Genomic DNA, 122,651 nt, shown 5'->3' with positions numbered 1-122,651 from the left:
CAGAGTAGTAGCGGTTCGATTGAGCAATCGAAGCTCTCTACTGTCAGTGTCATGACATCTGCTAGTCTTTAACTAACTTGCAAGCAACTGTTAGGTTGGCTTTGGGTAACGCCGTGTATGGCTTTGTGTAACGCCGTATACGGATTTGCCTCGTAATTTTAATCAACCATTATCTAGCTAGCTGGAGTCAAGTATATCCAACGCATTAGTTTTAGTTATATCCATTTTTATGTTCTTGTTTCATTTTCATCCTACGTCAAGTGGCGAACAAATGGTGAAACGTTCAGGTTCTCTTTAATTAACTGTGTCTCGAGTTTAAATATTAAAAAAAGTCATCATTCGCTTCAAGTATATATGTGTGTGTGTCTATATATATCTATATCTATATATATATATATATAATAAAAAATACACTTAGAGAGGAGAGGAGTGCAATATCTGTTTTTATGATTTTTTTGGCACATGAAAAGGTTATTCTTTTGTGATAAAAAAAGTTACGGTTTCAAGTCGTGAAAGTTTTTTTACATTTGATTTTGGGCTTCAAAGCACTAGATGGTTTGGTATTGCTGTGCTTTGAAAAAAAGCTGCTTCTGCTATGCTGTGAGAATAAGCAGCTGTGAAATAAAGCAGCAGAGTGTTTGGTAAACTTTTTTGTAAAAGTGCTTTTGAAAAAAAAAAACAGTATTATAGTGTTGGGTAAACTTTTATGTAAAACAAATGTGAAAAAAAGCCAGTTTTTCAAAGCTAGGTTTTGCAGCTTCTTGTTTTTGGCTTTTTTTTCACTCAAAACTGTGAAAAAAAGCTGAAGCTGAATGTTTACCAAACACAAAAACAGCTCCCAGCTTTTTTTTATACCAGCTTTTTTCAGAATCACCTCAGTACCAAACCAGGCCATATGCTTCTTGCAGGAAACAGTTTAAGTGTTTTTCAAGAATTCACTTGAATTTCTATTAAGGATTGGTTTAAAAAATATTTTTACTAAAAACGCTTTTAAGTTATTTTAAAATCACTTTTAAACGAGCTTTGGTAGACAGTGCTTTTCGTTTTGACCTGGTTCCTTTCGAATTCAAAGTCTTATTCTTCTCCAAATCTAAGTTGGATTTGGTATTAAAAAAGATGGAATACTTAGCACATAGGAGCTGGAAAGTCGGACATTAATTATTGATTAGTTTATTACAACATAAAGAAAAACACAACTAATTAAGCTAATTAACTAGTTAATGATCAGCACGTAGCAGCCATCTTTTCTGAAACTTTAGCTAATGACTTGAGATTACAGCCTATAATCGTATTAGCAAACAAACAAGTATCCTCCTTGCTACTTCCGGCGGGAATATCCACCACGTACGACTGAATCACAACCGTCTTATTCTTCTTTCCATTTTCTTCTTCCACTTTATGCACCGTAGTGGTAGAACTGTAATTTGCAAGCCTGTGATCCCCACCGATAACGCTATAATGCATGACGTGCATGTTGTCATCGAGCTCGTCCAGCCTCTCCGTGCTGGTTTTAGCCGGCAACCCAGACGTAATCACGACTTCCCGAATGCTCCCTACGCCTCCGTTCCCCGCCCGCATGCTGCAACTCTTAACGAACAGCTTGTAAGCCTGCGGATTGTCGAACTGGCGGATGAAGGACCATACTAGGGTTAGCGGTGCGTCGACGGTTTGGACAAGTACCGAGCCGCATTGGTTCGGCAAAAGATCGTGGATATGGTAGGTGTCGATCATACCATGACTTTCGCTTAGAGGGCTTGTATTTTGGGACGTTGGGTAGTACGACATTTCTTGGTTATTTATCTTGTTTTTATCAAGTGCTGGGAGTTTGGGGACTGTTGTTTAGGGTTACCCTTTATATACAGGGGTGGTGGAATTTTTCGCTAGGGTTGTACTTTAAAATACCAAAAAAGGAATGGATTAAAAATATACCAAAAAAGGTATGCATCTTGATTAGGCCTTGGGAATGGTTGCCGTTGGAGGGCAGTGATTTGGTCATGTGCTCTTTCAGATGATGGTCTCTTGCTTGTATTGTTGGAGTGTCCTTATGTGAATGGTTTACTCCAAAATATATTCTTTTAACGTTTTTGTGTACATGTGGATGTGGACCATATCTTGACATGCCAGCAAAAATGACATTTGTGTCCACGTGGACCATATCAGCACGTTACAGCTATCTGCATATTTCCCCCATACTATTGATGTTATCGATGCTTGAACGTACCCATGTGCTGGATAATGAAAAGCAAATGAGGCTGATCAGTTCGCGAACATAACACGTGGTGACGTGGGCTGACCTAAAATTTTAGAGCAAAGAGCTCCCTGGATTTTGTTTATAGGCATCGTTCTAGCGGTTGAGAGTTGTCGCATATTGATAAGTGACAAAATTTGCTATGTACTGTCTTTAGCTGTTGAGAGTTGTCGTATATTTGCGAGTGACAAAGTTTGCTATGTATTTATATGGTCTTAAACTATTCCTCATACTGTCAATTGGTTTTATGGTGAAACCCTAATTTCATCATGTTATCAGAACGGGTTGTCCCACATGTGAAAGCCTAAGGGCCACACGTGCTCACGTGTCACCCAGTTGTTGTCCACGTGTTAGCTTGAAAATCGACCACACGTGCGGGGACATGTTGAGAGTTGTCGCACATCGATGAGGGACAAGGTTTGCTATGTGCTTATATGGTATTGGGTTATTCTCCATATTGCCAATTAGTTTTATGGTGGAACCCTAATTTCGTCACGAGCTTCACGAAATGTGTAACAATTTTCATTATGAGAAATACAAAGGAGATTCTCTTAAAGTGGATAGACTATTTCCCACCTCACAGTTTAACGTTAATCCTCGTGTCGTCATTATAAAGCACTAGCATATGAGCACATATAAAATGTGTGAGATTTTTTTTTCTTTTTTCTTTTTTTTTTGTTGTTTTTTTTGTGGAAATATAAGAGAGGAAGAGAGTGATAGAGAATGTGGGAGCAAGAAGTTTTTTTTTTATTTTTTTTTTTATTTAGAGATATGTTAGGATTACATGCAGGTGAGACTTTAAAAAAAAAAAAAAAAAAAAGCAAAATTTGGTTGTGTGAAATTACATTTTGCCTCATATTTCTTATTAATGTTCTGTTTTAATTAGAAGGTTAAACTGGTAATTTCATATGATTTTAGTTGACAATGAGTTTTATTAATTAATAGAGATTATGCAAAAACATAAAGTGACAAAGAATCCATAAAGAATCTCGCTTTTGAAAATCTCCTTCGCATTCCTCTTTCATTATTATTTATTCTTAATTTGTTTTCTAATAATTTTCATTTGGGGGAAAATCAAATGCTCTTGATGACAAATTTTTTTTGCAATCCAGTTTGACCCGATCTGGGCCTGAACGAACAAGCAGGCATGTTAACAAACAATAGCCCAACTTCTGAGCCCAAATCAAACAGTCTTGGACCAGATAGGAAAACAGCCTACTCAAACAAAATGCAGGTTCAAGCAAAAAGACGCAATAATAGGGCGCGGCGCAATGGAAGTTAATCGACTTTCTCAAAAGTGAGATTCTTCGTAAACTCTCTGCTACCTCATAATTTAATATCAATTTCTATGCCTAACATTATAAAACATTGTGCCAAAAACACGAGGTAGTAGAAAATCCATGGAGAGCCCCACTTTTTAGACAACAAGCATACCCACATGTTGTCCCGTTTTGTGTCTAGGACTGAAGAAAGAAACGAAAAAATTGTGCCCAACTTTTATCCATTCCAATCCCCAAAACTGTAACGATAACAAGGGATAAATTTCCTTCATTTCTAATCCCCTTCTAAATCCTTTTGAATGAAAATCTTTCACCTCTACCTTCAATTACTCGAACTTTATGAGTTATCCAATCCATTCCAATTCTAAACAACAAACGAGTTCGAGTTTAAGGGGAAAAAAGCAGAATTGAAACCCTATTCAATACATAACTGCAAGTCTAAAACTTTTACCCTGCGTCTATCGCACACGCACGAACACAGTTAGCTAGTTTGTTTCCACTGAGGAGGCCCGTAAAGGCTTACGAATCCTTCACATGCCTCAACATTTCTAGTGAGTAATGAACATCTTCAACTTCAAGCAACAAACAAACTCTAAGCAGATAGTGTCAACTATGTACATTCATACCAAATCGGAAACATCAAATCATTAAAAAGCACGGAGGCCGATTATCATCGACAGGCAGATGGAAAAATAAGGAATTGGTATAATCGGACAGCAAAGTTAAATCTAACCTGCAATCCGCCGCGAATACCAATGGCAATGTCTATCAATTGCATCTTGCACAACAAAACCACATAATTATATCACGAACACTAAAGCACAACAGGCGATTATCCGAGAATAGCAATAACCGCAATCAAGAATGCAATGCAGCCAAGGATGGATGGCTCTGCAATGTATCAAGCAAACATAAAGCTTCTTGTTTATTAAATCTTCTATACAAGTTCAAGTGATGATTCAGTAACAGAATTGCAGCAACCACAAAATTCACAATTTCGAAAACTATCAAAGCCAAAATCGAAAATCAGAAATCGAAAACTACCCTGTTACGGCGCTCTGGGATCGGTCCCGTGCTGCCAAACATACACAAGCTCATCCCAACCAGTACTGGCCAGCAGCCCCTCCACCAACACGCTCATATCCACACCCACCGCGAACTCCGTGTGGTGGTCGTACCGTGCCACCAGTGCATCCTCCACCATGTAATCCCACAAGCAAACCGACATGTCGTACGAGCATGACATGATCAAGCTTTGCCTGTGCGGCGAGAATTTCACCTTCCTCACCGCGTAGCCGTGGCCGTTGAGCACCGAGATCGGAACCGTCATGCTCCTCACGTCCCAGACTTTAATCGACTTGTCGACGGAGGCGGTGGCGATGCAGCAGTCGTCGTACTTGTTCCAATCGCACGCCAGGATCTCGAGCTCGTGCGCGGGGATGATCATGGTGGACCCGGGCTCGCGCACGTCCCAAACGCGCAGAGTGCAGTCGCCCGAGGCGGAGGCGAATACATCGGCATGGCGGGGGTTCCAGACAGCGGAGTAGACGCAGTAGGCGTGTTCCTTGAAAGTTCGAACAGATGCGGGGCGGTCAACGGTCCATAGCTTGACGGTGTCGTCCCATGAGGAGGTGAGAAAGGAGTCGCGGCGGGTGGGGTTGTAATCAGCGGAGCTGACCTCGCGGGTGTGCTCGTGGAGGGAGCGGAGGGGGTTGGAGGCCGGGGGCAGAGCGGTGTCGTAGATCTTAACGGAGCCATCGGCGATGGCGGCGACTAGTAGGGAGTCGTGGGACTCGGACCATGCGACGTCGTATACGCCGTCGGCGGTGTCGTAGGAGACGAGCTCGGTGATTGGTTGGCGGGGTGCGCCGGGGCCCACAGGGGCGGGGGAGATGTCGATGACGTGGAGGCGGCCGTTGCCGAGGATGCCGAAGTTTTGGGAGGTGGCGACGGCGAGTCGGGACTCGTAGAAGGGGCTGAACTTGACGGAGTAACCGTTGAACGGAGCTTTGAAAACTGGCATTGTTTAGTCCAATCCAGTGAGATGCTCTCTCCGCCGTTGGCTTTGGATTTTGGGGGGTTTCAGAGGCTGACGAGCTTCGGATTATTTGGCGGTCAATTTTATTTTTAATCATCTTTTTTATCTCGTCATCTTCTTGGAAGATGGAAAGTTGGTCAAAAATAAAAAATTGAGAAGTTTAACGAAAAGTTTATAGTACTATTTATTTTAATAAAAAATTATATTTTTACATTAAAAAATTAATTTTGATACTGTTTACTTTACTTTTTAATTTTGTCGTTATTGTTAAAATTTAAATTACTTTTATTAGGTTTTTTTTTTAAATTACGCAAATACTCTGGCCCACTTCTATCGTGGTCTCTTGGCCCACTTAGCCCACTGGGCCCAATTTGTGTCTTCCAATCTCATGAACCAAAAGCATGAGGACTTGCCACCATTAAATTAGCTCCTCGTTTCTTATATATTTATTGGAGATGATCAGGGCATGTAAATTGGCCCAGGCCCTAAATCTTTCAAGCCTAAGCCCACGAAGTTAATTTTGGTCGGCCTAATGATGGAAGCTCGCCATGGATGTGCTTAAGCCTTACCCTAACCTATCATATTGATCTTGAGTGTATGAACGGTTGTTAACTGTATATGCATACGAATGTTGTAACACATGTTTTGTACATGCATTAACTAGAATTTTATGAGTAACTATTTAAAGAGAAAGTTTAACTAAGTTTCGGAAATTAGCTTAAATAGTGAGAGCGAGCAAATAAATGGGTACAATTAAGTTTTGAGATAAAAAAAAAGAATTCATTAAGAGTGGTACGATAATTTATATAAGGTAAACATGTCCATCGTGGTCCTTAGAGCGAATCAAGAAGCCACACAAGTCAAACGAAACATCAAAACTCCACAATTACAAACTCATAAAAAGAACAATACAATTTCCCAATCACAGAGGATCCAAAATTCAACCAATAAGAAAATAACACCCAATTACTAAACCTTAAAAGTTGGAGAATTACCGTAAAACATCACGATGAATTTATCGCACCAACCTTTCATGATCATGCAATTGCCGATAAAAAAAGTTAAAAAAAATTATTTGAACTCATGTAACCTCTTTCTACACCCAACTTACTATCATATCCCCGCCCGGGCCCCCACCACATCTCGAGTTTGACTTCACCGTAGCACGATATTGTTCACTTTTGGCCCCGACCACGCCCTCACGGTTTTTTTTCTGGGAACTCACACGAACAGAACTTCCCAGTGGGTCACCCATCCTGAGAATGCTCTTACCCCTTTCTCGCTTAACTTCGGGGTTCCGTAGACTTCAGAGTTCCTACGGAACTCAAAGCCAATGAGCTCCCAAAAGGCCTCATGCTAGGTAGAGATGAGAATATACATATAAGGCTTACATGATTCACTCCCCTAGACGATATGGGATGTAACAATCCACCTCCCTGTAGCACGATATTATTCACTTTAGGCCCCAACTACACCCTCACGGTTTTGTTTCTGGGAACTCACACGAATAGAACTTCCCAGTGGGTCACCCATCCTGAGAATGCTCTTACCCCCTTTCTCGCTTAGCTTCGGGGTTTCGTAGACTTCGGAGTTCCTATGGAACCCAAAGTCAATGAGCTCCCAAAAGGCATCGTGCTAGGTAGATATGAGAATATACATATAAAACTTACATGATCCACTCCCCTGAGCGATATGGGATGTAACAATCCACCCCCTTAAGGGCCCGACGTCCTTATCGGCACACATCCGGCTAGGGATTGGCTCTGATACCAAATTCTCACATCCCGGCCCGAGCCCCCACCACATCCCGGGCTCGACTCCATCGTAACACGATATTATCCACTTTGGGTCTCGACCACGCCCTCACGGTTTTGTTTCTAGGAACTCACACAAGTAAAACTTCCCAGTGGGTCACCTATCTTGGGACTGCTTTGGCCCTTTCTCGATTAACTTCGGAGTTCCTACGGAACCCGAAGCCAGTGAGCTCCCAAAAGACCTCGTGCTAGGTAGAAATGAGAATATACATATAAGGCTTATATGATCCACTCCCCTGGGCGATGTGGGATGTAACACTTACTCTCTACACCCATATTATTTTTTATTAAAGAATTAATATCTCAACCTAAATTTATTACCTAAACTAGCCTCTTAAACCTAATTCAAAATGTAAAGTTATCTTTATACCCATTTATAAAATAAAATCTCTAATTTAATAGTTTGTTTTCAAAGAGACTAGAAAATAAAAAACATTACGCGTCCTTTGCCGCCTCCCTCTCTTCCTTCTCTAGCATTTCCTAGGGCTGTTTTTTCTACTACAAAACCAATATATTTGCTCTCTCCCTCAACCAAACCAGTTACTTGGTTTGCTATCAACACTGCCACAATAAATAACCCCCATCACTTTCTCTTATCAAACCAACTTTCCTCCATGCAAATTTTTATTCTTTCGAAAAAGAACAACCCTACTTTTAATGTAAGTTGTCATTGTTTGTCTGATCAATTGTTTTCTCAAAAAATTGAAGACTCCTAGTTTTGGAACTAATTATATGGGATTAAGCAATTCATCTTTTCCTTACTTTCTGATCAATTTGTTTCTATAGTTTGTTGGATTATAACCAACGAGTAAATATCGTTTAAATGGCTGAAGAAGTTAATGTAAATTCTGATGAGAAGCTGCAACACCTTATAGATGCAAGTATAAGAAGAGCCATAAGACCAACCAAACCAGCATGACAACTAATTGACAAACAAGCACGATAAAAATTTGACAAACAAGCATGGCAACAAATTGAGTCATACTTTAGTTGGAGAAATCAAAACCTCAAAATCACCATCCATTGATAAAAAAACTTGTTTTTCTTTATAAGGGCTATTAGGATTTTAGCCTGAATGAACGTAGGATAAACAATGAGTAATGTAGGGTTTATTGATAAAATTTAGTTTTATTTTTAATTCATCTTGTATTTGATGGTAATTATACAATAGGGTAAAAATGACAATTAACGTTTAAAATTTAAATTAGTTGTAGAAAGAGATTACATAAATTTAAATAAAATTTCTTAAAAAACCTTGTTATGAGCCACCTCCAATAACCATTGAGTTTCTTTCTCATAGTTATTTACCAAGTACACAAACCGCTACAAAAGCCCTGTCCAACAAAATAGAAGGTTGCTTGACCTTGACACAAAGAATGAATTCTCCAACAGCTTGATTTTTGTCAGTGGGGCATCAAACAGGTTCCCGTAATTTTAGAATGGGGTTGAATTTTCGGGTGGCCGGATTTGGATTCTTCCCGAACGACTGAATAATAGTGTTTGGATTTGTTTGGCCTCCATTATAATATAGGTAATACTAGAGAAATTAAATGTCTAGATTAAATTTTGTAAATAAAATGATATAAAAGTTGATGATTGAATTATTACTTAAGTGTTGATTAACGTTCTTATTTCTTATTTGTGACGCATCATTTAGTTTAAAATTTTAGTTTACACATTTAGTCTTCCTAGCATTACATTTGTAATATATCCGCATATATAACCTTACTGCAATTTATAAATATTGGAAAAAATGGTAAACGAAGATTTATGAAGACTTTTGAAAAAGGCTATAAGAAAGATACGTAGTACTTGAAGTTAGCGGAAGACAGAGCACATTAACGTTTTAGGATTCATACAATCGCTCATACCTAATGAGATAAATCTTGATTATTGTTGTTGTTGTTCCAAAATTTTGAGGGAACAAGATTATTTATTAATTTCATTTTGCAAATTTCCGGTAGACTTTGTGGGCTGCATATTTGAAATTTACCTAATCCACTATTTGAACACCTTCACGTGCAAAAGAAATGGAGCTTATTATATTCGCTTCTCCCTTAATACAGTGGATATGCAATTTTTGGGTTCTCAACCCTAATTTACAAATATTCAAGAAACATAGACGCTAAAGTGTACGTTTTAAATTGATCATGTAATATTGTGTAAAACATTGAAACATGTAACGTCATGTTATTACTTTGAAATAGAAGATGGTGTCCCAAAATAAAACTTTAAGTTAAGACTACGTACAATAAACGTTCTCATGTCAACTCTCTCAAAGCAAAAAGGTTGGCTTGAGGTCGCCTTTAGTTTCCAAATACAAAAATTAAAACCTCCTGCATATGGCCCCTCCTATCCAAACCACACCACAGGCTCACATGTTGCCCACTTTAATGGGCGGGACATGTTGTGGATGGGACATAATTAACTGGCACTAATCAAGCATTTTCGACAGTTTAACTATAGCTTACATTATTTTCTCATGTCAAATCTATAGGTCGGTTCCAAGGAGACGTTATAATTCCAATTGGTCAATCCATGATAATATTGTACATATCAAATCAATCTTGGAAATTCTGATAGTGTCATGATCTTATCTTTGGACTTTTCGATTTACTTCGGTGGCATCTCTAAAGTCGGATTAACTAAGACAAGAGAGAGAGCATCTCTCTCATCACATCTACCTAATTTAGAATCAAAACTTAAACTCAATTTGTAGTGATTTCTAATCATAAACTTAATTGTTAGCGTTTGCTCTAAAAAGTTAATATAAAAGTATCGATCATACTTTCCACATCAACATATCTGAGATTATATTAGAAACCATTTTTATCAACCAGAAGTTTGTGATCAATTTGGTACAATAATACGAACAACACGAACGATTGTTAATTGTTGATTGATGTGAGATTCAGTGATAGTAGATCTACAATGTCAAGATGATGCAAGCAAAATCTTTTTACAAAATAGGCAAATACATTCACACTTGAGCCAAACCACTTTGCAAGCCTAAAACCACAAAGAGATACAGCTAAAAAGAAGTGATGTATCACACCTCACTTTCCAATGAAAACCACAAACCTCATGATGTTGCTTGGGATATTGAAACTTTGAAAGATCATAAATCCCCTCTCTCAAAAGAAGATTTTCCCTATGCCCCATTTCCCACCCCCTCCATTCCCAATTCACTCCCAACAAAGCCGATCGGTTTCACTCCCTCTTCATCAACCCCACACATACATACAAGTAGCCTCCACACACTAAATTAGAAAATAGCAAAGTAGGTATTCAATCTTGTTGTCACACGTGTCAGTCCTGGACTGAAACACTTGAGCTAGGGCACCCCTTTGCTGGCAATCCCAATACGAACATGTGCCATCCATAAGGACCCTCAACCCTTTAAACCCAACCCCAAATTATTGTACTTGGTGAACGAGAAGGAAAGAGAGGGATGGGGGGCCTAAATGATGGATACCAAAAGGGCAAAGTACAGAGTGAGGTGCAATTATTCCTGCCATGGATTTCATCCTAAGCAAGTCATAGGCAGAAAATTCCCTCATCATCTAGCTTCCTCATCCCACAGATCAAAAGGTTTAAAGAAAATGAGAAAAGAAACAAAAAAAATGAAATTATTTGGATACGCAAATTTGACACATTTATAATACAGATATGTAGACTTTGCTTAATTATATTAGAAAATGTGACAGTAAATATATTAATTTTGTGTGTCTAAATAAATCATCCGAAAGAAAAAGCTAGTACTATATAATAATACCTCATTTGATACAATCTTTTAGGGTGACAGATATTCCCACTCTCATATAGCTAGAGCTATCTACCCAGGCAAAAATAGAAAAGGGTTTTTAATTAAAGAGACTTCTGTATTCTCTCTTTCTTATTCTCTTTCCTTCACTACTTCTTTCTCCTCCTCCCTCTCTCTCTCTCTCTCTCTCTCTCTATGAGAGAGACTTTTGGAGGGAGAGACAAAAGATCATAGCTAGCTAGAAAGCAGAAGCAGCAGCTAGCCATGAAAAACACCATCAGGTGCTGCATCTCTTGCATTCTACCATGTGGAGCTTTGGACGTGATTCGAGTTGTACACTCTAACGGCAGAGTCGAGGAAATCAGCGGCACAATCCGAGCCAGCGAGATCATGAAGGCGTACCCTAAGCACGTCCTCAAGAAGCCCTCCTCGTCGGCGTCCGATCACGACGGGGTCGTCCCGAAGATCGTGATCGTTCCTCCAGACGCGGAACTCCAACGCGGCAAGATTTACTTCCTCATGCCTATGCCCGCTTCTTCGAACACGTCTGAAAAGGCGGGGAGGACAAGATCGTCGTCGGCAAAGAAGAAGCGGATTAAAGACGCCGAAAACAACAACATCACAAACAACAGCGTCGCCATGACCAACCTGCTGATAAATGATCGGTACTTGAGTGAAATACTGTTGGAAAAGCATTCGTCGCAGAGGGATCGGCGGCGAGGACGTGTTGGGGTTTGGAGGCCGCACTTAGAGAGCATTTGTGAGTCACCAAGTGATGTGTAATATTGGCGGATTTTCATTTTTTCGATCTTCTTCTTCTTCTCAGTTTTATCATTTGTCTTAAAGGTTCATATATTTTAGTAGGGTTTGTGCCCATTCTTTCTTTTTGCTGCCTCTTTTAATTTCCTTTATTTTCTGCCTTTTTCTTTGTTTTGTGTTTCTTGTTTTGTATATATATGAAAAAATAGGGAAAGAAGAAATAATATACAAACAAGTTCTATGAGAGGGTCGATCTCTGTTATTGTGGTGGGTTCTCACCCGACTAGATAATATATATTTGAAGGCCATCGGCTCATGGCAATTAATTACTCCGTTGACATCTGTGTGTGTTTCTTGTTCAATTATTTCATGCAGTGGATATGATTTAATCTTGTAATTTTGGAGAGGGGTGAAGATCAAGAAACTAAATTGTTATGGGTTTTGATTAATTATTTTGCTTCTTTTGTTTGGAAGGAGGAGTTTATCTGGGGAAAGAGACTACTATTTTGAGAGAAACCAGTCCTGCTACTATGCCATTGGAAAATATGATTTGCTTTATTTCTTAATTTTCGTCGAGAAAAATGAAAGAATAATTCTACACTTTCTAATTACACAAATAATTTTTCATGCGTATTTCATATATATGGATATTATTTATCGAAATTTAGTATGATAATAATTTCTCATACGCTTTTGACGGGGAAGACATCATCCACACTCATTTTGGGTTTTTTTTTCCCCAAAAAATATATAAAATTATCATATACATTGTTTGATATGACGATGAGATGATCAAAGACACATTGAGGTGGATGGAAATGATAGTCCCCACATACTTTTTTTTCCACCACATATAGGATAATGCAAATGTAACTTTGCACACTAGCTAACAAGTGGGTATATGGCATTTCTTTAAGCATGTTGTTCTCTTTGAGAATGATTAATTAGATATAGAGATGCTGCCAATAGCATCCTGTAAAGGTAATCACAGTAGGGTTTGACCCTTTTTTCTTCACATTGGCCGGTGGCAGTGACAGATGGTTTAGCCTTTGATGAGCAACCCCATGTTCCGATCGATCCCGATATATGAATTCTTCCTGTCCCTGGCAGTCCCACCATCAGGGGCCAACCAAAAAAAGGCGTCACAGAGTTCAAATATGTGATTGAAATCCTTTTGGTACATGTCAGATTCATATATATATATGTGTGTGTGTGTATTTATATATAGCAATGGTTATGGAATACACTAAAGTCATTACCTTTAGTGTTTCCATCCAACTATCTCTTTAGTCATAATATAAAGAGATATCCAGTAATGGATTTGATTTTAGATTCATAATCTAAATTAGTTTTACGCTTCCATTCGATACTTTGAATTTCCTCATTCTTAAGGAATCCATCCTTTAGTATTTCCCAAACACTTAAGGACTTACTTGACATTTGTCATAATTCTGATGACTTGCACTAATATCTTTTGCACTTTTTCTTAGTAAAACTCTTATTAGTGTTTTTCATACAATATGAAATACATAAAATCACTTTTTGCGAATTCATAAAGGATTCCATTCACGCGTTTATTTCTCTTTGAGAGTCTTAGGAGAGCAACTTCCGAGTCTCTCTATCTATTAATAGAGATTGAGATAATCCAATTAACTTTTGAAATCCATCATAATAGATTCCATTCCCCAGTATATAGAATATGTCTCCCAATATATATATCCTAACATTATAGAATAATTTTATTGAAGCAATCTATTTTCATTTCCAAAATTAATATATCTCATGTATATACAAATTTAGGGATATGACTAACTACCACTAATCTTTTGTAAAACTAGTAAACAAAAGATTCATTTACATCTTTATGAGAAATCAAACAATTTGACCTTTTCTCATGAGATGCTAATAGCTCCCACTATTTTGCTTAGATTCATGGTGGATGGATCTCTATAACTTATACACATTGTGATTCCAAGTTTTAGACATAAATCATTAGGACTATCCTTATAATGGTTTTGAACAACTTACATTATCTCCATACTTTGAATCATTATGTAGTTGTGGCAAGCAATCTCCGAATGAATTGAAACCAAGACTACGTCAAAGAAGGTTTCTTCCAAGTCGATCTATCTCTTAGCTACCAATTAACTTTGTAGGTTTCTTTATTCGAGTTAAATGGTAACATACCATTTATTTGAGTCGATGTCATACATAGGCTCAATATAGTCTCGAGGATCTTCTCTTGAATTCATTTGAATTAAGGAGGTGTAACTCTATGACTTGGTCATAAAGTTCAAACCATTCTTCTTGAACGATTTGTTGGTCCTTTAGATCTACTTGGAGCTCGTAATGTAGGAACTTGGTTGTTAAGCTTGTTGAGTATCATCTTGTACCTCAAAGAACATGTTCCTTGAGTTCTATCTCTTGTTCATTTGCTCTATCTAAGGCAAATCTTATTTAAGATTATAATGAACAACCCAACAAACAACCTTTGTTAATTGGTTTATAGAAGTGATATCCAAAGGTTTATTTAAGGATATCCCACAAGTGTACTTCTAACATACATTACTTTAGCACATATGCAAGTCTATTGACATATGTTTAACAACCCCAAATCTTAACTTGATTAAGACTTGACTTTCTTTCCAACTACATCTCATGAAGTTTGAAATAATTTAGAAAAAACTCTAATTAACAATTATATTGCCTTGGAAGAAATCAAAAGGCTCCGACTTGGCAATCTTGCCTCCTTCAAGAGGAGTTCCATGCTTGTACGCAGTAGTCCTCACAACTTCGTCTTCATCAGGCCTCGCCTGTGAAGTCGCATACTTTATATCGTCCCAACTCTTTGCCATTGTCTCTCTGTCCTCTCTCTCTCTCTCTCTCTCTCTCTCTCTCTCTCTCTCGGGTTTAGACTGAACCGCATGAGACATGAGTCGGTTCTTATGATCTGCTTCCATTTATATAAGCTGAATTTTGTATCATTACGTGGCAGATTGGTTTAAGATGAGAGCTCGCTCTAGCTATGTTTCGGTTAAAGATTATTATGACACGAGATATTGTGTTCTGTACAAAATGAATAACGTCTTCTCTACATGCATGACATTGATGGAAGTTGTCCTTGTTTGCTCTTTTCATTTCACACAGTGGTTTGACGCTTAACATGTTTACTTTTGAAATATGAAAATATGAGTTATTTTGATTCTTTTTAAGTGTTGTAATTTGAGTGGACACTTGTTTTGTTACTTTTTTTATTTTTAGGAAATATGGTTAATAATCCGAGTGGACAAAAGTAAAGAGAGGATTTGAACTCTAAATGCAGTAAAAGTATTTTAAGTTGAAGAGTCAAAGACCAAATCTTTGTCATTAATTATTATCTAATCAGTAACAACATAATTACATAGACTTAGCTATGTGTTGTGCTCTTTCATTTGTAAGCTTCTGGTGTAATTTCAGGTCACTTAAGACGGAAGATTTTTCTTACGTACATGTAAACACAAAGCGTCGACATTTTTAAACCGTTGGATCAAATCTAACTGTCACCCGTCACCAATTTTAAACATCCGACGATCAATTGTGCGATGAGGGAGACATTAAACTTGATGATCTTGGTCATGATTTGTTTTCACCCTTTTCAATAAATATCAAAAAACGTAAAAGAGTCGTTCACAATGCTCAAAAGGAACATCATTCCATATCATAAAAGATACAAACCCACAAAATATCCTCATAAAACTCAGAATGCTCCTTATCTTTCTTCTTGAAAGCAAAGCTTAATTCAAATCGACAAGCACGCTAACCCCCGTCTAATCGATTCTCGGGAATCATTTGCTCATTATCAGCATCGACTTCTGTCTCAACTTGAGGCTTTGAAGGAGCTTTGGAACCAGGAGGCTGTTCCGTCTATGCCAATCCATGCATTTTCACCATTCACATGCTATGGAAAGAAATAGTAATTAAGATTAAAATAAAATGCATCAGGATTCAGAACAGATAGATAACTGATAGTAATAGCAAACAGAACAGAGCTATACGGTAAAGATTCAAACCTTTACTTGCAGCGCTGTCGTAGTTCTAACCACATTGACACCGCAATTCTGAGCCAATATTCATGGTATAGCCTCAGAAGCTATACCATCAGCTTCATACGGCCACTGTTTTACAATCAAAACACAACTGTAAAGCCACAGCTAAACATAAATCTCCAATAAGTCAAAAGTGAAGCAACAGACGGTTCTTAGTCTAAGTGTTAATCTTTCCATTTTCATGAGGAGTTCTCCAGATTCTTGAACAAGTTTTACACAACAAATACAAAACTTTTAGATGAGGAAAAGTGCGTTTACCTAGATGAAGAATCATAAGACCTGGAAACCAATAAACAAGAATAAATAGCTAAATGCAAAGCCCTTATTTATACAAGTACTTACAGCAATTAAATCCCCAAACTGCCTAGTGAACTCTGTACTGATACAACTCTTGAACAGCCCCAACATTGTTGCACCTGCCATGTAAAGCATACACAATTAGCATGCCAAAACTGCTAGCTTAGCATTTCAAGTTCGGTACACCTACAATTGCCAAATGAAAATTAAGTTCTGCCTGTTCCCCAGTTTTCCTAAGAAAAATCTGAGGCCGCACCATGGAACCCATGAACCTGATTGAGCACAAGGAATAGTGCCCTGAGTTCCATTCTTGTGCATGCCATCAAATTCTCACAAAAGTTAGATTAAATGAGAGCTTGAGAAGCAATACAAAAATAATAGGTACATAATTTGATGAATTGTTGAAAGAAACCAAAGCAACCTACGATGCTTCACATCAATGTCCATTGCTATGCTGTCAAGATTAGCAATACCATCCTCCAGAGCTTTGTTGTAGGCTACAACCAGAAAACAGAAAGTTTAAAAACATTGAAGCAAAATCATTCGGAAAAGAATAAAGCGTAAACCAAAATCAAATCCGAAACTGTACATGAAAGAAAAATCACAAGGAAAAATGTAATCTTAATTTCTTTCAACTCACCTCGGCAAATAACAGTAGGATGATAGCGCTTGTCAATAAATGCTTCTGCAATATTGAGCATCTCACCAGCTACACCAAATTTCATTCCAAATGTAAGACACATAGCAAACTTCATGTACACACATAATAATGTCGTAACCTGTCCAGTAAATAGAAAAATACATAACCTTCCTCAAGCCTACTAAATTCCATGATATATATTATGTGCAAGTTAATCCCATCATTTCTGTATAATCTACTTATAAGCCAACATTTTTTGTGTTGATTAGTCCTCAATTTAGGCTCTAAATTTTAACAATTAGCCCTTTAAAGGCTAAGGAAAACAAGAACTGTAAGGGGTTTTCTCTAAAACTTCAAGAAGTTAGAGGGTTTTTAATAGGGAAAAGGCTAGCAACCTTTACATTTGAACCTTTTCATTCTTCACATGACATGTGTCATTTTTTACACAAAAAGCAAGATTAAATAGATAATAGTAGTTTCTGATGTCGTTAATTGTTTTAGGGATACCATTACCACCTAGGCTTAGACCTAAGCCAGGCCCCTAAAAGTGGCTGGATTAACAACCGGTTCACAACAGGGAAAATAAGAGTTTAACTAAGAACTTTGATCTAATTAAAGTAGGAAAACTGAGAGTCGAACCTATAACTCTGTTGCACCACCACCAGAAGCAAGTTTTGGATTTTTGAGCATGTTTCTTCCCACTGACAATTCACGATTTTAAAGTTGTAGAGGTAAGGTGTGCTCTAGCAGAGCTCACGCCATTCCCTTTACCGCTTGCAGAGCAAGGAATTAGGTATAGCGTTGATATAGACATTCCTATTCAAAATGATATTTTATCTGTACATCTACTCCAGCTTTTGCATGAATGGATTATTGTTGAATTTGAAGAAAACGTGGGAGTAATAATAAGAGACAAGATGCTTCTTCCATGCGGAGGCTCTCAATATTGGCCCATCATCATCCACCCCTAACAATCTAGGTCGGACAATCAAGTTATATGGACCGGGGTAGAACTTGATCGTCCGGATCTGGACTGTTGGGGGTGGACGTGGGCCAATATTGGGAGCCTCCGCGGTGAAGAAGCATCATCTGCTTGTCTCCTACGTTTTATCCAAATTCACTAATAATCCAGTAGATATACAAATAAAATATCATTTTGAATAGGAATGTCTATATCTACACTACACCAAATTCTTTGCTCTGACGGTAAAAGAAATGGCGAAAGGTCTGATAGAGCAACCCTACGTCTACAACTTGAAAATGATCCTTCTTGTATCGGGATTGCAGGTTGGACACCACAGTTGGGATTTGTTCCTAACAAAACACAATTTCATATAAATTATATAGATTTAGGAGAGTGTATTCAATTGAGATTTTGAGGGATTTTAATTCTTTTAATGAATCTAGGGGTATTCAATCAGGATTTGGTGTATTCAATTAGAAATTGATTTTAAAGAATTTGATAAAGTTGAGGAATTAAAGGGAATTGAAGAGATTTCGTAATATATTTTAAGTATCCACAAAATCTCAACTCTTCCCATAAGATTTCGAGGGAATTGAATCAAAATTTTATGTGGAATCTCTGCAAATCAATTAAACTCTATAAAAATCTATTAAAGTCTCTCGAATTCTCAATTAAATACACCACCTTAAAGTAATGCTAAATGACCTGCATTTCTTATAATTCTAATCTAGATGACAAGGAACGAATCACTAAGGGAACCCTGGTTTCACTTCAGGAACAATAGAGCAATAATTAAAGGCAACCACAGTGCTCGAATTTCCGGACACAAACAAGCAATCGTCGATCATTACACAGAAAAACTACAATGCAAAAGTTTGGTCCTTTCAATTCACACCCTTGCTTACGATAAATCAGATTGCCTATTGACCAAAACGTCGCGCATATGTGGCATCTAGGTCAGCAAACATGTGGAGCCTACCTTTGCAACGTCATCACCAATTTAACAGATTTGACTAACACATGTATGATAATATTGTAACTAAACATAATTTTATGTATGAGATTGAAATATTTTAAAGATGTTGTATGAGGTTGCAATTGCAACCAAACTTGAGGATGCAAACTGTAATTTATCAATTTTAAAAAATTGAGGAATTAGAGAGAACTGAATCAAAATTTTACATAAAATTTATACAAAACAATTAAACTCGATCAAATCTATAAATTTATTAAAATTTCTAAAATTTCCAATGAATACACCTCCATGAAAATATTTTTCCATTTGCTGGCTTGAGGGTGGATGAACTCATAATTTTCAGTGAGGAAGGAATAGAGAGAAATTGAATATTACATTAATACATTTTTTTTTTCTCTAGTTTTTTGGTGCTTTTGACGAAGGATAAGGATTCCATCCGGATCTAAATGGTGGGGATCTTAGGTTTCTAACCGTTCATTGTATATCGTACGGTTAGTTTTCATCAGATACTATTTGTGTTTAATTTTAAATAAAAAATTCAAATAATTTCTGACCGCATGATGTACGATGAATGGTTAGGATGTAAGGATCTCCACCATTTGGAACCGAATGGGATCCAAATCCTTTCACGAACCACTAAAATATTATTGGATGCACTCTCTCTCTCGTTCGTAGTCTCACGGTTTATATTCTTTGAAACCTTAGCCACAATTTGCTTCTTCCCTTGAAAAAAAAGCCAGATCTCATCGTCATCATAGAGAGACCGCCTTCACAGATCGAAACTTGGGTTTACAGACAACCAAATGTCAAAGAGAAAAGCGGCAGCGGCAGGGCCAATAAAAGAGAGTTCGCAGACAACCAAAGTAAAAGAAACAGACGTTTCCCTTTCGGCATGGAAAATGAAACAGGAATCCATTGTGGCAAATTATGTTATTGTCTGGCCGTTGTACGGTCCTGCTCCGGATCAGGAGTGCTTGTTCGCTCCTGTTTTGGAAATGTTGGAGTTTGTCAGGTCCCCAAGTGGAGAGATTCGGATCGTCCCTTTTCTTGGTAGCTTGCAGGCATACTGCACCAATTACAAGTACATTCGTTATTCATTGTTTTTATTCATTTGAAAGATTGATCGCACCAATTTTTAGTGTGTGTGTGTGTGTGTGTCTATATAACTTTCATTTGAAGTGTTGAACCTTGTTGCTTGCTGCTTGCACATGGTTTTTTGAGCTTAATGCATGCTACATACCCATGTGATTTTTTATATGTATAACATCGATCAACTTCCTGATTTTTGGTTCTCGCCATGATCCAGTTCAATTTGGAGACCCTTTGAATCGTGTTAGGACGGCCATCTTTGCTTGTGCAGTGGTGAGATGCTATTTTCATTTATTTTCTCCTTTTATTTTCGCTGCAAGTTTTTACTACCTTCTGCTTGCTTTTGTCATTATGGAGAAAATCGACTCGTCTTTGTCTTTGTCTTGTGGGTATAATCTATATACATATGATATATATTTTGTTTCTTGAGTTTGAATGCATGTTATTATACTCACTCTCTGCACTTTTTCCTGTGTAGCCAATGGAAAGAATATATCAATCCAATCCTTCCAAGTTCGAATACTTGTACAGTTTGGTAAACTTTGATGTCAAAACAAATACTCTTTTCAAGAGTACCTCCGTTTCTCTTGTTTGGCTCACAAGGTACACGATAGAATCATAAACTCATATTATTTTCTTTTGGCTTTGGAATCACCTTTGCACTTTGTCAAAATGCGATACATCACATTTTTCATACTACTCTTGATTTATTTTCAGATACATGGATTTTTTGGTAGAGCTGTTTCGGAACTTACGGGAGCATCCTCCAGATTGGGTTACGATTCGGGCTGTTTATAATGCCTATGCCAAGAGCCTGATAAAATGGCATGATGAAAAAATTGTACTGACTTTGATTCCCCTTCATTTATTTGCTGACCTAGGATTATTCGTACTAATCTTTCCCTTTGAATATCCTATTTCTATGCTTCACTAGTGACAATTATATTCTGCAAGTTGCCGGCTTTGCCTAGTTGCTTTTTAATTACTTGGCCTGGCAACACTTTAATGTATTTCCATGTTCTCCATATACACGAACTAGTTTTCTTTCTTTTTAGTATATAGTACAGAACTCATATGAAAGCATCAAGCTATTACATTTATTAAACACGAAAGCATATCTGCGTTTTCCCATGTTCGAGAAACGCCTTTCTTACTTCTTAGTATAGTCTTACTGCTTCAATAGAGGAAATTTCGGAAAACTCCCAGCAACTTATCATTAGCTGTACTCTATGATTTATTGTTTTACTATTCTCTTTAAGTGAAATTTTATTGGTTAGAAAATTTAACTTAATTGTTCACTGGAATGATAGCTTGGAAGCAAATATGCTCCCGAAAAAGACTTGTTGTTGAAGGTGATCGGAGGCAATGGTGATGTCATGGGAGACATGGAGAAATTTTGCACTTCCTTTACTCCTCTACTTAAACAGAATCACGAGTTTTTGGTAAGTTATTTTTTCCAGTTGCATAATTTACTAGGCTCCTTACTCTTAATAATCCTTTCTCAGCTGGTAGGAGCCAATAAATCCTCCCTTCTGTGTCGAGGTTCTCTGAAGAAAAGGGAAGTTTAAAATAGAAAAAGGAGGCAATGAATCGTTAAATCATTTGTTACTGTAAAATGTTAAAATATTTGCTCATGAACTTTACACTTTTGAGACAGGCTGGAATGGATGATTTGAAGTTATATGGTGCTAGCCTTGTAGCAAAGGTACCAAGTACAAACCCAAAAAAAAGAAAGATGGGGAAGACTATGTTTGCTCCTGCTTTGGAAGAATTGGAGAGTGTCAAGTCTGAATCAAAAGAGATTCTGACGAAGCATTTCTTGGAATCGTGCAATAAGATTTTGCCCGTTATAGGTTCATTCATTTCTCTCATTTATTTCATCCCGTGAATAGTGGCTTTAATTTGTTTGATTCCAAACTTTGAACCATTTTTAAGTTTTCAAGAAGGCACTCACCTGACACTTGCGTTTCTAACGATTGTTAAGCATACAGCTACATGACCATTTGTTATTTATTTGTACAATATGAGCTTTATGATTTGGTTCTGGGCTTGATGCAGCTGAATTTGGAAATGCTGTGTATCCTGTTACGCATGACATCCGTAATTGTGTAGTGGTAAGATTTATTTTCATGTATTTTCCCCTTTCCCTTTCATTTTCTGCTTTGAGTCTCATACTTTCTACTTTTGTAATTTTGCCTTAATTAGAACGCTTTGCATTGTCCAGCTTGGACATGGCAATGCTAATCTAAACTCTTTGCATCCGTATGCTCAGAACATCTTATGGTTATTATGCATGTGAAGTCTGGTCGTATGTTTTGTTTATTAAGTTTGAATGCATGCTAGTGTTCTCACTCTATCCAATCTTGGCTTTGCATAGAGATTGCAGTCTAGATATTCATCAGATCCTTCCAAGTTCAACTACTTGTACAGTTTTGTGCAATTTGAGACCTTTCCTTCCAAGTTCAAGTACAGTTTGGATCATTTTGAGACCTCTTCTCTTAATTTGCTGACAAGGTACTCGATATAATCATAACCTCGTATGTTTTTTTGTTTTGTTTTTGTTTTATGCCTTTGCACTTGGTTGAAATGTGATATATGCCTAGTGGCATATATTTTTTTAACTACTGGGGCCGGCCACATTTTTAATGTTTTTTCATGTTCTCCATCCATTGAAAGCACCACTTCTTCTATGCAAGTTTCTCTCATCTGATCAAGCTTGAAGCTATTACACTTACTAAATCTGAAAGCATTTGTGTTTTTCCCATGTTAACAGAAAAGTCCTCCTTAATATATCGTTACTGTATTGAATGATAGAGGAAAATTGTCAAAACTTGCAGCAAAAGTCTGCTTAACTTATCCACTGGTTTTATCATTGGTTGTTCTTTATGATTTAATTATTATACTAGATTGTTTTAGTGTTCTCACATTTTTCCTCGCTGAAAGAAATGACAAATAAGAACTCTTTATGGTGATCAAATCTAACTCTTAATCACTATAATCACAGGTCATACCGGCGCTTTCTACGGACAGACAGAAGTTCATGGAGAAGATCGAAGGCAATGGCGATGTGATGGGTGATATAAAGAAATTTTGCTCTATCTTTACTCCTCTAATTAAAGAGATTGACAAGTTTTTGGTAAGAAATTTTCTTATGTTAAAGAATTTAGTGAGGTTGTCATTGATTAGCTTAAAACATTCTTGTGAGTTTTGTTAAAAGTTGTAATGCTGGAGTTTGAGGTTTCTCCCCGACTGTCGTTCTTGACCTACTCCATTGTAATGCGAAGTAACACGCGGATGTTCATTGTTTTGACACAGGCTAGTTGGGGCTCGGATAAATCTAAGCTGCTTATTGATGGGGAGGAGGCTTCTTGATTCAGTTGCATTGCCTGCCATTTGCCTCCCTCAACTTGTTTGCTATTTTTATTTATGTATTAAGAGTTGCTGTTCGGAATCCAAATTTTCAGTCCTTTGAACTCAAATTATATATGTAGCTACATATATAATGGTCTTTGATCACGTTAGAGGGGAATTTGAAGATCAGTGACTGTTATCACAAAATGTTTAATGGTTACTTATCTTCAATTTGTGTTTGTTTTGTTAAAATTTTCAACTTTCGAAAAAAGCGCTAAATTATGCATGTGAAAAATGGTAGTTTGATTGTTATAACTAAGAGAGGAGGAGCATCTAGTCTAATGGAATTCATCATAAAATGTTATGGATGGAATGAGCTTTATATATTTTTTTTATTTGGATATTGGTAACTTATTGCGATCGTAGTCGCACCGAGGAGAAAGAGAGATAGAGAAAAGGTAGAGTCATCGTCGAAGCCCGCCCATCAATTTTGAGATTTTCTGCCGACCCAATCGCAGCCACAAGCGGTGCCAAATTCGAGAAAAAATTGTCCCTTACGTACAATATAATATAGCCATATTTTAATTTCTTGACTTTTCTCAAAATTTTGTCTCATATTTTAATTTCTTTGATAACCTTCTCCATTCCAAAAACAAGTACGGACTCGTTTGGAAATAAGTGTTTTTAGACTGAAAACGGGTTTTAGTGTTTGCAAAATGTACATATCTAACGTTTTTTTCAAAAGCATTAAAAATGTTTTTAAAAATTAAAATCAATTTCATCAAAAATATTTTTAGTTATTTGAAAATAGAATAAGCATTCTTTTCGAGCTTACAATTAGCCCTGACCAAATTCGTATGAAGTTGTCATGAAGTAAAGAGAGATGGTGTTATTGTCTAGTGGGGCGGTAAAAATAATAATCCGTTAAGGCGGAGAGTAATGCGATGGGAAACGGACCGAGCCGAGCCGGTAAATCCATCGAAGCCGCTAAAGCCTTAATGATATCGACAACAAAGCCTCACGCGCCCGTCCCGGCGACCTCCCTCCTACACTCGCGGCTCATGCGGCCGGCGCTTTCCTCCCACCGACGCGACCCCTTTACTCCCTAACAACACGCACCCTCTCTTTCTCTATTCCCACCCACACCCCATTTTTTCAACGCACCGTTCCCGATGGGCGACCTAACGGACCTCCAAACGACGCCGTCCAATGCCACCACCACCCCTCCCTCCTCCAACCCTCGCCCCATGCCCGTCCGCGAAGACTGCTGGAGCGAGGACGCCACCTCCACTCTCGTCGACGCCTGGGGCCGCCGCTACCTCGAGCTCAACCGCGGGAACCTCCGCCAGAAGGACTGGCAGGAGGTCGCTGACGCCGTCAACGCCCTCCACGGCCACACCAAGAAGACCCACCGGACGGACGTTCAGTGCAAGAACCGAATCGATACAATTAAGAAGAAGTACAAGGTGGAGAAGGCTAGGGTTTCGTCCTCCAACGGAACCCTAACCTCGTCGTGGCCTTTCTTCGAGAGGCTCGACTCCCTCATCGGATCTAATGTCAAGAAGCCGTCTCCCTCGCCTCTCTCGCCTTCGCCGCCGGTCGCCGTTCCGTTGCCTTTGGGGTACCGGAAGACGCCGTCCTCGGCTCCGGTGGTGACGGCTGTGGCGCTTCCGCAGAAGCGGTCGGCGTCGACTGCGGCGCTCGACGAGGGTTTCTTTAGGATGAATTACTCGGCTGTGGCTGCGGCTGCAGCCGCGGGGGCTGAGGACGAAGACGACGAGGATGAGGATGAGGACGATGAGGATAACGATGAGGTCGATGAGGAGGTTGAGGTGGAGAGGGAGAGGGAGAGCGGAGGCGAGATTGGAGGCGGGGGAGGAGAAGGGTTGAAGAGATTGGCGAGAGCGATTGAGAGGTTCGGAGAGGTGTATCAGAGAGTCGAGGCCGAGAAGTTGAGGCAGATGGTGGAGTTGGAGAAGCAGAGGATCCAATTCGCCAATGAATTGGAGGTAGAGAGGATGAGGATGATCATGGACACGCAGGTCCAGCTCGAACGAATTAAGCACGGCAAGCGATCGGGCTCTAATGGTTAGACAAATCTCTCATCTTTCTTTTGTTTGTATTATCTTTTGAGTTAAATTGATTGAATTGCTGTGCTTTGTTTGATGGTTTAATGCATGAATAGCTGTAGTGACAAAGGTTCTTCCTTGAGTTTGAAGCATCTGTTAATTTTAAAGATCCAAACTTTACCCTGATTGGGAAATTTAAATTAGGTGTTTTACTTGGAACTTTGAATTGGCTTTGGCAGTGTAGTAAAAGCGGTGATTGGCGATTGATTGTTTTGTTGCATATTTTACCGCAAACTATATGCTTGTTCTGCCCCTGTATTGGTTATAACATGGATGTTGCTGCTGTTGTTTGATTTTGAGAATTTTACACTTCGCCTATATGGCCAGGTATTCTTAATGCGATTACGAGGGATACTTTTTGTTAAATGGCTTTGATAGGCTTCATGTATGGGAGGCGAGGACGATGTTTCAAAGATGTTGAGAACTCTGAATTGTTTGGTGGAATTTTAAAACTTTGTTCCGAGCTTTACTGAACTTGAACTAAGTTGTTTTGATATCAGTTTTGATTTTGTTTAAAATGAAAATCGATGGTAGCAAACATATTATCAAATGGAGGCCAAGATGGATTGGCTAGGGATGGGGAGTTGGTTGAGCTTGCTCATAGTTGTCCGGTCGAGTGTGTTGGTCTTTAATATCTCTGTTGCATACTTTTCTGAGTCAGTAAAATCCTGTTCTTGCATCTCTTGCCCTTTGGTATGATTCTCTCTTTGAAGTGTTCTGGTGTTCATCACCAACATGCTTGATAAATGATATTGCATGCTTCTCTTACATCCTCATAAAGTTACAATATAATATCTCATGATGCCGACAAACACTTCTTTTCACCCTGATACGTTATCAACATTCGTTCATGAATGTGAAAGTTTGTAAAGCTGACCATGAGAGTTTTATGTAGTGTTCTTTCAATTTGTTTCATCCCTCGCACCCCCTCCGTCTATGTGTGAGTGTACTTTTGCCATCTTATTTCTGTGGTCGTAACCTCAGGGGGATGTTTTCTATGACATCTGAGTGACTTCCATGTGAAACTTGACATCTAATTAAATTGACACTGAAAGATGGATCTCCCCTGAGTCCTAGTATCATGCGGGAATCTTTCTGTTTGTTATGTGGCCACCACTGCACGATTTTTAGAGTGGGTCTATGAGATTCATATGGAAATTACATAATCTCTCGGTTAGCTCCTCTGCTTTGTGTCCAATAGAGGCAATAGTTCACGTGAGATGTATACTCTTGAATTCTTATACAATCATGGGAAATCTCACTTCATAGGATCTTAAAGTTTGTCATCACCTAAGTAATTTGAAGGTATCTACTTGGCATATCCATTTATTTGGATGATTTTGCCTTTGTTTTCGATTTGTTGCCGGAAAATCATAGAACTTATAAGACATAGGCTTTAAAAGTAAATTTCATGCCGCTTTGGGTTTTGTTATTGACCTGGGTTTCGCTCAGCTTGTGTTGAATTCCAGTCTGCATTTGCGTCTCTTGATTTCTAATAGCGTCTTTCGGTTTCTCCTTTTTACAGATATCTTTAGCTAGCTAGCCCAGTGCCGGAGAAGCTTTAACGTTAAACTTACATGGGGGAAGCGTTATGTAGCATCTCCTTGATTATCCTAGAAAGTACATATTGTTGCAGCTGATGATACTGGACCTGAGAGAAACTGCTGTCACCAACAGTCCCGAGTTTTCTTTTCGGCTCTTTTTATCTTTTCTTTTTTCTTTTTTTTTCCTTTCGAAATTACTATTATTGTCAACTATTATTTTCGGAACAATATAATTGTCTTGTTAGCTTTTTATTAGTTTGAACTCCACAATTCTAGTTGTCTTGCAATATATAAAATTAGCAGTTAACTTCTTTTTTAATGTGTTTTCTTTTGCTTCTTTGGCTCACTATCCCTTGTTTGTCTACTCTGTTTTGCCATCTTATTTCCAAACTTTCACTTCCGCACAGCAATTTGGTCCTCCAGAATGAGGAGTTGCGTCACTGTCGATCAGGAACCATTTGAGATAAAAAAATCAATAACAAATTTGAATATTAAATGACTACCTAAGGATGAGTAGGAGCTCTAACTCAAAATTCTTTGTTTCTGATTCACAGACCTTCGTGTATATGATCAGAACCGTGTATGTTATAAATTACTTTATAAAGATCTTATTTGTAAAAAATCAATTAAAACTAAGGTCATTTAGTCATCGAATTATATGAGAATAGGTGAATGGAATAGAAGCATTATGAACTGTCTATTTATTTGCTACAGTTGGTCGCCTTAATGACCTTAGTTTCAATTCATTTTTTGCAGAGATTATGTGATTTATATTGTGAACGGTTCCGATTATAAACATAAAATTCTGTAAATCAGACATAAATTTTTTTAAGTATGAGCTCCTATTCATTTTAAGTAGCCAAACATTACTCAATAAATATTTACCGTCATATTTTTTTCCTTCCGCAATTTTGGGTTTACGTCAGAAAATCATTCCAGGCGCGTACGTAGATCTAGCACTGTCATGAAAAGGACAAGCTTAAAAGTCTCTACAAAATTCCAGATGCACATTAAAGTTTTGCATCCAATTAGCAAAAGATAAATATGCCATTAACTATTCGTTCCCATTATTCCATGGCTCTCAAAACCTACCTCTTCTCAGCCTTTCTTTTAACATCGGCCATGCCATTTGCTCCACCCAAACATTTTCCCGCCAACTTGAAGCCCAACCATGCTGAAGAGACACCAGAACTGGATGGCCCGATTCCGACACGTTTATTAGGATGCAGAAAAGTAGGAAGGGCGATACGTGATATTCAAAGATACATGTGGAGTTCAGTGAGGATTTTACAAACTCTTGAACCAAAACTACACACTAAGCATACAAGAATTTGCATACGTAACCAATGAGGAATTTCGAAACATTTGTAATGGTTACAAAGAAAAAATCCTCCAAAGTGATCGTGTCCAAGGGTGCAGGTTTTAGATATGAAAGTGTGACTGATCTGCCATGTACCTTCTGTGGATTGGAGAGAAAAAGGCACGGTGACACTTATCAAGGACCAAGGAAAATCAACAAAATGCGACTTAGAAGAGAAGAAGGCGCTATTGATGACTTATGTTGTTTCAGTGGTACATGAATCGTTGGGCAGAGGGAGCAAGAGCTTGTGGATTGTGACACCTAGCAGGTGAAAATTATGCCTGTGAAGGAGGTCTAATTGGACAGTGATTTCAAAACAGTCTCCATAAACGGGTACGTATGTGCCTAAAACAACGAAAATGCTTTGTTGCAACTGTAGGCCATTGCGAGCCAGCCAATTTATGTAGGCATCGATGAAAGAGGATCTGCATTTTTATTCGAGTAGTGTGTTTTGTTAGAAAATAGAATTTCACATTGGTCATATATATGACAAAGTAATGTATAATTAATATATGATAGTTTCCATCCTTAATATCAACGATACTTTTTGCAATAAAACTCAACACCTAACAATAGGTGGTTAAGTTGAACCAATATTGGTAATGTTGGTGGTGGACCTGCATCAAAGTTTATCAGGTGTTACCGCAGTTGGATACAAGACTAATAGTGATGGACTAAGTATTTGTCTAATTCTTGCCCCTACAATATGGGGAGAAAGTGGATGCTAGGGAATTCATGCCAAAGGAAGGATTCTGTGGCATTGCTATATAGAGGCTTCTTATCTAAGGCCACATGGGTTAGCTCCAGTGGCCGGGGTGGGTAAAGTGATGGGTAAGGGTATGCTCCTTTAACGTAACATAAAAAAGAAGAAAAGAAAATGATAATGTTATCACATAGTTTGTGTCGAGCAAGTAAACTACCTTGTTGTTCATCAAATATTGGAAATCAAGACAAACCTTGAATAATAACAACTTACCACCTATATCTGTATGTTTTCTGCTACATTCGGCAATTGATCTGATCTGTACCAAATATCAATATACAGAAGAATTTGGTTTGCATATGTTTAAGGTTCTATACTGAACATGTTAATTAATTGATTTGTCATGCTCTGAATGTTCTATATTCATTGGGAGCGATGTGATTATTTTATAAGGCAATCGAATTATAAAATTATCACAAGCCATTTCTGAATGTTCTAAAATAATCTAGTCTGATAAATCAATTCGGCTCTATAACTGACTTATAAAATAATCACAAGACAATTCTGAATGTTCTACATTTTGCAGAATATTTCAACTACAAATCACAAGCCATGATTTATAATTGGACACTTGGAGGAATTCTCGGGCAGATTATAAACTGAAAAATTAGGACTAGATAATTAACCCGAGGCTAATTAACAAAGAAATCACTAATCATTAGAAATTAATGACTAATGTGATATTTGCCACCTGAAGATCAGCAAAATACTCTTGTACCTGTTTATTTTATGGGAGCTGTAACGACGTACTTGATATGAAAATGTCCGGGATAACTAGAATTTAGAAATTAAAGTGTCGATTGCTACAACTTAAAATACAAACCATTGAGCTAGCTTTACGTACGCAGTGAACATTATTTAACGTAAACTAGCTAGCTAGAACTATATTTTTCAGAGAGGGAGAATTAATACATTATATATTGTGAAGAGATGAGTCTTCTATAAATATTGCACCATTTCGATATCCATCGTCCATATATATGCATCCAATTGAGATCTTGTAGTGATCCTGCAGAGAAAACTAATGAAACAATCGTTAAATTTCAAAACGAATTAGTTAGTAGTTAAACATGATCAATGACATCAAATTTAATTACAGAAATTTCACATCTTAATCAAAGATAAATTGTTGTTACTACTTCTGTAACTTTTGCTTCCAACAAGTATGTATAACGTATTATACATATGCATGTACAAATTTCTTGAAACCATTGTCATTGTGAAGCTAACATGCATCCATCAAGTAAAGAGACGGAGAAAGAGGTAAAATATCAGGATATATAATGAACAGAATTAAAATGTACAAGAGTACCTATGAAGAACGATTAAACTCTATGAGAATATATTATACCCATCAAATCATGTAGTCGTATGAACCGTCCCATATCTGATCATATATTAAGACTCTTAATCATAATATCCCAAAATAAACAAGGAAGGAGCGTTATTGTCAGCGGATTTCATCGTATTTTTGGTGAAAATTTTTCATGTCACGGTATCAGAGTCTTTTCTCTCAATAACTCTCTCCTCATGTGATTTAGGAGAATTAACTTTTTTTTGTCATGGTGAGTATCCCCCTTTCTATCTCTTTTCTCGCATGACTAAGACCGTGACAAGAAATGTATTATTTATCCCTAATTTTTTTGGTCTATTGCGTTTACTTTCTCATTGACATAAAACTGTGTTAATATGTTCAGCAAGGAATGAAATAAGATATATATATACATGTAGAGCCTCCATACCAAAATATAGGTTGCTCTAGTTCTATGAATTACAACCTCCTGATATGGTACTCTCTCAACATCGATCAATTGGATCTAAGAAAAATGTTCATGCATGGCTAGCTACTTACCTATTAGTGCACATCAATGTTTAACTTCTCAAAGGTAGAAACTTATAAATTCAACCAAGATAAGAGACCTAAATACATCTCAATGCCTTTGAATTCATAAGACTATTATCACTTGAATTTAAATATCTGGATAACAAACTAGAGTTTGACGTTGGCTGAGTTTCCTGTTTAACACAACAAGTCGTTAGTCTGGTTAGTGAACACTTTTTGCCACTTAAACAACGTTTAATTTTAGCTACTAGCAAGCTAATTTAACCTTGCCAATCGATGTCATTTAGCTGTTCATGTGAACTTCAACTGGCCGTACAACCAAAGCTTGGAAAATTGGAGTTCATCATTTTTGTCGACTCCAAATTCCATTTTTCAATTCTCATTGTCTCAAGATCAGTCAATTATTTAGGAAGATAAGAAACAAAACTAGATAATAGCTTGGAACATTCTTAAGTTATAATGCATAGGCAACAAAGTTGATTAATTACTTGAGTTTATAGTGGCATAGAATCCTATTTCTGTGGAATTAAGATAATACAAAATACGTGAAGATCTCATGTATAGACATACAAATCGATGCACAGCACACCAAGATCTTTAGTTAACAAACTAAACAAATCGTATGTCAACAAATATATACACATAAATATACATATATATGTGTATAAATATATCTGTGTGTGTGTGTGTGTGTGTGTGTATCTATGGTTTTGGATCCACCACAAGAAATAATATATTGTTGCATGCATCCATACATACATACCATACATATATATATATATATATAACGATTTGATTGGAGAAAATCATATATACTATTTTATATAATGAATATATACATATATACATATATCACTGTCAGCAATACTAGAACGTTAGTTCTTACGTCCAAAGTTTACGACTCATGCAAGGACGTATGTTTGTATGGTATTATCACATATATGTGGTGCACCATGGGGAGCACTAAATCGCACAGAATCATAAAAGACCCCAAAACAAATGAAAAGAGAGAGTATATATACACACACACACTAGCAAGACACATATTTAATATTTAGGACAAAACAGAAACAGAGTTATGTCTGATTGATTGAGAGAAAGAGAGAGAAAGTAATTAATATATAGAGAGGGATCATAGATGTGATCAAGTAAAATTACCCACCTCTACCAATTTAATTAAGTTCTTCATCGATATCACTCAGTGCACTATTATGTATAGGCTATAGCTTGCAATAACTAAATCTAGATCTTGCAAATTAGGGTTTTTTGGGATTAGGGTTTTATGATGAAATTGAGATCTAAGTCTCAAATTTTAGTCAGAATTTTGAATCTTATAAATTTCAAATTAATTAACCTACCTCCTCCATTTTCCTTTCAGTTTAAACTCCCTTTTCGGGAATTGATGAAAACCCTTTTAACATGAAGCTGATCATGAATTACTATAACTAGGTAAATATCTACAGGTTACAGCAGCACGGGGTAGCTACCATATGTATACATAGTACTTGATGATTGGGTAACAAATTAAAAGAAAAAGAAAAATTACCGTTTAATAATCTCCATCAGAATGCCAAAGGAACTGATTTAAGACGTGATCTGCTTCAGAGTACCCTCGTTAATTGCCTTAAGCTGACCGTTCCTCTTCTTCTTCTTCTTGTACGGAATCCCTCTTGCTTTAGCCTGACACTCCTTCACTTCACGTAAGTAAACCCGAATAGCTCCATTCCCAAAAGGGTTTGTCTCCGGGGACCCTCCATGCTCCTCGTAGGCAGCACGGAGGCGTCCGATCAGCGCATCCAGACTACCCCATGCCTGCCTGAGAGGGCAGGTGCACGGGGCAGGCGGGTCAGGCTGCCCAAAGAAGACGCAACCGTGTAAGTGAACCTTAGTCTTTCCGAACTGATCCAAGTAGCGGAGGAAATCGAGGACGTGGTTGCAATTGCAATGAGAGAGTGACACTGGGGGTGATTGGTTCTTCAAGTACTGTCCGAAAGTGTTCCAGTCGCGGCGTTTCTGGGACTCGTATCGGCTGAGGGGTTGAGGTGCTTGCTGTTGTTGAGAAGTGGGTCGTGATGAGGAGGAGGAGGAGCCCTCGATGGGAGTGGAGTCTTTTCTTCGATGACTGTGATCATGATGGGGTGCAGACATGATATTATCGTGGTGGTGGCTGTGGAGGAATTCCTGTGTATTTTTTGCAAGAAATGGAGAAATGACAAGGGGAAAAAGAAGGAAGCAAATAGAGAGAGAGAGAGAGAGAGAGAGGTGTGTGGAAGAAAGAATGAATAGGTTATAGTGCAATGAAAGAAAGATGAAAATCACATCTTGATGAAGTCTATAGAGAGGACTTGTCATGGGCCCTATGAAGGTGCTTTGTGTTCCTCTTTTTCTATCCCCTTCTCCATGACTCTCTCTCAGAGTTTGATTTTGACACTATTAGCACTAACTACATTTTATTTATGCTAATGTAACCTGTAGTGACATAGGGTACTACTCATCCAAAAGAATTAAGTCACACAACCATTTTTACTTCTCATACACCTCTTTTAATTTCGACTATCCGATCGAATAAATTGAAGAAAATCAATGACAAAAATTTAACAAGAATCTATTGAAGGTAAAAATAGGTGTGTAAATAATATCATCCTATAGTAATGCTAACGCAAACACAAAATATTTAATTGTTATATGACTTCACATTGTAATCACTAATCACATAGCATATGTATGGACTCCGGTTAATTACATAGAATAATCATTCATGTTAGTACTGTAGATATAATGTTGTCTTTTTTCATTTTATATAATCTAGCACAGTAATGATAAAAAAAAATCAGGCAAGTAGAACAACACATAAGAACTAAGTCATTTAAATGCTACAACAATCTACCCTTCCCTCACTTTGGGCAATAGAATGTCCCTCCAGTCCATTAGACACCCATACTTACCAAAAGATGAAAATTAGTTACCGTCATATCACATATAGTTAATACTAATTAGAATTGAGTAATATTCGACACAAACACTAGATAACATGATTTAGACACGACATGACATAATATGACTAGATTTACCATCTTTAATGAGCAGTAAATGCACTAAACAAACACAAGTAAAAGTTTATAGAATTATTAAAGAGCTAGAGATAGAGATAGTTTAGTATTGTGAAAAATTATTACCAACGTGGTCCATGATTTATATATTCACCCCCACTAATAAAGTTATCCTATTGTGACCAATAATGTACGTACGTATCCTTATTTTATTTTGGACACTGTTTTTTTTACCTTGAAGAATATACCAATGGAGTGTGGGCTTAGTATACTTAAATCTAGGGTTTGAAACTCTAGATTTTGGAGACATCTTTGAGAGATGGGTAAGGTAATGGATATGAGTAAATTAGAGGTCAATGATTCAAAACCCTCCTTTATATAAATAAATTAAGAAAAAAAGGTATACCTTAAATCTAAGTTAATTCTTTCAGGAAAATTATGGGAAAGAGAAAAGAAGAATTCTTTTACAATGATTATATGCATATCAAGAGTAAAGAATACGAGACACTAAAAAGAGGGGATGAAGCAAAGACATCTTTGAGAGATGGGTCCAACCCTAAGTTTATGTTCCGAATAAATAGTGCTGCTTGGAGTATGGACACCGGCTTTATAGATACAACTTGTTTGGCATTCTAGGTTTTATACACAGAAGCTGCTATTGACATTTTAAAAACGTTATTTTACATTCCTTATTATAGATCACAGGCCCTAGCTAGGGGACGAGCCAATTAAGTTAGGGTTGGAGTGAGAGCTAGAGTTAAGCTGTTTCATATAATTTCTCTTCTATTTTTAGATCGGCTGACTGGTTTGGTGAAGGGAGTGAGTTAGGATCAGAGTGAGCTAGGGTTTAAGTTGTTTATTAGACGACTCAAGAATACATATGATCATCGGCTACCTCGATCTGTGTCTGTCTCTACTCATCTCATTTCAATTAGCTTGAGTATTAATCTAAGCTCTAGGTAAAAACTATCTAATTGAATATTAATTTAATCGATCAGCTACCTTCGATCTGCGGTTACCTTTGATCGATCAGCTACCTATGACATAACAGCATATTTACCATATCAATTGTATCACGAGCACGTAAAGCTCATGGTAAAAACTATTCAATTACTACCGTCTAGTTTAACTCGTGGTAAATAGCATTAAACAATCAAATTTTGATCCGTTGTTAAAAGTGACTAAGTTACAACAGGCATATAAACCCGTGATGGAATATCAAAACCACCAATCGAGGATGAACTCCAGACCTAAAAATAATTTGCGACACTTATCAATCGATTGACGTAAAAAAATTATTTTCTGGTGACTACGAAGAACAAATTTGGGAGCCTGTGGATATATTCTATTCGATCAAACAATATTTGGGAGCCTGTGTGACTTATTGATCAAAACCTTTATGCTGCTTTCAGCTTTTTTCTGCCAAAGATGATGGTGTAGTACTAAAGGCAAACAAAATTTTCTCGGCAACCAAAATTTTACGTGTACATGCAAATACTATTTATCCTGTGGATTTATATCTTTAGGGATTTTGGTGTGCCCTTTGCTGGTCCCCTTGACACTTGACAGGTTACATACTCGATCTTCCTATATTTTTCTAACAAAAATATCCGGTGACTACTTCAGCAGTGCGCTTTACAGAGATCCACTGAGACAATCATTCTATATAATATATATCCTATGATACTAAATAAGAAGTCGCTAATTGGTGCAGTTGGTAAAGTTTTTCTTTTAAATTTGAGGAAGAAACTGGACGATCTATCATTTTTTTAGTTCATTATTTATGGACGTTCATAAGATCTTTTTCTTTTTTTAGTTTATTATTCATGGACGTTCATAAGATCCTTTCATTTAGTAGCACTTTAAGGGATGGCATAGTCTTAATAAAGTTAAGGACGAGATTTAAATGAGAAAAGACTTACGATGAATACGTAGGCACCCAAAGATGAGGAAAGGTTGTGTCCAATATAACTTTATTTTCAGATGATCTGCTGTAAAAACATCAAATTTGATTCTTTCATGCAAATCTTCATTTTTTTTTAATGAATAATTGTTCGCACTTTTGTCTTGTCTGGCCAAAGTAATTTATCTGAAAATGAAGATTTTATTGCATCTCTCTCTTGTAGATTGAACCAAACAAAACAAGTTTTGTCATATATATTCTGACCAGTGACCAAACATATAAAGGTTGAATAGTCAAGTTTCTAGGCTTTTAGCAACGGAGAAATGCTATGGGGACTCTCTCTCAAAGGGAGATTTTTATGAATTTTTTATCATTTTACAGTTTAAAGTTAATTTTCATCATAGTTTAATGTCAATTTATGTGTCAATATAATAAAATACCATACGACAAACATTAGGTGGTAGAAAGTCCATAAGGAATTTCACTTTTGAAAGAATCACTTTAGCAACATTATATATGGAAAGTGAAGGATGTTAAGGTACCTTACCAATGGATTGGCAATAAGAAGTCGCAATATCTCTTAAATCTCTCATGTGTAACTTTCAACATCCTCACATGCACCTTCTTTGGTGATAAGCATGGTAGATACCTAAATAATATATATATCAAGTGACGTGGTACCGTGTGATGGTTTCACACACGTGAGTGAAGTTACTGTATTACTACAAAGAACTTTGTTAATTAAGGTTTTTATTCACAAACCAACTAACAATCAATGGCGAGATATCCAACTTTTTATAAGATTATTGAAATTTTTTTCAGTCGGCCGATCCACATCCTCACACGGATTATCAATTCAAAAGTAACACATGAAAAATAAAAACACATAATTATTATAACCTGATGCAGAGGCTCATTTTATAAATATGTATATATGTGTGTGTTCCAACTTCCAAACAAGCTATAACTATATTTTAAAGGTTTTTTAGTTAAATGGTTTTTGAGATTAGCTTAATTCTTTATTTTGGTCTCTGACATTGAAAATCGATAGATGTGGTCTTTGAGTTTGTCCACCGTAAATCATTTTGATAATTCCATGAAACATATGTCAATATCCTCATTAAGTGGAGGTGGTTGGTGTGACAAAAATACCCTTAAAAGGTGGTTACATGGTCATTCACGTGACAATTTAACAAGGATATTGACAGATTTTTCATGGGTTGACCAAAATAATTTACGATGGACTAATTCAGAAACCACTTCTATCGATTTCATTCCCAATAACCAAAATAAAGAGTCATGCAAAATACCATTTTGACTTAAAAACCATTACAGTGACTATTTAAGTTCTTCGGAAATAATTGAATGAAAGACATTACACACAAACTATCTAGCTATGATATCTGAGATATGAGAAGATCTTTGTGTGGGACAGCGTAGTATAACTTTTATCGTATATTATTCCGTCACTCAACGTGGACAATGGGACCAAGTGTTTGCTTATCAATGAATTATATTACCACTATTGTAAATTTCAATATAGTCACCACAAAATAATTAAATTTCGTTTAGCAACCATTTTATTTTTAATATTCGGTCTTTTAACTAAATATGAGATAAATTTACATAGAGAAAATAATAAGAGGAAAGATAATGGAGTAAAAAGCAATTGTAATGAAATATTATACATAATAAAAATTATAAACTATTCAAAAACATTGTTGGTGAACAGTATTTTTGACGGAATTGACCTTCAATTACTGGCCATGCCCAACTTCTTTTTTGTGTTGCATAGTGGATTTACAATTTCACCCTTGGTGTACGCGTGTTGGTGATGGTGGACGCGTGATGGTGATGGTGGACGCGTGTTCTCTCTCTCAGATCTATCAAGCTCTATCTCAATTAAAAACTAAAAGCAACTTGAAATGATTTTTACTTTAAGTTTTTGTTTCATGCATCTTCCGGGTTTGTCTATCCTCCATTCTCTTCTTTTAGTTCTTTCTCTCTCATTTCTTCAAAATGTTTTTACTTTAGCTAGCTAAAAAATGAAAACTAAAAACTAAAAATGAGATTGGTACAAAACGAACCCTAAGTTAACTTATGCTTGGTACAATACTTCTCCCTCTAATATGAAGGATTGGTTACACTAATTAAGGCCACGCTATTAACCATTATAGTAAGTCCCTCTCGACTGAGAGTGTGAATTTTACATCGAATAACTAAAGCCTGCTTGCCTAATAGTTTAAACAATTTTGCACCTCTCCACCCACTATTATTTAGTTTTGAGTTGAATGCATTTTAATACACTTTCGACTTTTGAGTCTTGATCGACTTCATACAAAGTAAACTTGATGAGCTTAATACGAAGTTTGGATGAAGAACTTCAAAGTACCAAAGAACTTCAAAGTACCGAGGAACTTTAGATTCAATTGTTAAAAATGCAGTAAATACTCAAGCATTACAAAGTTACTACTCAACACTACTAATGCACTAAACAAATAACTTTTAAATGATAGATTCTGTAAAAATATATAATGCATCTTGTTTTCAAACTTCTCTATCTAATTTGTGCAGTCCCTTATCTGAAGATTTTGAACACGCCACAAGTGTATGTTTGGTTGAAGAACTTCCAAATTCCAAGGGATTTAGACAAAGTGATGAAGAAATGAATCGCAATTAGTTAGATAGGAAAGAATAGAAATGCATCTACATGAGCATTCAAAGGTTATAAAAGGGATGTGTACATGATACTTTTTAGATAGTTATTTGCAAATCTCACTCACATGTCCTGTAATGATAAGCATATTAGTATTGGAAGGGAATGTCAAAATGAGAACAACCCTTTACCTTACCTTACATTTGGTAGAATCAAACCTTTCTATGTTTTTTCTCTATTTTTTTAGAATTAGTTGTACAATCAAACTTGTGTGATGCATAGTGAATCGCAGCGCAGGAGGGTCACCTTAAATGGAAAGAAGGAAAGTGGGTTATGCTCGTATTGCATTTGCACTGAATCTCAGTTGCTTTATAAGACAAGCAAAATCAACTTAGGGGTAGGTAGATGCTTGCTTGCTTATATTACCAATTTTTTTTTTTTTTTTTCAAATGCTTACATTACTAGTTAAAAGTCACTGTAATGTTCATCATCTAATTTATTATTGTTAAATGAGTTTAAATTTTAAAATTTATATAGTTGGCATACAGAAATTTTAAATTTTAAACTCATCTAATAATAATAAATAATGTAACGAGCAAAAATGTACCCGTAAAAATGAGTGGCTTTTGGTTGCGACCAAACAAATTATTACCATTTTTTCGCTTTTAATTTCCTTACAGCATGGACACGTGGTTGGCCCCATTTGCTTGTCCAATTTCTCTATGATTGTACTTCCTGGTCAAAACCCTAAAAATTTGAGTTTGACTTTAACCTGTCAGTTTATTTACCCGATTGTTTGCCACCCGATCCAAAATATTTTGGGCCAACCCTAAGATTGAGAGCAGGCTCGGTATTGGAGGCCCATTAATAACCTTGTTTTCTTAGTCACACTTGTTGGTCTCTCAATCCCAAGGAGGCACAGGATACACACGAGGAGGCTCTCTGCAAGGATCTCACATAGGGCTGGGCTCGAAAAATAAAAAAATTGAAAAAAATCGAACCAAATATTTAAGTGTAGTGTTATCCACACATCTTGTTAATTTTTATTTTTTTTTATTTTCTTCAATTCATTCGATCTGATAATCGACAATTGAGAGGGATTTTTAGGAGATAAAAAGGAGTGTGGATATAGCACCGTCCTAAAAATCCCGAACCAATCGAAAATCAAAATGAAACTAAATAACCCAGACTGAGTAAAAAATTATTGGTTCAGTTTTTGGTTTTGGTGGTTCATAAACCGAATTGAACTGAATGAGATTTAACAATTTTCAAGCCAATTCCAAGTCAAACATTTGGGTAATTCAACCAAAGATTAGGTAAACCCAACTTCAGGCTCAAATATGTTGAAAACATTATTCCATATATTATTTTCTTCATTCCCTCCAATTTCTACGTTAACAAAATAAATAAAATAAAAACTGAAAAAAAAAAGAAAAAAAAAGGGAAACGAACTAGACTGAACCAAAAAAATGGAACCGAATAATTCAGTTTCCCTTAGTAAATTTTAAAAACTAAACCGAATAGTAATTTTGATTTGGTTTTCAATTTTGGCTAAAAACCGAATCGAATGGAACCAAACTCAACCCTAATCTCAAGTTGGGTCCATTTTGGTGGCTCAAATTTAAATTTTTTATGTCTTAAGTAGATAAGTAATGTGACACAACGATCGTACGCAGGAATTTTCCATTAGAAATGACTCTGTTGGAGTCGGTTTTAGAGCTTAAATCGATCATGTCGGTAATGATTTTGTCAAACCGGAAACTTACCACATTAACACGGTTTGGCTTGGTTTCAGTTAAGTTTCACAGTAAAAGAGGCAATGTGGTTTTGTGTCCCCGATACATATGGAGCCACCAAACTTCCTAAATTGATCATAAAACAAAGGAAGGAGAGTACTTGCCGGCCCAATTCTGAAATGGATAGCCACACATAGCACTGTGTGTGCCCACACATATCTGTTTCAAAGTTAATTTTATTTGCATCCTATAAATTTGTCGCACCAAATAAATTTCAAAATATAGTCACTCCCACCTCTTCTTTGAATGCCTTTTTACCGAAGGCCTATGGCAGCATGTGTTGATGAGGTTTGGGGTTCATTGGCTTCATCCTCCATGGCCTTCTTTTATGGACTCTGTGGCAGCCCATTGGTGGGGGAAATTCCTTCCCATGGTGGTTAGAAAGCTCTCTTTTTCAGTAATTGTCTATTGCATATGATGTAAATGAAATAACCGCATGTTCAATAATTGTAGAAAAACTCTTGCTGCTCTTCTTCAGTCGATCACTAATATGATCCGATGTTAGCTGTGTACTTTGCATGTTAAGCCCTCCACCATTAACATGATGGTCCTCCATAACTAGAATGTTGCTGCTCCTTATGCTTTCTTGTCGTCTTCCTGCGTGGGTTAGGCCTTGTTTTGGGTTTCTTGTCCCTTTCGTTTGTGGGTGCTTTGGGAGTTTCTTTCTGCCTGCTTTTTGTTCCATGTTCTCTTTGGGCTTTGCCATGTTAATATCACTCTTTATTTAAAAGTATATATATTCTAGCTTTTCTCAACATCTAAGAGAAAAATATCACTTAGTACTGCGGTGTAGTGATATTCATTCTTACTTGTAAGTGAGAGGCAATGTCGGATTCAAGATTTGAACCTTGGGGGTCCCAATGTTAAGGTCCAAGTTTTTTTTATAGAAACATAGCGAAGTGCGCAAACAAATTTTAGTTTATTCACGGAAGCATTTCAACGAATACTTAGTAGGTTTGTCGTCGTTAGTCTAACCGTGTTGCGCATATGTCAACAAATATCGACATTTGACAAATCAATTTGATGAGTGCTATAAAAAGCATTTGTCGAGTGTTGTCAATGCAACCTGCTGCGTGCTTCCCGTATATGCTTAGCATACATTCAGAGGGTCCTTAAAGGACCTTCACATGCTTGTTTCTCGGGCTCCGAGCGGTCCTGATTTCAAAAGTTCAAATTTTATGTTTGACAAATTCAATACTAATTTATTCCATATCTTTTCATGTACAAGTATCGATTGTTAAAAAAATTAAACAACTTTGAAACTTTGAGTTTAGAACTTTAGAGTAAAAAACTTGTTCATTGACGATGACCATGATTCATGCATGTGAGCAGGGCATCTTTAGACTGGTCATAAACGTGTGTACATACACGTGTGACGGATAGAGGACCCAGAACCCTTAATTGCAAATATTTATACCACCAACTCTGCAATCTGCAGTCCATACAAAGCTGAATGCTGACAAGATGAACTTATTGAAACAAAGATGGGATCGGCACCAGGCTGTCCCAGTACAAACCTTTGCTACCTACCTCAATATATTACAAACACTACTGGATCCGTTCTTGAATTATACCTTGAGTTGCATTTTTTTAAACGATTAGGAAAGATCAATACTATAACTCGAAGTTAAATTGAAAGACGGGAGTAACTATTAGAAGAGTTCACGAGCTAAAAATTAGAAGGATATTGTTATCGACATGTGAACAAGAACAATTTGCACTCGTCGAAAGACAACATTTTCTTGTTAGCTTAAAACCACTCCGTGTTTAGAATACACTGAAAAATCTCTATGATTCATGGTGGGGTTGGCAAGTTCTAGGTCCATATGAAGTATGGACCATCAAATTTAAAATTTCACTCCCATGGGTATGCAGCAGACCTCATACAGTCCTGCATGTAGTCCCATATGGTCATCATATACAAACAAAACAGTCCACTTCCTTCCTCTGTTTTTCCTTTTTGTAAAAGGAGTCACCTGCAAATCACCATAAATTGTTTTTGGGCATCCGGAGGAAATTATATCAATTGTCTCTCAATTAAAAATTCATGATCATTGATCTCTTAACTCATCAAAACATACAGTTATAGTTTTTTTCGATAACTCTGTTAGAACTTACGTCAAAATGAGTCATCTATCACGCACGTAAGGTTGAATCGAGGGACAAATATAGAAAACCAAATAAGAAATTTGTAGCAATGGTCCCTCAACTTTAACCCAATTAGAGAAATGGTTCATCAACTTTAACCTAATTGGAGCAATAATCCTACAACTTTAACACAATTGTAGCAATGGTTTTTCCAATATGGCTCATTTTGACGGAGTTAACAAAAATAATCATAAGTGCATGTATTAATGAGTTAACATAACATAGTTACGGATTTTTAGTCAAGAAATCATTGCTCCGATTAAATTAGAATTAAAGAATCATTATTACAAATTTCTCTTTAATATAATTGAATTATCAACCTTATTTTATCATTTGTAATAAGAAAATAATTCTCTCTTAGCAACGGCTCTAATCATGCAGTATATCCGGCTTTTACTTTTTCTTTTTTATTCCTAATTAATTATTATGCAAATACTTGCCTAAAGTACTACATCATAGCAAGCATGTTTTGGAATCAATGATCTACTCGGTCTGCCACGCTGCTCATCCTATAAGCATTGCACTAAAACGGCAACCGATGTTGGTGGTGGTTATTCACGGCGGTAGCGTGGAAGCCCCGCCACGAAGCTGCTACTATCTTTGGTGACAGTGCCGTAGTAGTAATCTGTATTTATTTCACTTCAAATATAATTTAACTCTCGTGATCTCATTTATATTTTAGGTTAGGTATGACCTGCGATGTACAAGGACTCGGGATCATAACTTCATATTAAAATACTCATAAAAATATAAATATAAAATGGTTTTTGAATAATAAAATCTGCAATTTGTTACATTATTTTTTTGGGGGGGTGGAGTGCAAGCTAACTAAGATTCTGGGTTGCTGATTGAAGGTCGATCCCACACCAAATTTGAGGTGATGAGATAATATAGATTACACCAAATTCTCTCTCTCTACAAAAATCTTCAATTCGTTACATTATTTTGGGGGTGGAGTGGAAGCTAACTAAGATTCTGGGGTTGCTGACTGAAGGTCAATACCACACCAAATTTGAGAGGAGACGAGTCAACCCCACTGACTGACAGAAGATGGGGACCTAAATGTTTGTTCATTTATTATTTGGATGAGAATCTTAGGTCATCTCATCACTTGTTAAAGGGAACATGAAAAAAAGGAAAATATAAACTTTGATCAGCAATTATTAAAGGCACAAATAATTTCTAGGGTACCAAGGACAAAGAGTTAGGTCGATTATAAGCATAAAAACAAGGAGAAACAAAAAATCTAGTTGGTGTAGCGATTTGGAGAGAGAATCGGATTCTTTTTGTGAGGATTTCGGGAATCTTCCAATCACCTATGTTCATCATATATCGTGTGGTCAGTTTTTGTCAAACTGTTTATATTCAATTTTTAAATAAAACAATTTACAATGATTTCTGATGTACGATGTACGATAAACGGATGTGATTGAAAGATCCTCATAAAGAGGATCCTGCGAGAATCCTTCTGGGCTAATTGAATGTGCTCAAGTTGATTAAGTTAGTGTGTTTTTCTCTTTGTATAGAAATTCTAAATCCTACTAATTGTAATAGATTAGATTAGAATATCACTGAATGTAAAAAAATATACCCTATGTTTTTTTAGCCACTGTAAAGTTGCAAAGAGAGTGTTTAGTGACAGATTGGCAGTTGTCACATGCATAACTGCCTTGGGGTGATTGGGCGACTGTTGTTGCTAACAAACTCGAAAATTAGTGAGAAGGTTCTAGAGGACATCAATGCAAGAAATACATTACTGAATTTAACCACCAAATTTGTTGGGAATTTTAACGAAAAACTCTTGGTACTGTTTACTTTAACGAAAAACCATATTTTCACACTAAAAAGTTAATTATGATACTATTCACTTTACTCTTTATTTTGTTCTTATCGTTAAAACTCAAAGTTTTCAAACCACTTTCATTAGTTTTCTTTTTGTAATAATCTTTTGTAACGAGTGATCTATAACTCATGAACTCATGTTAATGTTTATTTTCTCAAAATGGATTAGCTAATGGTTTCGTCGCAACAATCCACTCTTTTAGAGGTCGGAAAGAGTAACAGAGACATTTCAACCATCTTTTAACCACCATCGTGTGATTTACCAATGTCAAAAATCGAATTAAAAAAATGATGAAGCCTAGAATTTGACCACCCTGTGGTTCATATTAATGACTCAATAGTGTGAATATGGCAAGTGCAGCAGTCCATTTCATCATTAATTTTGTGGACAGTACAACTTATAATTGAGATAATTAGCATTTAATCCTAATTTGCCGCCCATTCAATCCACATTTGGAAATATCACGTTCATATCCCCAGCCACCCTCCCATCACACAATTTTTTTGTAGCCAGAATTGAAAATGATACAAAACCAGAAAAACCCAATCGAAATTCCACTTTTACCCTTATTCTTTTGAATCGCATCCGAGTTCTCAAAGGTCAAGTCACCGCCTAATTATATAAAGATATAAGGTCAGTTTAGGTAGTTCGACCCTCTGCGAACACAATGATTTGTCCGTTGTACCCAAAGAATGGCTTGCAGGGTTGGCAATGTCGCCTCTCCCTTTCTCATTTCCGAACGACACAAAAACACTCGCACACTCACAAATCACAGTCTCTCTCTCTCTCTCTCTCTCTCTCTCTCTCTCTCTCGGCAGTTAAGCTGCTCCAATCTCTCCACCTACTCTCTCTCTCCATTACATTCCTTCATTCATTGCAAATTGTTCTTTGTAAAGCTTGAAGCTTGTTTTGTCGCTATGAAACCATTTGGTCGGATTTTCTGAGGAGAAAGAGAAAATCAGCTCAGAAAGAAGTAAAAGATGCCGCTGGTGAGGTTTCAGGTGCGGAACGAGTACAGCTTGGGGCAGCCTCAGCTGTACAAGGAGGTGAACAGAGAAGATCCCAAAGCTGTGCTCGACGGCGTCGCCGTCTCTGGCCTCGTCGGGATCTTGCGCCAATTGGGGGATCTTGCCGAGTAAGTGTGCCTTCCAATTTTACTCAGGCAGTTCATTTCTTGCTACCCTTTTGCATTTTCTTCCGTTTTCTGCCTGTTTCTCCATCTGGGTTCAGCTCATTCACTCTAAAGTTTACATCTTTTGGGGTTGAAGTGAATGCAATTTGGTAACTTTTGTAATTTGGCAAATTGGGTTTTGCTTAATGGTTATTATTTTTTGAAATTAGCTGACAAATCATTGGTAATTGCATTTTCTTTTAGATTAAACGTTGTGGGATTATAAGTTGGATGTTTGTTGTTTTTCCTTGCTGTTTAAGTATTATGCCTCACTGCGCTATATGGGGATTGGGGTGCATGAGTTATCACTTTCCTAAGGCACTTGACGGTTTCTGGAAAAGCTCTGGATCCTGAATCTTTGTAGTTTTCTGGGGTTATGGTGTTTAAATCATTGCAAAATATGGTAGCTTTGTGTTGCAGCTACTTTCAACATAATGTCATTTTGGGGTGCTACTAGATTTCGTGGTAGCTCCTGTTGGTAAAATGTAACAATTTATCATGGTCAAAGAAACTTAGTTGCCAGTTGCCAATGAATTTTACTTTGTGGCCTGTTTGGGGACATTTGGATGTTCATATTTTTAGAGTAGTGGACCCGTATTTCAGTTCCTGTGAAGCAAAAATTTGGACCTTTGATATAGGTGATCAAGTTTGAAATGTATAACGCAATAGGTTGAAGATAGTGATTATTGTTTTATAACAACTGTTGTTAACAGTACTAAAGTAACTTAAAATATGTAGGTTTGCAGCAGAGGTCTTTCATGGCTTGCAAGAGCAAGTGATGACAACATCTTCTAGAAGCCATAAACTGATGGTTCGTGTGCAACACATTGAAGCTGCACTTCCTTCCCTCGAGAAGGCTGTACTTGCTCAAACAAGTCACATACATTTTGCTTACACCGGTGGTACGGCTTTTGTTTCTACCTCTATGTCTGTATATCATATGCCAGCTATTAACAACTCGTATCAACAGATGTCGTTCTCTCTTGTGCAAACTGCTCTTCTCATAAATTTCTATACTGGTGATTTTATGATGTAAAAAGGAAATTGTCTATGGTTAGTTTTAGCTACCATTTACATTCATTACAAATTTTATTGTAAGTTTGTTTTGACAACCATTAAAGGACCAGATATCGAAACCTAAAATCATCCTTAAGGGAAAGTCTAGGAAGATAGAATTATGTCGATTCATATTTAGTGCAAGTATTCTTTTATGGTTTTGTAAACAAGAGAACTGCAATTTTCTCAGAAGTGGGTTATTTTTTCCATATACAATCTTGCATTTAAATTATCTTGGAAACCTTGGAGAACACTACTGACCATAGCGGCAAATTTACACGTGGGACAGCATTACATAGACTGTTAATTTTGAGGGGATTACTTCTGTACAAACCTTTCGTGATTGACCTTGTTTCATCTATTCTTTATTGTGGATATAGTTTTGTTATATACTCTATAATGCTTATTCCATGGATGTGACGTCATTAACCTGATAATTGAATCATTAATAGAAAGCGGTTGCTTTGCAGGTATAGAGTGGCATCCTCGTATTCGAAATGAGAAAAATCATTTGATCTACAATGACTTGCCACGTTTTATCATGGATTCATATGAAGAATGTAGGGATCCTCCACGTTTGGATTTACTGGACAAGTATGATTGAAATCTTTTCTTTACCTATCTTTATCTCAATTGGCTTACATTTCATGGATAATTTTTTTTATTTAGCTTAATTAGCATACAAGTAGTGTAAGTAACTGTCACATGATGGAATCCTTTCCTTTACCGTTCAGATTTGATACTGGTGGCCCAGGATCTTGTTTGAAGAGATATTCAGATCCAACCTTTTTCAAAAAAGCATCAGCTAACCTTGATGAAGAAAATGTTAAAGTCCGAAGATCTAGGAAAGCTCAAAGAAGCAAGGTATGCACCTACGTTTTGAGGAAACACGATAAGCAACTGTTAACCATTATCAGAAGTGGCTATTTGATAGTGAATCAAAGAAAGCCCAAATAAGCATAAGTTGCAACCTAGTTATTGCCAACCCATGTTAGGTTTGGTTTTGGGTTTGAAAAGCCTCGACCTGGTCAGTTCTGAATGGAGAGCAACCTAAACCATCCCAAATCTTTGCCCACTCTTAGACATTAGTGCGCCATTCCAAGCGGAGAATTTGTATTTCATATTTCAACGTACTTTGCTTATGCTTTCATATGCAATATTGTGGATGAGTAGGGCTCCAAAGTTTTCTTAAGAGAGATAGATGCAGGCATATTTTATCATTGTTAACAATTTCTTCTTGAGAGAGCTTGTTTTTCTGCTGTCTGTATGCAATGCTTTATTGGATTATTCTCTCTTAAGTACCTCGATGGTTCTGCCAGTTGGGATTTGTCTAATTAAAATGTTGAAATGGACAGAAGAAAAGAGGATCACAACGTAATGGAGATGTATTGCGTGGTGCATCAGCATCTAATCGCAGTAGCAGGTATCCTATATGTTTACAAAGACACACACACACACACACATACTTAGAGGAATTCTCTAATTAATTCATAATGTTTAAGTGACTTATGGCTCTCATCTTTGACTGAATGGAATTAAAATACTAGATGTCTGACTATGCAGAATGCAACATATTTCTCCCATTGTAAATGGGCGAAGCTCATCTTCTCAAACTGGCTCCACAGCAGACATGGCATTAAAATCTGACCTGGGAGACAATTCCATTTCTTTTGATTCAAGAACTGAGTCGGGATATATTGAGTATGCTGCCCATCCAAGTTCCTCCATGCAAGCCGAAGAACATGAATCCAAGGAATCACCTGCTTCTAAGTTGGTGCAACATGATGATACTATTTATTCTGTTTCGCCTGCTGATCAAACTGGATTGGTCGGTGATAACTCTCCTGGAAGTTCATTACAGGATCAAGTTACCTCTGGTTCATCTTGTGTTAACTGGGATGTGAAAACAGAGATAGTGGATCCAAAATGTCAACAAAATGGTATAGATGAAACTACAGAGATACATCCAACAAAAGATGACTTGGATGCACATGAAGCTGGAGCTGGTAACTTTAGAATTGTTGAGCGAATGGATGCCCTCTTTGTTGATGAAAACATTGTGGAATCAATTTCGATCAGGAACCAGACTGATGAAATTGAAAGTGAACCAGACAATTTCATGGATGCTCTTAACACCATTGAATCAGAATCTGAAACCGATTTAGATTGTCTAACAAAACGAGAAGTTGAACATTTCGCCTCTGTTGTCAGCAACGAAGAACCATACGGGGTGCATGACATTAGCCTTGATTGTTCAGGCCTTCAAACTCCAACTTTTGAATTTCATACTTCAACATCTTACATTTCCTTCGAAGCAGAAGTGCCGACAGATCTGCCAAACTCAGCCTTGTCAGAGAGTCCTACACATAAGCAGATGCCTCAGATAGACATCGAACCTTCTAATCCAAACCACACTGTAGGCACCAATAGTGCTGACTTTTTTTATGGTTTAAGGTTAGAATCTGTTAGTGGTGATTCAACATCCTCTGGCTCCGGAACTACTAATTTGGAGGATAAGACCATAAGCAGTTTATATATTCCTCAAGAATCTCCTGCTGACATTTCCAGGAGCAATTCAACATCTTCCAGGAGCAATTCAACATCTCCTTCCTCTGGAACTACTAACGAGCAGGACAAGACCATAAGCAGTTTATGTGAGGCTCAAGAATCTCCTGCTGACGATTCCAGGAATAATTCAACACCCTCTGGCTCTGGAACTACGAATGTGAAGGATGAGATCACAAGCCCCTTATGTGAGTCTCAAGAATTCCCTGCTGATGATTCCAGGAATAATTCAACACCCTCTGGCTCTGGAACTGCAAATGTGAAGGATGAGATCACAAGCCCTTTATGCGAGTCTCAAGAATCCCCTGCTGACATTTCCAGGAATAATTCAACACCCTCTGGCTCTGGAACTACGAATGTGAGGGATGAGATCACAAGCCGTATATGTGAGTCTCAAGAAACCCCTGCTGACAATTCCAGGAATAATTCAACACCCTCTGGCTCTGGAACTACGAATGTGAAGGATGAGACCATAAGCCGTTTATGTGAGTCTAAAGAATCCCCTGCTGACATTTCCAGGAATAATTCAACACCCTTTGGCTCTGGAACTACAAATGTGAAGGATGAGATCATAAGCCGTTTATGTGAGTCTCAAGAATCCCCTGCTGATATTTCCAGGAATAATTCAACACCCTCTGGCTCTGGAACTACGAATGTGAAGGATGAGATCACAAGCCGTTTATGTGAGTCTCAAGAATCCCCTGCTGACATTTCCAGGAATAATTCAACACCCTCTGGCTCTGGAACTACGAATGTGAAGGATGAGATCACAAGCCATTTATACGAGTCTCAAGAATCCCCTGCTGACATTTCCAGGAATAATTCAACACCCTCTGGCTCTGGAACTACAAATGTGAAGGATGAGATCACAAGCTGTTCATACGAGTCTCAAGAATCCCCTGCTGACATTTCCAGGAATAATTCCATAAATTTCTGGACTAATGGTGGCCTATTAGGACTTGAGCCATCAAAACCTCCTGATTTCACCATGCCAAGTCCTATAAGTCAAGATTCTGCTAACAGAAGTCACACTGAGACAGTTGGTCTCTCAAATCATGCTTACAAGCTTATAGTTGATGAGCACGAATGCGAACATAGTCCATTGGTTGAGAATGCTGGTGGTAATGATAAGGATTTGAGTTCTAAATGTTCCATATCATGCTCGGAGAATCAAGATGATGGCATCACTTTCAAGAAAATACCTAACGGATTTTCACCCACTGAGTTGTATCCAAAGCTTCGTAATCTTGGTGATACGATGGAACCTGGGACTGTGTTGCCAGTTGCTCCATATGGAAAATCCACTTCCAATGAAGCGAATCAGGAGAATGAGGAAAGCTCTTCTCGGGTTTTTGGGCTTGGCCGTAGGTTACTTGTGAATGGTTTTGGTAGAAAAGCTGCACAGGCTCACGATGACGGATCTGAGCCTGCTAGTTATTTAAATGCTGGTGTACTGGACCAGAAAAATGAGCAGCACAGAGTAGAGTACCAAGCATTTCCGGAGACATCCTTCAGAGATCAGTTTGAGCATGGAACTGGTATTGGTTCATCTCCTTCGTCACCACCACTTGAACATATGAAAATATCTTTCCATCCCGTAGATGGCATTGAAACTTCCATACTCAAACTGAAATTATCTGATGGCAATCAAAGCCATGAAAGCATAAGAGACATGTTTCAGTCATTTCAGTTGATCCCAGAACCTGCTATTCCTTTGCATGAATTTGGTTCTGATTCCGATGATGACACATTCTGTAGATCATCTCCATATATATCAGATGATTGTCATAGCCAACTCTCGGAGTCGAATTCTGAACAATGGGAATCTAGTGAAACTCTAGAAAGAAACAAACATGGACTGTATGATGGTTTATGTGGATTCTCATCAGAGGAACGTATATCCACCTCCCCAGAACTGGGCGGAATATCCCATAATGCCACTTATGGTGACGGTGGAAGTAAAAGTGTGCACACCGAGAATGGTCTGGAACATTCTCTCTCTGATCCTGTACTTGATCTTCCAAGTTTCGATGCTTTGGGACCTGTACTTCAGCAAGAAACAAAAGATGATTCAGATCCAAAGGATCTCCCTGGTTTGAGATGTTCAGTGGATTATACACCAGGACCACCACCTCTTCCTCCAGTGGAATGGCGTGCTTCAAAACCTCCCTCGAATGTTACAGAAGAAAAACAAGATGCATTTGAAGGTTTTCGACATGCATTAAATGCAGAACTTTTGGGGTCTATCACCCTCCAGCAACCTAAGCCACCAGTAGAGCAACAACAAATGAATGAGGATTTCATTAACCCGAAACGCAAGGTATCATTTTGTTTGATTAAATCCTATTATTTTAAGGCATGAAAGGTATTCAAATAGAAATAGTGGGGAGTGAAAACTGCTAAAGGACAGATTATCAAATTCTTCTAACTGCAACAGGACCAGCACTTGAATGGGCAGAAAGAAGCTGATCAGGCTCTAAATGGCAAAGGGATAGACGAAAAAGAAGATTTCCTACAACAAATCAGAACAAAGGTGAGTCACCATTTTTTCTTGTCATTTGGCTGCTTTCCAAGTACAAGTCACTTTGTGTTTGTACTGGAGCATTTCATACTCATATGTAAAACGTGCCAAATCGAGGTTTTTCTCATCTCTTCTACCGCTGCGGATCCATATAAGCTCTATTACTTGGAGCAGGCCTGGTTGTACTAAATCTTGATAGATTGGTTTTATCTTTTAGTAAGGCTTTGCTAACTTTGTGACCTTGCGAACCACATTAGAGTAGACTAACAAAGAAAGTATTGCTAACTTTGTGCTCGTTTCTTCTTACGTCCTTCCAGTCATTCAACCTGAGACGCACAGTACCAGCTAAGGCAGCCGACACACCAGTACCCACCACCAATGTCAAAGTCACTGCAATTTTAGAGAAAGCAAACGCCATTCGCCAGGTTCCCCATTTCCCGCTCTCTTTACTTTCCGTTGCCCTTTGTCCGTTCTCATTATTTGCATCACAGCAACCAAATTGACAATTTATCAAAACTTATCAGGCTGTTGGGAGCGATGAAGGTGACGACGACGATACCTGGAGTGACACTTGATTCAACCGTGGCTATGCCATCCCGGGAAAAGCAACCCGCTTGTTGGTTGGAGTTCACAAACTTGGCCTAGGGCCGAGGCTGTGTTATATATATGTGAATAACTTCAGTTTCTTTTGTAATTAAGTGTAGGTGCTAATCTTGTATCCATCCAGTGCAGTAATTTTGATTGATCCCTTTACATATTTGAGGCAACCATTTATGTAAAGGGTGGTCCTATCCACACACACCTTTTTACCTTTCACACACTTCATATTAATTTTTGTCCTTTGATCATCTTCATTTCATTCGATCCGACGACTGAAAATTGAGAGAAGTGTGTAGAAGGTAAAAAAAGATGCGTGGATAGCACCACCCTATATAAAATGCCTGAATATATAAATTGTTGCTGTCTGATTATATTTCGGGAAATTGCTTTCTTAATCAGGTTTAAGTAAACCATTTTTTCTTGTGAGTGCCAAATTTAGAACACAACTTTAAAACGACATTGGCCATAATTGTGTTTGCGTCATAATTTTTGACCTGTTTAGCACGATTAATAAACTGTTTATGTAATCGTGTAACCTGCTAATCCGTATTTGATCCATAGAAACTGTATAATATGATAAAACCTATATAAATTGAAAACGAAATGACATGATGTAAAATTTATACCTATGCTTGTTAAACTGGTAAATCGTGTCCTTACCATGTATTATGTTTAATAATGGTATTGTACGTGTTTGGGTTTGGGAAAAAATACCTCATTAATAACTGTCATGTTTAGGTTGACGCAACTGTTTTTCTCTTAACGATCCACCTTGAACACAAATTAACATGACATCGCAAAAGACTTGTCACTCAACTGATTATCACATTATATGAACAAAGAATGTCTAATATATTCGGCCAAGAACCCAAAGCCCTAATTTGTTAGACGTATTATTTTACAATTGATTATTTCTACAGTTAAAAGCAGTTTTTTTAAAAAGTATAGGAATACCAAACTAACGCTACGTGTGCAGCTAAACTACTACCAACCAGACTAATAAAAATGAAACAGAAACAGAAACTGAAACGTGAAAAGTACCGAGTATTTTATACAAAATAAGAAAGAGTACATGCATGCAGATGGGGTGGTAGTCTGAGATCAACTTTCTGTAAATTTTCTGTCGGATTCAGAATTTTAAAAACACATATAACTGCGTTTCCAATTCATCAGACTTTTAAAAGACGACTTCTTCTTTCTTTTGTCCCCCATTCTTTCCCTTTTTCTTTTTACCTTCTTTCTTTTCTTCTAAAACGTATCTGTATGATATCTCTACAGTTTCTTTAATATATATATATATATATATATATATATGTATGTATATTTTATGTAAGATATATATACATATATATGTTATATAAAATATCTCTAGAACACGATTTATTAATTAATCCGGTGTTGGGCTGGCACTGCAGCCAACCGGCACACTGAATTCAATATTTAGTATATTATAAGTGAAACACGAAAAGAAGACTTTCTTTTTCATTTGATTAAAGCCACTTGGCCACGGATTAAAAAACCCTAACAGCAAAGCAACGAGCATTGCTTAATACTAATCTTTCCAACTCACGCTAGATTGGCTTTATTTAAAAAAGATATAACAAGAAGTGATATGCGATTAGATATTAGAGGACATATCACATCTCTTCTCTTAAAAAGTGAGAGATGTGATATTACAAATTAACAACCGTAAGCGTGATTTGATGGGAAGTGTAGAACAAAAACTCTAGTAGAATTGCTTGATTAAGACATCTCTTAAATTGGGAGAACTACTTTTAAATTGCGTTGGACACAAAACACACTTGATATTTTATATTTTTGTGAGAAGTATTCTACGTATAACGTGGTCAGTCAATTCTATCTAAGTTTTTCTCGGATTGCCAGGGGGAGGCAAGTTATATACATTCATCTGCCACCTAGGATTAACCTTCCAACCTTGTTTAGTTCCAAAGTAAATGCCCGTCAAATGAAAATTACCTTGAACTAATTAAGGGAATAATTTGAACATTTCAACTTCAAAATTGGCTATGAGAAAGGAAATGCCAATATTATTCTTGTGATGTTTTTTTTATTCTCTTTACAGGCACACTAGAAAGGCATTTTTACCCCTAAAAAGAGGTACCCCAAACCATAAAAAAGATGCCCCCAATTAAATCACTTTGTTCTTTACATATCCTTTAATCTTTTGACTAAAAGGGACTTTTGAATTGTGCTACTTTGTCTGTCTGCGTTATGCAGGTTATGAAAAGTGTTGGAAATGAGGTTCCTTGTTTGCATAATTTAAATTGAATAAAGATTCCTTTATTAAAGAAAAAGGGCATGCTAAGGGACTCTCGATCTGACACTTTTCAGTTTAACGTCAATTCTCGTGTCAAAATCCTAAAATATTGTGTAAAAAATATGAGGCGACAAAAAGTAAATGGAAAGTTCCATTTTTTGAGAAAGTCTTGTTAACATTTCTTAGAAAGAAATCCCAGTATTTTCACATTGCTTTTTATTATTATTATTGCAAACTGAAAGGTGCCCCAGGACCACAAACCCTACAATGTAAAGTGTGATCAAAGGATCAGGATCCTCTCCTAATCTAAGGATGAGGATCCTCATGACCAAGGGATGTGGGCTATTGGATCAAAATCTAACGGTTATAATTATTATAACTTTAAAGGGACCCCCCTGTTTGTAGCCATTAGATTTTCATCCAACGGTCCACATCCCTTGGTCATGAGGATCCTCATCCTTAGATTAGGAGAGGATCCTAGTCCGTGATCAAAAGGAAGCAACAAAGTTAATCATCAAATCTATTGGAACCTGAAAAGATGGCTTTGAAACAAAGTGTTTAGCAATAACATTATATTAGTAGCACAAGTGATATCCCACTTGAATGACCCAATAACATGCCTTAAACATCGCCTAATTGCTATAAAACATAGTTCAAGTAATATATATGTAAGACATGCATCCCCTCCTAGGAGGCATATATGCTGGCTCACTGCTGGCAGAATCTGATAGGACAACAAAAATCATTTAACGCATGTATAGATGCGTATAGTTTTTCTTTTTTCACCTTTCTTTTTTAGATTGAATAATCTTGCCTTGCTCAACTAAATAGAAATTTCAGTAACTTCGTTTAATTAGAGCAGCTCTCACACTAAATAAGATAAGCGCTAGATCAAATGAGACTAAATTACAAAGAATCTGATGCTTTTGTAAAAGATACATATACATACGAATAGCGTGATTGAATAACCATACAAAAGTGTTTTCTCGTTTATTGGATCTTTACTATCGATTCTTTATCCATTAAATAATCCCATTATAGATCTTTAAAGTGATTACTGATATCTGGATGAAACATACTGTAATTGGCACCTTTGAAATCATGCTAGCACCATGTCGAAACCCCCTTGTTCTCCATCCATGCTTTCTAAAAAAGCTCTAGCTTTAAGACCACCTAACTAAAATCTTTCATTTTTCTCTTTACTTAGAAAGTATATATAAAGTTTTCCAGATACAAAGCTTCTGCTTCACCAGTACTGCTTAAAGTCGCTAATTAGATATCGCATTGGTTTTGTTTAATCAACCAAAAGCAAAAACCCTAATGCATCGAGATTTCTCAAAGCAAAAACAACAAGCACTTTTACTTTATTACTTTTTATTTTTCCACAACTTTTGATTTTAGGGTATAATATGCACACAACGACAACTTTCATTAGCAAAACATGCTTTAATCGGTCTCTTTATGCTTCCCATCCATCAACCACTAACACTTTGTACGCGACCTACCTGGACTGGGATCGACTTTTAGACTTCATGATGATGGCGTGGAGTAATGATGTGGACAAAAAGCTCACCGTCAACTTTTGCAAACCACCTGCCCTAGCTCTTGGCGGCTGTCATATGGATTTTACACATACAATCCTGCTTTTAATTTAAGCACTTTTATCCTCTCACTTCCTCTATAAATATATAAGCACTCGCAGTAGCACAACACCTTTCCTTAAACCATACAAAGTGTATGTTTCTCAAAACATAAACCATCTCTCTCTCTCTCTCTCTCTCTCTCAAACAAATCCCATGGCTCAGGTCCAAAACGGCCAAGATGTTCATGGAATTAAGCTTTTCGGGAAAATGATTACACTGCAGAACAGATCATCACAAGTAAAAGAAGAACCCATAAAAGATGATCAAATGGTGGAGAAGCGGCCAGATAGGATCATACCATGCCCAAGATGCAAAAGCATGGAGACTAAATTTTGTTACTTCAATAACTACAATGTTAACCAGCCTAGACACTTCTGCAAGGGCTGCCAGAGGTACTGGACGGCCGGCGGGGCCCTACGGAACGTGCCTGTGGGGGCTGGGCGACGGAAAACGAAGCCGCCTTGTCAGGGGATGGCCGGGTTCCCGGAGGGTTGTGTATATGAGGGTTCAGATGTGGTGCACCAGTTTGAGTTGGATGGGGTGGTGGAAGAGTGGCATGTGGCCGCAGAACAAGGCGGGTTTCACCAAGTTTTCCCGGTGCTGAAGAGGCGGAGGAGCGGCTCAGGTGGTCAACCATGCAGCTGAATCATCATATTGTCCTAATTTATTCTTCCACAATATTCCATATATATTAGTAACTTCAAGAAATTGAAAATTGTGTATTGTGAATTAGCCTAATGGTAATTATTGGTGTGTATTTATATACACACACACACACACACACAAATTGGTATTGCAATCTTTCATCCCTATATAATTAATATGTGGATGGAATTAATATCGGTCGGAAAAGAAAAAAATTCACGGAAATTAATGTGGAATCGAACTCAATCATGCAAATGAGCACATAAATAAATATTTTATGCGGCCTGAAACAGTTGACCATGTAACAAGTGGATGGATAGATTGGCTGAGTGAGCACAAAACTTAAATTAAAGACGAGAAATTTTTTAATGTGTCAGACATGATTTGGTACACTAAAAAAAGGACATACGAGAGAATGTGAGAAACTATGAATGGAGACTCAGAGATAGGAAGGCTGGTTTCTTCTTCCCCTTCTTCTACTGAATTCTTCTTTTAAATAGACCAGATCGTCATTGATTAAAAAAAACAAGTGAATTTCAATCTTTGAAATTCAAAGAGAATTTTAGTTTTCATAAGCTTTGGCAATATATATTACTGTTCACAAGTCGGGTGTTTTGATGTCTTGTTGGAAAACACCCTACTTGTCACCATTTTTGTGCAGCAAAATCCTAAATTCTCAAATTTTAATTACTTGCCAATATAATAGTCCTAGCAAGTCATCCGGTCATTCATTTTCAACCGCACGATCGAATCCAACGGCCATGGACGAAAATTCAATCAGTTTATGACTATGAACCATCTGATTCATAGGGCACTACTCGTAAAAATATGAGACTTAATAAAATTTAATCTGATATGATGTCATACTAGTCTCACTTAGTGTAAGAATTGATCTAATAAAAAAAATCCTACCAAGATTTCTCTCTAATAAAAAATATGGAACATGAAGGGAAAAGCGGTTGGAATTAGAATTTCGAGAATAAATGATCTGTTTCAAAGTGATTGGGTGCGGTGGAAATACTAGTAATAGGGGAAAAGCATTATTTGTGTTTAAAAGGTTTTTCCAAATAAGAGATAGTGACGGGATATGAATAGCTAGTGTTTCAGGCACAATACATTAACCCCGCTCAAATCCCGCAGCATTTCTACCAGATTTATCCGTCAATGAAGAACTTCTTTGTATTTAGGTCCATTTTGGTTGATGAAAAATCAAAAATTAAATTTTGTATTCCCCTTTTTCTTTGGTAGAATTAGGTCAAATTAAATAAACAAAGGTTTATCGTTCGGTAAAGAATAAATAAATAAAAAAACTGTGGTCCAAGGACATTCAAATGATTGCAAGTCTTTTTCCGTTACACGTTGTACATCGTACAGCCATTTTGTTTAAAATTAGAGAAATGCTAAGTAAGCTCCTAAAAATAGAACTCTTCGTGAACATCACCTCATGTTTTTAGCAAAATATTTTACAATATTGCTACGAAATTTGACGAGAAGCTGTGAGAGTCCATTGAATCTCAATTTAAGAGAGCCTCCTTAGCATTTTCTCTTAAGATTAAAATGAGGCTGCTTATTCAAGGTGGGAGCATGTAGAAATATAAGAATTGAAAGAGCGTTTTTTAGGTCAGTTTATTAAGAGCATTTATCCATGCATCCAAAGTTTTGAGTTCAAAAACTTCTTATTCTTTTGTTCACAAAAAAAGAAAACCTTCACACTCTTCAGTGGATGTGTTAACTTGCAATAACTTAATAATAAAAACACACAGGTTTTGAATTTGTACATATAAATTCTAAGGCAACAGATTTTTCTTTTCCATTTTGCTACAATTAAATTTAGCATTCACAGTTCAAAGGTTACGGTACAAACTGCAAATAATGCCTCTTTCCAAAATTTCTCGCACTTTACGGGTCCTCTCCGACCCCCTCTCGAAAAATAAAATAAAATAAAATCGGTTAAAAAAACCAAAATTTACACCATGCAACGTAGAAATTTGCTCCGCAAATAAGTGCACTGCATATATATTTTGTTATACCTGGGCCAAAACTCATCTGCAATCTGCACCAACTGCTTCACTGATGGACTTGTAACCATCCCTTTCTAAGCACTCGGACAATTCAGCCTAAGAAGAATTAAGTATTATATGCACGTCTTTGACGTTAGGCGAAAAAAAAGGTTTATGCAGAACGAACGCATCAGAAAATACCTTTATCTGGGGGATGAGAGCAGGTCCCCCGTAAGCAAATGCTGTATAAAGCTGAACAAGACTCGCACCAGCTCGTACTTTCTTGTAAGCATCCTCACCACTAATTTAATGGCATGAACAAGATCAAGTTTGACAAAATAATAATCAAGATTTGAAAATATGAGCATCTCTAATTCTGAATAAATAGATGTCAACGAAGACAAGATCAAAGGACGATTCTGATCTTACCAGCTAACGCCTCCACACCCAATTAAGGGAATCTTTCCCTGAATGATATTACATTAACACGGTCAAGCTCTGATATATAACGTATAAATGAAACCAAAAGGGAAGAACATTGACTGTAAACAAATAGTTCACATAGATCCGAAAGAGGACTACATGTTTCAAGCCGTAAATAAAACAAAATCAGTTTGGCACCAGTTGAATTACAGTGCATCTCACATAGTCATCAGACCCGAAAACAATGACAAGCTACTCTGCATGAAACTAGGATATGATCCATTTTAAGTCATTTACTTTCATAATTCTATACTTTGTAATGTAAGAGACAGAAGAATTATCAATAGTCCAACTTTTCTTGTAGTCAAGCCACAGCAGGATGAAAGATCAGTACAGAAATGACATATCTGGCCAAAGTTCTTCATGCATCTTCAAACATTTAAGTAATCAAACATAATAAAGAAGTGCAATCTGTAAATATTGTGGATAACAGGTTATATGAGTTACGAAGAGACAACATACCCTCGTCAAAATGTACATCTCCTTTAAGACATTGGTAGACATATCGAAAAGTGGCTTCCCACTCAAGCCACCAGCTTCAGAAGCCACCAGGTGTTTACAAACAGATTCTGGTCTAGAAACAGTTGTATTTGATATAATCTAGAAGAAAAAGTAAATAAACATCATAACGAGTAGAAGAAATTGCAGTCAATTTAAGTATAGACCAATATACTGAAAGATAAATATGTTATGTATAATCATAACCTCATCAACATATCAACATGCAGAACACCACACCCAGCGGGAACTGACTAAGGTTAACTTTCTCCATTTTCTTTAGGAACAAAAAGGACTAGAGGTTCTTCTTATTAAGAAATATGAAATGCTAATCTAGTATAATAGGTAAGTCTGTGATTGGAAGAAAACATACCAATCCGTCCAAGCGAAGGGCAAGGGCAACCTATATCCATAAACAAAGAACCATGAGAAAACCATGTTAAAGGGGTGAATAAGAAAATCAATTACTAGCACGGATACATACTGCAGCAATATCTTCAAGGTCTTCTTTAGACAAATCAGGAGCAATTTTCACAAGCAATGGAGGAGGACCCTCCTCACCCCATTGCATTTCGTCACGAGCACCTTGAACCTGGATAGGAAGAAAGTGTTACAGGAGGTAACATTTGTAGACATTGTGATTAATAAAAATAGAAAATTCATGCTTTGAGCTCCATACCTGCTTCACAAGGTCCTTTAACTGCTTTCTTCCCTGAAGCATACGCAACCCAGGGGTGTTTGGTGATGAAACATTAATCACCTGCAGGCAGATAAGCATAAGTTTGGTCAAATTGATGCAACAGGAATTGAACTCGACACATATACACAGAAACTAAAACCTCATTGCTTTTAGTTTGGAAATTATTACCAACAACTTAACTTCCGAGGATTAATATAAAGAATCATGGACGATTATGTATGATGATATGGAATTGGATGTTCAGCAATCACAGATTCCAACCAACTACGAATTCAGCTTTCACTGCTGAAGTTGAACAACTTTTACTTTTTTATAACATTTAATCTGAATCATTTCCAGATACAAGTTCGATTGTTGATATCCTATTCAAGTAAATAAAATTGGACTTCCTGAATATTGCTGCCCACCTGACCAATTCTGTTGTATAATTTGTGAGAACTGAAAGGCTAGCCTAAAGATGGTATGAAAGTATGCAACTTTTAAATGAATGAATCAACTAAAAGACCACAAGAAGGAGGCCTATTCAAAATTCATCTCTCCTTGCTTTTCCGCATGGATAACCAACACAATAACAACATATCTTATTAGATGTTGGCCACTAAACTAATACAGGCATCACAATGAAGGTGATGCATTTGTGAGTACCAAGGAAAAAAGTGAATTCTTGTTATACAAGTTGGCTTGGTAGAGAAAAACCTACCAAGTAATCAGCATACTGCGACAATGTATGAACCCCTTGTCTATAATCAGCAGAAGCATCTTCACTTGTCTTATTCTTCCCAAGATTCACACCTAGTAGGCCGGGGCCAGCTTTACCTCCAGGTTTGACTTCTTCACCTGAAGAAGATGAACTTGTAGTCTCATCCAACTTCCTCTTACCGTGTTGAGCACCCAATCGCTTTGCAACAACAACAATTCCTTCACTATTAAAGCCACATCGATTGATGATAGCTCTGAACACATAATCAGGCAGATTGATAACACATAAGTTAGAAAAATAAATGGAACCAAGCCAACTTATCAGAAAGAAAACTTTCAGGAGCCAAAGTACCTACACCACCTTTAAAAGTGACTCAACACAACATACTCGAGGAAATTCATGCCTTAATCAGAACAACATAATAAGAATATAAAATATACTCTTACCCTTCCTCACGCAATCTGAAGATACGAGGCTTTGGATTGCCCTCTTGTGGAACAGGGGTTACAGAGCCAATCTCTACAAATCCAAACCCTAAACTAAGTAAACCATCAACTGCCTCGGCATTTTTATCAAAGCCAGCAGCAAGACCTATAGGGTTGGAGAACTTCCTTCCCCAAACTTCTAGCCCTAAATTTGATGGATCTGGTCTCTTCTCTCTAGGAACCCAACCACGTGCTGCAGCCGAGACAGCCAATCTGTGAGCAGCCTCAGCATCCAGAAGAGCGAAGAATGGATTCACAATTTTTGTAGCTGAGAATAGCCAGCCACTTCAAAAAGTTGATATCCAAAAATTAGCAATAAATGTAACTAATTTTTAAGTTCAATATTTCACAAAAACTTAAGCCATTCAACAAACTGATAAATGAATTGGCTTACGTGGTTTCTACTTAATACACAGATATAAGTACAAACTAGAAAAAAACATACTGCCATGACAAGAATGATGCAGAACATAACGAGATGGCAATTCATATTTTATTACCTAATGAGTACCATCGAATTACCAATGAGTTAAGAAATTCCAATTTCAGTCTTTAGTGCATCCACCAAGACCCAGACATCATGATGGGGTCGAATACCATCTTGGCAAAAGAAAATACGAAGATAACTGAATTGAGAATTAAGTGCTCATGCTTTTAACTGATCCTTTAGGTGCCTCGTTAAACCCGTAAAGAAACAGATACAAGTATCTTGTGAAAGGCTTCACCCTTACACTTTGACCAATAAGTAATGTGCATCACAGGAAACAGAAGGTTTATTCTTTAATGCCTCAAGACGCCTATAAACTTAGCACGAGAAATCTACAGAAATTCGCCCTCCTCCAAAACAAAATTCACACAGGTTGAAACAATGCAGCACTAGAATATGCAAAATCCAAGCATCCAAGATTGCCTTGAAAGAGTTCTACCTCTGTTACGATTATAATCTTCTCATTGATAGAATGCTTGGTTAAGATAACAGTCATTGGAAATAAACATAAACACCGCAACTGGTAAACCCAAAGAAAGTTCAAATGCAAACAGAGCAAAACTTCGACTCGAAAAATGAAATTCGGTACCAGAAAGTTGCTTCATCCACAGTGCTCACATAAGCTCCGCCACCGATAACTAAGCCTAAGGTGGCTGCCGTCAACAACCTCCCCTACAGTTCAAAACAGGTACACACCCCACTTCAGAAAATCAAACAAAATTTTCTTAAAACATGCAAGATGTTGAACAAAAATCGACCAAAATTAAATTGTAAGCAAGGAAAAGTGAAAAACACCAATTTGGCGCGATGGGTTTGAAAATTTACTGGAAAAAAAATCAACACTTTAAGTTTCATAGTTCTTCCTCTGTGATTATTTGCAACGAGAGAGAGAGAGAGAGAGAGAGAGAGAGAGAGAGAGAGAGAGAGCGTACTTTCTTCGAAAAATGAGGAATCTTTGGAGCAGTTTGAGCAGCAGAAGAACAATGTCTGGCACATGCAACAGGAGCTGCGCATGCCCTTTTGAACAAAAAGTCTCTCAGCAATTTTCTGGAAGCCCTTGCCGCCATGGCCTTCAATGATGAAATTAAAAACTCAAAGAAATAAAAAAAAAATTGAAACTTTTACAATAGTTTAAATTTCGACGAACAAGAAAACTAAAGGAAAATTGAATAGCAGAAAAGGAACGTACTTGTTAGCAGTGAGCGGTGGAAGGCAAAGAGAACCACACTGACGGCGGGTTGCGGCGGCTAATTGAAGGAGCGGGCCAAAATCGGTTGAAAAACGACACGAGTGGGTTTGGCTTCTTCTCTCGTATGCGGGTGATATAATTTGGGAAGCGGGCACCCGGTTTCTTAGATTAATCGGGTTATTTTTCGTTTATGGGTCATTTAGTGGACTGTCCACTTCAAGAAGTATACACTTTATATATTAGACTACAGTCACGTCGTTGCATGATATTAATTTATTTATACATGTGTACGTTTTTATTAATATTATACTTTAGATTATAGCATATCAACTATATGGTCGAAGAATTTTGAATTTACTCATAACATTAGGTGGTGTTATTATTTTACTTAAATTATAACAAACGTGTTTTTATTTTTATATTTAATTAATATCCTCTAAAAATAAGACATCAACCTTATCGTTTATGTATATTCATTTATATTATAGCACATAGACTAATAACATGACATAAGAATATTATGGTCACTCACAACTTCTCAAATTCTTTGGGTTTGTGATGTAATGAGGAAAAACGTAATCATATTAATAGAACACAGCCTTTGTGTTGAAGAGTATTCAAGTTTTATATATATATACATTGTTATTATTTTTAAGGAGATAGGGATGGTTCAAAACTATTACAACAATTTAGAAAAATGAGAAGTTTCGAATCCGAAAAACATGAGTAGATACCTAATATTTTATTCGCTAAGATATTGAACCGTATGCAAGAGTATTCAAACTCTGTAGACCTACAAAAGTCTTTGATGTGCTGAAAGTTACTTCAAATTATAATAGAGTGAGGAAAAGTAAAATGGTTGTGATAGCAAATGATTGTTCAGTTACTATCCTTATATTTCAGACAACAAACAATCCTTCATATTTCAGAATTTTTTTTTTTTGGTGAATAGAGGGGTGAAGACACTTCAGACAAACTAATACATATCATTAATAACAATAGATCAGCTCATAAGGGCACCTACAATATCATCCGTTAGATGTTGTATAAGTCATTAGAGAGGAAATTGAAAACAACACAATCCAAGGTCTAGATTGTAGCTTCATTTGGTTAGTTGATCTACAACATTGTTCACTTATTATTCAGTTGAGTTGGGGGAGAAAGTAGAATGGTTGTGATAGATAAAGTTTATGGCAAATGGTTATTTAGTTACCATATTACCTTTCTGTTTGACTAGCATGAGAATTCTCTTTATACATATCTATTTGTCCTATTTTTCACTTGTAATTATAACTAATAAAGATGACGAGTTTAAAAACAATTTATTCCTCCATCTTTTATGACTTGGCGGAAGTTTAGGTTTAGGGATTACGAACCTCAGTTACTCTTGGAAAGAATTTCTGGAATACTATAAGTTGTGAAAGAAATTCTCGTTTTCTAAATTTTTATTGAATGAAAGATGCCCAATATGAGGCCTAAGAACATATTATAAAAGCTCGCTTGAGAAAACTAAAAGACAAGCAATAAAACCCCTTCAAACCCCAAAAGACAAATAATAAACAACCCTCATTTTTAAGTAAATTGTAGATTTCTATGAAAAATGGCTCAAACCACTTTTGTGGGAGAAGGGAGAGCATTTTTTTGCAAAAGTTGCATTTTCTTCGAATTCATATATTACGGGCCCAAACTTACACCCCAAATGATGAAAGTGGTGTTCTTTCGAACAACCTGAAAAGTGCAAAATATCCACTTTCGAGACATAACCGCAGTAAATAATTTTTTAACCCCTGAATTACCAATTCTCCAATCACTTTTCTTAATTAAATGACGATTCCTTCTTTTAACTCTCCCACATCTAAAATAACACAAACTCTATCCTCCGTCATCTTAAGTTCGATACACATAGTATCATATTCAGATTAATATATAAAGAAAAAGAATAACATTGCTGTGAATGGCCAAGGAATCATATACTTTTTTTTCATGGCTAGAAATCATAGATTAATAGAATTTGCTTTATTGTTTATACGCACTTTATGATCACAAACTCTTTTTGTATAAGCTACCAATTGAGGAGGAGAAACTTGGGTAATATATATCACAAACTCAATTTTTATGGTTAGGCCTTGCAAAGAACATGAACAAGATTCATTAAGGTCTTTGATCAAAGGGTTTAACCTCTATTATGTCAAGAAGAAAAACTCAAGCAGATAATTAATTAAGGAGACTGCGTGAAACCTTGTCGTGATTAAAAGGAAAAAAAATGAATATGTACTGAAACAAATAATTCAAGCAAATGATCCAAACCAGACCGAGTGTGTGTGTGTGTGTGTATGTAGAAAAAAGGAGTAGCAGCTGATCACAAGCAACTTAATTAATCAAGATTTGAAGAATATTGCAGCTAACCCTAACAAAAATATACCCCCAATTAAGTACTACTACCGCAGATCGATAGATCGATCGATGTATACTTTACATCTCTCATACATCACGTTGGATTAGTAGGGGAAATTAATAAAACCCATTTATTGATTACACATGATCGAAAAATGAAGGCCGGGATATCGATTCCTACTGTTTAAGTACGTAAAATTATTGATGGCTTATTCAGCACCGCCATCATCAATGTCGCCATCGGGGGTGAGTCCGAGCTCCTTGAGGACCTCAGCGCACTTAGGATCAACCTCCTTCTTCATGAAACCGAGAGGGTTCGCCATGCGATGAGGCCCGGTGATGCCGTTGTGGTTCGTGAGACTGATCCTCGCGCTGAGCTTCACATGAAGCTCGTTGCTGATCTCGCTGCAGTCCTCCTTGGGACTCTTCACCAAGATCACCTCGCAAACCTCCTCTTCATGGTCTCCTTCCACCGGAATGGAGTAAGTTCCTAAGTCGTCGGTGTCTGCCTCTTTGCTTAGAGTTATTTTCCCCCCTTCATTCTCTCTGCATTCCAATCTCACCTTTGCACCTGCACATACGTACCATTCCATGCATGCAATGCAATGTCAGGGAAGAGAAAAGAAATTGTCTGATATCGAGTATCAATCTAGTTTGCTTTATATTTAGTAACTCTTAAGTTTTAACTATATATAGATAATGCATCAGGTACTGTAGGTTGAACATACGTACCTTTGAGGGTCTCGCTGATTCTGGTTACGAACTGGATGCGGCAGTTGTCGCAGTAAACAATGCCGTGCACATTGAGGGTCTCGCCGCAGTAGGCCACGCCGACGAGCGACAAGAAGCAAAGGGCAGAGACAAGAACGATACTATTAGAATTAGCCATCGTCAGGTTAAATTTCGCGTTTTTTTTTTTCTTGCTTGGATATCAGAGGAGGACTATATATGTGCAGATTAGAGGGGGGATGGCTTTTCTATACAGAAAATAGGACGGGATTTGTTTGATTTTCTTGTTAGCAGTTATTTTTCTGAGGTTGTCATTTCTTATCTTGTTTACTTGTGGTTAAGACAATTATTTTGACTCGCTCTTTGCTCCTTGAAACTCTCTCCGTCTAGTTACTACTTACCAATAAAAGAGACATGCCAGAGCAGAATTCCTTCATCTTGAGCATTTTTAAATAACTTTACGCGAAGCTTGTGATGCACCGAGGGTTACATGAAAATATATTTTATGACGATTTTTGTACCATTTCACGAAACCAACTAAAAGCAGTGAGTTTTCGTAAAATCTTTTACTAGTTCAATAATAAAATAAGTATTAGAAGTAATTTAGAAACAGTCTTTATCATTTATTGGGAGTAGGGACCTTCTCTCTTTTCCTTTCTATAAAAAATTAATATAAGATGATGACGTGTCTTAACTGTGACCGTTCAAATAGGCGGAGAGGGAAGGGGAGGGAAAAAAAGAAAGGAAAGAATCCTACTCTCATTTATTGATGCATACGTAGGCTAAACAAAGTTCCGTTGGTTAAAACATATCTATAACGTTTCTAATTTTAGGAAGAAAACAAATTAAACATTCAGCAAATAAATCACATTCTCCACAAACAGAGGATTGAAATTTAGATACGTAGAAGAAAGCTTTTACATTAAGTCACAGAGAGATGAATTCTGCGTTTCAGGGTAGCGGGAACTACAACCGCAACAATAACAGAACAACAGCATTTAACTAGAATCTCACCGGAGAAAAATTAACAACACCATAAGAAAAGAGACCCTGCATCCACTTTCTCCATCCGTAAAATTACACAAGCCCTGGACAGCCATAGGCCGCTTCCATTCACTAAGAAAAGGAAAAGAAGGATGTTCAAGACCCGGAAACCAAATAATTATAACGCTTGCTAGATATGGCCGAAAAATGAAAGAACAAAATGATGGGTGGGATGACCAAATAAGCTATACCTCTGCATCTTCACCTCCAGGTTTAGCAGCGCCATCCGCCTTCTGGATATCCTCGGCTGTAGCAAAGAATTATATTAATACCCGATATCTCTGGATTGTTCACAAAATGCAATTTAAAACGGAAAGGCGATTGAACATCTAACCAGACTCGAGATGGGAAACAAAAGGGAAACATATGCATAATTTACATCATTGACACATAACAACACACTACTTTCACTAGTCTGTTCTACTTTTACTTATAATATTTCTCATTGTGTTGATGATTGTAATATACTAATAGCGAGACAAACATCTCACAATCACAATTTCATATACTGATTCCTCAAAAGACAACCCAAAAGTTAACTAGCCAAGAACAAGCATCGCATGACTTTGATGAAACTACATAACAACTCGGGAACAATTAAACCGCATAAACTAACATTATCCAGAAAGCCACAATCCACAAGGAAACAAAGATACAATCATTACCTCCATCCTCTGGAATGTCAGAGGTCCACAAAGTAAGGTTGTCCCTTAAAAGCTGCATGATCAAGGTGCTATCCTTGTACGATTCCTCGCTCAAAGTATCTAATTCTGAGATAGCTTCATCAAAAGCTTGCTTTGCAAGGTGACAAGCCCTGGAGCAAGGCATCAATGTGCAATTAATAAGATTTATTTCCTTCAAATTTTGCTTTTGCCAACGAAGTAAAAAAGTGATATCATGAATCTTGGTCACATAAGCACGCATACCTTTCCGGTGAGTTCAATATTTCATAGTAAAAGACAGAGAAGTTCAAGGCCAAACCCAGTCTGATGGGGTGTGTGGGGGGTAAGTCACTCTCTGCCTTACTAGAAGCTGCCTGCAAATTTGATAAACATAACAAACCAGCCAAAGTGACAAATTAATTATTTGTACACGTATACAATCATCTTAATATTCTACAGGACAGTAATAACAGTTTATTACAGGAGCCCGGTGAACAAAATTAGTATAACCATTTCAAGCGTCCTCTGCGCAATCCTCATTACTCATAGATCACACATATTAATGTTAAGTGTCAGATATAAAATCCTAATTAGAACAGCCAGAAGCAATAGTTTAAAGAGAGAAAATGGACATAGCCGCCTCATTTCAATAATAGGCTGTTCAGAAAAAAAAGGGAGTAGCTTCAAAATGTGAACAAGTACGATAAGCGTACATCTTGATAATCTAACGAAAAAGAACTTAACCTAATACTTAGATATAGCCGGACACACCATAAATCACGTAGTTCAATGCAAGGATCAGCATTGCTGCCGTGTCTGAAACACAATTTCAGCTAATGCAAATGAATCATACCATTACTAGTCGTTTTCAACACAAGAAGATACCAGTTTAGTTAGTACCAATATTAACAGCAGATAAAAGGTTTACTTTTTGCTTGTTTGAGTAACAAAAAGTTCATAAAGCCGATTTCTTTTCTCTTCGAGTCCCCCATACTTAGCCAACAAACGCCGCATACGCCAAAAGCTATCATTGACTGATTAGAGTTCTAAATTAAAGACCATCTCTTAATATACCTGATAAGCTTTCATTGACTGATCAGCAACCTCTTTCCTGTCATCACCAGTCTTAAACTCCGCCAAGTAGCGATAATAATCTCCCTTCCTGCAATTACACAGAATAAACCATTCAAAAGCCAAACACTTTAATCCACTCCGAAACACTCAATCAAAAGCATAAAACCACTCACATTTTGTAGAAAAACACAGTGGACTCGAAAGCGGTGCACGAGGGAATGAGATGCTCATCGATAACCCTCATGATGTCGCTGCAAATGCTGGAGAGCTCGGACTCAACCTTTTGCCTGTACTCCTTGATACGGCTCACATTCTGATCGTTCCCTTTCCCCTCCTCCTTCTGCTCAATCGAGGACAGAATTCTCCACGAAGCCCTGCGAGCTCCGATCACGTTCTTGTACCCAACCGAAAGCAGATTCCGCTCTTCTACGGTGAGCTCCACGTCAAGCTTCGCTACTTTCGCCATCGCCTCCACCATTTCTGCAAAGAACAAAAGTGCAGAAGGCAAAGTAAATGCAAGTCAAAACCCTAATTCCATGAAAAATAAAGAAATCAACGCTCAGATCTCATTCTTTTTACTAAAACAAAATCAATTCTGCGAGAAGTTCTTCCTAACAGTGTCCAAGTTAAGAACTTCAGATTCTCAGAATTAAATAAAATTACAAAAAAAAAAAAAAAAAAAAAAAGAAAGAGGGAAAGACAATTGAAAGTGAATTTTCTTTTCTGGTCTCTTTGATTTTCTGAGTAGCCAAACGGATTATAAGGCTTTGATTACACGAAATCTGAAGCGAAAAATCATCCAAAAATAAAAAATAAAATAGTGAGAGAATGAGGGAAATAAGATGGTACCGTCGTAACGCTCGGCTTGCTCAGCGAGCTTAGCAGTGTAGACGTAGTTCTCTCTCTCCTTGGGGGAAGCCATAGCGGATCTCACTCTCTCACTTCCTCTCTCTCTCTGTGGTCTCTGTGAACTCTCAAGTTCTCTCTTCTTTCTCTCTCTAGAATGACTGTTCTATGAAAAAGGCATCGGGCATCATTTGGTGTAGTTGGGTGGGTGAGGACCGGTTTGGGGGTGGGGCCCGGATACGCCCCCGGATTCGGCCGACTCAAAATCCGACATACAATATCCACGCGCTGATCGAAACGTTGGGCGCACGCACTGCTTGGCTATTGGCTTCGCGTGAGAATATCAAGTTGCCATTTAGGCAGGGCGCGTGGATTAGACGGGCTTGGGAAAATAATTGTGGCGGGGGAAAGCAGTTGAACGTGGGATGCAAGATGAACGATGCACCTTTTTTTCTTGAGAGTTTTAACGAAAATATACTGTTTATTTTAACGAAAAATCATATTTTTATATTAAAAAATTAATTCTGATACTATGTACTTTACCTTTTATTTTGTCTTTATCATTACAACTCAAAGTTTTCAAGTTCTTTTCATTATTTTTCCTTTGAGAAGTTGCATTTCTCTTTCTCCGTCGATCACAATTTGATACTTGTGCAGAAAAATTTATTTTGTGTTTTTAATAAGTTATATTTGCATGCGTCAATTTGTGATTTGCATACTCATTTTACGAGAGTTACTTAAAAACCAATAACAATTTGACATATATGCACAAAATAAAAACATAATGACTCACGAGGAAGCCAAGACAGATCCAAACGAAACAATGATGTTGGTTATTTAATAGGCATTTTAGCAAAAATGGTCTTTAAAATTGAAATAACTCTTCAATTTGGTCCCTGAGATTTGAAATCGATAGAAGTGCTCAAGAAATTTGTCCAACGCCAATCATTTTGATCATTCTGTAAAAAAATATCCGTTAAACAAAGGCCAAAACGACCAAAATACCCTCAATTTAATAAACAATGGACTAAAATGATTTGACAAAAATTAAGGATATTTTTGTCATTTTATCCTAATTTACCGGAGATTTTCACAAAATAATCAAAATGATTGACGATAAACAAACTCAGGGACTAGTTCTATTGATTTTAAATCTAAGAAACCAAAGTAAGGAATTCAGCTAATCTCAAGGACTATTTTGACTAAAAAGCCTAATTAAAGAGAGAAAATATTATCCAATGTAAATTGCAATTTGCAACTGAGGTTCTGTGTGTAATTTGTTGCTAATTTTCATTGCAAGTCACTTTATATAAATTTCTTTTTTTCGCGAGAGCGCAGCTAACAGACTACATTTATCGATCACATTGCAGATTACGTGTACAAATGTGAAATGTACATCCCATACATCTTTGGACATGTTAAAGCTTATACGAGGGCAACAAAGAGGCGAAGGCGATCTACACTAATTGAACAATAAATGGTGAGGTTAACTTATTCTACAAGTTTTCAACTACACTGCACTTAATATTCCATACAGATTTGAAGCTATAAGCTGGCAGTGATGAATGAGGAGGTGGATTCTTGTTGCTTCAGGCTGTCGGCAACGTGAGCAACCACCCCGACGCCGGCATTGTGAAGCCATTCATTCTTCACCTGGATTCACGAATAGCAATCGATTTAGAAAACCAGACAACAGAGAAGGAAAATCTCGTTAAAAGAAAGATCGATTGATGGGGTACATGGATGTTATTGTGGGCAAAGAAGGGCCAAAACGCCGAGTGAAAGCTGACATCAACTTTTCTCCATCCTAGCTGCTGTAATCCCCGTATCATTTCATCTGTTCACGGGAAAGGCTAGACTTCATCAGCAATCATCCTATTCTGGATTTCTGTTAGCAATTATCGTTTTTGTACCTTCAACAATTTCGTGATATTCTAATGTGTTCTGTATGTTAGGTTCGCTTTGTGCTGCTTCTTTTGCTTTAGCTGCTTTGGGAGGAAAATGGGGACCATCAGAGGAAACTGGAGGACAATACTCCACGTCTACAACATGTTTGTACCCGTCCAAAGACCGGCGAGGAGGCTGCCAATAAAGTTACATATAACCACTGATTAGTGAACAATTTTACATCACAATATCATAGCAGCTACAAAAAAATATACTGTATTTACATAGGCAAGCTTCCTTCCCATATATAATTAGTAATGAAATCCGAAAATGTGCCAAAAAGAATGACCCTTTTTAGCTGATTACACCCTCTCATTCGTGCATCCCGCCCACAGCACAATATTGACACTTCCAAGCATCATCATAACTTATCATAATTTCCTTGACCCTGTCAACTTATGACTTGACCCTGTCAACTTATGACTAATTATCACCAATATATAGTTGTAGTTAGGAAAAAAAGAACATTCAGTCGTAAAAAAACTGGCTTTGCCCATTGCTAAAAAGCGCTCCGCTACTTTAAGCCAAGTCAAATAGTAACAACATTATTTGGCATCTTTTGAGATAGAATTGCGTGTGTATTACATACAGCATATACAAACAACAGGCGCTTACAAGTTTTGTGAGATTTAAATTGCAAACGCAAACAACTTTTTAAATTGCTCAACAGTAAAATAATTAATTATGGCATGGGTTAAGCAGAGAATGATCTGTCACCTTAAATATTTCCGTCTCCCTCCTAATGGATGATGTACGCCAGCCAACCATATCTGTTTATTGTTAAGGAAATTGATGTGTGGAGAGAGGACAAATGAATTGAAAGTTAATAAGGTCATCTAAATACAGAACAAAATGGATTATATGAAGTAGGATACGATCATAAGATACATTGGCATAAATAATCCGAGATTTGAAGGAGCCCAAAGAAGATCTGCAAAATGAAACATGTTAGAACCACTATACAACTTGGCGAAAAATAAATTCAGCAAAGCAACATAAAACCTCTACTTACAAAAACTTTCCATCTTCGCAATCAGATGCCATTCTCAAAAGAAGTGGTGGTCTTTCGGGCTTACCATCAGTGAGAAACAGCTGACTACCAGTTCGACCAACAATAATAGGAGCAATTGGAGCAGCCAGCTTTTCTAAAAAAGGTACTCCCAATAAAAATGGAAGCTGCAGAAAAAGAAAATCAAAGGAATTTAAAATTTTCTAATTCAAGGTAAGGTTTGAGTAGATCCATATACTGGATATCAGTCTGTTACAGCCATCTTAATTCATCATACAACAGCAAAGCATCGAACACACATAGTCAACAATTCACTTCGGTCATTGTTACAATTTACCATTCTCGCATTCAAACTATCAGTATAAGGACTATCTTTACAGTAAACCTTGACTTTGTAAAGAAGTAAGAGTCCAAAATGGCATCAATTCACAGATACAATGAAATCAAGTTGATAGACAGACCTGCTTTTTCCCTCGCACCCCAAGATGTGGAGTTGCCAATGTTACAAAATTGATAGGCTCTAACCCAGCTATCTTTCCTCGTCTCAAAGAGCTTGCCGTTCGTGTATTTGCAGTAGTTGACCTGGCACTATCATTGGGTGTGTAAAGGACAGAAATTGCGTATCTTGCAAATAAGCCCCCAAGAGAATGGGCTAAAAATGAGATCTTCTTCAGGCTCTCTGTCTTTTGTACAAGTTGCATAACCTGTTTATCATGAATGCCAAGGTTATGCAACTATAATCTGCTATTTCAAAACAAAACTTAAAGCATAAAACTTTTAAACAGTGGCTCATAAATGTCAGAACTCACTTCATCTGCTAATCGTTTCCCAGCTCCATCAATACCAGAAAAAGTTTTGGTGTACGTGTTACATGAACTTGCTGCACATTCATTAACCCTGATGTTAACAACTCACAGACCAACAGCCTATATCAAATTCATGCTTTTCAAAGACATGGAAACTGCAAAAAGCAATCTGATGTCGAGTCACCATCTGTCACATCTTAATGACCGTAATATCTGTTCTTCCCAGTAGTTGCATAAGATTTAGGTCATTTCAGTTGAGGTTTCTGATTGTCCTTCCTAGTCTAAAAGCCGTCAACAAAGTAAGCTGAAAGCCTGAAGGTAAATAAGATAAATTTACCATAGATTAAGAAATTTCTTCCTAGACGCCTTTTTAACTCCGCTTCCACGTATGTCCAGTCACTTGGGCTGCATTACTAAGAATCAGTCAACTCGATATCAATTTGGGGAAAAAAGTAGCCAAAGATACGCACCAAGGAGACAAAAGTTTGAAAGCAATGAACCACAGAAAGCACTATTGGAAGCGTCAAACATGTGGAACCCGAAAATTGTAGTAAGTAGCACTAAAAAGACTCAAAGATATCCAACAACACCACCCAAGCCTTACTCCACCAAGTGGGATCCAGGGTCGGCTGTATGAATCCTAGAACGCCATTGCGCTCAGTTTTGCGCCAAGTAAACAAAATCAAGCACATTACATAACCCTCTACCTAATTTTCCTTTACCATTTACACTTGCTTCAATGAAAAGTAAAAAATTTCCGTAAAGGAGTAAACTTTATAGAAACAAGAACAAATTACAATCACAGGCAGAGCTCCATGAGACTAGGAACAAGATATACCTTGCCATGATGCCATGAACAAGGACGAGAAGATGATCAGGTTTCTCCTCTGCATTTGCAACACCCCTGGAGGGTCCGAAATTTCCCTGACTAGTCATAGCTTGAGCTCTAAGACCTTGATTTCTCCAACTACTATATATGCCTGTAACAAAAAATGTCGACTAGAAATTAGTTCAAATATCATCGAATGCCGTTAAATTGACGAAAATTAAGCAAATATTAGACCTTTGAGCCAAAAATCTCAAAACTTTCCCGGGAAAATTGGATGACACCGAGAGAGAATTGATTACCGGAACCGAAGCTGAAAGACGAAGAGGAGGAGGACGAACTGGAGGACGAGGGGGACGAAGAGCCGAGAGGTCCCTGGGAGTCGTTCCGCCGATTGCCGCTGAAATTCGGTAAGTACCCAAAGCGCGCGTGAATCAGAGAAGCGGACGCCATGTATGTGTATATATATAGAGAGGGAGAGCGGAGGAGAGAGAGAGAGAGAGAGAGAGAGAGAGAGAGAGAGAGGGATCCTAATTTCTCGGTTGAATCAAAGGGATGGAAGTCGGCATCGACGCAATAGTGTGGTCATGTTTCTTGTTATCCTTCTGAGAGTTGCTCTGACAAATACGATGCACCCATGTCTCTTTCTTCCTCGCTCCGGCGCTCCGATCTTTATTTTCTGGGTAATAATTACCAACTTTAATTAATTAATTAACTACCAAACTAAACATACTTTTGTTCAAGGATTGATATCCACCTTAACACTTTAATTGTTCCAGTAATTTACATTTTTTTTCTTTTGACCTTGTAGTTTTTTTTTTTTTTTTTTTTAAGAAAACTAATGAAAACGGTTTGGAAACTTTGACTTTTAATGATAAAGACAAAATAAAGTGTAAAGTGAATAGTACCAAAATTGAATTTTTAGTGTAAAAATATGGTTTTTCGTTAAAATGAACAGTACCGTGAGTTTTTCGTTAAAACTTTTTTTTTTTTCCCTTAGCATTTTCATCTTTGTAGTTTCATTCTGTTAGTTAGTCCGTTAAAATAGAATTAAGTGACAAAATTTCTATCAAGATACCCTTTTTTTTCTTCTTTTAAATGGGAAGATGTGCGCAAAAAACTAAACGGAAAAATCAACTTAATTGACAAAATAAATGAACGCAAAAACGAATTGAAAGTATAGAGATTAAATGCAAGTAAAAACACCAAAGGAAAGAAAAATGAAAATACAAGCAAATTACAAGATTATTATTTGCAATGTGGCCTATTAATACATTTCTTTTTTACGTAAAATATACAAAACTGTAATTGACACTTCGTATTGTTTCTTAACGAAAAGAAAATAAGTAGTAAAGAAGTAGAATAATCTGGTCTAAACAAAATATTGGTATTATTGCTAAACATAATCTAAGAAAAGCGTGTTATTCTATTACAAATAGTTTTTCTTGATCGGTGATTTTGGGAGATTCATTGACTCGAGCAGCTAGTGGTCCTGTCGAGTAGACGATTGTAATGAGTGTATAACTACATATTTGAAATGTGCAATGTTGGTGTCTCAACGTTGGTTCGGTTAGTAAGTTCTTTATTTTGTATGTCGTCCCACCAAAATTTGAGTTTCACTATAAGTCTCATTTGTGTGCAATTTGTAAATTATTACGTAAGTTCATACTAGCTATAATTAGCAGTTAAATGTCATGCGTAAATTATTCCAACTTGAGGTTATAGATAGATTTTGCCTTTGATAGTTAGAGTAACCAATATCCTCTTAAACCTTTTGTTATCCGAGAAAAAAGAAGACAAAAAGGGATATAAAATACGTTAATTACAATAGTTGTATAATTTTGTGTCTGAGATGCGTAAGGTTACTGTTCTGTGTTCGAATCTTCACCTCCCGTCTGTAATGATAAATAAACACACACAATAATATGCTAACGGACGAGATGAAGATATGTATTAAACGGCAGGAAATGGGAGATGATGTCAAATTTGGTGAGCTGCTCAATGTCGAATGGCGCCAAACGGAGGCAATTATATGGGAGGCGAGTGCCTGAGTGTGGTAGCGGCCAACTGCTACGTGGATACATGCAGTGCCCATACTTGATGATTGTAAAAAAAAAAAAATATTGTGATGAGAATATGAGTGGTACATCACGTGTTTTTATATAAGCGGTGAAAAATTTTATTTTTTAAGTTATTAATTTTTTAACACACATATCTCATTATTTATATAGTAACACGTGGTGTATTACCTCGTGTATCGATCACAATGAAAAATCTCTCGATGATTGCTAACCATTTTGCTCCTTGCTTTCTCCACTCCCAATATGCCTATTTTGAGGATTGTAGACTTGTAGTCATTGGCAAAGTTATCATTTAAACCTTCTCAGTTCTTTCTTTTCGGTTTTTCTTTCGATTATGCAATGTTGCACGGTAAAATTAAACTAGAGTTTAAGTCAAAGAACCTTTGGCTCCGAGAACTCCAAGATCAGGCTGAGTCTCATTTCAAGATAGAATTATCTCATCAATTTTTTAAGTCATTATATCTGCAAAACTACAACTTCAGGGATATGATTTTTAAAGAATGACTTGAAAAATAGAAGTTTTATTTGTTTTAAGTAGGGGTGGACAAATGGACCTTGGGCCTGTGGGTAAGGGTGGGTATTAGTGGTTAGGGGCGGGGTGGGCCTTTGAAATTTTAGGTTCGGGCTGGTTCCAAAATTATAGAAAAACGGGTACCCGGACCGGCCCGTTTGCAAAAATACCCCCGTGTTGGGTACTGTTACTGTCTCCCAGGTCCACTTCTTTTTGTTCCTCCTCGTGGGCTATGACATTTCTCACTCTCCAGAAAACTCCACACACACACACACATCCCACTTCCCCGTGTTTCCCCCTCCCCCAATCTCTTGAACCTTCTCCCTCATTCCTCTGCTTTGTTTCTTCTCCCCCCCATCTTTACAACTCTCCTTCCCGGAGCACAGACACACCACACCCACACCCACACCCCACCGAGAAATGATATGCTACCACCACCCTCCTCCCCCACCAACTCCTCATTCTCCTCCTCCGATCTCAACACCGAGGTAACTCATTTCCCTCATTTCTTCCAATTTTGTCAATTTCTTAATTTTGATTTACAAAATTTGTGAAAAGTTGTGAAATTTTCAATTGGATCTCCCAATTTGAGTCGTCTAGCTACAGTGGGGAGTGGTGGAGAGAACTGAGAAGGCGCACAACGTGGTCAACTCAAGCTTTCTCTCTCCGGCGAGGAAGTTGGATTTGTGTAGCCTGTGCTCCGGCGGCGCTTTCTTTGTTTTTCTTTTGTTGCCAGACGCTCAAATGGGGTTTCTATTAGAACACCTGGTTTCTGTAATGGATTACAATATGACCCATGCTTTGATTTTGTCTGTTTCCTTATCATATTTGCAATGTTATTCTGATACATCTTTTCACAGTTATTGTTTGTTTGTTATTTTGCAGAAAATTAAGCAAGAGAAGCTGGAGAAGATACTGAAAATTAGAAGGAAAAAAAAAAAACAGGGTACTCGTAGGAACCGGCCCATTTTATACAGGCTGGGTTAGGTCTGGTTCTCAATTTGAAAATAGTATAATCTGCCCCGGCCTTGCCCGTTGTATTTTCAACCAGGTTCGATCTGGTCCCTTCAATTTTGGGCCCGGCCCAGCCCGTGCCCACCCCTAATTTTACGAATAAGATTTTCGCACTTTTTTTTTATGTGCACCGCTTTATTTATTTTTGTCTTTTATTTCTTCTTTAATTAGTTGAATTCAAAGTCCAAAATAAACAAAAATAGAGGAAAGAACTGTGTATGATCATTTGAGAGACAATAAATAAATGAGAAAAAATGTGAACAACTTTTTCCTAATATGAGACTTTTTCCCAGATATCTTTTACTTCAAGGAGAAGGTAAAGATAGGGTTAGGGTTTACCCTGATGCTTTCTTAGTCGATCATGTTAATTTTTTGTTTTTATTTCAAGTATTTTTTCTTATAAATTAGTTTTGATAAGAATTTTGTAGTGCTTCTAATAAACGTGGTTATATATTGTTTTAGAGAATAACATTTTATGAGGAAAAGTGTTTTACTTGTTCCGAGCCAGCCAATTTATGCTTCAACAATTTCTCCTTTATTTACAGAATTCATTTATTAAGGGGTTCTATCCTGAAGTCTTCTACGGCGTATCAAGCGAAATCTATGTTTACAAATCGGAGACCGATTATACTCTTGGTGTACCTAGATTTTTATTATATATAATGTAGAACAATGAATTTGACACTTGTCTTATAAACCAAATAATTTAGCACTGTATACTGACTATGCTAAAGATAATTTCTTGACTCACAAAATAGAGCACGTGAGGCTAAAAGAGTGGTGTTAGTTAGAACCACTAGCCTTTTTATATTATAACATATCAATCATATAAGGAAACGAGGAACCAAATAATACACAACGCTAATATGATATACATGATTCTATCCTATTTACAAAGGCAGTGAAGAAAACTTTCAAATTAAATCCAAACATCGTTGCCCCCGTCATGAACTGTAGATTAAGATGGGTTGCATCACACATACGAAACCTGCGCAATAATAACTCTGCAGAGTGAACAAGCGCGTAGCATCGCATATGTATATGTATGCATGTATTCTTCAAACTAAACGTGCCGCAAAAAAGGTTCACGGGACAACCAGAATTGTACATATTTTAAGTTACACCGTCACATTGATTCACATTATGGAACAAGCATGAGGATTGTCATCACTGAACACAGCAATGTCCTGCTCATTAAACATGGTGGAATATGGAGGGGGTTGATAGTAGCCATGTTTATAGTAGTTGTAGGAATATGATGAGGAGGAGGATTTAGGTACTGAAATGTAGGTAGTGATGGGCAGATGGTGGGTGGTAATCTGACGGTTATGATGATGATCCAGATCAAGCGGCTGATGTTGTTGATAGTAGTCAAGGCCAAAGTTGTGGTACTCAGGGTTGTAAGGGTAAGGCCAAAGCTCGGCTCTCTTTCCAGTCTTCCTCACTGCCCTCAGAACTTTCTCTTGATCAGCCGATCCCATTACAGTCACCTTTTGCATGTTGAAGTCCACATCAACAGCATCTACTCCTGGTACGTATATAAAATAATGTTAGAATCACAATAGTAATCAAAATTAATATCGTTAATTATTTTATTTATAATTAACCATACTGGCATTCTGGTTATCTGGGACCTTAACTATGGGAAAAAAGCCTTGGTCTTGGTCTTGGTTTTTGTAATTAGTTTTAGTTAATTTTATACGGCAACCCCAGTACTTCGATTTATAATCGAGCCATAATTAGATAATTAAACTTCCGGTGTGAGACATTTCTTCATATCCTTACCATCTAGATATTTATTAGAAAAAGTTTCAATCAAACGGGATATTTAGAACGCAAAAAAAGTAAAAGGATCAATAACTTGCACCATACCTTTCAGCTTTTTTAGAGAACTCCTAATCTTATTCTCGCAGCCAGCACAATCCATGGTCACTATCATCTCTACTATCTGCACAAAATCAATAGATAACTTTAAAAATTACAGTTCATGCATGGACACAAGACCAGAGTGAAACACATATATGTTGCTTTGGCTAATTAAAATGCGCGACCAATCGGTGGAGAAGATTGCATATGTTGAAGCATTCACTTGAAAAAAATACATGGCATGCATATTGGAAGGCCATATAATAATATATGTGGATGCTGTTAACTATAACCCTAATCATGCATGCAGCTGTATGTGAAACTTCAAAAACAGGCACATGTACACACACACACATATAGCGCAACAGAGGGATGAGAGTGGACGTTTTGCGTTCTGCATTAAACTCCAAGGAAAAAAGGCTATAGCAGTATATGTCACCATGCATGATAATAACTTAGACGTGCAAACAGAAATGAAGGAGTGAGGGTAAGGCTAAGCTATGTGGTTTTCTCACCGTCATGTTAGAATATTGAGATATATAGATCTTTGAGCCTCTCTCTCTCTCTCTCGAACTCTTTTGGAATGAGAAACTAAACTGCAATTGTACTCAATATATATAGCAAAAGATTGCAGAGAAGTCATATAGATATTTGATGAGTTCTTCAACGCTGCCATGGCAAGATAAGTGAGAATATTTTAAAAAAGTGAGTAGTCCCCACAACCGTCTTTTCCTTTTTATCTTTCGTTTTCTTAATCTTGTTGCTTTGAATGAAAGTGCACAGCAAATGCACAGAAGTTGAATTGCAGCCTGGCTCGTCTGCTGATCTATTTAATTTCTATATTAATCTCTTAATTATCTATTATTTATCAAGGACTCAAACGTGTAGTTAAGTGTGGAAATGAAGTAACAACAGTTTTATTAAATTTTCATTGCAATTATTGAGCCTTTTGGTCGTCTGAATAGTTATCAACGCCATTTACCGTCGTCATCAGCACTGAAATGTTCTTGAACTATCGTCATCATCTGTATATATAGTCGTTGTATGCATGGATATACCATAATACATCACCTTCTGTATAACTTATGTGCAAGGTGGTCTACTAGTTAAGGTTCATCCAACTGTATCGGAGGTATATGCTAGTGAACACCCAAGCTACATGGAATATGGATATATATGTGCGACTGTGAACCATCGATGCATATGCATTTCACAAAATATAACAATCACCCATGCCTCGCATCGGAGTCTTATGCTAGCATAATTCTGACAACTGTTGATTACATCTGTAAGATATTCCATTTTTGTTTTTCCATGGTACTTTATCACAATACATTAACACATAAAGTCATTAAAACAATGCATTCGCGTCATGTAAATGATTCTCCAATACAAAAAGTGTAAACATCACTTTCTAACTACCAAAAGAAAAGAACTGAAATCATATCATATCATATCACAATTGGCGTACTTGGATTCGAAAAGGAAAAAAGGGGGTGCAATTGACGTGGTCTCCCGATTCATACATCAAGGTTTCTCTTCTCCCAGAAAAGTGCACGGAGATATTAATATAGTTGGCCTAGTTGCTTCCTGCAGGACCATAGGTGATTCCAAATTCATGTGCACCGTTATCTCTATATGATTCGGGGACTTTCAAGTAGACGACTTTTGTATTTAATTGGTGAAGATAATAACGTCCTACGTGTGAAAGTTACACAATGATACCGTAGGTTGCAAGCACGTTTTGAGCAAGAAAGAGAGATTATTTAAGGTCTTGTTTGGAGTTTAGTATTGGTTTGCATATATAACTCGCTACATTTGATGAATGACTATTGGAGAAATATACGTCAGCTTGTACTATTGAATAAGATGTTGAGTTTCTATTCATGCATATGTTCTGAAACTGCCACATTCTTTAAATTATTTTAATAGTTTCGAACTCCCTCCCTCCCTTTAATAATAATAAAAATTAAATAAAAACTTGTATATTGTCTAATTGAACATATTAGATCGATGAATTAGTCTAACTAAAATTTATCCCTTCCCAGTCCAACCCTTTATCTGTAGCTAATCGATCTTCTACCTACATTTTAATGCAACTAAAGAACATTCATCCATTCGTGCAACATTCATTAAATCTACGAGTTATCCAAAGTCAAGTCTAGCATAAACATCAAATGATGTTGAAGTCTCTAAAATGTTATGCCGTATAGGTGGCATGTATAATTTTAGCGGCTACATAAAAATATATACCTTCGCTCGTTATGCGCGATTCTTTTCAAATCATGTTAGCTTTGCATTAGGATTCATCCCAAAGATTATGTTCTAATTGGTCACTAAAGAATGTGTACCCTTACGCCATGTTTGCTCTTCACTGCAATTTCTCTAACGATTGGGTTGGAGAACCTTTTGCTTTTCTTTTTTTGGTCCAAAACGTCTTGCTTTTCTAAGTTGTATTGCTTGAGCATAATAATTCTTTTCGTTTCAATAATATTACATAACTTGTCTGAAAGTCTTTAAATTTTAAATACCATCAACTGAATTTTTATTTCTTTAGTGGGAGACCACAATCAGAAGCCATGTCAAAATAGTGAACTGATGAAATGGAGGCACCTACTGAATCTTAGTAGTCCATGCATTACTGCCCGGCAGCAAATGCCTCGACCAGGAAAGTCTTGGTGATACCGGCAAGGCTCTTGAAGTTGATTTTTCCGGCAGGCCGATCAACGTTTATTTCACTCACTGGAGGCCATAGCATGAGCTCCTCAGCCTTCACTCCCTTGAGCTTCTTAATCTTCTGCTTCTCAATATAGCCTTTGATTTCGGTGTCATAACTCACAAGCTTACTGATCAACTTGAAGTTGTGTTCGACCTTCTTCTTCTGGACGATCCACATGTAGCCGGTGGCTCTCACAAAGCCAACTTCGATCACATCAGCAAGAGGCAAAAGCCCTAGCGGAAGTCCGAACTCTTGGAGCAAGGCGGTCGCCAATGCCAGCCCCTCGTCGTGGCCCTTCTTCACGAATCCTCCTTCTCCGCCATGATAAAAAAAAATTATTTCCTTAAAAGTTTTCGAATGAAGCAGTGAAGTTATTAGTATTTTGGGGTAAAGAGGGTTAATTTATCCAAGTATGAATTAACATAAACAGGTGGAATTGTAATCGTCCTTTCGGTTTTAAGTACAAAGCTCACTAACATAAACAGGTGGAATTGTACTTTCCAAGCTGCACATAATACTCAATGGTAAGTTGTAATTGTCTTCAACGAACAAGAAGAATAGGACACAACAAGAGCAGCAAAATGGGTGATGACCACAACACACATAGTAGCTTCGGCGGTTTTGACAGTTGCTCGTAGAATAAGGATAAATTTTACGCCGGATTAGAGAGAAATTTTGGTGATTAAAACAAAGAAAAACACCTTGGTTTCTCCATTCTGTTTGTCCTATGCATGTAGTAACTTGATATAAATTAAACCCATTCACCCCAAAGTGCCTACAACTTCACAAAACTACTTTGGAACTTTAATAAAGATATACAATAGTTTACCATGGCGGAGAAGGAAGGAGGAATCGTGAAGAAAGGCCACGAGGAGGGACTGAGATTGGCTACCGCCTTGCTCCAAGAGTTTGAACTTCCGCTAGGGCTTTTGCCTCTTGCTGATGTGATCGAAGTTGGCTTTGTGAGAGCCACCGGCTACATGTGGATCGTCCAGAAGAAGAAGGTCGAACACAGCTTCAAGTTGATCAGTAAGCTTGTGAGTTATGACACTGAAATCAAAGGCTATGTTGAGAAGCAGAAGATTAAGAAGCTCAAGGGAGTGAAGGCTAAGGAGCTTATGCTATGGCCTCCGGTTAGTGAAATAATCGTTGATCAGCCTGCCGGAAAAATCAACTTCAAGAGTCTTGCTGGTATCACCAAGACTTTCCCCGTTGAGGCATTTGCTGCTGGGCAGTAAGCTCATGTTGACCACCAAGCAGGACAAGATCCAGTAGGTGCCTAGATTTCATCAGCTTACAACTTCGGTTCCTATTTGGGGAAGCCGATCTTTCTCTCTTTTCTCTCCATTGCTGTCCAAGAATGGCTTTATTTTGATAACGTTTCGGATTGTGGTATCCTGCCACAAAAATAAAAATTTAGACAATGATAATCAATACTATATGAAGTGGATTTAAGAATTTCACGCTTTCTCTTAATGCCAGTTTCACACCATAAAAAATGACGATAGCAGTACAGAATTTTCGAAATACTAAATTTCGAAACAAACAATTTCTTTTCCTGTTCTCTGGTAAGCAAGATATGTAAGCAATAAAATGAGCATCAATCATCAAACGAGTCATAAAAAACAGTTTAAAGCGCCAGCGGAAAAGTAACAAAAGAGGGGACTGGAAGAAATACAGATTTTACTGTATTTATTTAAGAGTTAAAGCATAATGAATTACTTAAACGATCAGCCTTACTCGTACAGAGGAACCTGCATTCCACTGCACTGCAGCAGCAGTGCAGAAACTAATACACTTCACTGCAGCAGAAAACAAAATATGAGGAAAAAGCAAGCAGCGTTAAATTGTCCAGCAAAAAAGGAAACAGCTTTATATCTATCACTCCAGATGGTATACACTATTTTCATTCTCTGAAGAATGGCCCATGCGGTATCGATTCTATCCTTTATGACTGAAAAACGCTAATCCATGAGCCAGGCAACATAAAAACCACTACATGTATAGAAAAGATAAACCTTTTGAGACAATTTCCTTACTTAATAATTAATAATTGAGACAAAGAATTAGGCCAAATGTATATCAATATAATTGCCAATCTTCTGTTCAAAAAGAGGAAACAAAACTTTCGTAACTCGTATGATTGTATCAGTTGTAAGATCTACAAAATCTAGCAAATTCAGTTAAAAAGAAGTCGCTTCGATCATGGAGTTGCAAAGGCGTGCAGGCACATTCCTCACATTTCAGTTCCAAAGTGCAGAAGCTCTCACACAACCCCAGAGTTAAATACATATAATTCCAGTAATACATTGTACCACCCCTTCTCGATTTCCTCCTCTTTTACTTTATGAAGGAGGAGGGTTTCAATAATTAAATCTTCCCAATCAATGCCACGTCCTCTCTTTCTCTTCTTCCTAGTATGTACCTCTTCAGAAATGCAAATGTCGCTGCTGTCACCTGAACGAGCATTATCAGGACACATAATTCTATCAATTCGCTGCTTGGCAGCATTTATCTTTTCTTTCCTCCTCTTAACAGCTACACAACCATTAACAAAAGACGGAGGTATAGCATCCAATCCTACATCTTTCTCCAATATCTCCTTAAGCAGAAGCCTCTTGCTCATTTCCGACTGTCCATTCCACCACTCAGCACAAGCATGGAGCGCAAAACCTTGCCTCTTTTTTGTTCCACGAACTTCTTCAAATCCCTTAGAGGACTTAACATTGTCAACCTCATCCGAAAACTTTGAGTAAATCATTGATAAGCATTCATGTGAAAGCTTCAGCGAATCCATATCCTCAACACCCAATTTGCACCCACCATCTTCCACCTCAAAGTACCGAGACTCGTGTGAAAGCTTTAAATTATCCATTTCTGTATCAAAATCGTCTTCAAAACAGAAGTCACTTGCGTATCCACTATCATTCCTCAAATATTCTCTAACATTTCCCAAATCCAAACAAATGCCGCCCACCAAATCCTTTTTCCCACTCGGCTCTGACATCGACTTCCTCTCCATATACTGAATGACAAACGGTGCATTCTTAATCACATTCTTAACTGTAACATCCTTCCCCCAAGGCAAGGCCTGCGCAACCTTCACAAGCGCCTCTAAAAGCTCCCTATATCGCAATTTACAAGTGTGGACAACAGCATGAATTTCCTTAGCCAAATCCTCAATCCTAACCCCAACGCCATTCAACTCCGCCACAAGAGCCAACACTGCCGCCACCATCGGAAGCGGCCTACGCCCGGTTGTCAAAAACCACTTCTTCGCACAATTTAGCAGAAATATCCCCTGTTTTCTCATTCTCTCCCTCTTATCTCCTTCAATTCCCTCGAAACTACAAAAATTCCTAAGCATCCGCTCGAACAAATTGACAATATCGAATTCCGGAAACTCAGGTTTTTTCAAATCCAAAAAATTAACTACACGCATTATCATCCTACCCAATTCATAAACATCCGTGCCGCCGATCACCGAAACGACCTCGGCGATCGGCAAGGGCTTGTTGTCCCTTCTCATGGCAACATACGCGCAAGCACCAACGAAAATATTGAACCAATTACCTTGGCCGTACTCACCTACCGTGACTTCCCTAGCCATGGCTTTGACGGCGTCGGCCTCGGCGGTGGAGAGGCCGAGGCGGAGCGACATGGATTCGATAAATTTTAGGGCTTCGTAAACTTTGGTCTCTTTGTAGCTGTAAACGTTGCCCGAGCCGGTGGTGCCGACGGAGACGAAGGTGCCGGTGGGGCCGGAGACGCCGCCGTATTGGTGGACGTAGTTGTCGTACTCTTGGAGCTTGCCGCAGGTGGAGCAGGAGAGGTTTTCGGTGACGTCATCACGGATGAAGGTTTTGCCGCGGCAATTGCTGCAGACGGGCATGTTTTGGGGTCGGCTATTGAGGCGGTGGTGGAGGCTCTCAGTGTTTCGTTAGCCAATTTATACAGAGATTTTTTTTTTTTTTTTTTTTCCGGAATTTTAGAGTCTAAAACCCTAATAAAGCGTTTTGAGAATTTGTAATGGCATATGGCACACTGGGAAAATTTTTTATTTTTTGTTTTTGAAATATAATGAGAGAGGAAGAGAGTGATAGAAGATGTGGGAGTATGAAGTTTTTTTATTTTTATATTTTTTATATTTTTATTTTTATAATTAGAGATATATTAGAATTACATGTAAGTGAAGTTTTGGAAGAAAAAAAAAACAAAATTTGGTTGTGTAAAATTACATTTCTGCCTCATACTTCTTATTCATATTCCGTTTTAATTAAAGGGTTAAACTTGTAATTTCATATAATTTTAGTTGATAATTAGTGTTTTATTAATTAATAGAAAAAATATATTAACATAAATTATATATATGACCGTAAGATGATGGTTTATTATACACTTTCAAATTGTACGCACCCCTACCACTACGGGCCTGCTTGAGAGAGGTTAGGAAAAATTTATTTTTATTTTTATTTTTGAATAAGATCTAGTTGTTTACATGGCGGTGAAGGTGGCGTAAAAAACAGTGAAATTCATGATGCATATAATTACTAAATTGCTTATAATTTATTTTTTTTGTTGAGCTTTTGTGAGAGAGGTAGAATGATAATTTTACGAATTTTTAGTTGACAAATAGTGTTTTGTTAATGAATAGTATAGAGTATAGATAAGTATTGTAGTCAATTCGTGCCTTTTTTTTTTTTCTTCTAGGAATACCCACATTAGTTACACCGAAAAATTACTTACCAGCCAACACCACATCATCAATTAAAATTCCTTGAGTGGGTAAGTTAGATAGCAAGCATTCATTAGACGAGTGATTGCCACTGAATATGCACCCATTGCAAAAGAGAATCTCTCGTTCAAAAGACGATAATTCAAGCCTTGATTAACGAATCAATATTGTTTTGAATTTCAAGAAACGCTTGAGCGTGAATTCGTCATTATGTTTTGTTTATTGATGAATGTGGTACTTAGATTGGAATGCTTTATATTGTTATTTTCTTCTTTGATTACGCTTGAGACAAATCAATAACCAAAGCCCGATGACGAAAAATAAGAAAAACTCTTTTAAGATTACAATTGCCTGTTGTAGTTCAAAACGTTACAAATAGATGACGACCTACAATTGTTCGTATCAAAATATTATATTTTTACACCAAGCTGTTATTTTATGGCGAGGAAATAAAGAAACCGCACGTTGCTTGTCACATCCCGGCCCGGGACGGATCACTTCCCGGACCCGACTCCACCACCGTAGCACGATATTGTCCGCTTTGGGCTTACCATTCCCTCACGGTTTTGTTTTTGGGAACTCACGAGCAACTTCCCAGTGGGTCACCCATCATGGGATTGCTCTAGCCCCCTTCTCGCTTAACTTCGGAGTTCCCATGGAACCCGAAGCTAGTGAGCTCCCAAAAGGCCTCGTGCTAGGTAGGGATGAGAATATACATCTAAGGATCATTCCCCTGGGCGATGTGGGATGTTACAATCCACCCCCTTTAAGGGCCCGACGTCCTCGTCGGCACATTTCCGGCCAGGGATTGGCTCTGATACCAAATTGTCACATCCCGGCCCGGGGCGGATCACTTCCCGGGCCCGACTCCACCACCGTAGCACGATATTGTCCGCTTTGGGCTTACCATTCCCTCACGGTTTTGTTTTTGGGAACTCACGAGCAACTTCCCAGTGGGTCACCCATCATGGGATTGCTCTAGCCTCTTTCTCGCTTAACTTCGAAGTTCCCATGGAACCCGAAGCCAGTGAGCTCCCAAAAGGCCTCGTGCTAGGTAGGGATGAGAATATACATCTAAGGATCATTCCCTTGGGCGATGTGGGATGAGAATATTGTAACATCCCACATCGCCCAGGGGAATGATCCTTAGATGTATATTCTCATCCCTACCTAGCACGAGGCCTTTTGGGAGCTCACTGGCTTCGGGTTCCATGGGAACTTCGAAGTTAAGCGAGAAAGAGGCTAGAGCAATCCCATGATGGGTGACCCACTGGGAAGTTGCTCGTGAGTTCCCAAAAACAAAACCGTGAGGGAATGGTAAGCCCAAAGCGGACAATATCGTGCTACGGTGGTGGAGTCGGGCCTGGGAAGTGATCCGCCCCGGGTCGAGATGTGACAATTTGGTATCAGAGCCAATCCCTGGCCGGAAATGTGCCGACGAGGACGTCGGGCCCCTAAGGGGGGTGGATTGTAACATCCCACATCGCCCAGGGGAATGATCCTTAGATGTATATTCTCATCCCTACTTAGCACGAGGCCTTTTGGGAGCTCACTGGCTTCGGGCTCCATGGGAACTTCAAAGTTAAGCGAGAAAGAGGCTAGAGCAATCCCATGATGGGTGACCCACTGGGAAGTTGCTCGTGAGTTCCCAAAAACAAAACCGTGAGGGAATGGTAAGCCCAAAACGGACAATATCGTGCTACGGTGGTGGAGTCAGGCCCGGGAAGTGATCCGCCCCGGGCCGGGATGTGACAATTTGGTATCAGAGCCAATCCCTGGCCGGAAATGTGCCGACGAGGACGTCGGGCCCCTAAGGGGGGTGGATTGTAACATCCCACATCGCCCAGGGGAATGATCCTTAGATGTATATTCTCATCCCTACCTAGCACGAGGCCTTTTGGGAGCTCACTGGCTTCGGGTTCCATGGGAACTCCGAAGTTAAGCGAGAAAGAGGCTAGAGCAATCCCATGATGGGTGACCCACTGGGAAGTTGCTCGTGAGTTCCCAAAAACAAAACCGTGAGGGAATGGTAAGCCCAAAGCGGACAATATCGTGCTACGGTGGTGGAGTCGGCCCGGGAAGTGATCCGCCCCGGGCCGAGATGTGACAATTTGGTATCAGAGCCTAACCCTGGCCGCGTGTGTGCCGACGAGGACGTCGGGCCCCTAAGGGGGGTGGATTGTAACATCCCACATCGCCCAGGGGAATGATCCTTAGATGTATATTCTCATCCCTACCTAGCACGAGGCCTTTTGGGAGCTCACTGGCTTCGGGTTCCATGGGAACTTCGAAGTTAAGCGAGAAAGAGGCTAGAGCAATCCCATGATGGGTGACCCACTGGGAAGTTGCTCGTGAGTTCCCAAAAACAAAACCGTGAGGGAATGGTAAGCCCAAAGCGGACAATATCGTGCTACGGTGGTGGAGTCGGCTCAGGAAGTGATCCGCCCCGGGCCGGGATGTGACATTGATGGAAAGTAACATTTTTTTGCTTAAATGCAATTTTTGGAGCCCAAAATGACATCAGATGGGTTCGTGGCCTTCTGAAGAAGTGTTTAAAATAGTCCAAGCTTTAAATCCAGCTATTTTGGGCCAGTTTTGGAGCTGATATGAGTCCAAAACGTGACCCAAAATAGTTGAATCTAAAGCTTGGACTATTCTGAACACTTATCCAGAAGGCCACAAACCCATATGATGTCATATTGGGCTCCAAAAATTGCATTTAAGCCCAAAAACGTCACTTTCCAGCAAGTTTTTTTTATTTCCTCGCAAAAAAAAAACTGCTTGGTGGAGAAATTTGATATTTTGATATGAACAAGCTAAGGAACACACAAATGCCCTCCAATTTGAATCACTCGAAAATTCGTTCGTTTGAATCTGTTTCGCTTCGGAAGAAGTCAAATGTCTTATGTTGAAAATATAAAGTAAAGTATGAAAATTCTACCAAAATAATTACCAAACTATAGTACTAAAAATATGATAAAATATATAATATAATATTGACTCATCAAAATACCCCCAAACTTAACTTTTTGCTTGTTCTCAAGCAAAACAAAACTAGAAAATAAAAATAACTAACAAACTACGAACTTAACTAAGCCAAAATTTCCATCTGCAAGTTGCAAGCCATAGAAAATGTTAAAAATTAGAACATCTTTTCAAAAGTTCCAACTAATCCCACTACAAAGTTTAAGCCATTTAGAATCAATTAGAAAAAAAATTCATGAACTTCCTTTGGTGTAGAGCGAAGCAATATGGTTAAAGAAACTCGACTAAAACCCTTACCTCTTGTCCTTTTTATTCCACAGGTACTAACTTTATATGCTTTTTTCTCTTTTCGAAATTCCTTTTTTTGTTTAATAGTAATAGTAGTCGTCGTGCAATGTCAGTTCACTTAAGCTTTCGATCCAACCCATGTAACGAGCTTTAAGTCAATGACTCCCAATCCACTAAGGCTTTAGGGCACTAGGTGTAGAGCACCCCTAAGAACTTACCAATTTGAGCTAAAAAGGCTACGAAACCAACTAACCACCCTGCCTCATGCCAAAACTCTATCGTTTGACGTGATAATCCCTACTGATTAGACATGACTGGTCCGGTTACTAAGCAAAGCCTCGGGTGGAACAATTATTACTTATTTGTAACAAGAACTAAACTTTACTTTATTTATAACAAAAATTAAAAATTAACCCAGATTAAAAGTAAGTGTTTCAATTTCACTCCCCACAAACCATGTTGATGTGAATGTGCAAATCTTCAAAGTATAACTCATGAAGTAGTGTCTAAGAAATGATAAATAGAAAAGACTTTACTATGGGATTAATCTTCACAATGTCCATTTGTTCTAACGTTTAAAATAAATTATGGATATTAACTTAAAAAGAATGAATTTTTTTTTTTTAAACTGACCCAAAAATTAAAATCCTAAAATTTTACTCTCCCATCCCCAAACTGATGTCACACTTTATCCTCAAGGGGTGGAAAGTAAATAAAATATAAAAGATAACAAAAATAAAAGGAAATACTAAAACGAAACCTAATTGAAACATATCAAATAATAAAAAAAAACACAAGAGAAAAATAAAACAGCAAAAACAAAAGGAAAGAAAACAAAACAAATAAATAAATAAAGAAAGAAAAGAATGCACCTGGTGTTAAAATGTGGGGGTCGGGGGTGTCGGATAGGACGACGTTCTCGGTGCGGAAGGCATGAGAGGACGCTGAAATGTAAGGTTTGCATCATGTTAGGAGTGCTATTTGGAGCAAGAATTGGTATCTTTGATTGATCGATCGAGAATTTACAGAAGCCTCTAGCGTTTTTCTGGGAGCTTTAATAAAAAAGGTTTGGGCAAATACTATTTTAACCAAAAACCATCCTATAATTTTATTTAACGAAAGAATCTTCAAAATTAACCATAAGTACAGGCCTCAAAATTCTACACGGGCTGGACTACGAAGCTGAAACCGCTCAAAATTAAGTTTCCAATATTGCCCCTAAGGGGGACAAAACCCAGCTTGTTAACAATTTCAAGCTAATTACACTACACCAACCGTCATTGATGAAACCAAAGAGCAAGGATAAAAGGAGCTGAGCTCCGATATATGTTTTTTGGTGTTTGTATTTCTTTTGTAAAATTTTGATCTGATTACGAACCAAAGAGCAAGCGCATTTATACACGAAGAGTGACTACTGCCTGGCACTTCTACTAACAAGTAAAACCCTTTAAAAGTGAGAGGAGGAAGAGAAAGAGATGGTGAAGATCACAAAAATTAGATGGGAGTGGGGCTGTGAGGCAATGAGTTTCTTCTTCTTTTTCTTGGGTAATCTGATTTGTTTTAGAAGAAGATATTTTTCTTTTGTTTGTTTTTTTTAAATACTAAGAAGATAGCATTTCGAAAATTATTTTAGAATTTTAAAGAATTTAAACTTTATATTTATTTTATTTCCACGTGGCGCATATGTGGCATATAGGCCAGCAAACATGTGGAGCCTACATTTGCAATGTCGTCACTTAACAGTCATTTTAACGGATTTGACTAACAGATGTATAATATTGCAACTAAACATAATTTAGTGTATGAGATTGAAATGGTTTTAAAGATGTTGTATGAGGTTGCAATTGCACCAAAATTTGAGAGTGCAAACTATAATTTAGCAATTTTAATAGGTTGAAGAATTGGAGAAAATTGAATCAAAATTTTAGACAGAGTTTCTACAAAATAATTAAACTCGATCAAAATCCATAAATTTCGAAAATTTAACAAAATTTTCAAAAATCTCAACTGAATGCACGTCGGTAAAAATATTTTTCCATTTGGTGGCTTCAGGGTGGATGAGCTCATAAATATCAGTGAGGAAGGAATAGAAAGAAATTGAATATTACATTAATACTTTTTTTTTTCTCTAGTTTTTTGGTGCTTTCACGAGCCACTAAAATAGTATTGAGTGCACACACACACACTCTCTCTCCTAGTCTCACGGTTTTCTTCATATTCGTTGAAACCCTAGCCACAATTTGCTTCTCCTTGATTTTCCCTTAAAAAAAAAAGCCAGATCTCATTGTCATCATAGAGAGACCGCCTTCACAGATCGACACTCGGGTTTACGGACAACCAAATGTCAAAGAGAAAGCGGCAGCGGCAGGGCCAATAGAAGAGAGTTCGCAGACAACCAAAGTAAAAGAAACAGGCGTTTCCTTTTCGGCATGGAAAAGGAAACAGAAATCCAAAGTGGCAAATTATGTTATTATCTGGCCGTTGGGCGGTCCTGCTCCGGATCGGGAGTGCCTTTTCGCTCCTGTTTTGGAAACGTTGGAGTTTGTCAGGTCCCCAAGTGGAGAGATTCGGACCGTCCCTTTCTTGGTAGCGTGCAGGCATACTGCACCAATTACAAGTACATTCATTATTCATTTGAAATATTGATCGCACCAATTTTTAGTGTGTGTGTGTGTCTATATATATAGCTTTCATTTGAAGTGTTGAACTTTGTTGCTTGCTGCTTGCACATGGTTGTTTTGAGCTTAATGCATGCTACATACCCATGTGATTTTTTATATGTATAACATCGATCAACTTCCTGATTTTGGTTCTCGCCTTGATCCAGTTCAATTTGGAGACCCTTTGAATCGTGTTAGGACGACCATCTTTTCTTGTGCAGTGGTGAGATGCTATTTTCATTTATTTTCCCCTTTTATTTTCGCTGCAAGTTTTTGTTAGAATAAGCATTTAGTCCCAAACTAAGATTACGATAAACAATAAGATAATTTAAATGAATGAATCAGTGTATATATATATATATATGCATACCTGCAGAAGCCATGAGGTAATGCGAACACACTTAAAAGAAGTTAACAGAAAGTCTTCTACTCACACAGCCCTTATGTCCAATACTAGCGATAGTCTAGTGATCGAGTGAACGTGTTTTCTGGTGAGCAGGGACGTTCATATTTATAGGCTATATTCCTAACATGATCCCAGCTATCATGGGATCAGTTAATACCTATTATCTTTTACATCAAATGAGACAAGGTTTAACGGTCCCACAATCCCTCAATTTCAGGAGATTAGTCTCCCACAATCCCTTAAATTTCAGGAGATTAGTCTCCCACAATCCCTTAAATCAAGGAGATTAGTCTCCCACAATCCCTTAAATCCAGGAGACATGTTGTTGACATGGTCATGACTTCTAATTGATTCAATCCACGTTTTTAGGTATCCTTATCATGAAACGGAAGCTCAAAACCTAACATTCTCCCACTTTTGAACTTCCGCTTATCATGTTCCTTGTCCAACGCATTAAACCAATCCCTTCAGTGATCACTTGAATCATTTCAACCATACAACAATTCATATCTGCCATGAAGAGTTTCAAAAAGTTGAACCCCAGAAAATTCGTACGTTATAATTTGTACTAACACTCTGAGATCACATCCCCCAAAACTGCTCATGCATGATATTCACAGAGCAAGCAGACATATTCAACATGTCATTCATTCACACTCCCACTGATCAAGCCAAACATCATTGTCAAGCTTTTATTTAGCTCCAACGATAAGCCTTTTATAACGACCAGCTCATTAAACCTTGGTTTGATCAGTAATTCATCATTTCATAAAACTGCACATATATATTTGTACATATACACAGTAGTCGAAACAATCATATTGAATTCATTGTCATAAATAAACCAACATATGAATACAATAACTCATGCTTATTAAGCTTTCATGAAAACAGAAAATGATGAGAGAAGTTAACCTTCATTCACGCATCACATAAGCATCAAAAGATTCCACAACACCCATGCACGTAACATGATCTTTAAACACTCCAACTCCAAGAGGTTTTGTGAGAAAATCTGCCAGCATTTCCGATGTATTAATGTGCTCAATGGAAACTATCCCAGCCTTCACCTTTTCTTTCACTGACTGATATTTCACGTCCATCAACCTCGCTGCATAAGATTTTTTATTGTTTTTGGAGAAGAACACGGCTGCCTTATTGTCACAGAAAATGACAATTGGTCTTCTTATGCATTCAACAACCTGCATTCCAGTGATGAGATTCCTCAAGAAGCTAGCTTGTTGTGAGGCTTCAAAACATGAAATATACTCAGCTTGCATTGTTGAAGTGGCCAAGGTTTTTTGTTTTGCACTTCTCCAAGATATTGCACCGCCAGCCAACAGGAAAATAAACCCACTCGTGGACCTCCTGTCATCCTCACAACCTGCGAAATCAGAATCACAGTAGCCAACCAATTCTAATTTCTCAGATTTCCCATACACCAACATGTAATCTTTTGTCCTTTGCAGGTATCTCATAACCTTTTTAGCTGCTGTCCAATGCTTTTCTCCTGGATTTGCTTGAAATCTTCCAAGCATACTTATGGCAAAGGCTAAATCCGGTCTAGTGCACACTTGAGCATACAATAGACTGCCAACGATAGACGCATATGGCCTGTTAGCCATCCCTCGCATTTCAATCTCATTACTAGGGCATTGAGACTTGTTTAATTTATCTCCTTTGCTCACTGGTGCTTCACCCTTTAAACAATCTTGCATGTTGTACCTCTTGAGCATTTTCTCAATATAGGTCTTCTGTGAAAGACCCAAAAGACATCTGCTTCTATCACGAATAATTTCTATACCCAAAACGAAGGAAGCCTCACCCATATCTTTCATTTCAAACGTTCGTGACAGTAGTTTCTTTGTTTCCAGCAAGAGATTAAGATCATTACTTGCTAATAAAATGTCGTCAACATATAGAATTAGAAATATAAACCTCGAGCCACATACCTTGAGATACAAACAATCATCAATTTTGTTTTCAACAAAACCAAAACTGGTTATTTTCTCATCAAACTTTAAGAACCACTGCCTGGAAGCTTGTTTCAGCCCATAAATCGACTTTTTCAGTTTGCACACCATTTGTTCTTGCCCCATTTCAACAAAACTAGGTGGCTGGACCATGTAAATCTCCTCATCTAACACTCCATTTAGGAACGCAGTTTTCACGTCCATTTGGTGGAGTTCTAGATTGTAGTGAGCAACTATAGCAAGGATGATTCTGAGAAAATCCTTTGAAGAAACAGGTGAGAATGTCTCAGAGTAATCCAATCCTTCCCTTTGAGTATACCCCTTTGCAACTAGTCTTGCTTTATGCCTCTGAACCTTTCCTTTTAAGTCTTTCTTTGTTTTGTATACCCATTTGCATCCAATGGGTTTTATGGACTCATTTGCTTCTGTCAAGACCCACACTCCATTCGAATACATGGAGTCCAGTTCTTCTTGCATGGCTATCTTCCATTGCTCAGCCTTTTCACTTGTCATCGCTTGCTTGAAGGTGACTGGATCAATCTCTATGCCTTCCTCATGTTCAGTTCTATCTCCATTTGCTTGCTGAAAATCAAGTGAGTCATCGACAGTCTTCTCTAGTTTCTCAGCTTCTCCCACATAAACAAGAAAATCTCCTGAAATTGGAGACTTTCTTGTACGTTGAGGCTGCCTCCTTGTTGCAGGAACCATTACTGATTGCATGGTAGTTGTACCATGATTTTCATCTCCATTATATTGCATGTTGCAGACTTGTGTATTGCTGCTGCTTGATGCATGCTGGAAACCAGTAGCCCCACCAAAATCACTTTGATAAAAATCTTCATGGACTTGGTTTTGCGTGTCAAGAGTTGCAAAATCAATTTTGGTTGATGACATTGGGGAAATTGTTGTCACAGCCTCTTCTTCTTCTTCAAAAATAAAATCACGAGCCTTATCTCCATTTGATTCTTCCGCTTCAATAAACCTTGCACTATTTGTTTCAAATATTCTCGTATGTAAGGTTGGAGCATAAAACCTGTACCCCTTTGATCTCTCGGGAAAACCAATAAAACTGCAGCTTACAGTCTTAGAGTCAAGTTTCTTTGCCTCTGGATTGTACATTTTTGCTTCTGCCTTACATCCCCATACATGAAGGTGATTCAAATTAGGTTTTCTTGAAGTCCAAAGTTCAAATGGAGTCTTGTGCACGGATTTACTTGGGACTCTATTCGATATATAATTTGCCATTTTAAGAGCCTCACCCCATAGAAACATAGGAAGATCAGTCCTACTCATCATGCATCTCACCATTTCGATCAAGGTCCTATTCTTTCTCTCGGCTACACCATTTTGCTGTGGTGTTCCGGGAATAGTATACTGAGCTTGAATCCCGTTTTCTTCCAAGAACATGGCCATTGGACCCTTTTGTTGACCTTTCTCTGTGTACCTGCCATAATACTCCCCTCCACGGTCCGATCTCAAGATTTTAATTTTCTTTTCTAGTTGTCTTTCCACTTCATTTTTGAAATTTTTAAAACAATCAAACACTTGATTTTTCTCGGATATTAGATATACATATGCATATCGAGAAAAATCATCAATGAAAGACACAAAATAGGCATTTTTGCATATTGTTTGCGTGGAGAAAGGTCCACAAACATCTGAATGGACGACTTCTAAGAGGTTAAGACTTCTTGTGGAACCAATTTTCCTTGTGTTTGTTAATTTCCCTTTCCAACAATCAATACAATTTTGCATATCATTAAAATCCAACGTTGGAAGCATTTGTTCTTTAACTAGAATTTCTAATCTTTGCTTGTTAATATGTCCAAGCCTTCTATGCCAAAGCATTGAAGACCCTTCATTAGTTAGAGACCTTTTCAAAGATAAATTTGATTCCACTGTCAAACATTTTGAATTTAACATTACTTGACAATTCAACCTCCAAAGATCATTGTTTAAAAAACAAATACCAAGCAAAAGATTCATATTACTTTTCTTATAAATCCGTACACTTTCATCATCCCCAACAAAAACATAACCGTCTTTTACAAGCTTTGAAGCAGAAATTAAACTTCTAGTTAACCTAGGAACATAAAGAACATCTAGCAACTGTAAAACGAAACCACTTGACAATTTGAGCTTTAGGGTGCCTATTGCCTCCACAGCTACTTTATTTCCATCCCCAACATGAACATCATAGACCTCATTTCTTGAAAATTCTTTTCTTGTGAACCCTTGCAAGGAATTGGTAATATGCACCGAACAACCAGTGTCAAACCACCAAGAATTTGGAGGGATTTCAACAAGATTTACATTAACACAGACAAAAACATTTTCAATTTTATTACCTTTCTTAGGTGCCCATTTCTTTCGTTTATCACAGTCCCTTTTCAAGTGACCAAATTCTTTGCAGAAATAACATTTAATATTTTCAATGTTGCCTTTAAAACCTTGAGATCCCTTGGAGGATGATGGAGTATCATTTCCAGCAGCATGAGAATAGGAAAAAGGTTTATATGGCTTACCAGATGTCGAGATAGTTTTCCTCGTAGTCTCTGCCTTTATGAAATTCACTGTTTCATTTGACACCCTTTTGATCCTGCTTTCTTCTTGAACACATATGGAAATGAGATCATTCAGACTCCACTTCTCCTTTTGTGTGTTGTATGACGTCTTCAGTTGTTCATATGCATCTGGGAGGGAATTAAGGGCCATATGAACAACAAAAGCATCATCAATGGGAACCTCCAGGTCTGTGAGCTTCGCAGCAGCCTCCACTAGCTTCAGAATGTGTTCTCTGACAGTGCCTTTCCCATCATATTTCAGAGTTGTCAAGGTAGTCATGAGGTTTCCCATCTCTCCCTTCTCTGAAACCTTAAATTTTGCCTCAATTGCCTCCAGGAAATCCTTCGCTTTGTCAGTTGCAGGAATGCCTCCTCTAACAGCTTCACTAATGGATCGTTTGATCACCAATAGTGCCATGCGATTCGCTTTCTCCCATTTTTCAAGTTTCAGCCTTTGTTCAACGGTGCTATTGTTATCCAGTGCTTGTGGTTCATCTTCCCTCAGTGCCAGATCGTAGTCCATTAGTCCAAGAATAATCTCCACATCCTGTCTCCATTTTTTGTAATTTCCTCCACTTAAAGGCTCAATAGAGGAAAAATTCATTGAAGTGGGATTCACTGCAGAAGCTGCAGAAGCCATGATTATGAAAACAATGAAGTAGGGAAAAACACAGTAAGATACAACACCTTTGGGTGAGGAACATTTACTGCAAGAACTTAATCCATGCATAGCCATTTAGTTATTTGTTAAAATATTTCAAAACTCAAGTCTTTAGACAAGAATCCGAAACACAGTTAACCATTCACCAAACTATGCCCTATTCCATTAATCGAACCATTCATACGTTGCCTTCTTTAGAAGATCTTATATGCATGTTATGATTAAATGAACTACAAATTCCCATACTTCTGATTTCTTAGTTTAACATTTCAATATGAACCCATTTTGATGTAGTTCATACGATCAATTATACTAAGAAAACAAATCCACACACGATCCTCCTTTATTCTGCTGTCACTGCAGAACACTGTGAAGTATAGATACATATATACAAAAACTTGAATCTCAGTGAGACTAAAAAGGCTCTGATACCAATTGTTAGAATAAGCATTTAGTCCCAAACTAAGATTACGATAAACAATAAGATAATTTAAATGAATGAATCAGTGTATATATATATATATATATATATGCATACCTGCAGAAGCCATGAGGTAATGCGAACACACTTAAAAGAAGTTAACATAAAGTCTTCTACTCACACAGCCCTTATGTCCAATACTAGCGATAGTCTAGTGATCGAGTGAACGTGTTTTCTGGTGAGCAGGGACGTTCATATTTATAGGCTATATTCCTAACATGATCCCAGCTATCATGGGATCAGTTAATACCTATTATCTTTTACATCAAATGAGACAAGGTTTAACGGTCCCACAATCCCTCAATTTCAGGAGATTAGTCTCCCACAATCCCTTAAATCCAGGAGATTAGTCTCCCACAATCCCTTAAATCCAGGAGACATGTTGTTGACATGGTCATGACTTCTAATTGATTCAATCCACGTTTTTAGGTATCCTTATCATGAAATGGAAGCTCAAAACCTAACAGTTTTTGCTACCTTCTGCTTGCTTTTGTCATTATGGAGAACGGACATGGCAATGCAAGTCGACTCTCCATGCTTTGTCTTTGTCTTGTGGGTATAATCTATATACATATGATATATATCTTGTTTCTTGAGTTTGAATGCATGTTATTATACTCGATGACATCGAGATTCCGCCCATCGATGTGACAATCTCATTCCCAAGAACAGGTTACTACTCTTATCACATGGCTACTGTATTGGCCTCGATATGCAAGTCGGGAATGTGCTAGGAATTCACGATTTTAAAGTTGTAAAGGTAGGGCGTGCTCTAGCATAACTTACGCCATTCCCTTTACCGCTGGCAGAGCAATGAATTAGGTATAGCGTAGATATAGACGAATTTGTTCAAAATAATATTTTATCTTCACCTTTATGTTAGCTTTTGCATGGATGGACTATTGGAGAAAACGTAGGAGTAACAAGCAGAGGATGCTTCTTCCCCCGCGTGAGCTCTTAATATTGGCCCACCTCCCAATGAGGATCCAACCCCCGACAATAATCTAGATCAAACAGTGATGACACACGTGACGACCCCATCAGCCTATAGGTAGAGCCAGCCAATTAGGTTCGTGGGTTTCATGTTGCAGCCTCAGATTTTTCTTACGTAAAAATGGGAAGGAGGCAGAGCTTAATTTTCGTTTAACAATTGTAGCTGTAACCATTTGCCACACAACCATTAACAAAAGACAGGCATAACATCCAATCCTACATCTTTCTCCAATATCTCCTTAAGCAAAAACTTGCTCAATTCGGACTGTCCATTCCACCACTTAGTACAAGCATGAAGCGCAAAACCTCGCTTTTTATATTCCACAAATTTTTTCAAACGCCATAGAGGACTTAACATTGTCAACCTCATTCGAAAACTTTTGAGTAAATCATTGATAAGCATTCGTGGGAAAGCTTCAGCGCATCCGTATCCTCAACACCCAATTTGCATCCATCATGTGAAAGCTTTAACTTATCCATTTCTATGTCAAAATCATCTTCAAAATAGAAATCACTTCCGTATCCACTCTTATTCCTCAAACATTCTCTAACATCTCCCAAATCCAAGCAAATGTCGCCCACCAAATCCTTTTTCCCACTCGACTTCCTCTCATATACTGAATGAAAAATGGCGTATTCTTAACAGTAACATCCTTCCCCCAAGGCAAGGCTTGCGCCTTCACTTTGAAACCCCGAATTAAAGATGAAGCCTCAATATTTTTACACCCATAATTTGAACTAAGATAATCCAAACTAACCGTATCTTGTGCCACTTCATTGTAAAATGCTGAACAAAAATCTCCTTTAGTTGACTCAAGCCACAAAACGTTGTCATGAAAAAAAGTCAAACACAATGCAAACAAATGCCTCCCTCCACTTCGGAAACCACAACGCCTCGTCGTCGATTTTCGATGTGAAAATTTTTATTGGTGAGATGTCGATGCATCCTCTTAATCTCTTCCATGTTGTCATCAACATACTTGTCATAAACTAGTGGAGAATTCCAATCAACCAAACCAATCTCTTCAACCATTTGATGTTCAAACGGATGAAAAATATCAACCATGATCTTCTAATGCAGCAGAAAACCTGCTCTGATGCCACTTGATGCAGGAAAAACAAAGGGAGTCTCGGGGAGACGGGGGATGATAACCTGGGATTCGCTCAACCAGGGGCAACGGAGCTCACTCACGTCGCTAATCGTGGATTCGCTCACACGACCAAGCCAAATGCTTGATTTTAGAAGGAGAAATCACTCTCTTCAAATGCACGAGGCAAATACAATTTTAATTCATTCCCGTATGTCCAAGGGCTTTTGATACTTCAATATTTAAAGGCACCCAAGATAAAGAAACATAAATATACTACAACTTCCTAAGAAACTCTTTAAAAATGACTTAACAAGTTCCTATATCATTAAAATATACGGCCGTATTATTCCAATGCATACTAGTGGTCTTCAAATTGTTTTCTTTAAGGTCTGCCTCCCGCATCAATAACAGTAAATCAAATTTTTTTTTACCGTCGCCAATTATGCAATTACAAAACTCTTTGAGAAAACCCAGAAGTTGCATTTACCCTTCTGATATGTAATCAAGGGTTTTCTTCCTTCTTTCTTTCCCTCTAAGACACAAGTACGAAAAACTGCTCAAGTGTAAATTATCACTATGGAGTATAAACTACACTACTGATTTATTTAATTCAGAAGACCAAATCTCTTGCTAATTTGGGGTTTATTTAATTGAATTCAAATGTACCGATGCATGACAGCAGTGGATATTAAATTAGGATGCTGAGGTGCTACTGATTTTTGACATTTTTCATGTCAACAGGAACTAAACCGGTTTTATTCAATTCTCTTGTTAGGAATGACGATGAAGCTTCTTCGAATTCCCTCATCAGCGCAGTAAGGAGAAACTTCTATGGTTTAATTAATTCTTTTTTATGTTCAAATTGATTGTTATATTCAAAATTCTAACATCCATTTGTTAAAGAGTACCAACCGAACATTGGGGAAAGAATGACCATATATGTGCTTAGACGTAGTTGGACTATTTTACATATTGCCAATTGGTTTTATAATGGAACCTCAACTTTCTTCGTCACGGGAGTAAGAAACAAGTACAAACAAACTACTTATAAAAAGCATCATTGGAGTATAGAATATAAACTACACCATTGATTAATTATATTTAGAAGACCAAGTCTCCTGTTTTTGTTTAGAAGAGGGTTCATTGACTCGATACAACTTCACTGACAGATTCCATTTCTTCAAGACGAATCGATCAATATAGCTGTGGCAAAACTATCATTGACTCACTGTATCCACCATTACTTACTGTTATTCTGTTTATACCTTCATATCATTTGTAGAATAATCCAGTTAACTATGCGCTTATAAGGTAAAGATACTGCTTTAGTTAATTCTTTTCTTGTATTCGAATTTTGAACAACCATACAAGATTAGGAATGAATAGGAAACTTCTTTGAAATAACTCCTCATCAGCAGTCAGCGATTAAGCTTGGTGTGATTATTTAAATTGAGTTGTTATATTAAAAATCCTGCTGTCTATCTATCATCTTATAAATAAGTTTCTTATTCTCCCTCACCTACTGGCCATGAATTCCAAACCCTCCAAGAGAGAGTAAATCAAACATGACAAAAAATCCTACCATCAACCCCTTCTTTCTTCTCTTCCTATTCTATAGGATTTTCTTCATCGTGGCACAAAACACAACATTAATCCCAGTACATGTGGGAGTGGTTCTTGACTTGGATACCGGGTTTGGAAAAATGGGGCTGAGTTGCATCGACATGGCCCTCTCCGACTTCTACGCCTCTCATGCCGGCTACAATACTAGGCTGGTCCTACACAAAAGGGAGTCTGCAGAAGATGTTGTTGTTGCAGCTACTGCAGGTTCTTTCTCTACCTCTTCTCTTTTTTGTGTTTTCTTTTTGCTTCATTCAAATATGTTTCACTATCTATTAGAATATTAAACGCGTTGATGCCCCAATTGGTTCACATGGTCGCACTTGGGGTCTTCCACGTTATTTTGTCTGGTTCGGTACTTTAACTTGGAAATGCTAAATGACCTTCTGTAGTCTGCTCAGTACGACCAAGGATAAGCCAGTATGGCTTGTGGGAAATTTAAATATTGAATGAAAAAAATTTAATCGGTGGCATCTTCTTCTTCTATTAAGTGTTGTGTGTATGAGGAATGTTTTTTTGGATGAATTCTGAGGAATGTTGTTAAGAAGTGTTTTTTTGTTGCAGTGGCTGCCTTTTGGCTTGCTGCTGTTTTTTGGCTACCATAGAATCTTTTCTCTATTCATACAAGCTCTCGTCGCATTTAAAAAAAATAAAGTTTATCAATTTTCTCCTAGTTTGTCTTTAGGATATTGTATCCGTGCAAGTCTCAATCTCCAAGTTTGTCGGTTTTCTATAACTTTACTCAATAATTTAGTTCATCATGTTTTATATAAGTTTTGCCGTTATAATACTTCTTTGTTTGATATAACACATGCTATCAAATTTCGAGTTTTGTTACAACTAACAGGTAAGTGATGTTCTTGTTCTTCTTCAATTCATACATCTTTACATTTTGTTTCTGAAGTTGCTCCATTTGGGTCACTTGTTAGGCTTAGTTGGGTACGACCAAGTTTGTTTGGATTTGGTTGGTTGGATTTGGTTCGTGATTAACCATTATAATTGTCTACAAATGCTTATTTGTGGCTAAAGTTGCATCAGAGTCTGATTAGTTTCCATTTTTCACCTTTGAAACAGCTCTAGACTTGATTAAAAATGAGAAAGTGCAAGCCATCATAGGGTTAGAATCATCAATGCAAGCCAGCTTTGTAATTGAGCTTGGAGATAAAGCTCAGGTGCCCATAATCTCATTTTCCGCAACAAGCCCTTCTCTTCAGGGTTTGTACTTTTTCCGAATTGCGCAGAATGACTCATCTCAAGTTAAAGCCATTAGTAGTGTCATCCAGGCCTTTGGTTGGACTGAAGCAGTGCCCATCAGTGTTGACAATGAGTTTGGAAAGGGAGTAATACCTTACCTTACTACTGCTTTGCAAGCAGTTGGTGCTCGTGTGCCCTACTGGAGTTTCATTCCTTCAATCGCCACGGATGAGGAAATTGTTGCAGAGCTTCGCAAGTTGAAGTCAATGCGAACCAGGGTCTTCATAGTGCATATGTCCCCTTATCTTGGCTCTCAGTTTTTCTCAAAAGCTAAAGACTTTGGCATGATGGATGAAGGCTATGTTTGGATAATGACGAATGGGATGACTAACGGTTTTATTTCCTCGAGTTCTTCTGTCGACATAGATAACATGCAAGGGGTGTTGGGTTTAAAGACTTATGTTCCCATTACAAAAGAGCTTGAAAGTTTCAGAGCTAGATGACAAACAAAATTTCGACAAGACAATCCAACTATCCCTAGTGTTAAATTGGATGTTTTTGGATTGTGGGCGTATGATGCTGCTTGGGCACTAGCCATGGCAATTGAGAAGGTTGGAACAGCAAACTTCCGCTTCCGGAAGATGAAAGATTCCGGCAATTCCACTGGTTTGGAGAGATTAGAGGTCTCTCAAAGTGGTCCTGAACTTGTCCGAGAATTATCAGGTACAAGATTCAAAGGTCTTTCAGGAGATTTCAGCCTTATTAATAGGCAACTACAATCATCAACTTTTCAGATAGTCAATGTGAACGGTAATGGGGAAAGAGGGATTGGATATTGGACAACCAAAAATGGACTTGTAAGAAGCATTAAATCGAACAGAAATACAAGCAGACACTCTAATTCTAATGCCAGTCTTGGACCTATTATATGGCCTGGAGATACCACCTCGGTTCCAAGGGGTTGGCAGATTAGTACGAATGAGACCTTAAAAGTTCTAGTCCCGGTGAAGCTAGTGTATGATAAATTGGTAAATGTAACGTATGATTCTAGAACTGGCACAACTAATGTCACTGGATACTGCATCGATGTCTTTAACGCTGTAATAGAGGCATTGCCATACCCTGCTCCTTTTGAATTCCATCCCTTCACGAAGCCTAATGGTGAAAGTGCTGGAAGTTACAATGATATGATCAGTCAAGTACTTCTTGGGGTAAAATCTCTTATTCTACGAGTTCTTCATTTCCCCCCCCCCATTATTTCACAGTTTATTCTATCGATATTATATAAACATTAGCACTTTTACTTGACAGAACTATGATGCTGTGGTTGGAGATATTACCATTAGAGCAAATAGATCCTTGTATGTTGACTTTACGTTGCCGTACACAGAAGCAGGAGTATCAATCGTTGTGCCTGTCAAAGGAAACAATGGTGCGAAAAACACCTGGGTGTTCTTGAAGCCATTGACTTGGGACCTTTGGGTAACCAGCTGCTGCTTTTTTATATTCATTGGTTTTGTGGTCTGGTTTCTTGAACACCCAAAAAACAAAGACTTTCAGGGGCCTCCACATCACCAAATTGGCACAAGCTTTTGGTTCTCCTTCTCAACCATGTTTTTCACACATCGTAAGTTCCCATCATGTTTAATCATTCTTTAGTGGTCATTGATGCTGTAGAAACAATTGAAATGCACTCTATGAACTAAGCAAAGCAATTGTTTTTTCGATGACTCGTTAATGCCATATCTGTTTTGAAATTTTGAAACAGGGGAGCTAGTGTTGAGCAACTTGGCTAGATTTGTAGTGATCGTATGGTGCTTTGTTGTCCTCATACTAACGCAAAGTTATACTGCCAGTTTAACGTCAATATTAACAGTTCAGCAGCTCCAACCAACCGTCACTGATGTAAACACGCTCATTAAGAATGGGGACAAGGTTGGCTACCAACGAGGTTCTTTTATTTATGGGATTCTGAAGCAAGTAGGATTTCAGGATGATAAACTTAGGGCCTATTATTCTATAGAAGAATTGGATAAACTTCTTCAAGACGGGAAAGAAAACGGAGGTATTTCTGCTGCTTTTGATGAAACGCCCTACATGAAACTTTTTGTTTCAACTTATTGTTCAAAATATGCCATTGTTGAGCCAACATTCAAAACTGATGGTTTTGCATTTGTAAGTCCCCTTGTTCTCTTTCTGGGCTTCTCTCCCTTAACTAGTTAATGTTTTCTGATGTCTTTTTTTTTTTTTTCCGTTGGGTTACATGTAGGTCTTTCAAAAAGGTTCGCTTCTAACGCGTGATTTTTCAACTGCAATCACTGAAGTGCACGAGGGACATAAAATGAAGGCCATCGAAGATAAGTGGTTCAAGAAAAATGAAAGTTGTTCAAACTCCGACACCGTGGGAAGTTCCAACACTCTTAGTCTTGATAGCTTTTGGGGCCTCTTCATCGTTGCTGGTGTTGTTTCATCACTAGCAATCCTCATATTTACAGCTATGTTCCTCTATGAGCATAGCCACATCTTGACACGCGCAGATACAGAAGCCTCATTTTGGACAAGAATTCATGAAATATTAAGAGTATATTACGGAAAAGACCTGACTTCGGATATTTCTAAGAAGAGCACGCTGCAAGATAGTGATCATGGTATAGTTGCGGCTGAATCTTCACCAAACAGCAGCTGTCCCCCAAGGTCATCATCAAGCTCTGCCGATCCCACTGGACCGCACATTGTTCATCAAGAGCTGGCGGGAACTCCTAATTCTTCCGTGCATGGTGGTGAGCTGAGTCCCAATGGTCAAGCAACCCAAGACAATAGTACTCATGAATATGGTATTGAGTTAACTTCCTCCCCGAGTGGTGAGTGACAGAACTATGTTGGCAATATCCACATCAGAGTGCCATGTCAACAAGAGTTTGTTGAAGGGGTGATAGAGAGTTGGTTATTTCTGTTATATTGGTTATATTTGTTAGCTTTGGAGCTAAGCTTTGTACTCTATATAACTGAGTGGTGAATCATATAGTAATTCATTCAAGTCTTTTGATAATAAAGATTATTTAATTTCTTCTCTGTTGGCTCTCTAGCTCTTCATCTTCTCAATTCTTCACTGCTCCTTAATTTTTCCAATGTAGTTAATATGGTATCAGAGCCACTAGGCTCACACTATGGATTCTGGTGGTATCTCTTCGTAGTAGTTTATATTTTCTTTTTCTTCCTAGTTTAGTTTCTCTTCATATTTCCATTAGATTTTCGGTGCTTTCGTGATTTTTCTTGGGTTGATTTTTTGTGATTGTTGGGTTGATTTTCCGTGCTCCGTTCTGTTCGCCGTTTGCGACGACACTGTTGGGCTGCGAGAGAACCTTCGTAGTCATCGTTCGAGATTGTAGAATCAAGCTTTAAGTACCGGAGATGGAGATTTTCGAATTGATTGAGACTTGCGATGGTTGCGAAGTGAGAAAACGAGAGTGCGTCCATGTGAAATCCAAATCGAGAGGAAATAAGAGACTCTCTTAAAGTGGCTATGTGGGAGTTTCAAGCAACTTCTTGGATCCAGCAAAATATCTTCATCTCATCAAGATTTGGTGTATTGTCAGAATTGGAGTTTTCCTCAAAATGTGGTGCTGTTTCCCCAAAATCCTATGCTTCTTGTTTGTTGCAGTCCAGGTGTTTGAACAAAGTCCTAGCTCAAAAGTTTCATTTGAAGGTTATGTTTTCAGTCCATTTTTCTTTGAATGCTTGAACAATTAGAATGGATCTTTTCTAGGTTTTTCAAGAGTTGAATTGTTTATGGGTTTTTCCTCTGGGTTTCAAGATGAAGTGATGAATTGGAAGCAGTTGTGTAGTGCATTCTTGCACTTTATATCTTCGACGAATTGGTTTCTTGGTGGGAGTTTAGTTTTCTGGTGCGGAGAAAATTTCAAACTTCATGCAGTCTACATGTTCGACGAAATGACAGCTCAAGATTTTTTTGTGAAGGTTATATTTCTAATCACTTTCTCTAAATTCTTTGGAGAATTGGAATGATTTCTTACTGCAATTACTTATGGGATGTGACAATCAATTGTTTTCATCCAAATTAAGGCATGAAATCATCTGACTTTTGATGATCTTTTCTAAGTTTCATGTTGTTTTTCTGATATTGGGGTTCAGTATTGTCAGAATAAGTATTTTGTTGATGGTTTATGGATTTTACTTTCAAGTGGGTGATTCTTGGTGTCATGATGGTGATGTTACTCATGGTCCTTGATAATGCAGCTGTTGCTATCATAATTTGTTCCAAATGGGACTTAGTTTCAAGATTGTACACTGTAAGTCCTTGAATTTTTGTTGTCTTGTCATTGGGTTTAAATTGTTCAAGAGCTTATCTCAGCCTATAATTTCAGAGTCTAACCAACTCAGTTATTAGCATGAATCTATAGTAAGTCCGATTATATGATGAAGTTTGAAGAAGTTGTAAACGGTAATCTCACGAAGGGTAATTCCGTGATGTGAATAGGTAAATCCCACGAAGGGTAGAAGAAGTTGTTGTTTGGTAAAATCCACAAAGGGCAATCCCGTGGTGCTATAGTTAAGGCCGATGCCACATTGTAGTTTGTTAATTTTCTGTTTTTGTAAATATTAAAGGACAAAGCCAAGTTGAATGAGATTGTTGACGGTAAATCCTATGAAGGGTAATCCTATAAGAAGTTATTATACCGACATGAGGGTGTGCTACGACTCCTTTATAGAATGTTATTCTAGTGTGAAGCTCCAGTTAGAGGCAGGTTTAGTGTTCCCAGAAACTAGAGAGAAGATATGATATGATTGCTGTGCTTTAATGGGAAAATATGATACAGATTTCACTGTTTAAAATTAGGTATTTTGTATTCTTAGTTTCAATGCGTTTATATTTGCAACTTTTTTTTTTTTAAATGGGTAAAAGACAAAAACACCCTTCTTGTGCTAAACGGGATTTTACATGGATGTATTTGATCCTTTCATATTTTTCTACTATTCTTGGCATATTTAGATAATACGTGTTACTATGAACGCGTAAGGACAAACAAATTGGAGTTTGAAATTCGAACAAGAAAGTTATGAAGTTTCTAAATAAAATAGCATTTTGGTAAATTCAAGTGGAACTTTCTGGAAGCCAAGCCAATGGCTTCCTTTTTCTTCTTCCCTGCATGTAAAACTAGCAGCTCTGCTGCTATGTTCTTCTCATACGGTAACGAAATCACGCACAGGCAAAGTCTATGTATTTGTAATGAAGCCCTCTTCAATTTGATACCAAACCCATATGTTGGAACCAAGCGTGCCCATATACTAAGAAGTTTTGATGGTTTTTGTAGTTTTTCGTCGATTCAGGCCAACCTTGTCGGAGATAGGTCTCGATCCAAGAGAGAAAAATACTCCTCTCTTCATGCACTTCTAGGATATTTTTGGTGGTGACGTTGATTTAAGAGTGTAGTAGCTAAGTGGTAGACTGATGAACAACTTTGGAGGGTAGGACAAGGACAAGAAGAGGTATGTACTTTAATTTTATTGAATTGTTTGTAGTCTTTGACTTAAAGAGGAAGAATTAAGCATGATATTAGCAACACATTGAAATAGAAGTTAGACTTGATTTCTGGACAGCTTGGAAGTGTCCTGAAATTGTAATTTGAATTAAAAAGGGTATGGTGCTATATTGCAAAAAACTTACTCTGGCTCTCAATTTCCAGGTCCTTACGAGTTCCTTTTTATCCTAAATTCTGTATATTGAAACTAGACATGTCCATGATCAAAACCCATCTGATTTCACTTAATTTCGTTGAGTTTTGGTTGACCAAAACTATGTTCAAAGTTTAGTCACAAAGCTGCCAGACAGCAGCAAGTTCTCAATTTCTAGTTTTGGGACTCCATTTTATAGTTGGCATTACTTCCAATTTAGACCTCCATTTTCTACCAATATTATGTGGTTATAAATTACACAAAACAAGTTTCCAAAAACATTTAACTTGGTACTATTTATTTAAGAATTGAGCGTTTAAAAGTGAGTTTAAATTTGGTTAATCAAATTAGTTTTTATGCAGCTTTTGTGGAGGAGTATTGTTTCTATAGTACTCAATCATTCTCCTGTTTTTCTTTAAATTACTTTTGCTTTATAGTAGTGTTGTTATTTTGAAGTATAAGTTGTACTAAAATAATGTCTATGCTACACAAGACAATAATTTGTAATTACTCACTTCCATGCTTGTTAATATGTGTTTACTTGTTATTTTTCATTTGTTCATGCTTTTTGTAAATTGGTTTGGATTCGGGTGTTGTGCTAGAAAGTTTGGAGGACTTGTGTTGACAAAGGTAGTCGAACACGAGGTAGGAGGTTCTAGGGAAACCCCATTATTAGTATTATTCGTATTCTTATGGGATCTAAATATTGTTTTATAATTATTTGGATATGATTGTCAAATGCCTATTTGAACTTTAGCATTACTACCTAACATGAGATAGAGATGAAAGTTAGAAGATGAGTCATGTACTTTATTAGATTTTTAGTAGAAATAGTAATCAAGGGAATTCCTTGTGTTGTCTTGGTCGATACGTGGAATCGATAGCGTGTGCGTGTACAATTATATATGATGTGTGATGATGAGACTGCTTGGTATATCCACAATAGGAGACCATACGTATTTCAAGGGTGATCATGTTTGATATATCCGTGATGGGTGATCACCGTTTGCACTGGGGGACCATACACATTCTAGAAGTGATCATGCTTGGTATATTCGCAATGGATGATCATTACCTAGAGTTATAGGATACAGTCCTGCTTGGTATATCTGCGATAGGGGATTGTTAGGGGTGAAAATGCTTGGTATATTCGTGATGGGTGATCACTGCCTACGTTATTAAACTATGGATATGGTTCTCCTTGGTTTATCCGCAATTGGGGATCATACACATTCTAGGAGTGATCATGCTTGGTATATCCATGATGGGTGATCACTATTTAGAGATAGGATGTGATCTTGCTCGATATATTCTCAACCTGGATCTCTGTCACAAAAAAAGTAAATCATAAAAAAACTTAATAGATAGAAATAACACAATTAGGACAATGAAATATTGGAACCACCCCGTTGTGGTAAAATTCATTTGTGTAGAAAATTGGGAACCACCCAAAAACCAAAACAAACCCACTTAGTAGTTTTAGCTCACTAACCTCATTGAATCAAAACAAATTTAATCATAAAACATAAAATTAATAAACAAAAATAAACATCCAAAAACCAAACCAATTAACAAAAAAAATTACTTGTAGCTTTAGCTTACAACTTACCCCTTCCCCTCTTAGCGTTTTTATCTTTTCAGATGAAAACCTGTATGAAAATCAAAAACCAAATGAGAAGACTACAGAAAAATGACGACGAGAAAAATAACCGAGTACAGAATTAAACAAAGTACTTGTACATGATATTTTCTTCATATTTTCATTGTAGGTGAGAATGTTATGAGATTAGTAGCAAGGGAATCCAATTCAAAGCTTAAACCTAGCTTATCACTACACTGAAATGACAAAGAGAATGCGTATTATATCCATCCTTTCAGGCAATCATTGGATAGATGTGTTTCATTAGAGTTCATTATTCTGCACAAAAATTGTTCACCTAAAGTTATTAACCATTAGTTCCAGATAAAATGCAGATATTTAAACTATATAACTTGAGATGAGAGGAGAATTGAAAGCATCGTTAAATGAAAATTGCAGGAAAGTTTAACCAACTAAAAGTACAATTACCTTAATTAACAGAGTGAATTTATCATAGTTGGGTTCAGAGGTCCATAGTGGGTTGTGAATTTATCATAGTTGGGTTCACGGTTGAACTAAAAGTACTAAAATAGCCAACCAATCAGCATTCATTTGATAAAATTGAATATTTGGAGTTGCATATCCACAGGTCCATTAGTGAGTTGAGTGACCTTAATAGCGAAGTGAAATAAGAAACCATAATTTGTTAAAATGTGAATAACTACAGTTTTCTCAATTGATTAAAACATCATTCGATGGTGTTTTCTAGGCCTTGTTTTTTCCTTTCGTAGGCCATTATTTCATTAGCCATCTACATAATTGCGTTTGATAGAATTGGTGTTGTTTGAAATAATCCTAACACTTCCCAACACAATGGCAACGGTTTTCCGGGAAGAAAACAACCGTGGATAATCAGCGAGAGAAAGATGCGAACGTTGGACATTTGATAAGAATAAGCAGAGGAACATCGTGAGAGAACTTGAGAGCTTTCTGAGAAAGAAAACTCGAGAGAAGCAGAAAAGAAAGAAAAAGAGTGCAACCCGTCAATTCTTTTTTCACGATGACCAACACGTGGACATTAGGAGTAAAATTGTAAATTCAATGTTCAAAACAGAGAAAAAAGCTTGAGAATCAGCAGTAGCTAAGGGCATTTTTGTCACTTTACTATCCATAAACAGTACACCCGAGTTTGAGTTTTAGTATAGAAATAATATGTATACACCTGCAAGAAAGCAATGGAACAATATACCCATTAAAAACGTCACAAAAAGATTTGTAGAAATTGTCCCAATTATTATAATTATATGGTTCTATCAGCATATTCAGACTTCAAATTTGATAAAGAAGCTAATTTATCGAGAAAAAAAAATTCAAAGACTATGTCTAACCACAATTCATAAAATCCATTTTCCTAGAAAATAGGCTAATCAAAATAGTGTACGAATATTTATTAGTGAACCGCCATAAAATTGCAACAGTAATCGGGCTACTTAACCGAAAAGCAAGAGGTTAAAAATTTGTGAATTTTCTTGTTTGGTTAACCTAAAAGAACAATATAATTGAATACGAAATTTATTATTTTTAGACTCTCAATCATAGAAATTGAGAAATGACACCTATTTACATCGAATTTAAACTTAGGAATTAGAGGTCCTAAATTCCAAGTTTTTTTTTCACGTAGAAATTTTAAATTTCTATATTTATAAATCAAAACAAAGGAATTTGTGTATGTCAATTTATAAATTCTAACTTTTAACCAAATTCCTAGTTTATTTTCCACGTTCAAACATAGTGTTAGGGTTTCTAAATATAATCACAAGGATTTGGATCCTCTTCTGAGCTAATGGAGAGGATCCTCCTGATCCATTATCGTAAACTATTGAATTTTTATCCAACGACTAAAAATAAAGAGTCTCTTTATAATTATAATAATTATAATAATTAGATAAAATTTAACTGTTCATGATGATGAATTAGGAAGATCCTCTCAATTAGCTTAGAAGAGAGAATCCAAATTCCAATCACAAATAAGAGCAATGGGACACTCTTTGGCTTTTCAATTGGAATCCTAGGGAGCTCACCACCCGGAAGCACGACACGTGTGCACATCCTGAGCTTCCGTGCTACCCGAGGAAGGACGTTTTGAATCAGAGAGAGGGAGAGCCGTTTGGGCTCTGGGCTCGAGGTCATCAGAGAAAGAGAACGGGTGCAGCTCCCAGGGTTTTTCAAATGACAAATGCAGCTGTTACACCAGCCGTTGGCATGATTTGACACACGTGTGGGCTTGTGCGTGTTGGTGAGCGCGTCTTCACAAGTTCCCAGGTCCCGAGTTCACTATCCAAAGCGGCTGCATTGTGTTCTCTTTTTCATTACTTTTCCAGGGCATATTTTCCTTGCCCAGGTCACCACTTCGAATCCCAGGTGTTTTAGTTTCCTTGTCTTTTATTTTATGTTTTCTTTATTATTTTGTACTTTATTTTATTGTTTCTTTATTTTATTTTCTATTTATTTATTTTCTTTGTCTTTGTTAGTTATTTTAAGTTTTTATGGTTTTAATATTTTTGTTTTCTTTCTTTATTTTCCACACCTTGAGGACAAAGTGTGAAATAAGTTTGGGGGCGGAAGAGTAAAATTTTAGGTTTTTAATTTTTGAGTCAATAAAATAAAATTTTCATTTTTTTAAGTTAATATCCATAGATTAATTTAAACGTTAGAACAAATGGACATAGTGAAGGTTAATCTCACATTAAAGCATTTTCTATTTATCGTTACTTAAACACTAATTCATAAGTTATACTTGAAAATTTGCACATTCACACCAACATGGTTTGTGAGGAGTGAAATTGAAACACTTACTTCAGTCAAAGTATACTTTAATTTTTGTTTTAAGTAAAGTTAGTTATTGTTATGAATAAAGTAATAAATGTTCCACCCGATGCTTTGCTTAGTAATCGGGCCAATCCCGCCTAATCAGCAATGATTCTCGTGTCAAACGGTAGATTTTTGGCATGGGGCAAAGTGGGTAGTTGGTTTCGTAGCCTTTTCAGCTCGAGTTAATAAGTTATTATGGATGTTCTACACCTAGTGCCCTAGCCCTTATGATTTAGGAGTCATTGACTTAAAGCTCGTTACCTAGGTTTGATCGAAAGCTTAAGTGAACTGACATTGTAAGACCACTACTGTTACTAAAAGAAAATATATTTTAAAAAAAATCAGAAATAAGAAAACAAATAAAATGGTAATATTTAATGTAGTATGTGTGAAATAAAAGAACGAGGAGTAAGGGTTTTAGTCAAGTCTCATTACCTATGGTGATCCAGGGGCATGATGTTCCAGAGGTGATCTCCAATCTTGAAATACATTTAGGAATATCTATAACGTAAGCTTAATTAAAGTCTTTGTTTATGGAATGAAATTATTATTCTACCGTTCCACACCAATAATGCTTTTTGGAATGCAAGAATTCCTTCCTTATTGATATACCAACACTATAGACAAGTTATAGAGTACATCATTCGGACACTGCAAGGAACATGGGACAAGAGATTCTATCTACCGACGTTGACAATCTCATTCCCGAAAACAAGTTACTGCTCGTATCGCATGACTACTGTATTGGCCTCAATATACAACTCTGGAATGTGCCCGGAATTCACGATTTTAAAGTTGTAGAGGTAGGGCGTGCTCTAGCAGACCTTACGTCATTCCCTCTACTGTTGGTAGAGCAAGGAATTAGGTACATAGCGTAGATATAAACATTCATATTCAAAATGATGTTTTATCTGTACATCCATTTCAGCTTTTGCATGGATGGATTGTTGGTGAATTTGGAGAAAACGTGGGAGTAACAATCAGAGGATGCTTCCTTCTCCAGCAACTATCTTATCCACATCTTTTTCTCCTCCGATGAATTATTTCTTCTGCAACTGCCTTAACGTTTGTCGACCCAACTCGCCGAAGTGACCCAACACTATTCTGACCTAGATTGGTCAATCAGTTGATTGATTTGGATTTTTAAGTTGAGATTTGAATAAATTGATTCGGGGCGGGGCAGAGTTGGGCGGGGGGTTGCGGGGGAGGTGGGGGTGGTGTAGGGTGGGATGGGGGGTTTGGGTTGCGGGGAAGGATTTCTGGTTTTTTTTTTTTTTAAATATATATATTTTTTAGTGTAAATTATTATAATATTTTAAATGCATAAAAAAAATTGTCACGTGGCAGCCCCATTAGCACAAATATGGCAGCCACATCAGTTCTTAATGGACCAATGGATGGAAAATGTAACGAATGTATTATATTGAAATAAAATATTACTTGAGGTATGAAAGTGAAATTTTTTGAAGATGTTGTATGAGGTTGCAATAGACTTCAAACATAAGGTAGTAAAATGTAATTTACCCATGTTTAAAATATCAATATAGGTAAAAATATCGATATGGTTGACTTCGACGGAAATTATGAAAATTTACAATTGAGTCGGTATATCAACTCGTTCAGATTTAGTTGGAACTAGAGAAAAAATTTCTCAAAAAAAAAAATCAAAAGTTTGCAATCTGCAATTGGTTCCGGTAAAATTTATGTAGTGATCGGTAAATATCATCTATATTCATTGATTTTTCTATATCTCACCGATAAAGGGTGAAATTTTTATTTCACCCCCTCATATCGATCCTTGAGTTTTAGAATATTTCGTAGATATTTTAAACACTGGATAACATTACACTTTAATTATGATCATTAGGATTTTTTTTTTCTAATTTACTGAAAAAGAGATTGATTTCTTTTTAAAATGTTAGAAAATTAGGTATGCCCGGACCTCGGGTTGGGTAGCTTCTCCTCCCCCGAAACCTTTTTTAACCCAAAAAAATTGGAAATTTCAGACCAATATATATTATAGCCAATGGCTTCATGACAATGTGGAAATTTCAAGAAAATAATATATTGGATGAAAAATATTCTATTATTCAAATGAGAAAATTGTATTATTATTATTTTTTTCAAACAAAGAATGGCACACCTTAGCACATGGAAACAAAGGAATAAAAAACTAGTCACTACATTCCTTTGGATCCCATACAAGGGTTTATCTTTACCCGGATTAGCATTTAGGGTTTAGGATTTACCCATCTGGATAAGATTTGTTCAAATCTACAATTGTAAAAAACTATGTGCACAACAAATGCAATTTTTTTTTGTTTTTGTTTTTGTTTCAAGGATTTCGCTTATTCCCCCTCGAGATAGTCTCCTAGTTGTTCCTGAGCAGTGAGCAAATGAGAAATTTTCTCGAAGAAATACGAGATTCTGCTTCTGACGGCAACAACCGAAGAGGAAGTATGCTAAGAATAGTGTGTATATCTCCGTTTAGTAAGGCAAGCTCTTAGAGCTTGTGCTGATGATCAAAGCCTTGAGCTTGGATGAGTCCCCAGTAGCACTAGCCCTCATTGTGATCATTTCCATATTCTTGTACAAACTTTGTTTCACCAAATTGTTCATCATTTTCTTCCCTTGTTGTGCCTCCCTTTGATTTAAAGGTGAACCGATTGGAACCCTAGCTGTCTGGGGCCCTGAGTGTGGGCCCATCTTTGCTTGCCTCTCATCCTTAAACCATTGCAAAAGTTTGAGTGCCCTCTTTTGAGCTAGAGAGCTTCCCAGCAATGCCACCTCTAGAAGTATAGGCACAATTCCTGACTTGGCCATTTTTTCCCTTTGATCTGAGCTTTGGTGAGCTAAAATCATTAGGATGTAGCAAGAGAGCTCCTGGCATTTGGGCTTCTCATCCCATGTCAAAATCTCTATCAAGCTCCCCGGCACCGCCGCGCTATTTTCCATGGCCTTTTTCCCCATTAGGGTAACCACCAAGTTCCCAAGCGTCGCAAGTGCTTTTTCAGAAAGCGCTTTGGTCGTGGATAGCTTCAGGAGAGCCTCGACCACCCCGTTAGAGACCAAACTGGCTGCACTGTCCAACATTGTGGAGAGGTTGAACAAAGCTCCCAAACATGGCTCTTTGGTTTCGATGGTCGAAGTGCTTGACTCAATAATGCCAACAAGAAACGGAACAATTTCTGATGAGGACAGAGGGAATTGGGTATTTGCAAGTGAGGACAACAACAAGAGCAACTCTGCAAATTGGTGCCTTGTTGGCTCATCAAGAATGTTGATGTTGTTTTGTAGCTTTGAGAATATTCCTGCCTCCACCATGAAAGCCTTGTTCCTGAAGAAATTAAGAACATGCAGAGAATTAGAACATAGAAGCTCAAAATATCTCAAACTTATTCTTTCTTGCCTAATGATGACAAGAAGAATAACTATATAGTTCAAGTCAAATAATGGTTTTGAAATTTGACCATTTGATAAATTAAATTAAACATTCGTTGCTGATACAGAGAAAATTAGAAGTGCTTATGCACAAGAACATATTCTATTGTTTGGTGCTTGAGAGAAAAGTTCCATGAGACCGGCCGTACAAAATAACTTCTCCTATGCAAAGATGACGCACATAATTAAAAATAAAAAAAATAAAGACTTTGAATGATCTCATCTCAAGTCCATGAGATTCCAAAGTTTAGATCTGTATTGTGTTGTGAAGGTCAACAAAATGGGGGTTTTTTATTGTCCAAAAATCAAATGGAATCTGAACAACTAACAACAAAATCCTACAAACCCTAAACAAAGTCATCTCGTTTGAAAAACAGGGTCATGTTAGCTTCCATTATATTGTTTCCCCCTCCAACTCTTCCAACCGCTATGTATTTTATGGTCGACAGCCACCGCAGCCTGCGCCGGGCCTCCTCTGATTAACTGGCAGGTTGTCTAATTATGTTTCATATTTTTCAAATAATGCATCAAACCCATGAAATGAACTAATAGTTAAATCCCATTAACCCCTTTTTAACAACTAATTAATTAAGTTGCATTATGCAAAAATGTGCCTGGTTATTGGGCAAGTCGATTGGACAATAACTGCAGCCACTGAGATAACATATCTACAGACCATACACGGTGGATCTCAAACTTGTGTATGATAAATACAATGTATCGTAGTATTAATAATACAACGTTATATGATTACTAGCATATGACACTACGATAACGTCATAACTTACTCGTGACATAAGTTCTTCTCGATTGGGTTGATTGAGAAATAGCAACAATTCAAATTTGTTGTTCTATATTCTTGCGTCTGCTCACTAAACGACTTAAACCCTACCCTACCATTAAAATGCCATTGCCTTTTAGCAAGATATTTGTTTTATGTCACGATCAGTATCACTTGAGTTGGGCAAGAGTCAAATGAAAAATTAACACACTTAATCCTACTTTTGGAAAATGGAGTCCTTCTATAATTAATTCATTCTTAATTGCCCTAAAGACAATCACTTAACTTTATATTGAAGTCAAATGTGGCCACTGGAACTTAATAAACAAAATTTTATTAAGTGATAAACTTATAGTTAAAAAAAATTAAAATAATTCCCTCTATGCCTAAAGTTCTATATTCGATGCTTCGCTCCCTTAATATTATACTTTTATATATATGAGCAAAAAAAATTGGCATTATATCCGTATGCGATGAATACAAATCTATTAATATTATTTTTCAAGTTATGAATTCATAAATTAACTCAACTTCGATTATTAAAAATAAACTCTTATCCAAGGACGAAAATTTAAATGCTCCTAAACAAAATATACGACAAGAAAACGGAAGCTTACGTGTAAGTTCCATTAGCAAGCTCAATCAAGGCGCAAACCGCAATTCGCCGGCGAGCAACCACCTCTGAAGCCGCCATGGACACCAAAACCGGTATAATACCTAGCCCGCCCACCAGCTTCCTCACCTTGACATCTTCTTTAGCCAACGTACCAATCTCCATAGCCGCCAACTCCTTCTCTTCCCAACTAATTCCAAAGTGAAGCTTCTTCACTGCCCTTTGCAATCCCATCACAGAATCCTCATGATCACCACCACTCTCCTTCTCCATAACGACTTGTCGTACTGTTACTTCATTACTATTGCTTACAACTTTGGAGGGTCTTGATGATGTGTCGAAGTGATCGGATGGCGTAGGGCGCTTGCGGGCGCTTTTGGAGCGTAGGAACCGTCGGACGCGGTTGAAAAACCTAAGCTTTATGTAAGAATATACCCATAGAGGAGAAGGAGAAGAAGAAGAAGCAGGTGTAGAATTAGAATCAGACATGTTTGCGTGAGAGAGAGAGAGAGAGAGAGAGGTTGAGAAACTGTGCGGGGTTTTGGTTTGTCTATGCAAATTTCTATGGGAGTCTGACTTATACGATAGAGAGGTGTTGGTGGCTTTATGGGATCAGAGGGACGAAGAAGGACGACTTTAGAAAGATGAAAGAAACTGAAGGGAGCACAAAGCACATGCACAGGAAACAGTATAAGCTGACTATTGGGGGTCACAAACCGTGACAGATATTTAAATGAAATATTTGTGTATAATATATGATCTTCAACATTGATATTAATTATATTTCAATCGTATTCCCGTATGGCCCTTGTCTAATATCTCGAATTACAAGAATGTTATTTTGAACGGCGCGTTATGAGCGTTTTAATGAAAATTTGACTTTTCATCTAGAATATATCATTTTTATTTACAAAAAAATTATAATTCAACATACATGCACATATAAACTTTTTTTTGTTAATCTAATGAATTATTTTTGCATGTGTTGGACCAACCTGTTTTCTAGATTAGGGTTATTATATGGGGTTGTGTTACTTGTGTAGAGGGGAGGAGGGTCCCCTACACATCACCTACTCCACTGTAGGGAAGTTGCTTGGAGGTGATCAAATTCAGACGGCTTAGACTATTGTTGACCTAAATTTTCTTTTATTATCATTAACTTCATATTTTAGTTTTAGAAAAAATGATGGTTTAAATTACTCTAATTTATCGAGAAAGAGATTTAAAATCGAATACAAAATTACAAATACACTATACACTATTATAATAAATTGACTCAACTCACGTTGGCCCTTTAAAACTTTAGACTAATCGTAATTAATATTTATCGTTGTTCCGAGATGTGATAGAGCTACACTTTGAGGCATGTGGGAATCAGGGAAAGAGGGCACCTGCACTGATTTTCCTGCAAGGTCAGAAAATTTTGATCTCATACAGGTGTCCTCCACGCAGAGAATTAATGGGTTGCTGCACTATTAATCCTCTCAGACCTAGCAATTGTTTTTTCTTTAATCTCAGTGTTTGAGATTTTTTCACATGCATGGTTTCGTTTTGGTGGATCTGTTGCTGGAAGGATCTGATCTCCCCATTTGTATGTTGCAGCAAGAAAAACATATCTTCATATCTAACCTTGATAACAATGTTACATAAATTAATGATGTTTGATCTTTTGCTAGCTAAGCTATAGCTTGTTACGTTAAAAGAAGTTGATTTTGGCTTGGGATTCTGCTCACCCACACGCTTATAGATTACTATATTTAATGATATATTTATACTAAAATAGTAGGAAAGAGTAAACCACACAATATGCTTACATAAAAACTTAGTAGTGAACTTAAAATTTTGACACTTATTTTAATAAGAAAAATTAAATTATGATATGCTAATATGTAAATTTACTCAAAATTGTGTCCTTTTTATTTCAGTTGGATTCTATGCTTGAATAATTAGGTCCAAATTTGGTTGGTCTAGTCCAAAATATTTGGCCATCTTGCACCGTTGGCTTTCTACATTTTCCTGCAGAGTGCAAATGATCTAAACTCCATAATTAGTTAGGTTATATCCCATGCCACCATGAATTGAGAGAAAGACCAATTGGCGTCCAAATTCGGGAACAAAGTTGGTGAACTCTTTGTTTAAGATATTTGCACGTCTATAATGGCAGTCAAGGATTGGTTAAATGGTATTTCTTCTCAGCCTCACGCCAACTATTTTAATGATAGTTGTCTCCACTTTGATAATTTTTACAGAAAGAGATACTATTGTGATTGTATCCTTACGTCAATCATGCATTGTTATATGAGAAAGTAAAAATACATTTTCTACCGGATTAGAGGAAAAAAGTTTGGCATTAAAAAGTACACATACTCTTGTGACAATATTTTAAGTCAATCATGCATTGTTATATGAGAAAATAAAAATGCATCTTCTACCAAATGAGAAGAAAAGAGTTTGGTATAAAAATTGGGCAGATTTTCTTCCATATCTCTTATTCTGATATGTGGCCTTTTACAGCCACCAAAACTTCTGCCAAACAATGTATTTTATTTTTCTTTCCTTTAAAACCCTAGCCTTTGGTCAAGAACTATTCGGAACAATCTGCATTATCTAAGAGTTTAGTGCACCACTTGGACACACGCATTGATCACCAGTATTGACCATTTGATCATTTCATTCAAAGTATCTTTGTTTTGGTGGAGTTGCATTGCGGCCCCAATAGCACGCAGAGAGACATCAGATATGATATATATGATGGCGTGGAAGTTCCACCACAAATTCCTTGAATTTTCCAACGTGTGAAACAGTAGTCACATCAAGCGCAATAGGGTTTTTTTAGTTCGATTATTGTATCATGAGGTGTTTGTGTTCGTGTTTAGCTAAAAATATGGCAGGAAACTAGTGCTTTTCTGATGTGTACCACCCACCACCATCCACAGTTCTTCCTTTATGAATTACGTAGCTGCTGCTACATCTTCTGAGACAGTGAGCAAATTTTGAAGTATATACACTACGGATCTACTTTCATTCGACATGCATAAATCACAATGCAATAACGGTCAAAGTTTAGCGAATTACAATAACAAACTTTGTATTAATTATATCATTTTAGCATTTTGATGTGTTAACACTCCAG

At 37.3% G+C, this 122,651-nt stretch overlaps 15 protein-coding genes and 2 pseudogenes across 17 annotated transcripts; 6 read left to right on the top strand and 11 right to left on the bottom strand.

Moving 5' to 3' along the window:
• Positions 1 to 1,212: 1,212 nt before the first annotated feature.
• Positions 1,213 to 2,105, bottom strand: LOC137722287 (abscisic acid receptor PYL12-like). The gene has a single exon (XM_068461257.1). The coding sequence runs from the start codon at positions 1,783 to 1,785 to the stop codon at positions 1,225 to 1,227; it is 561 nt and encodes a 186-aa protein (XP_068317358.1). The 5' UTR covers positions 1,786 to 2,105; the 3' UTR covers positions 1,213 to 1,224.
• A 1,835-nt stretch (positions 2,106 to 3,940) lies between these two features.
• Positions 3,941 to 5,665, bottom strand: LOC137726238 (peroxisome biogenesis protein 7). Its single transcript, XM_068465129.1, has 2 exons — positions 4,573 to 5,665; positions 3,941 to 4,419 (listed from the first exon to the last, which is right to left on the bottom strand). The coding sequence occupies exon 1, from the start codon at positions 5,549 to 5,551 to the stop codon at positions 4,577 to 4,579; it is 975 nt and encodes a 324-aa protein (XP_068321230.1). The 5' UTR covers positions 5,552 to 5,665; the 3' UTR covers positions 3,941 to 4,419; positions 4,573 to 4,576.
• A 5,391-nt stretch (positions 5,666 to 11,056) lies between these two features.
• Positions 11,057 to 12,231, top strand: LOC137726656 (uncharacterized). Its single transcript, XM_068465595.1, has one exon. It carries the CDS (start codon positions 11,408 to 11,410, stop codon positions 11,924 to 11,926), a length of 519 nt encoding a protein of 172 aa, XP_068321696.1. The 5' UTR covers positions 11,057 to 11,407; the 3' UTR covers positions 11,927 to 12,231.
• Positions 12,232 to 24,248: 12,017 nt separating this feature from the next.
• Positions 24,249 to 27,125, top strand: LOC137725835 (trihelix transcription factor ENAP1-like; annotated as a pseudogene).
• A 2,673-nt stretch (positions 27,126 to 29,798) lies between these two features.
• On the bottom strand, positions 29,799 to 33,252 carry LOC137725836 (protein LIGHT-DEPENDENT SHORT HYPOCOTYLS 10-like). Of its 2 annotated transcripts, none has more exons than XM_068464638.1 (2): positions 32,490 to 33,252; positions 29,799 to 30,121 (listed from the first exon to the last, which is right to left on the bottom strand). In XM_068464638.1, the coding sequence occupies exon 1, from the start codon at positions 33,089 to 33,091 to the stop codon at positions 32,528 to 32,530; it is 564 nt and encodes a 187-aa protein (XP_068320739.1). In that variant the 5' UTR covers positions 33,092 to 33,252; the 3' UTR covers positions 29,799 to 30,121; positions 32,490 to 32,527. The 2 variants fall into 2 exon arrangements, with proteins under 2 accessions (XP_068320739.1, XP_068320740.1); XM_068464639.1 differs by having other exon boundaries at positions 29,799 to 30,109; positions 32,490 to 33,251.
• An 11,839-nt stretch (positions 33,253 to 45,091) lies between these two features.
• LOC137725457 (protein SCAR3-like) lies at positions 45,092 to 52,642 on the top strand. The gene is made up of 9 exons (XM_068464144.1): positions 45,092 to 45,474; positions 46,249 to 46,412; positions 47,037 to 47,160; positions 47,301 to 47,430; positions 47,922 to 47,989; positions 48,130 to 51,451; positions 51,569 to 51,664; positions 51,970 to 52,077; positions 52,177 to 52,642. Exons 1-9 carry the CDS (start codon positions 45,320 to 45,322, stop codon positions 52,225 to 52,227), a joined length of 4,218 nt encoding a protein of 1,405 aa, XP_068320245.1. The 5' UTR covers positions 45,092 to 45,319; the 3' UTR covers positions 52,228 to 52,642.
• A 3,632-nt stretch (positions 52,643 to 56,274) lies between these two features.
• LOC137722997 (dof zinc finger protein DOF1.5-like) lies at positions 56,275 to 56,944 on the top strand. The gene has a single exon (XM_068462148.1). It carries the CDS (start codon positions 56,327 to 56,329, stop codon positions 56,816 to 56,818), a length of 492 nt encoding a protein of 163 aa, XP_068318249.1. The 5' UTR covers positions 56,275 to 56,326; the 3' UTR covers positions 56,819 to 56,944.
• Positions 56,945 to 58,580: 1,636 nt separating this feature from the next.
• LOC137726235 (dihydroorotate dehydrogenase (quinone), mitochondrial-like) lies at positions 58,581 to 63,478 on the bottom strand. Its single transcript, XM_068465127.1, has 12 exons — positions 63,361 to 63,478; positions 63,104 to 63,241; positions 62,761 to 62,843; positions 61,646 to 61,969; positions 61,200 to 61,452; positions 60,479 to 60,559; positions 60,284 to 60,391; positions 60,173 to 60,202; positions 59,764 to 59,901; positions 59,248 to 59,285; positions 59,020 to 59,119; positions 58,581 to 58,935 (listed from the first exon to the last, which is right to left on the bottom strand). Exons 2-12 carry the CDS (start codon positions 63,236 to 63,238, stop codon positions 58,861 to 58,863), a joined length of 1,365 nt encoding a protein of 454 aa, XP_068321228.1. The 5' UTR covers positions 63,239 to 63,241; positions 63,361 to 63,478; the 3' UTR covers positions 58,581 to 58,860.
• A 2,245-nt stretch (positions 63,479 to 65,723) lies between these two features.
• LOC137726989 (olee1-like protein) lies at positions 65,724 to 66,685 on the bottom strand. Its single transcript, XM_068465941.1, has 2 exons — positions 66,487 to 66,685; positions 65,724 to 66,325 (listed from the first exon to the last, which is right to left on the bottom strand). Exons 1-2 carry the CDS (start codon positions 66,641 to 66,643, stop codon positions 65,964 to 65,966), a joined length of 519 nt encoding a protein of 172 aa, XP_068322042.1. The 5' UTR covers positions 66,644 to 66,685; the 3' UTR covers positions 65,724 to 65,963.
• A 668-nt stretch (positions 66,686 to 67,353) lies between these two features.
• LOC137726988 (14-3-3-like protein D) lies at positions 67,354 to 70,281 on the bottom strand. Of its 2 annotated transcripts, XM_068465940.1 has the most exons (7): positions 70,113 to 70,279; positions 69,437 to 69,743; positions 69,264 to 69,351; positions 68,454 to 68,563; positions 68,193 to 68,341; positions 67,719 to 67,774; positions 67,354 to 67,599 (listed from the first exon to the last, which is right to left on the bottom strand). In XM_068465940.1, exons 1-7 carry the CDS (start codon positions 70,183 to 70,185, stop codon positions 67,597 to 67,599), a joined length of 786 nt encoding a protein of 261 aa, XP_068322041.1. In that variant the 5' UTR covers positions 70,186 to 70,279; the 3' UTR covers positions 67,354 to 67,596. The 2 variants fall into 2 exon arrangements, with proteins under 2 accessions (XP_068322041.1, XP_068322040.1); XM_068465939.1 differs by lacking the exon at positions 67,354 to 67,599 and having other exon boundaries at positions 67,713 to 67,774; positions 70,113 to 70,281.
• Positions 70,282 to 71,405: 1,124 nt separating this feature from the next.
• Positions 71,406 to 75,417, bottom strand: LOC137726987 (uncharacterized). The gene is made up of 11 exons (XM_068465938.1): positions 75,000 to 75,417; positions 74,710 to 74,851; positions 74,209 to 74,276; positions 73,875 to 73,945; positions 73,527 to 73,769; positions 73,069 to 73,232; positions 72,932 to 72,987; positions 72,774 to 72,826; positions 72,023 to 72,191; positions 71,849 to 71,946; positions 71,406 to 71,762 (listed from the first exon to the last, which is right to left on the bottom strand). Exons 1-11 carry the CDS (start codon positions 75,148 to 75,150, stop codon positions 71,655 to 71,657), a joined length of 1,323 nt encoding a protein of 440 aa, XP_068322039.1. The 5' UTR covers positions 75,151 to 75,417; the 3' UTR covers positions 71,406 to 71,654.
• A 4,022-nt stretch (positions 75,418 to 79,439) lies between these two features.
• LOC137722951 (heavy metal-associated isoprenylated plant protein 28-like) lies at positions 79,440 to 80,690 on the bottom strand. The gene is made up of 3 exons (XM_068462088.1): positions 80,685 to 80,690; positions 80,176 to 80,251; positions 79,440 to 79,831 (listed from the first exon to the last, which is right to left on the bottom strand). Exons 1-3 carry the CDS (start codon positions 80,688 to 80,690, stop codon positions 79,440 to 79,442), a joined length of 474 nt encoding a protein of 157 aa, XP_068318189.1.
• Positions 80,691 to 82,807: 2,117 nt separating this feature from the next.
• LOC137722930 (uncharacterized protein At5g01610-like) lies at positions 82,808 to 83,401 on the bottom strand. The gene is made up of 2 exons (XM_068462061.1): positions 83,362 to 83,401; positions 82,808 to 83,202 (listed from the first exon to the last, which is right to left on the bottom strand). Exons 1-2 carry the CDS (start codon positions 83,399 to 83,401, stop codon positions 82,808 to 82,810), a joined length of 435 nt encoding a protein of 144 aa, XP_068318162.1.
• Positions 83,402 to 83,718: 317 nt separating this feature from the next.
• LOC137722913 (uncharacterized protein At5g01610-like) lies at positions 83,719 to 84,126 on the top strand. Its single transcript, XM_068462036.1, has one exon. It carries the CDS (start codon positions 83,719 to 83,721, stop codon positions 84,124 to 84,126), a length of 408 nt encoding a protein of 135 aa, XP_068318137.1.
• Positions 84,127 to 84,967: 841 nt separating this feature from the next.
• Positions 84,968 to 86,862, bottom strand: LOC137726224 (plant-specific TFIIB-related protein PTF2). The gene has a single exon (XM_068465116.1). The coding sequence runs from the start codon at positions 86,778 to 86,780 to the stop codon at positions 85,155 to 85,157; it is 1,626 nt and encodes a 541-aa protein (XP_068321217.1). The 5' UTR covers positions 86,781 to 86,862; the 3' UTR covers positions 84,968 to 85,154.
• Positions 86,863 to 103,253: 16,391 nt separating this feature from the next.
• On the top strand, positions 103,254 to 109,216 carry LOC137722879 (glutamate receptor 2.7-like; annotated as a pseudogene).
• Positions 109,217 to 116,825: 7,609 nt separating this feature from the next.
• LOC137725153 (U-box domain-containing protein 45-like) lies at positions 116,826 to 120,079 on the bottom strand. The gene is made up of 2 exons (XM_068463744.1): positions 119,523 to 120,079; positions 116,826 to 118,020 (listed from the first exon to the last, which is right to left on the bottom strand). Exons 1-2 carry the CDS (start codon positions 120,005 to 120,007, stop codon positions 117,171 to 117,173), a joined length of 1,335 nt encoding a protein of 444 aa, XP_068319845.1. The 5' UTR covers positions 120,008 to 120,079; the 3' UTR covers positions 116,826 to 117,170.
• Positions 120,080 to 122,651: the final 2,572 nt, after the last annotated feature.

Source organism: Pyrus communis, chromosome 2, assembly GCF_963583255.1.
Source record: "Pyrus communis chromosome 2, drPyrComm1.1, whole genome shotgun sequence".
Classification (NCBI taxonomy): domain Eukaryota; kingdom Viridiplantae; phylum Streptophyta; class Magnoliopsida; order Rosales; family Rosaceae; genus Pyrus; species Pyrus communis.
This window is presented reverse-complemented; position numbering and strand designations above follow the sequence as displayed.

Bases quoted from the DNA above. Each gene is read 5' to 3' on its own strand.
- LOC137722287 (XM_068461257.1), bottom strand. From the start codon at position 1,785: ATGTCGTACTACCCAACGTCCCAAAATACAAGCCCTCTAAGCGAAAGT.
- LOC137726238 (XM_068465129.1), bottom strand. From the start codon at position 5,551: ATGCCAGTTTTCAAAGCTCCGTTCAACGGTTACTCCGTCAAGTTCAGC.
- LOC137726656 (XM_068465595.1), top strand. From the start codon at position 11,408: ATGAAAAACACCATCAGGTGCTGCATCTCTTGCATTCTACCATGTGGA.
- LOC137725836 (XM_068464638.1), bottom strand. From the start codon at position 33,091: ATGTCTGCACCCCATCATGATCACAGTCATCGAAGAAAAGACTCCACT.
- LOC137725457 (XM_068464144.1), top strand. From the start codon at position 45,320: ATGCCGCTGGTGAGGTTTCAGGTGCGGAACGAGTACAGCTTGGGGCAG. The intron at 45,475-46,248 runs GTAAGTGTGCCT...TAAAATATGTAG, and splicing joins CAATTGGGGGATCTTGCCGA to GTTTGCAGCAGAGGTCTTTC. The intron at 52,078-52,176 runs GTTCCCCATTTC...AAAACTTATCAG, and splicing joins AAGCAAACGCCATTCGCCAG to GCTGTTGGGAGCGATGAAGG.
- LOC137722997 (XM_068462148.1), top strand. From the start codon at position 56,327: ATGGCTCAGGTCCAAAACGGCCAAGATGTTCATGGAATTAAGCTTTTC.
- LOC137726235 (XM_068465127.1), bottom strand. From the start codon at position 63,238: ATGGCGGCAAGGGCTTCCAGAAAATTGCTGAGAGACTTTTTGTTCAAA. The intron at 61,970-62,760 runs GTACCGAATTTC...AACTTTTTGAAG, and splicing joins GTGGATGAAGCAACTTTCTG to TGGCTGGCTATTCTCAGCTA. The intron at 59,286-59,763 runs GTATGTTGTCTC...AATATCATTCAG, and splicing joins AGATGTACATTTTGACGAGG to GGAAAGATTCCCTTAATTGG.
- LOC137726989 (XM_068465941.1), bottom strand. From the start codon at position 66,643: ATGGCTAATTCTAATAGTATCGTTCTTGTCTCTGCCCTTTGCTTCTTG. The intron at 66,326-66,486 runs GTACGTATGTTC...ACGTATGTGCAG, and splicing joins AATCAGCGAGACCCTCAAAG to GTGCAAAGGTGAGATTGGAA.
- LOC137726988 (XM_068465939.1), bottom strand. From the start codon at position 70,185: ATGGCTTCCCCCAAGGAGAGAGAGAACTACGTCTACACTGCTAAGCTC. The intron at 68,564-69,263 runs GTATATTAAGAG...TCAAATTTGCAG, and splicing joins AGTCAATGAAAGCTTATCAG to GCAGCTTCTAGTAAGGCAGA. The intron at 68,342-68,453 runs GTATGCGTGCTT...GCCTTGCTCCAG, and splicing joins ATATTGAACTCACCGGAAAG to GGCTTGTCACCTTGCAAAGC.
- LOC137726987 (XM_068465938.1), bottom strand. From the start codon at position 75,150: ATGGCGTCCGCTTCTCTGATTCACGCGCGCTTTGGGTACTTACCGAAT. The intron at 74,277-74,709 runs GTATATCTTGTT...TTAGTAATGCAG, and splicing joins GTTCATGGCATCATGGCAAG to CCCAAGTGACTGGACATACG. The intron at 72,988-73,068 runs GTAAGTAGAGGT...TTCATTTTGCAG, and splicing joins TGCGAAGATGGAAAGTTTTT to ATCTTCTTTGGGCTCCTTCA.
- LOC137722951 (XM_068462088.1), bottom strand. The intron at 79,832-80,175 runs GTATGGTGCAAG...TATACGTACCAG, and splicing joins TTCTCTAAAAAAGCTGAAAG to GAGTAGATGCTGTTGATGTG.
- LOC137722930 (XM_068462061.1), bottom strand. From the start codon at position 83,401: ATGTGCAGCTTGGAAAGTACAATTCCACCTGTTTATGTTA. The intron at 83,203-83,361 runs GTGAGCTTTGTA...ATCATGGCGGAG, and splicing joins AATTCCACCTGTTTATGTTA to AAGGAGGATTCGTGAAGAAG.
- LOC137722913 (XM_068462036.1), top strand. From the start codon at position 83,719: ATGGCGGAGAAGGAAGGAGGAATCGTGAAGAAAGGCCACGAGGAGGGA.
- LOC137726224 (XM_068465116.1), bottom strand. From the start codon at position 86,780: ATGCCCGTCTGCAGCAATTGCCGCGGCAAAACCTTCATCCGTGATGAC.
- LOC137725153 (XM_068463744.1), bottom strand. From the start codon at position 120,007: ATGTCTGATTCTAATTCTACACCTGCTTCTTCTTCTTCTCCTTCTCCT. The intron at 118,021-119,522 runs GTAAGCTTCCGT...TAATTTCTTCAG, and splicing joins CTTGCTAATGGAACTTACAC to GAACAAGGCTTTCATGGTGG.